This window comes from Oncorhynchus masou, chromosome 25 (assembly GCF_036934945.1).
Source record: "Oncorhynchus masou masou isolate Uvic2021 chromosome 25, UVic_Omas_1.1, whole genome shotgun sequence".
Taxonomy (NCBI): domain Eukaryota; kingdom Metazoa; phylum Chordata; class Actinopteri; order Salmoniformes; family Salmonidae; genus Oncorhynchus; species Oncorhynchus masou.
The window spans coordinates 24,276,274-24,420,452 of record NC_088236.1 but is presented as its reverse complement, the minus strand read 5'-3'; the positions used below and the strand labels follow the sequence as shown (position 1 = coordinate 24,420,452).

The 144,179-nt window shown below is 42.8% G+C and overlaps 1 protein-coding gene across 1 annotated transcript; it reads left to right on the top strand.

Moving 5' to 3' along the window:
• The first annotated feature begins 34,809 nt into the window (after nt 1–34,809).
• Nucleotides 34,810–124,309, top strand: htr7c (5-hydroxytryptamine (serotonin) receptor 7c). Its single transcript, XM_064936973.1, has 2 exons — nt 34,810–35,639; nt 122,828–124,309. The coding sequence occupies exons 1-2, from the start codon at nt 35,179–35,181 to the stop codon at nt 123,564–123,566; spliced, it is 1,200 nt and encodes a 399-aa protein (XP_064793045.1). The 5' UTR covers nt 34,810–35,178; the 3' UTR covers nt 123,567–124,309.
• The last annotated feature ends 19,870 nt before the right edge of the window (nt 124,310–144,179 follow it).

Below are 144,179 nucleotides of genomic sequence, written 5' to 3'. Positions count from 1 at the left end.
CTGCCCTTTCAGCATACAGTGCATTCAGAAAGGATTCAGACCTGCTGACTTTTTCCATATTTTGTAACGTTACAGCCTTATATAGCTGAAAATAGCTGTGCAGCAACGCTCCCCATCCAACCTGACCGAGCATGAGAGGATCTGCAGAGATGAATGGGTGAAACTCGCCAAATACCAGTTTCTAATAATTGTTTACAGATTATTTCACTTACAATTCACTGTATCACAATTCCCGTGGGTCAGAAGTATACATACACTAAGTTGACTGTACCTTTAAACAGCTTGGAAAATTCCAGAAAATTATGTCATGACTTTGGAAGCTTCTGATAGGCTAATTGACATCATTTGAGTCAATTTACATTTACATTTACATTTAAGTCATTTAGCAGACGCTCTTATCCAGAGCGACTTACAAATTGGTGAATTCACCTTCTGACATCCAGTGGAACAGCCACTTTACAATAGTGCATCTAAATCATTAAGGGGGGGGGGGTGAGAAGGATTACTTATCTTATCCTAGGTATTCCTTGAAGAGGTGGGGTTTCAGGTGTCTCCGGAAGGTGGTGATTGACTCCGCTGTCCTGGCGTCGTGAGGGAGTTTGTTCCACCATTGGGGGGCCAGAGCAGCGAACAGTTTTGACTGGGCTGAGCGGGAACTGTACTTCCTCAATGGTAGGGAGGCGAGCAGGCCAGAGGTGGATGAACGCAGTGCCCTTGCTTGGGTGTAGGGCCTGATCAGAGCCTGGAGGTACTGCGGTGCCGTTCCCCTCACAGCTCCGTAGGCAAGCACCATGGTCTTGTAGCGGATGCGAGCTTCAACTGGAAGCCAGTGGAGAGAGCGGAGGAGCGGGGTGACGTGAGAGAACTTGGGAAGGTTGAACACCAGACGGGCTGCGGCGTTCTGGATGAGTTGTAGGGGTTTAATGGCACAGGCAGGGAGCCCAGCCAACAGCGAGTTGCAGTAATCCAGACGGGAAATGACAAGTGCCTGGATTAGGACCTGCGCCGCTTCCTGTGTGAGGCAGGGTCGTACTCTGCGGATGTTGTAGAGCATGAACCTACAGGAACGGGCCACCGCCATGATGTTGGTTGAGAACGACAGGGTGTTGTCCAGGATCACGCCAAGGTTCTTAGCGCTCTGGGAGGACGACACAACGGAGTTGTCAACCGTGATGGCGAGGTCATGGAACGGGCAGTCCTTCCCCGGGAGGAAGAGCAGCTCCGTCTTGCCGAGGTTCAGCTTGAGGTGGTGATCCGTCATCCACACTGATATGTCTGCCAGACATGCAGAGATGCGATTCGCCACCTGGTCATCAGAAGGGGGAAAGGAGAAGATTAATTGTGTGTCGTCTGCATAGCAATGATAGGAGAGACCATGTGAGGTTATGACAGAGCCAAGTGACTTGGTGTATAGCGAGAATAGGAGAGGGCCTAGAACAGAGCCCTGGGGGACACCAGTGGTGAGAGCGCGTGGCGAGGAGACAGATTCTCGCCACGCCACCTGGTAGGAGCGACCTGTCAGGTAGGACGCAATCCAAGCGTGGGCCGCGCCGGAGATGCCCAACTCGGAGAGGGTGGAGAGGAGGATCTGATGGTTCACAGTATCGAAGGCAGCCGATAGGTCTAGAAGGATGAGAGCAGAGGAGAGAGAGTTAGCTTTAGCAGTGCGGAGCGCCTCCGTGATACAGAGAAGAGCAGTCTCAGTTGAATGACTAGTCTTGAAACCTGACTGATTTGGATCAAGAAGGTCATTCTGAGAGAGATAGTGGGAGAGCTGGCCAAGGACGGCACGTTCAAGAGTTTTGGAGAGAAAAGAAAGAAGGGATACTGGTCTGTAGTTGTTGACATCGGAGGGATCGAGTGTAGGTTTTTTCAGAAGGGGTGCAACTCTCGCTCTCTTGAAGACGGAAGGGACGTAGCCAGCGGTCAGGGATGAGTTGATGAGCGAGGTGAGGTAAGGGAGAAGGTCCCCGGAGATGGTCTGGAGAAGAGAGGAGGGGATAGGGTCAAGCGGGCAGGTTGTTGGGCGGCCGGCCGTCACAAGAAGCGAGATTTCATCTGGAGAGAGAGGGGAGAAAGAGGTCAGAGCACAGGGTAGGGCAGTGTGAGCAGAACCAGCGGTGTCGTTTGACTTAGCAAACGAGGATCGGATGTCGTCGACCTTCTTTTCAAAATGGTTGACGAAGTCATCTGCAGAGAGGGAGGAAGGGGGAAGGGGGAGGAGGATTCAGGAGGGAGGAGAAGGTGGCAAAGAGCTTCCTAGGGTTAGAGGCAGATGCTTGGAATTTAGAGTGGTAGAAAGTGGCTTTAGCAGCAGAGACAGAGGAGGAAAATGTAGAGAGGAGGGAGTGAAAGGATGCCAGGTCCGCAGGGAGGCGAGTTTTCCTCCATTTCCGCTCGGCTGCCCGGAGCTCTGATCTGTGAGCTCGCAATGAGTCATCGAGCCACGGAGCGGGGAGGGGAGGACCGAGCCGGCCTGGTGGATAGGGGACATAGAGAGTCAAAGGATGCAGAAAGGGAAGAGAGGAGGGTTGAGGAGGCAGACTCAGGAGAAAGGTTGGAGAAGGTATGAGCAGAGGGAAGAGATGATAGGATGGAAGAGGAGAGAGTAGCGGGGGAGAGAGAGCGAAGGTTGGGACGGCGCGATACCATCCGAGTAGGGGCAGTGTGGGAAGTGTTGGATGAGAGCGAGAGGGAAAAGGATACAAGGTAGTGGTCGGAGACTTGGAGGGAGTTGCAATGAGGTTAGTGGAAGAACAGCATCTAGTAAAGATGAGGTCGAGCGTATTGCCTGCCTTGTGAGTAGGGGGAAGGTGAGAGGGTGAGGTCAAAGAGGAGAGGAGTGGAAAGAAGGAGGCAGAGAGGAATGAGTCAAAGGTAGACGTGGGGAGGTTAAAGTCGCCCAGGACTGTGAGAGGTGAGCCGTCCTCAGGAAAGGAGCTTATCAAGGCATCAAGCTCATTGATGAACTCTCCGAGGGAACCTGGAGGGCGATAAATGATAAGGATGTTAAGCTTGAAAGGGCTGGTAACTGTGACAGCATGGAATTCAAAGGAGGCGATAGATAGATGGGTAAGGGGAGAGAGAGAGAATGACCACTTGGGAGAGATGAGGATCCCGGTGCCACCACCCCGCTGACCAGAAGCTCTCGGGGTGTGCGAGAACACGTGGGCGGACGAAGAGAGAGCAGTAGGAGTAGCAGTGTTATCTGTGGTGATCCATGTTTCCGTCAGTGCCAGGAAGTCGAGGGACTGGAGGGAGGCATAGGCTGAGATGAACTCTGCCTTGTTGGCCGCAGATCGGCAGTTCCAGAGGCTACCGGAGACCAGGAACTCCACGTGGGTCGTGCGCGCTGGGACCACCAGATTAGGGTGGCCGCGGCCACGCGGTGTGGAGCGTTTGTATGGTCTGTGCAGAGAGGAGAGAACAGGGATAGATAGACACATAGTTGACAGGGTACAGAAGAGGCTACGCTAATGCAAAGGAGATTGGAATGACAAGTGGACTACACGTCTCGAATGTTCAGAAAGTTAAGCTTACGTAGCAAGAATCTTATAGACTAAAATGATTGAAATGGTACAGTACTGCTGGAGTAGGCTAGCTGGTAGTGGCTGCGATGTAGCTAACCTAGAAAATCGCTCTAGGCTAAACAATTGACTTAGATACAAAGACGGCTATGTAGCTAGCTAGCTACGATCAAACAAAACAAACCGTTGTACTGTAATAGTTACTACAGTGCTGCTATTCGGGGCTAGCTGGCCAGCTACGTTAAGAGAACGACAATAGCTGGCCAGCTAACCTAGAAAATCGCTCTAGGCTACACAATTGTCTTAGATACAAAGACGGCTATGTAGCTAGCTAGCTACGATCAAACAAAACAAACCGTTGTACTGTAATAGTTACTACAGTGCTGCTATTCGGGGCTAGCTGGCTAGCTACGTTGAAAGACCGACAATAGCTGGCCAGCTAACCTAGAGAATCGCTCTAGACTACACAATTGTCAATTGGAGGTGTACCTGTGGAAGTATTATTCACCTCAAATCTGAAAACCACGATAGAAGCTAGCCAGTTTACTGGCTAACGTTAGTATTCAGCTAACCACGGTTGGTGGTCATTAGGCATCCTTTGGCCCGAAAAGCTATCGGCAGTTTTGTACAACGCAAATCAGACCAGAGCATACCGGACCTATTTTCTCTCTATATCTGTTATGTACTTGAGTGAAGACCCAAAAAGCGGTTTAACAGAAACAGAGTTCTTTTAATGAAAAAACAGGAATGGCATAGATCCTCTTCCGACGTTGTCAATGGCACAATAGAATACCCGCAGAGAGGGTGACAAATGAAACATAAAGTCCCTCTGATGAATAGCTGGGTAGCGGCGACAGGATGCAGGTCGCTCTGGGTCGGTGCGGGTCACAGAGGAACGGTGGTAGCTGATCACACGTAGCATATGATGAACAGGACACGGTGCAAACAAAAGATAGTTAGTAGTGTACAGGATGCACCTGCCAGGCAGACTCCGACAGGATAGGACTAGGAGGAAGCAAACGAGACGATAGCTTGCTTCTGGCATGAGAAACACAAACGAGAATCTGACACCGAAAGTAGCAGGAACAGAGAGAGAAATAGAGACCTAATCAGAGGGAAAAAAGGGAACAGGTGGGGAAAGGGTGAACGAGCTAGTTAGGGGAGATGAGGAACAGCTGGAGAAGGAGAGAAAGAGAAGGTAACCTAATAAGACCAGCAGAGAGAGACAGAGTGAAGAGAAAGGACAGGAACAGACATAATAAGACATGACAGTACCCCCCACTCACCGAGCGCCTCCTGGCGCACTCGAGGAGGAAACCTGGCGGCAACGGAGGAAATCATCGATCAGCGAACAGTCCAGCACGTCCCGAGAGGGAACCCAACTCCTCTCCTCAGGACCGTACCCCTCCCAATCCACTAGGTACTGATGACCACGGCCCCGAGGACGCATGTCCAAAATCTTACGAACCCTGTAGATAGGTGCGCCCTCGACAAGGATGGGGGGGGAGGACGACGGGGGCGCGAAGAACGGGCTTAACACAGGAGACATGGAAGACCGGGTGAACGCGACGAAGATATCGCGGGAGAAGAAGTCGCACTGCGACAGGATTAATGACTTGAGAAATACGGAACGGACCAATGAACCGCGGGGTCAACTTGCGAGAAGCTGTCTTAAGGGGAAGGTTCTGAGTGGAGAGCCATACTCTCTGACCGCAACAATATCTAGGACTCTTGGTTCTACGCTTATTAGCGGCCCTCACAGTCTGCGCCCTATAACGGCAAAGTGCCGACCTGACCCCCTTCCAGGTGCGCTCGCAACGCTGGACAAAAGCCTGAGCGGAGGGGACGCAGGACTCGGCGAGCTGAGATGAGAACAGCGGAGGTTGGTACCCGAGGCTACTCTGAAAAGGAGATAGACCGGTAGCAGACGAAGGAAGCGAGTTGTGGGCGTACTCTGCCCAGGGGAGCTGTTCTGACCAAGACGCAGGGTTACGAAAAGAAAGACTGCGTAAGATGCGACCAACAGTCTGATTGGCCCGTTCGGCTTGACCGTTAGACTGGGGATGGAAGCCGGACGAGAGACTGACGGAAGCCCCAATCAAACGGCAAAACTCCCTCCAAAATTGAGACGTGAACTGCTGGCCTCTGTCCGAAACGACGTCTGACGGAAGGCCATGAATTCGGAAAACATTCTCGATAATGATCTGAGCCGTCTCCTTAGCAGAAGGGAGCTTAGCGAGAGGAATGAAATGAGCCGCCTTAGAGAATCTATCGACAACCGTAAGAATAACTGTCTTCCCCGCTGATGAAGGCAGTCCGGTGATAAAATCTAAAGCGATGTGAGACCACGGTCGAGAGGGAATGGGAAGCGGTCTGAGACGGCCGGCAGGAGGAGAGTTCCCAGATTTAGTCTGCGCGCAGACCGAACAAGCAGCGACAAATCGACGCGCGTCACGTTCCCGAGTGGGCCACCAGAAACGCTGGCGAATGGAAGCGAGCGTACCCCGAACGCCGGGGTGGCCGGCTAACTTGGCAGAGTGGGCCCACTGAAGAACGGCCTGACGAGTAGGAACGGGAACGAACAGAAGGTTCCTAGGACAAGCTCGCGGCGACGGAGTGTGAGTGAGTGCTTGCTTTACCTGCCTCTCAATTCCCCAGACAGTCAACCCGACAACACGCCCCTCAGGGAGAATCCCTCGGGGTCGGTGGAGACCTCAGAAGAACTGAAGAGACGAGATAAAGCATCAGGCTTAGTGTTTTTGAGCCCGGACGATAAGAAATAACGAACTCGAAACGAGCGAAAAACAGAGCCCAACGAGCCTGACGCGCATTAAGTCGTTTGGCTGAACGGATGTACTCAAGGTTCCTATGGTCAGTCCAAACGACAAAAGGAACGGTCGCCCCCTCCAACCACTGTCGCCATTCGCCTAGGGCTAAGCGGATGGCGAGCAGTTCGCGATTACCAACATCATAATTACGTTCTGACGGCGATAAGCGATGAGAAAAAAACGCGCAAGGATGGACCTTGCCGTCAGAGAGGGAGCGCTGAGAAAGAATGGCTCCCACGCCCACCTCTGACGCGTCAACCTCAACAACAAACTGTCTAGAGATGTCAGGTGTAACAAGAATAGGTGCGGATGTAAAACGATTCTTGAGAAGATCAAAAGCTCCCTGGGCGGAAACGGACCACTTAAAGCACGTCTTAACAGAAGTAAGGGCTGTGAGGGGAGCTGCCACCTGACCGAAATTACGGATGAAACGACGATAGAAATTCGCGAAGCCAAGAAAGCGCTGCAGCTCGACGCGTGACTTAGGAACGGGCCAATCAATGACAGCCTGGACCTTAGCGGGATCCATCTTAATGCCCTCAGCGGAAATAACGGAACCGAGAAAAGGGACAGAGGAGGCATGAAAAGTGCACTTCTCAGCCTTCACATAAAGACAGTTCTCTAAAAGGCGCTGGAGGACGCGTCGCACGTGCTGAACATGAATCGGGAGAGACGGTGAAAAAATCAGGATATCGTCCATGTAAACGAAAACAAAAATGTTCAGCATGTCTCTCAGGACGTCGTTAACTAGTGCCTGAAAGACAGCTGGAGCGTTAACGAGGCCGAAAGGAAGAACCCGGTATTCAAAGTGCCCTAACGGAGTGTTAAACGCCGTCTTCCACTCGTCCCCCTCCCTGATGCGCACGAGATGGTAGGCGTTACGAAGGTCCAATTTGGTGAAAAACCTGGCTCCCTGCAGGATCTCGAAGGCTGAAGACATAAGAGGAAGCGGATAACGATTCTTAACTGTTATGTCATTCAGCCCTCGATAATCCACGCATGGGCGCAGGGACCCGTCCTTCTTCTGAACAAAAAAAAACCCCGCTCCGGCGGGAGAGGAGGAGGAGACTATGGTACCGGCGTCGAGCGATACAGACAAATAATCCTCGAGAGCCTTACGTTCGGGAGCCGACAGAGAGTATAATCTACCCCGGGGGAGTAGTTCCCGGAAGGAGATCAATACTACAGTCATACGACCGGTGTGGAGGGAGAGAAGTGGCCTTGGAACGACTGAACACCGTGCGCAGATCGTGATACTCCTCCGGCACCCCTGTCAAATCACCAGGCTCCTCCTGTGAAGAAGAGACAGAGGAAACAGGAGGGATAGCAGACATTAAACAGGTCACATGACAAGAAACATTCCAGGATAGGATAGTATTACTAGACCAATTAATAGAAGGGTTATGGCGAACTAGCCAGGGATGACCCAAAACAACAGGTGTAAAAGGTGAACGAAAAATTAAAAAAGAAATGGTTTCGCTATGATTACCAGAGACAGTGAGGGTTAAAGGCAGCGTCTCACGCTGAATCTTGGGGAGAGAACTACCATCTAAAGCGAACAAGGCCGTGGGATCCCTTAACTGTCTGAGAGGAATGTCATGTTCCCGAGCCCAGGTCTCGTCCATAAAACAGCCCTCCGCCCCAGAGTCTATCAAGGCACTGCAGGAAGCAGATGAACCGGTCCAGCGGAGATGGACCGGAAAGGTAGTGCAGGATCTTGAAGGAGAGACCTGAGTAGTTGCGCTCACCAGTAGCCCTCCTCTTACTGATGAGCTCTGGCTTTTACTGGGCATGAGGTGACAAAATGACCAGCGGAGCCGCAGTAGAGACAGAGGCGGTTGGTGATTCTCCGTTCCTTCTCTTTGGCCGAGATGCGGATACCCCCAGCTGCATAGGCTCAGCATCCGAGCCGGCGGAGGAGGGTGGCAGTGATGCGGCAGGTGGCAGTGATGCGGAGAGGGGGCAACGGAGAACGCGAGCTCCTTTCCACGAGCTCGGCGACGAAGATCAAACCGTCGCTCTATGCGAATAGCGAGAGCTATTAAGGAGTCCAGGCTGGAAGGAACCTCCCGGGAGAGAATCTCATCCTTAACCTCGGCGAGGAGACCCTCCAGAAAACGAGCGAACAAAGCCGGCTCGTTCCAGTCACTAGAGGCAGCGAGAGTGCGAAACTCAATAGAATAATCCGTTATGGATCGATTCCCCTGACATAGGGAAGACAGGGCCCTGGAAGCCTCTTCCCCAAAAACAGAACGGTCAAAAACCCGTATCATCTCCTCCTTAAAGTCCTGATACTGGTTAATACACTCAGCCCTCGCCTCCCAGATTGCCGTGCCCCACTCACGCGCCCGTCCGGTAAGGAGAGAAATGACGAGGCGATGCGGGCTGTGCTCCTGGAGTAAGTGTTGGGCTGGAGAGAGAACACCACATCACACTGAGTGAGGAATGAGCGGCACTCAGTGGGCTCCCCAGAGTAACACGGCGGGTTATTGATCCTGGGCTCCGGAGACTCGGAAACCCTGGAAGTGGGCGGTGGATCGAGGTGGAGTTGGTGAACCTGTCTTGTGAGGTCGGAGACTTGGGCGGCCAGGGTCTCAACGGCATGTCGAGCAGCAGACAATTCCTCCTCGTGTCTGCCTAGCATCGCTCCCTGGATCTCGACGGCGGAGTGAAAAGGGTCCGGAGCCGCTGGGTCCATTCTTGGTCAGATTCTTCTGTTATGTACTTGAGTGAAGACCCAAAAGCGGTTTAACAGAAACAGAGTTCTTTTAATGAAAAAACAGGAATGGCATAGATCCTCTTCCGACGTTGTCAATGGCACAATAGAATACCCGCAGAGAGGGTGACAAATGAAACATAAAGTCTCTCTGATGAATAGCTGGGTAGCGGCGACAGGCTGCAGGTCGCTCTGGGTCGGTGCGGGTCACAGAGGAACGGTGGTAGCTGATCACACGTAGCATATGATGAACAGGACACGGTGCAAACAAAAGATAGTTAGTAGTGTACAGGATGCACCTGCCAGGCAGACTCCGACAGGATAGGACTAGGAGGAAGCAAACGAGACGATAGCTTGCTTCTGGCATGAGAAACACAAACGAGAATCTGACACCGAAAGTAGCAGGAACAGAGAGAGAAATAGAGACCTAATCAGAGGGAAAAAAGGGAACAGGTGGGGAAAGGGTGAACGAGCTAGTTAGGGGAGATGAGGAACAGCTGGAGAAGGAGAGAAAGAGAAGGTAACCTAATAAGACCAGCAGAGAGAGACAGAGTGAAGAGAAAGGACAGGAACAGACATAATAAGACATGACAATATCCCCGGACTTCTACCGCAAGCTCTGGATATTTACACCTGGATCTTGCAGCTAGCTAGCTGCTATGCGAGTGACTATTGCGTACGTCGGTCCAGGAGCAAACATCAATTACTCCGGAGCTAGCCAGCTGAAGAGTTCCATCAGCCACTCCTGGGCTACAATCACCTATCCGGACCTGTTTTACTACCGACGCGGAGCCCCACAGGGCCTTCACGACTGGACTACCAACGTTATCTGCCTGAGGGAGTTATCCAACTGATCCCTCCGTCGCGACCTGAACGCCCATCTGCGGCCCGCTAATCGTTAGCTGTCTTATCGGTTGTTATCTGAATAGGTCTATGCGACAATTTTCTTGGGTCACTATAACTATATCAATTTTGCCAATTGGATTGGTCCGCTCTACCACACGGAACCCCACTAATCTACTGACGGAAACGCACGAGGTGGCTAAAAACAGACCTCCATCCTCTGCTAGCTTGCTACCCATGGCCCGGCTAGCTGTCTGAATCGCCGTGACCCCAACCAACCTCACTACTAACTGGACCCTTATGATCACTCGACTAAGCATGCCTTTCCTTAATGTCAATACGCCTTGTCTAGTGCTGTTCTGGTTAGTGTTTATTGGCTTATTTCACTGTAGAGCCTCTAACCCTGCTCATTATACTTTATCCAACCTTTCAGTTCCACCACCCACACATGTGATGACATCACCTGGTTTCAATCATGTTTCTAGAGACAATATCTCTCTCATCAACACTCAATGCCTAGGTTTACCTCCACTCTATTCACATCCTACCTGTTACTGTAATTTAATTATTCCAATATGTTTTCATTAATTGAATTTCCTTAATCTATTTTATGAGAATTTGTAAGATTCTTGTTTGCATAAAAAGACGGAGACCAGTCTTTTCAATAATAGGTAACAGAATTTATTCTCAGAGCGCACTGCCACGTTACCACGAGTGTCACGTTCTGACCTTTATTTTGTCATTATTTAGTATGGTCAGGGCGTGAGTTGGGGTGGGCAGTCTATGTTTGTTTTTCTATGATTTGGGTATTTCTATGTTTCGGCCTAGTATGGTTCTCAATCAGAGGCAGGTGTCATTAGTTGTCTCTGATTGAGAATCATACTTAGGTAGCCTGGGTTTCACTGTGTGTTTGTGGGTGATTGAGCAACAGTTTATAACGAGCAACAGTTTATATACAATAACATGTCATTTCATTGCTTCTAAAAATGAATCTCCTCCTCTCGACCGGGACAAAGGGAACTTTAAAAGTTCATTCAAAGTTCATTCAACTCACTAACACATACACAAGACACACAACACAACTGAATTAACTTTTGACTCCTCACCATTATCGATCACCACTTAGCTGACAGTTCTAATTAACAGAACCTAGGAATGCACTCACTGCCTTATCTAAAACACCCCAGAGCTCAGTTTTGTCGGTTCAACCATATGTTAACTACCTCGTCTGTTTATTTAATCTGCAAACCATTCCTTTCTTCCTAGTTGGAATGGTGTTCATTAACTTTAATTACTCCTTGTCCGTGTCACACAATCCCTTCTTATGAACTCATATTGTTAATCAGATATGCATGCTCATCAACCGATCACTGCCGGCACCTGCCCGCTCGTCCAGCATCACGACTCTGGATGGTTCTGACTTAGAATATGTGGACAACTACAAATACCTAGGTGTCTGGTTAGACTGTAAACTCTCCTTCCAGACTCACATCAAACATCTCCAATCCAAAGTTAAATCTAGAATTGGCTTCCTATTTCGCAACAAAGCATCCTTCACTCATGCTGCAAAACATACCCTCGTAAAACTGACCATCCTACCGATCCTCGACTTCGTCGATGTCATTTACAAAATAGCCTCCAATACCCTACTCAATAAATTACATGCAGTCTATCACAGTGCCATCCGTTTTGTCACCAAAGCCACATATACTACCCACCACTGCGACCTGTACGCTCTCGTCGGCTGGCCTTCGCTTCATACTCGTCACCAAACCCACTGTCTCCAGGTCATCTACAAGATCCTGCTAGGTAAAGACCCCCTTATCTCAGCTCGCTGGTCACCATAGCAGCACCCACCTGTAGCACACGCTCCAGCAGGTATATCTCTCTGGTCACCCCCAAAACCAATTCTTTCTTTGGCTGCCTCTCCTTCCAGTTCTATGCTGCCAGCTGTCAGAGCTATCAAACACATCTCCCTCACTAGCTTTAAGCACCAGCTGTCAGAACAGCTCACAGATTACTGCACCTATACGTAGCCCATCTATAATTTAGCCCAAACAACTACCTCTTCCCCTACTGGATTTAGTTATTTTGCTCCTTTGCACCGCATTACTTTGATTTCTCCTCTGCACATTCTTCTACTGCAAACCTACCAGTCCAGTGTTTTACTTGCTATATTGTATTTACTTCGCCACCATGGCCTTTTTTTGCCTTTACCTCCCTTATCTCACCTCATTTGTTCACATCGTATATATACTTATTTTTCAACTGTATTATTGACTGTATGTTTGTTTTACTCCATGTGTAACTCTGTGTTGTTGTATGTGTCAAACAGCTTTGCTTTATCTTGGCCAGGTCGCAATTTTAAATGAGAACTTGTTCTCAACTTGCCTACCTGGTTAAATAAAGGTTAAATAAAAATAAATAAAACATCTATTTCATGGCCTACCTTCAAACTCAGTGCTGCTTTGATTGACATCATGGGGAAATCAAAATAAATTAGCCAAGAGCTCAGAAAAAAATAGTACGCAAGTATAAACACCTTGGGATCACGCAGCCGTCATACCGCTCAGGAAGGAGACGTGTTCTGTTTCCTAGAGATGAACGTACGTTGGTGCGGAAAGTGCAAATCAATCGCAGAACAACAGCAAAGGACCTTGTGAAGATGCTGGAGGAAACAGGTACAAAAGTATCTATATCCACAGTAAAACAAGTCCTATATCGACATAACCTGAAAAGCCACTCAGCAAGGAGGAAGCCACTGCTCCAAAACTGCCATAAAAAAGCCAGACTATGGTTTGCAACTGCACATGGGGACAAAGATCATACTTTTTGGAGAAATGTCCTCTGGTCTGATGAAACAAAAATAGAATTGTTTGGCCTTAATGACCATCGTTATGTTTGGAGGAAAAAGGGGGAGGCTTGCAAGCCATCCCAACCGTGAAACATAGGGGTGGCAGCATCATGTTGTGGGGGTGCTTTGCTGCAGGAGGGACTGGTGCACTTCACAAAATAGATGGCATCATGAGGCCGGAAAGTTTTGTGGATATATTGAAGCAACTTCTCACGACATCAGTCAGGAAGTTAAAGCTTGGTCGCAAATGGGTCTTCCAAATGGACAATTACTCCAAGCATACTTCCAAAGTTGTGGCAAAATGGCTTAAGGACAACAGAGTCAAGTTATTGGAATGGCCATCACAAAGCCCTGACCTCAATCCTATAGAACATTTGTGGGCAGAACTGGAAAAGCGTGTGCGAGCAAGGAGGCCTACAAACCTGACTCAGTTACACCAGCTCTCAGGAGGAATGGGACAAAATTCACCCAACTTATTGTGGGAAGCTTGTGGAAGGCTACCTGAGACATTTGACCTAAGTTAAACAATTTAAAGGCAATGCTACCAAATACTAATTGAGTGTATGTAAACTTCTGACCCACTGGGAATGTGAAATAAAAATGAAAGCAAATAAAAGCTGAAAAAAATAATTCTCTTTACTAGTATTCTGACATTTCACATTCTTAAAATAAAGTGGTGATCCTAAATGACCTAAAACAGGGAATTTTTACTAGGATTAATTGTTAGGAATTGTGAAACTGAGTTTAAATGTATTTGGCTAAGGTGTATGTAAACTTTCGACTTCAACTGTATGTCAATGTAATTTTTTTCTATTAAATACATTAACAAACATTTCAAAAAAACAGTTTTTGCTTCGTCGTTATGGGGTATTGTGTGTAGATAGATGGGGGGGAACTATTCAATCAGTTTTAGAATAATGTTGTAACAAAATGTGGCAAAAGTCAAGGGGTCTGAATACTTTCTGAATGCACCCGCTAGAGGACATTGCCAGGCATCCTCTTTAGCATATGCATCAGCTGCATATCAACCTGCAAGGTGCACAAACATTTAGCATTTAAGTCATTTAGCAGACGCTCTTATCCAGAGCGACTTACAAATTGGTGAATTCACCTTCTGACATCCAGTGGAACAGCCACTTTACAATAGTGCATCTAAATCATTAAGGGGGGGTGGTGAGAAGGATTACTTATCTTATCCTAGGTATTCCTTGAAGAGGTGGGGTTTCAGGTGTCTCCGGAAGGTGGTGATTGACTCCGCTGTCCTGGCGTCGTGAGGGAGTTTGTTCCACCATTGGGGGCCAGAGCAGCGAACAGTTTTGACTGGGCTGAGCGGGAACTGTACTTCCTCAATGGTAGGGAGGCGAGCAGGCCAGAGGTGGATGAACGCAGTGCCCTTGTTTGGGTGTAGGGCCTGATCAGAGCCTGGAGGTACTGCGGTGCCGTTCCCCTTACAGCTCCGTAGGCAAGCACCATGGTCTTGTAGCGGATGCGAGCTTCAACTGGAAGCCAGTGGAGAGAGCGGAGGAGCGGGGTGGCGTGAGAGAACTTGGGAAGGTTGAACACCAGACGGGCTGCGGCGTTCTGGATGAGTTGTAGGGGTTTAATGGCACAGGCAGTGAGCCCAGCCAACAGCGAGTTGCAGTAATCCAGACGGGAGATGACAAGTGCCTGGATTAGGACCTGCGCCGCTTCCTGTGTGAGGCAGGGTCGTACTCTGCGGATGTTGTAGAGCATGAACCTACAGGAACGGGCCACCGCCATGATGTTGGTTGAGAACGACAGGGTGTTGTCCAGGATCACGCCAAGGTTCTTAGCGCTCTGGGAGGAGGACACAATGGAGTTGTCAACGTGATGGCGAGATCATGGAACGGGCAGTCCTTCCCCGGGAGGAAGAGCAGCTCCGTCTTGCCGAGGTTCAGCTTGAGGTGGTGATCCGTCATCCACACTGATATGTCTGCCAGACATGCAGAGATGCACGGTCGCCACCTGGTCATCAGAAGGGGAAAGGAGAAGATTAATTGTGTGTCGTCTGCATAGCAATGATGGGAGAGACCATGTGAGGTTATGACAGAGCCAAGTGACTTGGTGTATAGCGAGAATAGGAGAGGGCCTAGAACAGAGCCCTGGGGACACCAGTGGTGAGAGCGCGTGGCGAGGAGACAGATTCTCGCCACGCCACCTGGTAGGAGCGACCTGTCAGGTAGGACGCAATCCAAGCGTGGGCCGCGCCGGAGATGCCCAACTCGGAGAGGGTGGAGAGGAGGATCTGATGGTTCACAGTATCGAAGGCAGCCGATAGGTCTAGAAGGATGAGAGCAGAGGAGAGAGAGTTAGCTTTAGCAGTGCGGAGCGCCTCCGTGATACAGAGAAGAGCAGTCTCAGTTGAATGACTAGTCTTGAAACCTGACTGATTTGGATCAAGAAGGTCATTCTGAGAGAGATAGTGGGAGAGCTGGCCAAGGACGGCACGTTCAAGAGTTTTGGAGAGAAAAGAAAGAAGGGATACTGGTCTGTAGTTGTTGACATCGGAGGGATCGAGTGTAGGTTTTTTCAGAAGGGGTGCAACTCTCGCTCTCTTGAAGACGGAAGGGACGTAGCCAGCGGTCAGGGATGAGTTGATGAGCGAGGTGAGGTAAGGGAGAAGGTCCCCGGAAATGGTCTGGAGAAGAGAGGAGGATAGGGTCAAGCGGGCAGGTTGTTGGGCGGCCGGCCGTCACAAGAAGCGAGATTTCATCTGGAGAGAGAGGGGAGAAAGAGGTCAGAGCACAGGGTAGGGCAGTGTGAGCAGAACCAGCGGTGTCGTTTGACTTAGCAAACGAGGATCGGATGTCGTCGACCTTCTTTTCAAAATGGTTGACGAAGTCATCTGCAGAGAGGGAGGAGGGGGGAGGGGGAGGAGGATTCAGGAGGGAGGAGAAGGTGGCAAAGAGCTTCCTAGGGTTAGAGGCAGATGCTTGGAATTTAGAGTGGTAGAAAGTGGCTTTAGCAGCAGAGACAGAGGAGGAAAATGTAGAGAGGAGGGAGTGAAAGGATGCCAGGTCCGCAGGGAGGCGAGTTTTCCTCCATTTCCGCTCGGCTGCCCGGAGCTCTGTTCTGTGAGCTCGCAATGAGTCATCGAGCCACGGAGCGGGAGGGAGGACCGAGCCGGCCTGGAGGATAGGGGACATAGAGAGTCAAAGGATGCAGAAAGGGAAGAGAGGAGGGTTGAGGAGGCAGACTCAGGAGAAAGGTTGGAGAAGGTATGAGCAGAGGGAAGAGATGATAGGATGGAAGAGGAGAGAGTAGCGGGGAGAGAGAGCGAAGGTTGGGACGGCGCGATACCATCCGAGTAGGGGCAGTGTGGGAAGTGTTGGATGAGAGCGAGAGGGAAAAGGATACAAGGTAGTGGTCGGAGACTTGGAGGGGAGTTGCAATGAGGTTAGTGGAAGAACAGCATCTAGTAAAGATGAGGTCGAGCGTATTGCCTGCCTTGTGAGTAGGGGGAAGGTGAGAGGGTGAGGTCAAAAGAGGAGAGGAGTGGAAAGAAGGAGGCAGAGAGGAATGAGTCAAAGGTAGACGTGGGGAGGTTAAAGTCGCCCAGGACTGTGAGAGGTGAGCCGTCCTCAGGAAAGGAGCTTATCAAGGCATCAAGCTCATTGATGAACTCTCCGAGGGAACCTGGAGGCGATAAATGATGAGGATGTTAAGCTTGAAAGGGCTGGTAACTGTGACAGCATGGAATTCAAAGGAGGCGATAGATAGATGGGTAAGGGGGAGAGAGAGAATGACCACTGGGGAGAGATGAGGATCCCGGTGCCACCACCCCGCTGACCAGAAGCTCTCGGGGTGTGTGAGAACACGTGGGCGGACGAAGAGAGAGCAGTAGGAGTAGCAGTGTTATCTGTGGTGATCCATGTTTCCGTCAGTGCCAGGAAGTCGAGGGACTGGAGGGAGGCATAGGCTGAGATGAACTCTGCCTTGTTGGCCGCAGATCGGCAGTTCCAGAGGCTACCGGAGACCAGGAACTCCACGTGGGTCGTGCGCGCTGGGACCACCAGATTAGGTGGCCGCGGCCACGCGGTGTGGAGCGTTTGTATGGTCTGTGCAGAGAGGAGAGAACAGGGATAGATAGACACATAGTTGACAGGGTACAGAAGAGGCTACGCTAATGCAAAGGAGATTGGAATGACAAGTGGACTACACGTCTCGAATGTTCAGAAAGTTAAGCTTAAGTAGCAAGAATCTTATAGACTAAAATGATTGAAATGATACAGTACTGCTGGAGTAGGCTAGCTGGTAGTGGCTGCGATGTAGCTAACCTAGAAAATCGCTCTAGGCTAAACAATTGACTTAGATACAAAGACGGCTATGTAGCTAGCTAGCTACGATCAAACAAAACAAACCGTTGTACTGTAATAGTTACTACAGTGCTGCTATTCGGGGCTAGCTGGCTAGCTACGTTAAGAGAACGACAATAGCTGGCCAGCTAACCTAGAAAATCGCTCTAGGCTACACAATTGTCTTAGATACAAAGACGGCTATGTAGCTAGCTAGCTACGATCAAACAAAACAAACCGTTGTACTGTAATAGTTACTACAGTGCTGCTATTCGGGGCTAGCTGGCTAGCTACGTTGAAAGACCGACAATAGCTGGCCAGCTAACCTAGAAAATCGCTCTAGACTACACAATTGTCTTAGATACAAAGACGGCTATGTAGCTGGCTAGCTACGATCAAACAAATCAAACCGTTGTACTGTAATGAAGTGAAATGAAAAATGTGATACTACCTGTGGAGCGACGCGGAATGTTAACCGGGTAGTTGGAGTTCAATTCGGTAGAGGTTGGCTAGCTGTTGGCTAGCTAGCTAGCAGCATTTCCTACGTTAAGGACGACAAATAGCTGGCTAGCTAACCTCGGTAAATTAAGATAATCACTCTAAGTCTACACACTCTAAACTGCACAATTATCCTGGATACGAAGACAGCGAAGACAACTATGTAGCTAGCTGACACTACGCTAATCGAGTCGTTCAGTTGAGTGTAATAGTTTCTACAGTGCTAGTGGACAGTGGATGTTAGCTAGCTGCTTAGCTAGCTGCTGCTTAGCTAGCTGCTGGGCAGATACGTCAATAAAAAAATTGCCTCTGTCCATGCTTGATAAATAAATGCTTGATAAATAGTGCATAAACTATTGTAAAGGATAAATTGCTTGAAGAAATATTCATGGAGATATATCAATAAAAAAATTACAACAATAGTTTTGTTTCGATAGAGTCAAGAATATGTTTTGTATAATTCTACAAAGTCCTACAAAAATGTAGGCCTATAGACAAAAATATGAGTGTCGTCCGTTTGATCAACTTTATTTGTAGATTTGATTAGTAATAGAATTATAATAATTCTAAAAAGTCCAGTTACAGCTTCTTTTGACAAAGTAGAAACTGAAACGATGACGATGATAACCATAATAATAATATAACCAGCCAGATGCGCAGGTGAAATTATTTGCAGTATTCCTGAACAAAAGCCCCAGTGCATTACCAATTGTAAAGGATGAATTGCATAAATAAATATTAATGGGAATATATTAAATGGCAAGATATTAAAACAGTCATTTGTTGATTGTGTCAGACACTGTATTGTGCCCATATACCCATGCCTTTACACATTAATCAATTGCGTCTTCTCTTTATGCTTCGGGTCCACAGTCAGCACACAGCTGACTATGGAGCCCCACAAACAAAATGACTTGCACTGCACACTTTTCATGGGCCTTGTTTTGTGTGCACTTGCCGACTTAACATTGTGTCTTATTTGTCCCAAGTGTGAGCTGTGGTGGTTGGGGAAGGAGGTGGGCAGGACCTGCTGCCTTGGCGGCCTGCTTGGCGGCTGTAGCTTCTTTCTTGGCGTTCATGTGGTTCTCACAAAGCTCACATGCCAGATCCAGTATCGGGATGCATGGTGCTGAGGATGCAAACACTCTTATTTAACATCTGTACACAATGTTGCTTTAACACTCTCCATCAATGATGTGGAGTACAGCATCGCTGGTATGTTGTTTTGCGCAGAGAGGGGCATCTCCTGCCTCTGTCCATTGTTCTGAGCAGGCTAGTCTTCTTTGCAATCAACTTGTCTACCAGGGGAATTGATGTGAAGAAGTTGTCCATGGTCACATTTCTGCCTTTGCCCATGTAAGGCTACACGAGTCTCAAAACCAGTCTCAGAAAGGTGCTCACCCGCTGGCCTGGTTTCATCTTTCCCCTGATACAGAAAAACATTGAGCAAGTACTTGGTTTTGACATCGGCGGCTAACCAAAACGTAACTGAAGTCATTTATCAGTTTCTATCTGGCGACAGAATAACATATTGTCATTTTACATTTATTATGTTTTGCCTTTATTTATTATGTTTCTATGTTTTTTCTTAGTAGCCAGAGCAATGCTGCCGCATGAGTGGTCATGGGAATAAGCTCAGGTTTTCTAGGTCCGTATCTTATAATTGGTTCAGCCTACGACTCCCATCTCCCCAAGGTGCCAGAATTAGTGATAACAGGTGTAGGAACTGTGCCTAACTTATTTCTGGTGCCGGCTCCTGTTTCACTAGTTCCGACTGCAAATTGTGGTGAACCCTGCTCGCAGCGCTAACTGTTAGGTTCTAATTATCAGAGTACAAACTCAACGGACACTATGAAAGCTCAAACCAAGTTTATTCCAAAGGATCGAACAGCTGAACAGACAACACATTCTTCACACAAGCACTCACATTTAACCCTTTCTCCTATGCTGAGTCTCCTCCTACACTGTGTCTCCTCCTACATATCTGAACAGCCAATGCATCTCTGTTGCTAGACAGAACCTTAGTGATATGTTCTTCCTCACTTCATCTGACCTGTCCTCTGCCCCAAAGTGCTCACTACTCCCCAACTCACGGCTGTCATGGTGACTGGTACCAGACTGTCTCTTCTCCCAGAGGATCCCTGATGGCTAACAACAACAACATATCCTGACAATGTAAACGTTATACATTAACCTCTCTCCCTCAGTGACATGAATAAGTATATTTAATATTCTCAGAACCCAACAGTATCAACCCGTAAGGCATACGGTCAAATGATTTGCTGCTGGTAAATGGGCATAACACACTCATCATTACACTATTGTCTTTATAAATTAAAATCAACATTTTCACCCTCCTTATCATTGTTAGGCCTAAATTAAATTCAACTGTGAAGTAAAGTGCACAATTATCATACATTTGTCATTAATTCAGTGAGGAGAGAGAGAGACGCATTAGCACCTGGCTGGGTACCAATGTCCTACAGCACATTGTCTTGGCAGATTAAGTTAGCAATAAGTGTGGGGGTGGAGAAAAAAGACTAAATTCTTTTCTGTTTGTGATTTAAAAATGAGCAGACATTTAGGAAATGTCAGGGATGGAGCAGGATTAATTTTTTTGGGCTGCTTTTTAATTTATTTACAAAATCAAATGGCTGGCAGTTGGCCTATGGCGGTTCTAGTGTTAAAGGGATACTTTGGGATTTTGGCAATGGTAAACATTTTATGTCTCTGCATCCAGTATGAAGGAAGTTTAGAGGTCATTTCACAAGCCAATGCTAACTAGAGTTGGCGCAATGACTGGGAGACATAAAAATGGTATCCACGAGTTCATCTGACTCTGGGGAGGTAGATGAAGGGCTTCATTGGTAAAATGCTGTAGTATCCCTTTAAGCTCTGAATATCAGCTATCCAACTTTATAAGGAGTTATGAGCCTATTTGTTCAATGAGAATCAATGTGTTTACACAGCGGGAAATGCAGAAGTATTCTTCTTTCACTATGATCAGCTCATTTGTACGGATACAAACTTGAAACCACTGATCATGACAATTTAGCCCATGGGGTGAAACTCTAGTACTGCACTTGTGAGTAGCCTGACTGTCCATTCCATATTGCCTATTCTACTTTGACCTGTCCTGTTTTTAGGATATGGTGTTCGTAGGGCTGTCCGACAAAAAAGGTTGTCTGTTCATTCAATATATTGACACATCCTATGTGTTTTAAACAACTCAATTATATTCACTGAGCTTATCTGATGCTTTAAAGCACACAGTTTGATTAAATAATTAAGACACACAAATGACTAGAAGGAGTCTGACCAGCAATTGATTTGATTGTGCCAGGCTGGGCTCAGACTTGCTGCGCTGTGTTAAAAAAAGAGGACTGAGTGACTGTGACTAGCACCCGTTGTCTCTCTCTCCTCCCTGCTGCAGTGACCACCACAGAACAGTATTTATTGCGCTGTCCATGTTGCTGATGCTGCAATGTAATTACAGCCATTTCTGACTGAAAAGTTCTGTTACCGAAATCCCTCATTTGTTTAGGAAAAACATTCCCTATTCCCTCAACCCTTGCTCTCTTTACGTGACATGTATGCATCGCATGCCAAAGACCAAAGACCTATTCGCACGGGACTAGTATTACTAGAGAACGTTGGTTATGTAATTATTATGATGATTCGGAAGGAATTACTTTTTCCAAACCCACGTAATTTTTTCCAATAAATTGACAGTTATGAAGGTTTTAGTTTTTGGCGCGAAGATACAGTATTGCAACATGTCCAGGTGATGGGGCCACACTGATAACTCAAGTTTCTAAACCATACCATCTTTCCTATAGAGTCCTCATTATATTTGATTGAGGAAGTGTCATTAGGATATATTTTAGTGAATGCCCCCCAGCATTAAGTTGTGATCTAAACAGTGCAATTGTACTGGAAATGCATTTGAAGGCTATGGATGAGAAAGTTCACATATAATTTCCAAACATTTAGGTCAGATGTATGCTACTGCTTTGTGATCTATTAACAGCAAACGTTGCATTAAATAGGCCCCCCAAAAATGACTGGTACATTTGGCAATATTCAATTCATACTTACAAAAAATATAAACAAAAGCATTCACTGCGAAAGTTGATAGGCAACATGTAGGCCATTAATTTATAACTTATGCGCAGCACTTAGTTCAATTTATCGAATCAGTTATTGTTTTTTTGCGCAAAAAGCGAGCAACACCTGTCAAAACTCAGACATTTCTCTCAAAACACAGGGATGTTGATTCACACGGGACTAGTGTTATCAGAGGACCTTGAAGTTGGCCAAAAAAACAGTAGGTTATTTTGTCTAGAATTGTTACTCTCCTGCCATTTAAAAACTTCTGACATGGCAGATTCGGACGGGGCTAAAATTACAGATGTGGTGTTTTGTGGTCGTGCACATAATTACATTACCTGACTCTCCCAGTAAAGCTAATCCTGTCCGAATAGGACCTATGTCAGATCTTAATTTTAATCAATAAATTGGTTATAAACAAACCCTGAACACGTAACGCATGACAGCGAAAGATGACAGATGACATGTCAAACAAAAATTGAAATGGGGGAATATTTAAAGGTTGCTCAGGAGGCAAAGGGAAAGTCAGATGTGTGGAATAAATGTGACTTGTTGTGGAAAATCCTGGAGATCAAGAAAAGGTAAGGAGCAAGTGCTGCATGTATATTATGAGTGCCAAACAGGTGCTGTATAGATTACAATATAATTTTTATGAAAGTTTGGAACAATGTAAACAACACTAAATAAAGTATAAGCGTACGAGAGTCTAACTTTTTTTTGTTAAGGCCTTTATTACAACAGTCACATTCCATTGTGAAAGCAAATTCTGAAATTGAATGGTTTATTTGTTTAAGCTAATTATAATTTCAGACAATTTGGAGCAGTATAAACACTAAATAAAATATATCTAATAACAGAGAGGCTGTTAACAAAAAACATGTAAAGCCTTTATTACAGAAAAGCAAAGGTTAAGAAGAGCCAAATTTGTGAAATTGTTTACTTGATATGTCGTTGTGTGAGGCTTGGTGCTCACGGAATCAGTAGGCTAACAAACACTCAGACAGGCAACTGATGCAGGATCTGTCTTATGTCTGTAGATGTATTGATGATGTATAAAGCCAGGCACATTTAACAGTTAGGCTATTGATTATAGACCTAATTAATTTTTTCTTAGACAATAAGGCAAGAGCTGTCTTCTCATCTCCTCATTCTGCTGCTGCCTCCGTCATTATGCACATTGCAACATTGTCTAGGAAAAGGCGCTAATTCAACAGCACACTGATGTGTTTCAGAGCCGGGGACAGCGACCACTATCCAACGAGGGAGAAAGCGCATCTGTTATAAAATATAATAGTGTTGCAGCATTGTTCTAATGTAATATAACCATTTACAATTTCAGTAGCACATATCTTAGAATGATGGACAGTGTCATCCCCACGGCCCCCACAATGGAACAGTCCACTCAGACAGGCGTGAATCAGGCAGGTGTCTTTAAATGTTTTGCTACTGCCCGACGTAACTTCTTATGGCTGCAGGAGCAGTATTGAGTAGCTTGGATGAAAGGTGCCCAGAGGTGCCCAGAGTAAACAGTCTGCTCCTCAGTCCCATTTGCAAATATATGCATATTATTAATCGTATCGGATAGAAAACACTCTGAAGTTTCTAAAACTGTTTGAATGATGTATGTGAGTATAACAGAACTCATATGGCAGGCAAAAACCTGAGAAGAAATCCAAACAGGAAGTGGGAAATCTGAGGTTGGTCGATTTTCAACCCAGACCCTATTGAATACACAGTGGGATATTGCTTATGTTGCTTCTACTGTATTGTGGGGCCGGATGAGAGCTATTTGAGTCAGTGGTCTGGCAGAGAGCCAGGTCCTGGTCTTTGCATTTCACATGATAGCGACCTGCGTTCCATGGCTTTTCTACAGACAATGGAACCCCCTGGTTGGAACGTTATGGAAGATTTATGATAAAAACATCTTCAAGATTGATTCTATACTTAGTTTGAAATGTTTCTACGACCTGTAATATAACTTTTTAAAGTTTTCGTCCAACATTCGGCTGGACCTGCACGAGCGTTTGGATTTGTGTACTAAATGCCCTAAATAAAGTAGCTACTTGAACATAAATAATGGACATTATCGAACAAATCAAACATTTATTGTGGAACTAGGATTCCTGGGAGTGCATTCTGATGAAGATCAACAAAGGTAAGTGAATATTTATAATGTTATTTCTGATTTCTATTGACTCCAACATGGCGGATAATAAAAAATAAAAAATCTGAGCGCCGTTCTCAGATTATTGCATGGTTGACTTTTTTCATAGTTTTTAAAAAATCTGACCCAGCGGTTGCATTAAGGAGAGGTATATCTATATTTCCATGTCTAACAATTGTATTTTCATCGATATTTATAATGAGTATTTCTGTAAAATGTTGTGGCTCTCTGCAATATCACCGAATGTTTTTGGAACTAGTGAACGTAACGCGCCAATGTATACTGAGATTTTTTTTATATAAATATAAACTTTATCAAACAAAACATACATGTATTGTGTAACATGTCCTATGAGTCCTATGAGTGTCATCTGATGAAGATCATCAAAGGTTAGTGATTAATTTTATCTCTATTTGTGCTTTATGTGACTCCTCTCTTTGGCTGGAAAAATGGCTGTGTTTTTCTGTGAGTTGGTGGTGACCTAACATAATCGGTTGTGATGCCTTTGCTGTGAAGCCTATTTGAAATTTGACACTGTGGTGGGATTAACAACAAGATTACATTTAAAACGGTATAAGATACATGTATGTTTGAGGAATTGTAATTATGAAATGGGGGGTCGAAATCTAAAGTAACAGTCAGTATCTGGTGTGGCCACCAGCTGCATTAAGTACTGCAGTGCATCTCTTCTTCATGGACTGCACCATCATTTGCCACTTCTTGCTGTGCGATGTCACCCCACTCTTCCACCAAGGCACCTGCAAGTTCCCAGACATTTCTGGTGGGAATGGCCCTAGCCCTCACCTTTGGATCCAACAGGTTCCAGACGTGCTCAATGGGATTGAGATCCGGGCTCTTCGCTAGCCATGGCAGAACACTGACATTCCTGTCTTGCAGGAAATCACGAACAGAACAAGCAGTATGGCTGGTGGCATTGTCATGCTGGAGGGTCATGTCAGGATGAGCCTGCAGGAAGGGTACCACATGAGGGAGGAGAATGTCTTCCCTATAACACACAGTGTTGAGATTGCCTGCAATGACAACAAGCTCAGTCTGATGATGCTGTGACACACCGCCCCAGACCATGATGGACCCTCCACCTCCAAATCGATCCCTCTCCAGACTACAGGCCTCGGTGTAACGCTCATTCCTTCGACGATAAACGCAAATCCGACCATCACCCTTGGTGAGACTGTTAGGTTCTTATTTCTCAAAGTAAATAACCCAAGGACACTAGAGAACCTTTAACCTCTTGAGTGTAGGGGGCAGTATTTTGATGTTTGGATGAAAAATGTACCCAAATGAAACTGCCTATTTCTCAGGTCCAGAATCTAGAATATGCATATAATTGTCAGATTAGGATAGAGAACACTGAAGTTTCCAAAACTGTCAAAATATTGTCTGTGAGTATAACAGAACTGATATTGCAGGCAAAAACCTGAGGAAAATCCAACCAGGAAGTGCTGTTTTTCCTGAAACCCTCTCTCTTCATTGCATGCCTTCCCTCCATTTAAAGGGATATCAACCAGATTTCTTTTCCTATGGCTTCCACGTGGTGTGAACAGTCTTTATACATAGTTTCAGGCTTTTATTCTGAAAAATGAGCGAGAAAGATCACATTGCGTCCTTGGATGGCTGGGTGCCAGCAGAGTTTTGCATGTGCAACAGCTTGGAGCAGACATTTTCTCTTTCACTCCTATTGAAAAAGCTACAGTCCGGTTGAAATATTATTGATTATTTATTGTAAAAACAACCTGAGGATTGATTATAAAAAAGGTTTGACATGTTTCTACGAACTTTACGGACACTAGTTGGAATTTTCGTCTGCCCCGCAGAAGATCATCAAAGGTAAGCGATTCATTTTATTGCTTTTCTGACTTTCTTCACCAATCTACTTTGCTGCTAGCTGTTTGTAATGTTTTGTCTGCTGAGAGAGATGTCCTAACATAAACGCTTCGATAGCTTTCGCCGAAAAGCTTTTTTGAAATCTGACACACCAGGTGGATTAACAACAAGCTAAGCTGTGTTTTGCTATATTGCCCTTGTGATTTCATGAAAATTTAATATTTTGAGTAATTTAATATGGCACTCTGAAATTCAGCGGATGTTGACGAAAATGATCCCACTAACGGGATGGGTGCGCCAAGTTTAATTCTTCCCAAAGGTTCTGTACAGCTGTATTCAGACACCAAAACATTTCTCTCCATCACAGTTATATACATCCTACTTAAGACACACCTTCTCTCCAATCCTTACATCTTATGGTTCAACAGAAAGGAGGGTAACAGGATACCACTCCCTTAAGGGAATCTGTGCTCCCCTCCTGACCTCAACCACTCCTGTCCATCTGTCTCAACACGTTGCTCAGCTCCCGTCCCCCAACACATTCCAACAGAATCTGTCTTTCTACAGAGACCCAGTCTCTTACTCTCCTTAATATTCTATGCTTCTTCTCTATCATTTATTTAATATCTCAATGTTCAAAATGTCGAATCCAACAAGACAAAACCACGACTTGTCAGTGAAGACATTTCTATCTCGGAGCTCTACGGACAATTCCTTCGACCTGACGGCTTGGTTTTTGCTATGACATGCACTGTCAACTGTGGTACCTTTTATATAGACAGACAGGTGTGTGCCTTTCCAAATCATGCCCAATCAATTGAATTGACCATAGGTGGACTCCAATCAAGTTGTAGAGAAACATCTCAAGGATGATCAATGGAAACAGGATGCACCTGAGATACATTTCAAGTCCCATAGCATAGGGTCTGAATACCTACGTAAATATGTCATTTTTTAGTTGTGGTATAAATCTGCAAAAATGTATGTAGATTGATGAGGATTTTATTTAATCAATTTTAGAATATGGCTTTGATGTATCAAAACGTAACAGACCTGACAGTGCATGAGGGGATCTGCAGAGAATAGGAGAAACTCCCAAATACAGGTGTGCCAAGCTTGTACTGTCATACCCAAGAAGACTTGAGACTGTAATCGCTGCCAAAGCCACTTCACGTGGCGTTCAGTGGTGTGGGGGCTGTGCTTTGGCAAAGTGGGTGGGGTTATATCCTTCCTGTTTGGCCATGTCCGGGGGTGTCATCGGATGGGGCCACAGTGTCTCCTGACCCCTTCTGTCTCAGCCTCCAGTATTTATGCTGCAGTAGTTTATGTGTCGGGGGGCTAGGGTCAGTTTGTTATATCTGGAGTACTTCTCCTGTCCTATCCAGTGTCCTGTGTGAATTTAAGTATAATTTCTCTACTTCTTCTCTCTCTCTCTCTCTCTCTCTCTCTCTCTCTCTCTCTCTCTCTCTCTCTCTCTCTCTCTCTCTCTCTCGGAGGACCTGAGCCCTAAGAACATGCCTCAGGACTACCTGACATGATGACTCCTTGCTGTCCCCAGTCCACCTCCAGTTTCAACTGTTCTGCCTGTGATTATTATTATTTGACCATGCTGGTCATTTATGAACATTTGAACATTTTGGCCATGTTCTGTTATAATCTCCACCTGGCACAGCCAGAAGATGACTGGCCACCCCACATAGCCTGGAATTTACAAACATACTCAAAGTCCTCTCTAGGTTTCTTCCTAGGTTTTGGCCTTTCTAGGGAGTTTTTCCTAGCCACCGTGCTTCTACACCTGCGTTGCTTGCTGTTTGGGGTTTTAGGCTGGGTTTCTGTACAGCACTTTGAGATATCAGCTGATGTACAAAGGGCTATATAAATAAATTTGATTTGATTCAACAAAGTACTGAGTAAAGGGTCTGAATACTTATGTATATGTGATTTCACTTTTTTTGCAAAAAACATATAAAAACAGTTTTTGCTTTGACATTATGGGGTATTTTCTGTAGATTGATGAAGGGGAAACAATGATTTAATTAATTTTAGAATAAGGTTGTAACGTAACAAAATGTGGAAAAAGTCAAGGGGTCTAAATACTTTCCTAAGGGACTGTATCTTGCAGCCCTAAGTCACATACACAGAGAATAGTGGGAAGTCTGATTTAACTTCACATAGACAATGGATAATGAATTAATAAGGAGATGGGCATGTTATGATAAGGATATGTGAGTGGGATTCCTGTATATGCACAGCATGAATTATGAATTCTAGAAGCATTACTGCCAGGCCCCAAAATACCCTTTTCCCCAGGCTAAATAGAAGGGTTTGAGTTTACCATGTCATTCTCCTTCCTGCCTGCTGCCTCAGCCGATCATGTCCTCAGGGAACCCGTCTCTCCCCAGGCCAGCAACTGCCGCTGCATCAGTAGGGGTTGTCTGTGGTTTGAGCTCTGCTCCAAAATCTCCGACAGCACCCCTTTCTGTGCCAAAAAGAACACCAGAGAAATACACCAGGGGATTCAGTGGATTCATACCTCTTCTAATTCCTGGGGCCTCATTTGGTGCATAAGGAAATCAACCAAACATACCAGTTTCCTAAATCTTTTAAAGCTCTAATTACGATTTGACTATGTTCCATTTTTACAGGAGTCTTCAGTACTTCTACTTATTGCGTACAAAAGATGGCTTAACTTTAGTGCATCAATATTTGACAGATTTCTAATATTAATGGATTTTGGAGGTTGGTTCGGTTTTGATTATTAAAAAATAAAAGTTTTCAATTTTGGTTTTGATTATTTGTGTTGATGCTCTAACACAGAATAAAACCATTAATAAAATCCCCATGATGGAAATGACTGCCCATTACTGCTTATCACTTACTAACCATAATTTATTCACAAAAACTTTACAAAAATATTTCAGTTGTGTATATTACATTGGTTTTATTTGATGACTATTATTTAATTCCAAGTCATATCAATAGAGCTGCTGCCTATGCTGTAACTATTTTGTAGTTCTTCAAAGTAAATAAGGCATACTTCTTTGACTGCTGAATATCAATTACCAATCCTTTTGATAGTGTATTTTCAGGTAGAGAAGCAACATCTGCTCTATTCCCCCTCACAATCATGCATTCTTGTCTCTTCTGTAGCAGGTGTTAAAGAAACACAGACCGGACAAGTAAATGTGCAAATGTAAGTATGTAAGTATGTAATCTGTCCTTCATTGAGCTTGCAATGAGTGAAATGGAACTAACTGAATAGTCCCATAAGCGCAAACCAACTTGAACCCTAGTCTGAGTTGGAGTTAGGAGAAAGACTTTACAAACCCTAAGTAACACAACACAAACCTGCCTGATTACTACTTCTCCTTCAGGCCAGACTTGTGTGATATGCTGACCTGGAGGACCTTGACCAGTGAGGCTCCAAACCCCTCTTGCCACCTCTACCACCGACTCAGCTGACGAAAGAAGCAGTCCTCTTGTGCGGCCAAGCCCACCATCTTCTGATGTGGGCATGAGTATCCCCTTGGCAAAGCCAATGGAGGGCTCGCTCACTGTGAAGGGCACTCCTCTCCCATACTGCATTAGCAGTGTATCACCAGGGTTGATGAAACTCCTGGCTCTTCCTGTTGCTGGCTTATCTGACAGAAGTCCTCCCTCCTGCTGCTGCAGGCAAGCCATGAGGTAGGCTTGGGAACGAGGCGTGTTTGGATCAATTCAAACTAGCTTCTCTCCCATTCAATGCTTGTGAGATGGAAAAGGACATATGGAAACTCGCTAAACCATGAGAATGCTCCAGATGGCAATATGCACATGTATTTTCTCACAATGAAAATACCTACTTTGCTTGTATCAAAACACATATGGAAAATGTATTATGACGGGGAAAAAGACAGGAGGCGACTTCCTCTGTTTGCTCAACGCCGAGTTCACTCAGCAAGGCTCAGCCGCCAAGCCAATTCATGTCAGGGTAAAATTTGCAATATCTATGCCCGAAAAAGCAACCGGTTGCCGCCAGTCGGGGATAGTTAGCCGGCTAACTAGTTGCATGTGTTTTTCCACCCGAACATTCATTAGACTAGTAACGTAAACTACTCTGACATGTTATACCAACATCAAAGGTTAACTCAATATTGCAATAGCAATTCCTAGTGTTTTAACAACAGCTAATGAATGCTAGCAGCAAGCGCGACTGCTTTTTCTTGCAAAAACACGCACCGGTGGGAACGCGAGAGATAATCATCAAATGCGTCGCTATTTCGTTGCGTGATACGTTCTTTGCAATTCAAACAGAACTATTTATTTTCATCAACTTTTGCTGTATTTACAGGACTCACATTTCGAAATGTGTACTGAAATGTGTACTGGCCACTTGACAACTGTAGCAAACATTACGGAATGTCTGGAAACACCCTGGTAAATCGAACAAATTTGTCTAAAGCGCATTGGTTCACGATAGCTGTCAATCTGGGGGAAATAATATTCAATCAAATATTTCAAATTGTAATATTTTACGACAGCATACATTTTCACAAATTACGCTTTAAAAATGTTAGCAATCTATTGTAATGAAAAGGGGGCGGCAGGGTAGCCTAGTGGTTAGAGCGTTGGACTAGTAACCAAAAGGTTGAAAGTTCAAATCCCAGCTTGTCACTACTCTCATATTCTTAGCAATATATGTTAATGTCATTATTTGGCAACAGTTGCGAGGGTAGGCAACAACATCTCCACCCCGCTGATCCTCAACACTGGGGCCCCACAAGGTTGCGTTCTGAGCCCTCTCCTGTACTCCCTGTTCACTTACGACTGCGTGGCCACACACGCCTCCAACTCAATCATCAAGTTTGCGGACGACACAACAGTGGTAGGCTTGATTACCAACAACGACGAGACGGCCTACAGGGAGGAGGTGAGGGCCCTCGGAGTGTGGTGTCAGGAAAATAACCTCACACTCAACGTCAACAAAACTAAGGAGATGATTGTGAACTTCAGGAAACAGCAGAGGGAACACCCCCCTATCCACATCGATGGAACAGTAGTGGAGAGGGTCGTGAGTTTTAAGTTCCTCGGCATACACATCACAGACAAACTGAATTGGTCCACTCACACAGACAGCATCGTGAAGAAGGCGCAGCAGCGCCTCTTCAACCTTAGGAGGCTGAAGAAATTAGGCTTGTCACCAAAAGCACTCACAAACTTCTACAGATGCACAATCGAGAGCATCATGTCGGGCTGTATCACCGCCTGGTACGGCAACTGCTCCGCCCACAACCGTAAGGCACTCCAGAGGGTAGTGAGGTCTGCACAATGCATCACCGGGGGCAAACTACCTGCCCTCCAGGACACCTACACCACCCAATGTTACAGAAAGGCCATAAAGATCATCAAGGACAACAACCACCCGAGCCACTGCCTGTTCACCCCGCTATCATCCAGAAGGCGAGGTTAGTAAACGTGCATCAAAGCTGGGACAGAGAGACTGAAAAACAGCTTCTATCTCAAGGCCATCAGACTGTTAAACAGCCACCACTAACATTGAGTGGCTACTGCCAACACACTGACTCAACTCCAGCCACTTTAATAATGGGAATTGATGGGAAATTATGTAAAATCTATCACTAGCCACTTTAAACTATGCTACCTAATATAATGTTTACATACCCTACATTATTCATCTCATATGCATACGTATATACTGTACTCTATATCATCTACCGCATCTTTATGCAATACATGTATCACTAGCCACTTTAACTATGCCACTTTGTTTACATACTCATCTCATATGTATATACTGTACTCGAGACCATCTACTGTATCTTGCCTATGCTGCTCTGTACCATCACTCATTCATATATCTTTATGTACATATTCTTTATCCCCTTACACTTGTGTGTATAAGACAGTAGTTTTGGAATTGTTAGTTAGAGTACTTGTTGGTTATTACTGCATTGTCGGAACTAGAAGCACAAGCATTTCGCTACACTCGCATTAACATCTGCTAACCATGTGTATGTGACAAATAAACATTTGATTTGATGTATGTGTGTATCAATAAGCTGAGGTTACCTTATAAGACAACCTAGTACAGTAGCTTCTCTGAATGTATTAGCACGGTCTACTGTCACACAAGATTAAAATGCCAAAACCAGACAGTGGTTACTTCTCTATCTATTTTCGGTCTGACTCAGACCTAGCCTGCAAGCACACTTTCGCAACAGCCAGGGATTAACCACAAAGACTAATATTGATAGCTTATGCAATGTATAGTGGCATAGTTTTTAGAAGCATAGCAACAGTATCTTATTGTAAAGCCTGCAGCAAAACATATGAATCTTAAGGTCCCCTTAATCAATAAGGATGAGGGTCTTTGGGACTCACCCCCTACACCACAAAGTTGGAAGCACAGAATCATCTAGAATGTCATTATATGCTGTAGCATTAAGATTTCCCTTCTCTGGAACTAAGGGGCCTAACCCGAACAATTAAAAACAGCCCTAGACCATTATACCTCCTCCACCAAACTTTACAGTTGGCACTATGCATTGGGGCATGTAGCATTCTCCTGGCATCTGCCTAACCCAGATCCGTCCATCGGACTGCCAGAGAATGAAGCGTGATTCATCACTCCAGGGAACTCTTTTTCACTGCTCCAGAGTCCAATAGTCCAATGGCGGCTAGCTTTACACCACTCCAGCAGACACTTAGCATTGTGCATGGTGATATTCGGCTTGTGTGTGGCTGCTTGGCCATGGAAACTCATTTCATAAAGCTCCCGACGAACAGTTCTTATGCTGACATTGCTTCCAGAGGCAGTTTGGAACTCAGTAGTGAGTGTTGCAACCGAAGACAGATTATTTTTACACGCTAGGTGCTTCAGTACTCGGTTATCCCGTTCTGTGAGCTTGTGTGGCCTATCACTTCGTGACTGAGCCGTTGTTGCTCCTAGACATTTCCAAGTCAAAATAAGAACACTTAACATTTAACCGGGGCAGCTCTAGCATGGCAGAAATTTGACAAACTGACTTGTTGGAAAAGTGACATCTTATGACTAGGCCACATTGAAAGTCACTGAGCGCTTCAGTAAGGCCATTCTACTGCCAATGTTTGACTGTGCAGATTGCATGGCTTTGTGCTTGATTTTATACACCTGTCAGCAATGTGTGTGGCTTAAATAGCTGAATCCACTAATTTGAAAAGGTGTCCACATTTTTTGCATTTGTAGTATATCTGCTGTTAAAAGAGAAGACAGCAGAGAATGGAGCTCTGTGTTTGATTGACCAGGACAATTATACCTATTTATACACTGTCAGTCGCAGCAGTTTGGACTTGGGCAGATTGACTCCTATACCCATTTTTCCCAATTTAGTCACATCAGATGACAAAATAATTCACTCTACTCTACTATCACAGGCAGAGTTTTAGGGAATTGATTCCTTCCCTGGAGCCACAGAGAGCACAGAGATTGCTGGGCTGGGTTGCCCACAAAGAGGGGAGAGGATGTGCTACACTTGTAAATCTCATACAGGGTTAGTTATCAAGATTTTCTTGAACTCGTTTTGCAGTCTGACTATCTCACAAAGCCGAAGTGACTGGAAGTGACCCCAATCAGCAGCTACTATCTACAGTTAGTTTCAGTTGTCACTCACTGCATAAACTTTTGCTCTTGCACAGCAGAAGTGTTCCTCCAGTCTGCCAGAGCAGCTGTTATCCCAATTAATCACCTCTGCTTCTACCCTCTTCTCCATTACATGAGGCTGATTGAGGTGCGGACTGGATGCTGACAGGTTGTTTTGCATAAGCTCTCTGCACTCTGGTCCTCCGGGTTTTCCTGTGTAACAATGTGTACCACTGTCTCCTTGGCGTCCATTCCAGTGATAATGTGCCTCGTTGTAAGTGGAGCAATTTCAATGACAGTAGGGCTGTCGTCACCGGACACTGGCGGTAATCTAATGCGACAATCATTATTACCGGCGTGCCCATCAGGCCCAGCAGTGGGTAATGACAAGCGAAGCCCTAGGCTGCGCTGGTGATCACATCCGGGGGAGAAACAGACAGCCCAGGCAGTGGTGCTATGTGGGAAGGAGCTGGCCTTCCCAAGGCCCAGAGTGGTTAACATACCACAGCTGTTCCCTGGATGATGTTGTGAGCAGCCTAGGAAGCTCTCTATCCCTTATGTCCTATCCATGCTGTCTGTCTCCCCCAGCATTTTTCCAGTGTTGAAAATAACGTGTTTTCAACTCCAGTGGTTTTGACCGAATGTTCCTCCTCCGTTTATTTATAGACAGTTGCCCTCTGCCAGGCCCAGAGGTGGCATGGAAGACACCAGAAGGACTGTTTCCTATCTGATCTGCAAGGTCACAGTCCACAGAGCATATGCATGGGAAAATCAGGTACTTTCCCATGTATTGAATAGGAAGCAAGATGTCAAATATTTGTTGTGTTTATCATTAAGTACAGGTAACCCTGTACTTGACACTTCAAAACCAACACAACAAAAAAGTATTATACATATTTGTTTTTGTAGTGTCCATGTAATCAATCATACTATGACCAGACTCTGCCAAGAGGTCTGGGGTTTTACGGCACATGCAGTAATGCACTTGCTTCATTTCTCCATGGACCACTGGTTCAGGCCCCACCAATGATTACCCTTTATTTACTATACCAAGTAAAACAGTATGTCCAAAACATCTCAAAGAAAATGTGATTACAAATAACAGAAAGCAGTCATTTTACCTGGTTTATGTTTAATAATGTGAAATTAAGAATTTTTGGCATTTATAGCCCATTAATCTAAATTGAGGATAGTATTAGGCTAATACAGCAATGTCCTCAATTTGAACCAGTATACTATACTGTCTGTCCTCAATTTAGGTTTCCGATTATGTAAATATGTGATGAATGATCCGTGTCCTTCATTGTTTAAATCCTGTTGTCCCTCCTGACCCCCCCCCCCCCATAATCGCCGTATAGCTTTTAGTACATGAGAAATCACCTTTTTTATACTATTCAATTAACTTGCGTCGTAGCCTCATTTTTTGGTGTGAGCGTTCGCAGACGGAGCTAAACCACTCGTGAGGAAATTCACATCTGTCAGCGAAACGAAACAAACCACACAGGGAAACAAGCGCGTCGTGCAAACAACTTTTTAAGAATTGCTTAACATTTCAAGTGATTTTTGACGTTTTAGGGATTTTTCTCTGAAGAAAACGCGGTGCTGTCCATAGAATGCATTATTGTTTTTTGCCTCTTATTTTTGGAGAGGTGCGAATCACTATTTTGGGCAGGCGAAAGCTCTGACTGTGCATGGCTTTGATGAGCGGGCTTATGTTTCTCAGAACTGGCTGTCTTTTTATATAAGAAAATAACTACTGGATCCAAGACCAGAGATACACTAATCAAGTATGCGCTTAACTGGAGTAGCCTACACTGGCGAGGTGTCCCTTGGATCACCGCCGGGATTACGTTGTCGTAATGTTCAATACTTCGGACGTCGATCACACTTTCAATAAGAGAGAGGATGTTTCCGAAGTTATCAATGGCACTCTGGAGCTTGTCTACAACGTCACCGCTGATCCTACAGTCATGTGGAACGATACGTGCGGGGAGACACTACTTGATTTCGGCAGTGGAGAGAAGATAATTATCGGAGTGATGTTGGCTATCATCACAGCGGTCACTGTGATGGGAAACACATTGGTTGTCATAGCGGTTTGCGTGGTGAAAAAACTAAGACAACCATCAAACTATCTTCTTGTGTCTCTGGCCGTGGCAGATCTCTCCGTGGCAATAGTTGTAATGCCGTTTGTTATAGTGACCGACCTAACTGGAGGCAAGTGGCTTTTTGGGGAGGTGTTTTGCAACATCTTCATTGGTATGGATGTAATGTGCTGCACAGCCTCCATCATGACCCTGTGCGTGATCAGCGTTGACAGGTGAGTTAGTTCAACTCTAACAGTGGAATAAAATGTAGGGTGAATAATGCTAAAGTGAAACACTCAAGCTTTGTAATGGATATCTTTAAATGTGTACAATAACATAACCAACAATCAATGCCTGTGTGTTAGTGAGGAAGTATGTCAGGATAACTAATGGGTTCAATGGGAGTGGCGTCATCGTTGTGGGCGTGGCATCCCATGGAATGACACGTGTCTCTTGACTAGAGACATAATGGTAAGTAAAATTACATAGGGTTCTGAGGTAAAATGTTATGGTTATCTAGACCGAGGAAATGATATTCAGTGTCCCAGTAAAACATATTTTGTAATGGGATGTGCTTTTTACTCACAAGCATTTCGCTACACTAGCAATAACATCTGCTAACCATGTGTATGTGACCAATACTATTTAATTTGATTTACTTCTCTCATCTTTTTAGAATATAGACATTTTGGCAGTGTCCCAGTATGCCAATTTAACTACTGTCAAACTGGGACACTCCTCTAGGCCATTTTAATGCAATAAAATATTTTTGGGGATTATGAAATACATGTTTTCTTAACAGAAATCCTCTAAATTTTCTAAATCAGATGAAATGTTGGATTTAATTTTCCTCAAATCTGTTATCAGCTAGCATAGCTGCATTTTACTTAGAAAGATATTACCTCAACAACATTAAAATCCTAGCTAGCCATATTCATAACCATATGATGACAAAAAAACATTTATTTTGCTGTATTTGACTCTGGTGACAATAAAACGAATTGAAATTGTTGAGGGGTGAGGTCTTTCTGGTTTCATTCTAAAAAATTCCACTAGAGTATACTGTTGAGAATGTTGAGCTGATAGGCCTCGATGAAGTTTCTGTTATTTATAGGATTTACAATTACATATAGGCTACTTCATATAATTATAATCAAGTATGATGATGATGATACTAATATGAATAATAGTGTAATAATAATAACAATAAATTATAATTCTTAATGTTCCACAAAAATATCTAAAGAATGCGTATGAATAATTTATCATTCAAATATTGAAATCTCTAACTCATCCTTCTTTACAATAAAGAATGAAGTGTTCCACTTTGCCAATCAAGGTGTCCTAATTTGCCAGTATCGACAATAAATGTGGTCTCAGGACAATATGTTTGAAGAAGAGTCATCCATCCATCCATTTTTTAATATTTTTAAAAAAATTTGTATAGTCTAGTAGAGTTTTTAAGCTATTTGAAATGGTATCATGTTGAGGGTTGAGACAATGGGATGATTCTGTAAGGTGTTCCAGAAAGCACATTTTCATAAAGTGTCCCACTATCAATACTCACCCTAAAACAAGGAAGGAAGTATCTAATGTATAGGCTATTAGGTGACATTAGTCTGGGGTTGGGCTGATTTTTATGATTAAATCGGATATCGCGATATTTGACATTGAAGATGTATCATGAAGTGTAAGACGATATACCGATAAGACTGTGCAAGACTCTATTTGAACTTTACAAATAAACTGTACAGTTTTTTTTCAGTTAGACTGTATCAACATGCTAAACATTAAGTATACATTTATAAACAAAGCCAAAATAAACATGATTATTTAATGAGAATAGCTAGGTTATCCATCCAGTTGCCAACAGATTTTCATGCCAATATTCTAAAATCTGCTAAAAACAATATGTGCATTTTCCCACCAGAGGTGTTTCCATCAAATTGGCTTATGGATAAACTGCTGTGTGTGATGACATAGTGCACATAAACTTTTGCGGTTAAATTCCCATGTACTGAAAAAACAACAACTAGTTAAATGGGTTTCCATAGCATGTTCAACTCTACTGAAGGTTTAGAATTTTGCGCTATTTAGCAAATGTGCCTACTCTGGTCTTGGCACGTGCTCTCTAACCAACAGCTTGCAGATACAGTGCGGCTAGGCTACAGTACATACATAATGAGATTATTATGGGCAAAATAGCAAGATTATTTTTATTTGTCAATTGGCAGCCAAGTATCGATCATCATGTCACCAGAATAAGACCCCATTTTTATGGGAAAGGCGCAGTCAAGATCATCACTATGGACTTTCACCACCCTGTGAAGTTCATCATAATTTATTTGATCTGTGGCTTAATAAACTGTAGCCTATGCTTACCAGAGTCCTAGTGGGAGGACCACGAAATATAGTTGCGTGACTTTAAGTTTACTTTGGTTATTAATCAAATCAAATTTACAGTGCCTTGCGAAAGTATTCAGCCCCCTTGGACTTTGCGACCTTTTGCAACATTTCAGGCTTCAAACATAAAGATATAAAAGTTTTTTTTTTGTGAAGAATCAACAACAAGTGGGACACAATCATGAAGTGGAACGACATTTATTGGATATTTCAAACTTTTTTAACAAATCAAAAACAAAAAAATTGGGTGTGCAAAATTATTCAGCCCCCTTAAGTTAATACATTGTAGCGCCACCTTTTGCTGCGATTACAGCTGTAAGTCACTTGGGGTATGTCTCTATCAGTTTTGCACATCGAGAGACTGAACTTTTTTCCCATTCCTCCTTGCAAAACAGCTCAAGGTCAGTGAGGTTGGATGGAGAGCATTTGTGAACAGCAGTTTTCAGTTCTTTCCACAGATTCTCGATTGGATTCAGGTCTGGACTTTGACTTGGCCATTCTAACACCTGGATATGTTTATTTTTGAACCATTCCATTGTAGATTTTGCTTTATGTTTTGGATCATTGTCTTGTTGGAAGACAAATCTCCGTCCCAGTCTCAGGTCTTTTGCAGACTCCATCAGGTTTTCTTCCAGAATGGTCCTGTATTTGGCTCCATCCATCTTCCCATCAATTTTAACCATCTTCCCTGTCCCTGCTGAAGAAAAGCAGGCCCAAACCATGATGCTGCCACCACCATGTTTGACAGTGGGGTTGGTGTGTTCAGGGTGATGAGCTGTGTTGCTTTTACGCCAAACATAACGTTTTGCATTGTTGCCAAAAAGTTCAATTTTGGTTTCATCTGACCAGAGCACCTTCTTCCACATGTTTGGTGTGTCTCCCAGGTGGCTTGTGGCAAACTTTAAACAGCACTTTTTATGGATATCTTTAAGAAATGGCTTTCTTCTTGCCACTCTTCCATAAAGGCCAGATTTGTGCAATATACGACTGATTGTTGTCCTATGGACAGAGTCTCCCACCTCAGCTGTAGATCTCTGCAGTTCATCCAGAGTGATCATGAGCCTCTTGGCTGCATCGCAAAGTTCAAGGGCGGCCGAATACTTTCACAAGGCACTGTATTTATATAGTCCTTTGTACATCAGCTGATATCTCAAAGTTCTGTACAGAAACCCAACCTAAAACCCCAAACAGCAAGCAATGCAGGTGTAGAAGCATGGTCGCTAGGAAAAACTCCCTAGAAAGGCCAAAACCTAGGAAGAAACCTAGAGTGGAACCAGGCTATGAGGGGTGGCCAGTCCTCTTCTGGCTGAGCCGGGTGGAGATTATAACAGAACATGGCCAAGATGTTCAAATGTTCATAAATGACCAGCATGGTCAAATAATAATAATCACAGTAGTTGTCGAGGGTGCAGCAAGTCCGCATCTCAGGAGTAAATGTCAGTTGGCTTTTCATAGCCGATCTTTAAGAGTATCTCTACCACTAGAGAGTTGAAAACAGCAGGTCTGGGACAGGTAGCACGTCCGGTAAACAGGTCAGGATTCCATAGCCGCAGGCAGAACAGTTGAAACTGGAGTAGCAGCACGGCCAGGTGGACTGGGGACAGCAAGGAGTCATCATGCCAGGTAGTCCTGAGGCATGGTCCTAGTGCTCAGGTCCTCCGAGAGAGAGAGAAAAAGAAAGAGAGAATTAGAGAGAGCATACATAAATTCACACAGGACACCAGATTAGACAGGAGAAGTACTCCAGATATAATAACCTGACCCTGCAGCATAAATACTGGAGGCTGAGACAGGAGGGGTCAGGAGACACTGTGGCCCCATCCGATGACACCCCCGGACAGGGCCAAACAGGAAGGATGTAACCCCACCCACTTTGCCAAAGCACAGCCCCCACACCACTATAGGGATATCTTCAACCACCAACTTACCATCCTGAGACAAGGCCGAGTAAAGCCCACAAAGTTCTCCGCCACAGCACAACCCAAGGGGTTTGCACATAAAGGCGTTTCCACTGCCATTTTACTGACACAAAAAGTGCCCATCTTGTCTAGCGTATTTTGTTTTGTCGACATTTGGAACGTTTATGACAAATATGCTTTTTTTTCCCGACATGTACTTTACTCTAATGAAAAGTTTGGATGGAAGCCTGGTTAGTGTGACTATGATATTGTAAATAAGCACAAAAATTGCACAGTCTGGAATGATTTAGTCATTAACAGAGCAAAACGATTATATCGGATATCGAGATATTTAGAGTAGCATATCATAGAAGAGGTCTCGCCAAATATCACATAACCATACATTAGTCAAAACATTTATAGCACCAAATGACACACAGTAAGCCGGATGTGAATTGGTTCGCTTGAGGTTGTCCAGCAGAAAAAACATGAGCTTGCCAACATGAGCCAACAATAACACTTCCCACGGTGCAAAAACTGGTTGAATCAACATTGTTTCCACATAATTTTAACAACAAAAAATCTATGTAATGTTATCTAGTCATCAAAGTATGGGAATTTTGTATTTTTTTGCACCCAACTTTTAAGCAAAATCCAATGACGGGGTGACATTTTTTGTTGAATTCACGTTAGTTGACAACCCAAACAAATGTAAATTAAATCTAGACATTGAACTGACATCTGTGCCGGGTGTTTTTTGTTGTTTAGTTTTTCCAGTTAGCAATAATCTAATTATTGATTCACAGCCCTTTGTGAGTGGATCAAGCAATTTACAAGGGTTGGTCGCTAGATTTGTTTCTTACATGCCAATGTTAAAGTTATGTTTAGTCACTGCAAAGAGCGTTTGACTGTGAATAACCAGTTAACAATTCTAGATAGACCGTTTTTATGTTACCAGTAATGTTCCCCTGATGTTTGAGTGTCCAGTTTTCCTAAGTTATGCGAACATTCTACGTATGTCAGTAAAAACATCATAAGAACCAATTTAGCATGTTTTGGCGTTAGTGTTAGAACACTCCCTTGATGTCAAACAGAACATACCCAGAACATGGTTACCAATGTTGGAAGGTTATTATAGTAAACTAAAACTGAAAATAAACTAAAAACTAATCAGGAAAAAACTATATTAATTTAAGAAACCAATTTGAAAAATGTAAACCTTAGTGAAACTATTATCTTTGACTCCCAAACGAACTAAGAAAAACATAATAAATTCTGTTCAGTTTTTAGGTAGTTAAAAAAAAAAAAACTTTGGGCAAAAATCAAATGGGGTTTCCAAGCTGTTCTTTCCAACGGGGTTTTCAGGCATCTGAATCTGGCAGGTAAATGCTGCCAGGAGATGGCAATGTTTTAAATAGGCCTCGTTTGTGCGTCACTAATCTCTGTCGACAGACTAATTGCCTCATACAATGTACCAATGTTCCTGCATACATGTCTGTAGAAGTTCCTGCATCAGTTGGGACAGAGAGAAGGCGTCACCGATGACGTCACTGCCACATCTTCTTATTTTTCTAGTGGAAACATACCCGCATTACACAAAGTAGTAGCTACTTAGGAAATGGAGGATGCAGAGGTTATTTTTAATGAATGCCTTTCGTAAGTGTTTAGTTTGCATCATCTACCTTTACTAAAACCACTGTTTTGCCTGCAAACTTTGGTTTCAAATTATGATGTCCTGGTAGAGTTCTAAGGTGTTGACACTCTAGACCCAAACTGCTACAGACCTATATATATCCTTCCCTGTCTTTCTAAGGTCTTCGAAAGCCAAGTTGACAAACCAATTACCGACCATTTCGAATCCCACTGTACCTTCTCCACTATGCAATCTGGATTCAGAGCTGGTCATGGGTGCACCTCAGCCACGCTCAAGGTCCTAAACGATATCATAACCGCCATCGATAAGAGACATTACTGTGCAGCCATATTCATCGACCTTGCCAAGGCTTTCGACTGTCAATCACAACATTCTTATTGGCAGACTCGACAGCCTTGGTTTCTCAAATGATTGCCTTGCCTGGTTCACCAACTACTTCTCTGACAGAGTTCAGTGTGTCAAATTGGAGGGCCTGTTGTCCGGACCTCTGGCAGTCTCTATGGGGGTGCCACAGGGTTTAATTCTCGGGCCGACTCTCTTCTCTGTATACATCAATGATGTCGCTCTTGCTGCTGGTGAGTCTCTGATCCACCTCTACGCAGACGACACCATTCTGTATACTTCTGGCCCCTCTTTGGACACTGTGTTAATTAACCTCCAGACGAGCTTCAATGCCATACAACTCTCCTTCCGTGGCCTCCAATTGCTCTTAAATGAAAGTAAAACTAAATACATGCGATCGATCATTGCCCGCACTGGCCCGCCCGTCCAGCATCACTACTCTGGACGGCTCTGAATATGTGGACAACTACAAATACCTAGGTGTCTGGTTAGACTGTAAACTCTCCTTCCAGACTCACATGAAGCATCTCCAATCCAAAATTAAATCTAGAATTGGCTTCCTATTTTGCAACAAAGCATCCTTCACTCATGCTGCCAAACATACCCTCGTAAAACTGACCAACCTACCAATCCTCGACTTCGGCGATGTCATCTATAAAATAGCATCCAACAGTCTACTCAAAAAATTGGATGCAGTCTATCACAGTGCCATCCGTTTTGTCACCAAAGCCCCATATACTACCCACCACTGCGACCTGTACGCTCTCATTGGTTAGCCCTCGGTTCATACTTGTCGCCAAACCCACTGGCTTCAGGTTATCTTCAAGTCTCTGCTAGGTAAAGCCCCACCTTATCTCAGCTCACTGATCACCATAGCAGCACCCACTTGTAGCACGCGCTCCAACAGGTATATCTCACTGATCACCCCCAAAGCCAATTCCTCCTTTGGCCGCCTCTCCTTCCAGTTCTCTGCTGCCAATGACTGGAACGAACTGCAAAAATCATTGAAGCTGGAGACTCATATCTCCCTCACTAGCTTTATGCAGTTCGTTCCAGTCATTGGTATGTCTCTATCAGTTTTGCACATCGAGAGACTGGAATTTCTTCCAAGGCACTGTAGATAGATGGGCTGTTTACAAATGGGCTATGTACAGGTGCAGTCATCAGTGAGCTGAGATAAGGTGGGGCTTTACCTAGCAGAGACTTGAAATGAAAATCAATGATGTGAGATTAGCTGGCGTAGCAGGAAGATCGGAATGCCATAAACCAGGTTTAATAATAATTCCTGTATAAATTAACAATGTTACCATGTATATCTGTCACCACTATTTTATGCGAGTAAAGTCGTACCGTATGGAGAAAAAAATCACGACAGCTGTGATGGAAACAGGAAGTATGGGTGTCCCTGATCTTGCCAACAGACACATAATGAATGGATTAGCTATGAATGGATCAGCTGCCATTCTGTATAGAAAGAAACAGCTAGATTGATATTTTCAATGTCTTTGTTCAGCCACGACTCAGAGAAACATAGAATATTACTGTTCTTCAGATCACATTGATAGGATAGTCTCAGTGAGCTTGTTCAGTTTATTCTCCAGTGAATGGACGTTCGCCAATAGAACAGGGGTTCAAGGTGGTTCATCCACTCACCGAGGTTGTCTTGTCAGATATCCTGCATGCTGGCCTCTAATACCCCCTCTTCCTTCTTAGAGTGTTGGATGAGTAGTATGTCATTCATCTCCGACTCATTGATCTAGAAATGCTCATCCAAATCGAGGTTAGTGGTCACTGTTCTGATGTTCATATGCTCTTTTCGGTCATAGGAAATGATGGCATAAACATGTAAACATTATTATTATTTTATCTGTGCCAGAACAACACACAAAATTGCAGAATTGGTCATGAGCCCGTAAAACGGCTGATATTCCATTCAGGCCATTTCATATATTTTTTGGGGACCATCAGGCAACGTCCTAAATATGCATGACCCCAGATCAAGCTGAGAACTAGACCAAAACCTCCAGGAGACCATGATAGAACAACTTGTCTAGAACATTAACATCTTATATTCTGAGTACATGGCAACCATGTTCTGTGTATGTTTGGCATGACGTTGATGGAATATTCATCTAACTCTCAGAAAACATTCCCATGAAATGTGTCTATAACATTAATATTGAATAGTCTGAGAACAGGGTAACCACATTCTGGTTAAGTCTTTTTGACATTAAGGGAATGATATCTTGGAAACAGTCATTGCACATCACTGGAACATTCATATGAAAACGTTAGGTGACCTAATGAGACTCTTAAACGCTTAAAGGAATGTTTGTTGTTAGCTGGGTATGAATGCATAAATTATTATGATTCTGCAAGTCGCGCAAATGACACGATTACATGCCAGTGGTTTTAGGAAAAACAAGCAAAAACAGGGAGTCATGCCGAGACCAAGGTCTCTTTTACAGATCCGCCATTTTCACACATCAATATACACTATAAACATCAATATACTCATCAAGGTTCATATCAATACACAAAAAGCCCAAAATACTCATAGAAAACGAACACATTCTTCAGTAAAAAAATGCGTTTTGAATTGCCCTAGAGGCACCAATTCATCCAATTTTAGAGAGCCTGGAGATTATTCCACAAGTAAGGTGCTGAGGTATGAACTGTTCTATCATATGTTAAGAATGAAGTAAGGTATGACAGAAGTTTATGCAGGCGGACTTTCTTAACAAAAAGAGTGCAATCCATCGATCTACAATACTTCAGAGGGCCAGCCTACTTTCTGATACAAAACGCAGTGATGTGTATGGAACCACCTAGCGTAATGTGCTGTAATAAACTGTGTCCAGTGGCTTCAATACAGTGGCAGCTGCTTTCATACAGACAATATCACCAGTGTCTATCATCATTTATGTGATTTGGAGAATATTATATACAGTACTTAGGGTTGCAAAATTCCAGGAATGTTCAATAAATTCCTGTTTTTCTTCCAGAAATCCTGGTTGAACGATTTCCTGCGTATTCTCTCCTAATTCCGAGAATCCTTCAACTGGGAATTTGGGAAAACCATGGAATATATTAAAAGTTCCTGGTCCATACCAAATGCAGACAATATTCTTTACCAATAAACAGTATCGAAAGCCTTTGATAAGTCAATAAAGAGGGTCGCAGTGTTTCCTCCTATCCATACAGATTACATCATTTAACACCAAGGTTGCAGCAGAAATGGTGCTATGGCCAGGCTTGAAACCAGATTGGTGAACGCTTAGAATACATCTCATATACAAGAAGGATCTAAGCTGACAGTTGATTAATGACTCTAAAAATGTTGCTAGGCAAGACAATTTTGACAAGGCACATTTTTTGGGGGGGGTTGGAGTGGTCACCACCTTTGTGGAGACGGTGTACATGGGCCGCATACCAATCCCTGGGGATAGTACCTGAGATAATCATAAGATTAAAAACATTTGTCAATGTCTCCGGAATCAGGGGAGCAGAAAGCTGCAGCAAGAAAAGGATGTACTTCCGTCCTGTCAAGTGATCTTCCCATTAGAAAATAAATGAGCAGACAAAACATTTAACTTTTTAAAATTAATGTATAGTCATTTTATTTGGTTATCCCTTCATACCAGAACATGGATACAAGCATGCATAATTATACATGTTGGTTAATGCATTGTGTATTCTATGGATTATGTACAGTGTGTGTATGAATTGTCCACATAAGCTACAATGCCTTCAGAAAGTATTCACACCCCTGGACTTTTTCCACATTTTGTTACATCTTGAATTGAAAATTGATTAGAGTTTTTTTTGTCGCTGGCCTACACAATATACCCCATATTGTCAAAGTGGAATGATGTTTTTAGACATTTTGTACAAATACATAAACAAGTATTGGATTCCCAATCATGGCCAGTTGTGATACAGCCTGGAATCAAACCAGGGTCTGTAGTGACGCGCCTCTAGCACTGAGATGCAGTGCCTTAGACTGCTGTGCCACTCAGGAGCCCTATATTGCATGGACTCTGTGTGCAAAAATGGTGTTTAACATTATTTTGGAATGACTACGCCATTCAAATACAATTCTGTAAGGTCCCTCAAGTCGAGCAGTGAGATTCAACCACAAAGACCAGGGAGGTTTTCCATTGCCTCATAAAGAAGTGAACCTATTGGTAGTTAGATAAAAATGAAGCAGACATTGAATATCTTTTTGAGCCTGGTGAAGTTACAAAATTACACTTTGGATGGTGTATCAATACACCCAGTCACTACATAGATACCGTCCTTCCTAGCTCAGTTGCTAGAGAGGAAGGAAACTGCGCAGGTATTTCACCATGAGGCCAATGGTGACTTTAAAACAGAGTTTAATGGCTGTGATAAGAAGAAAACTGAGGATGGATCAACAACATTGTAGTTACTGAACAATATTACATCTAATTGACAGAGTGAAAAGGAGGAAGCCTGTACAGAAGATTCCAAAACATCATAATTATTTACCTTTATTTCATTATGCAACGAGGCACTAAAGTAATACTGCAAAAAAATGTGGCAAACCAATTTACTTTTTGTAATGAATTTTATGTTATGTTGGGGGCAAATCCAAAAGACAGAGTCCCACTCTCCATATTGTCAAGCATAGTGGTGGCTGCATCATGTTATGGGTATGCTTGTAATTGTTAAAGACTGGGACTTTTTTCAGGATAAAAAAAATTAACGGAATGGAGCTAAGCACAGGCAAAATCCTTGAGGAAAACCTGGATCAGTCTGCTTTCTAAACAGACACTGGGAGATGGTGTTGTTTACCAAGAAGACTGTAAATGCTCCCGAGTGGCCAAGTTACAGTTTTGACTTAAATCAGCTTGAAAATCTATGGCAAGGCTTGAAAATGGTTGTCGAGCAATGATCAACAACCAATTCGGACACACCTACTCATTCAGGGGTGTTTTTTATTTTATTTTTTACAATTTTCTACATTGTAGAATAATAGTTAACACATCTGTTACGAATCCCTTTTGGCCCGACAGTCTAGGGGGGGGGGGGGGGGGATGGTAATGAGACCCGTAACATAACTCAGGCAAATTATAATAGTGACAAAGTAAAAGTGTGAACAAAATAATCAGGACAACTGAAATCTACCATCAAATTCAAGGTTTATTTGAAAACACACGGTAATGGAGGGGAAGCAGGAAAAGGGGCTGAGCTGAACCCAAGGAAAGAAACAATAAGTATTCAAAAACACCCCTAAGCTAGTCTAGCCTACTTTAACAACTACTAACTAACCAAAAATACAGTGGGTGGTCCACCCAGTTCTAACTAGTGTATTTAACAAAGTCTACCTACGGGTAGTGTATGCCCATGGGCGACTTGTCTTGGTTTCCCCTTTTCCCACCAGCAAACAAACACCATAACCAAAAACAATACTCACAGGTGAGGACAAAGTGCTATGGAGGTGCTCAAACAGAGAGGTTAATACACAACGCAAGAATGCAACACAGAGACCTACAGCCATGGCATTTACAGAGAGATTGCGCTGTAGAGCAAACAACTGACAGGGTTTTTAAACCCAGGGAAAGGAACTGTGATAGGGTAGGAAACAGGAGGAGGTGTGTCTTCTGATTGATGATTGGATTGGTGACTGATTGGGGAGTGATGATTTTCCTATCCATTCATAGCTAATCCATTCATTATGAGAAGGAGAGAAAATAACACAGGATACACACACACACACAGGATACACACACAGGATACTGGTATCCGTAACAACATCAAAACTATAAAATAACACATATAGAATCATGTAGTTACCAAAAAGTGTTAAACAAATATTTGAGATTCTTCAAAGTAGCCACCCTTTGCCTTGATGGCATCTTTGCACATTCTTAACAATATCTCAACCAGCTTCACCTGGAATACTTTTCCAACAGTCTTGAAGGAGTTCCCACATATGCTGAGCACTTGTTGGCTGCTTTTCCTTCACGCTGCGGTCCAACTCATCTCAAACCATCTCAATTGGGTTGAGGTCGGGTGACTGTGGAGGCCAGGCCATCTGATGCAGCACTCCATAACTCTCCTTCTTGGTCAGATATCCCTTACACAGTCTGGAGGTGTGTTGGGTCATTGTCCTGTTGAAAAACAAATGATAGTCCCACTAAGCGCAAACCAGATGGGATGGCGTATCGCTGCAGAATTCTGTGGTAGCCATGCTGGTTAAGTGAGTCTTGAATTCTAAATAAATCACTGACAGTGTCACCAGAAAAGCATCCCTACACCATCACACCTCCTCCTCCTCCATGCTTCACAGTGGGAACCACACATGTGGAGATCATCCGTTCACCTAATCGGTGTCTCACAATGACACGGTGGTTGGAACCATAAAATTTGGACTCATCAGACCAAAGGAGAGATTTCCACCGGTCTAATGTCCATTGCTCGTGTTTCTTGGCCCAAGTAAGTCTCTTCGTCTTATTGGTGTCCTTTTTAGGAGTGGTTTCTTTGCAGCAATTCGACCATGAAGGTCTGATTCATACAGTCTCCTATGAACAGTTGATGTTGATGTTTCTGTTACTTGAACTCTGAAGCATTTATTTGGGCTGCAATTTCTGAGGCTGGTAACTCTAATGAACTTATCCCCTACAGCAGAGGTAACTCTGGGTCTTCCATTTCTGTGGTGATCCTCATGAGAGCCAGTTTCATCATAACGCTTAATGTTTTTTTGCGACTGCACTTGAAGACAATTGGTATTTTACCAAATAGGGATATCTTCTGTATACCCCCCCCCCCACCTTGACACAACACAGCTGATTGGCTCAAATGCATTAAGAAGGAAAGAAAGTCCACAAATTAACTTTTTAAGAAGACACACCTGTTAATTGAAATGCATTCCAGGTGACTACCTCGTGAAGCTGGTTGAGAGAATGCCAATGTTTTGCAAAGCTGTCATCAAGGTAAAGGGTGGCTATTTGAATCTCAAATATGAGAAAAAAGAAGAAATCTGCACACTGCTCTTGATAGTAACACTGCTCTTTAATAAGCTTTACGTATCGGCCTCACAGCCTTCGTCAAAGCTTTTGTGAGTTTAAATCTTATGTAGACATAGCCTCTCTTACATTAGTTCCACGCATCAAATGGGATTGGAGTTGAGGGAAAACAAATAAGTGCAACCAAATATAACTGCGCATTTCATAAATATTAGAATAAAGTGTACATTAAACGTATTAAACACGTCTGTAAAACCACAATGAGGACATCGACCTACCAAGCAAGTTTTCATATATCATTGGATACAGGGCAAGAAAAATGTCAGAGTAATCTGAAATGGGGGCATAATTCATATTCACATTTACAAAATATTTTTTATTTACTTATTTTAACCTTTATTTAACCAGGTAGGCCAGTTGAGAACGAGTTCTCATTTACAACTGCGACCTGGCCAAGATAAACAAAGCAGTGCAACACAAACAACAGAGTTACACAAGGAATAAACAAATGTACAGTCAATAACACAATAGAAAAAGTCTATATACAGTGTGTGCAAATGGCGTGAGGAGATAAGGCAATAATTAGGCCATAGTAGCGAAGTAATTACAGTTTAGCAAATTAACACTAGAGTGATAGATGTGCAGATGATGATGTGCAAGTAGAAATACTGGTGTGCCAAAATGTAAATAAAAACAAATGGGGATGAGGTAGGTAGAATGGATGGGCTATTTACAGATGGGCCGTGTACAGCTGCAGCGATCAGTAAGCTGCTCAGATAGCTGATGCTTAAAGTTAGTGAGGGAGATATTAGTCTCCAACTTCAGTGATTTTTGCAATTCGTTCCAGTTATTGGCAGCAGAGAACTGGATGGCTAGGTGGACAAAGGAGGTATTTGCTTTGGGGATGACCAGTGAGATATACCTGCTGGAGCGCGTGCTACGGGTGGGTGTTATGGTGACCAGTGAGCTGAGATAAGGCGGAGCTTTACCTAGCAAAGACTTGTAGATGACCTGGAGCCAGTGGGTCTGGCGACGAATATGTAGAGAGGGCCAGCCAACGAGAGCATACAGGTCACAGTGGTGGGTGGTATATGGGGCTTTGGTGACAAAACGGATGGTACTGTGATAGACTGCATCCAGTTTGCTAGGTAGAGTGTAGGAGGCTATTTTGTAAATGAGATCGCCGAAGTCGAGGATCGGTAGGATAGTCAGTTTTACGAGGATATGTTTGTCAGTGTGAGTGAAGGAGGCTTTGTTGCGAAATAGGAAGCCGATTTTAGATTTAATTTTGGATTGGAGATGTTTAATTAATATGAGTCTAGAAGGAGAGTTTACAGTCTAGCCAGAAACCTAGGTATTTGTAGTTGTCCACATATTCTAAGTCAGGACCGTCCAGAGTAGTGATGGTGGGCGGGTGCGGACAGCGTTCGGTTGAAAAGCATGCATTTAGTTTTACTGGTGTTTAAGAACAGTTGGTGGCCACAGAAGGACTGTTGTATGGCATTGAAGATCATTTGGAGGTTTGTTAACACAGTGTCCAAAGAAGGGCCAGATGTATACAGAATGGTGTCGTCTGCGTGGAGGTGGATCAAGGAATCACCCGCAGCAAAAGCAACATCATTGATATATACAGAGAAAAGAATCGGCTTGAGAGTCGGTCGATGAAGACGGCTGCACAGTACTGTCTTTTATTGATGGTGGTTATGATATCGTTTAGTACCTTGAGCGTGGCTGAGGTGCACCCGTGACCGGCTCGGAAACCGGATTGCACAGCGGAGAAGGTACGGTGGGATTCGAAATGGTCAGTGATCTGTTTGTTAACTTGACTTTTGAAGACTTTAGAGAGGCAGGGCAGGATGGATATAGATCTATAATAGTCTAGGGTGTCATCCCCTTTTGAAGAGGGGGATAACCACGGCAGCTTTCCAATCTTTAGGGATCGCGGATAATATGAAAGAGAGGTTGAACAGACTGGTAATAGGGGTTGCAACAATAGCTGCGGATCATTTTAGAAAGAGAGAGTTCAGATTGTCTAGCCCAGCTGATTAGAACGGGTCCAGGTTTTGCAGCGTTTTCAGAACATCCGCTATCTGGGTTTTGGGTGAAAGAGAAACTGGGGAGGCTTTGGCATGTAGCTGCGGGGGGTGCAGAGCTGTTGGCCGGGGTAGGAGTAGCCAGGAGGAAAGCATGGCCAGCCGTAGAGAAATGCTTGTTGAAATTCTCGATTGTCGTGGATTTATCGGTGTTGAAAGTGTTTCCTAGCCTCAGTGCAGTGGGCAGCTGGGAGGAGGTGCTCTCATTCTCAATTGACTTTAGTGCCCCAAAACTTTTTAGAGTTAGAACTAAAGGATGCAAATTTCTGTTTGAAAAGCTAGCATTTGCTTTCCTAACTGACTGCATGTGTTGGTTCCTGACTTCACTGAATAGTTTGGAGTGAACCAAGGGCTATATGTGTTCTTAGTTTTACATTTTTTGAAAGAGGCATGCTTATTTAAGATCAAATCAAATTGTATTTGTCACATACACATGGTTAGCAGATGTTAATGCAAGTATAGAGAAATGCTTGTGCTTCTAGTTCCGACAATACAGTAATAACCAGAGAGTAATCTAACCTAACAATTCCACAACTACTACCTTATACACACAAGTGTAAAGGGATAAAGTATATGTACATAAAGATATATGAATAGGTGATGGTATAGAACGGCATAGGCAAGATGCAGTAGATGGTATCGAGTACAGTATATACAGTGGGGAGAACAAGTATTTGATAACCTGCAAAATCGGCAGTGTTTCATACTTACAAAGCAATGTAGAGGTCTGTAATTTGTAGAGTTTTTTATTATTTTTATCATAGGTACACATCAACTGTGAGCGACGGAATCTAAAACAAAAATCCAGAAAATCACATTGTATGATTTTTAAGTAATTAATTTGCATTTTATTGCAATTCTATAAGAAAGTCAAACAAGACATACAGTTGAAGTCAGAAGTTTACATACACCTTAGCCAAATACATTTAAACACAGGTTTTCACAATTCCTGACATTTAATCCTAGTAAAAATTCCGTCTTAGGTCAGTAAGGATCACCACTTTATTTTAAGAATGTGAAATGTCAGAATAATAGTAGAGAGAGAGTGATTTATTTCAGCTTTTATTTCTTTCATCACATTCCCAGTGGGTCAGAAGTTTACATACAAATTGAGTGTATTTGGTAGCATTGCCTTTAAATTGTTTAACTTGGGTCAAACGTCTCAGGTAGCCTTACACAAGCTTCCCACAATAAGCTGTGTGAATTTTGGTCCATTCCTCCTGACAGAGCTGGTGTAACTGAGTCAGGTTGGTAGGCCTCCTTGCTCACACATGCTTTTTCAGTTCTGCCGACAAATTTTCGACAGGATTGAGGTCAGGGCTTTGTGATGGCCGCTCCAATACCTTGACTTTGTTGTCCTTAAGCCATTTTGCCACAACTTTGGAAGTATGCTTGGGGTAATTGTCCATTTGGAAGACCTATTTGCGACCAAGCTTTAACTTCCTGACTGATGTCTTAAGATGTTGCTTCAATATATCCATATAATGTTTCTGCCTCATCATGCCATATATGTTATGAAGTGCACCAGTCCCTCCTGCAGCAAAACACCCCCACAACATGATGCTGCCACCCCCATGCTTCACGGTTGGGATGGTGTTCTTTAGCTTGCAAGCCTCCCCCTTTTTCCTCCAAACATAACAATGGTCATTATTTATGGCCAAACAGTTCTATTTTTGTTTTATCAGACCGGATGACATTTCTCCAAAAAGTACAATCTTTGTCCCCATTTGCAGTTGTAAACCATAGTCTTTCTTTTTTATGGTAGTTTTGGAGCAGTGGCTTCTTCCTTGCTGAGCAGCCTTTCAAGTTATGTTGATATAGGACTCGTTTTACTGTGGACATAGTTACTTTTGTACCTGTTTTGTCCAGCATCTTCACAAGGTCCTTTGCTGCTGTTCTGGGATTGATTTGCACTTTTCGCACCAAAGTACGTTCATTTCCAGGAGACAGAACGCTTCTCCTTCCTGAGCGGCATGATGGCGGCGTGGTCCCATGGTGTTTATACTTGCGTACTATTGTTTGTACAGATGAACGTGGTACCTTCAGGCATTTGGAAATTGCTCCGAAGGATGAACCAGACTTGTGGAGGTCTACAAAAAACAATTGAGGTTTTGGCTGATTTCTTTAGATTTTCCATGATGTCAAGCAAAGAGGCACTGAGTTTGAAGGTAGGCCTTGAAATACATCCACAGGTACACCTCCAATTGACTCAAATAGTCAATTAGCCTATCAGAAGCTTCTAACGCCATGACAACTTAAATGGGATCAAAATAAACTGAAATACTTATGTATTACTATCCCCTAAGATCTGAAGAAACTACATCAGTATTACTTTGGAACATTGGAAAACCAGCTTATACTGGACCTACAAAGATGGAATATTTAATTATTAAAACGAATGTCCTCCCAAGATTTGAATTCCTGTCCAAGAATTCCTGTCCAAGAATCGACCAGTAACTATCACTCCAAATATTTTTAAACAGTGGGACAAGCTACTGAGCACATTCATTTGGGGAGGAAGAAATGCCAGTGTCAAACTTAAAACAATCTAACAATGTAAATCTAACAATGTAAACATGCAGGCGGGCTAGCATGACCAAACCTAATTAATTATTACATAGCTGCCATTGTTCACTCTAATTGTTTGGGGCAGTAAACAAATTTTCGGTCTTGTGATTGGAAATTTGAACATTGTGAGAATTTTGTGCAACTTCCGTGTTGACATTGAAAACTGAGGCTGTACCCTTACAGTTTTAGACAGTAGCCAATACAATATTGTGCCTTTGAGAATAATGTAGGCCTACCAACAAAACCAAAGGAGCAAATCCTATATGTGGTTTTCAATGTCGCCCTACATTACATGAGGTTTACATTTAAAAAAAAACATTTTTACATTATGAAGGGATTGACATGAATTAATTCAGTTTTTCTTGGTCTGTAACACCATTGACCAAATAAGTGACTGTAAATTGCATTGTATTGTGTTGTACCAGTTTACAAAATAAAATATTATTATTATCATACAGAGAAGTAGACAATGTAGGCTTCCCCTCTGACTATTGGTTTATTTGCATATTCTCAAAATACAACACTGCCCCTTTAATTACAACGTAAGCTTTTTACCTGACTGGCTTTTCAACTACAGCTTGAAATGTAGCCTACACGCAGTAACTCCCTATTGCTGACCTATACTTATCTAAAACTGGGCTAATAACTCGCTAACTAGCAAAGAATATTAACAAATGTGCACACACGCAGCTCTGCGCTCTGATCTGAAAAACCAATTTACTCGAGAGCGATTGAAAAACCGCTCATGGGTTACATCCGCCAATAGAATTCTACTATGTTGCGCTCTAGCTCTGACTACATAATCACAGACTCAGTCTTGGAAAGTTAGAATTGTTTTGTTGCATTGAAAAGGGTCTGATATAATGTTGATTCGATCACAGAAAAAAACTTGATCTATATAGTGCAAACTAATGGGGCGAACTCAGTGAAGTTCATTCTCTTCTTCTGAGCGGCAGTCCTGGAGGAAGTGCGTGTTCGCAGTTTAGAGGGAATATTGATAGCCGCCCATCTAAAAATGTATTATTTTATGGATGAACCCGGCATCAACAGATAAATGGACAGATGGAAATCCAACTATATTTAAGAAGAAAATCAATACTCTAGGAAGATTATACCTGCATAAATAACACCATAAAGGTCTGGACAAAGATCCCTCAAACAAAATGCATCCAAACAGACCTACTACCTGCGAGAAATTGTAATGGACAGTGACTTTAAGCCAAATATGATCGGTGATACATTTAAATGATTTGGGAAGCCAAGCTGCAAATAAATCTATGCATGATGGCGTACGCGCGCAGCCGGTTTGGGTTCCGTGTTCTACTGACTCTGAAAAACACACAAAAAAAGTGCCCAGGGTCCCTGCCCATCTGCGTGAACGTGCCTTAGGCATGTTACAAGGAGGCATGAGGACTGCAGATGTGGCCAGGGCAATAAATTGCCATGTCTGTACTGTGAGACGCCTAAGACAGCGCTACAGGGAGACAGGACGGACAGCTGATCGTCCTCGCAGTGGCAGACCACGTGTAACAACACCTGCACAGGATTGGTACATCCAAACATCACACCTGCGGGACAGGTACAGGATGGCAACAACAGCTTCCCGAGTTACACCAGGAATGCACAATCCCTCCATCAGTGCTCAGACTGTCCGCAATAGGCTGAGAGAGTCTGGACTGAGGGCTTGTAGACCTGTTGTAAGGCAGGTCCTCACCAAACATCACCGGCAACAAGGTTGTGCCCAAGGTGGGCACAAACCCACCGTCGCTGGAACAGACAGGACTGGCAAAAGGTTATCTTCACTGATGAGTCGCGGTTTTGTCTCACCAGGAGTGATGGTTGGATTCGCGTTTATCGTCGAAGGAATGAGTGTTACAACGAGGTCTGTACTCTGGAGCGGGATCGATTTGGAGGTGGAGGGTCCATCATGGTCTGGGGCGGTGTGTCACAGCATCATCGGACTGAGCTTGTTGTCATTGCAGGCAATCTCAACGCTGTGCGTTACAGGCAAGACATCCTCCTCCCTCATGTGGTACCCTTCCTGCAGGCTCTTCCTGACATGACCCTCCAACATGACAATGTCACCAGCCATACTGCTCGTTCTGTGTGTGATTTCCTGCAAGACAGGAATGTCATTGTTCTGCCATGGCCAGCGAAGAGCCCGGATCCCCCCCCCCCCAGAAATGTCCGGGAACTTGCAGGTGCCTTAGTGGAAGAGTGGGGTAACATCTCACAGCAAGAACTGGTGCAGTCCATGAGGAGGAGGTGCACTGCAGTACTTAATGCAGCTGGTGGCAACACCAGATACGGACTGTTACTTTTGATTTTGACCCCCTCTTTGTTCAGGGACACATTATTCAATTTATGTTAGTCACATGTCTGTGGAACTTGTTCAGTTTATGTCTCAGTTGCTGAATCTTGTGTTCATACAAATATTTACACCTTACGTTTACTGAAAAAAATGCAGTTGACAGTGAGTGAACATTTCTTCTTTTTTTGCTGAGTTTAGTATGGAAACGATAACTCATAGAATAAGAAACAAAATGACTATTTGAGACATAGTATGAAATATTTATAGGCCCTAACAGGAGATGAAATGTACATCTTTTAAACGGACGAGTGTGGGTGGATGTGTGTGTGTGTGTGTGAATGGGTGCATGTATGCAAGTTTAGAAGTGCCAGTTTGTGTATGCATGTATGCAGTGTGTGTATGCATGTATCTGCGTGTTTGTGAGTGCATGTGTTTGTCCTGTATTAAAAAAATACCCCTAAAAGGCTTAGACTTTTAGGGGTTAGTATTGGTGGGGCCCTTCCTTCATGATGCCTATATGGTAGGGAGGATAAGTATGACATATGATGACATGGTACTATTATGAATTAACAAGTGTGACAGAAGCATTCGTTGGGGAAAAGATGGTTTGAGAATGACCGTATTTCAAATATTCAGCCAGGTCAGTCTAATAGACACTGACAGGTGAGGAAAATTGATGGCTCAAAGAGACAGAAACTATGGTATGCAGTATGGCCAGTGGTTGTTCACCCTTCAGTGAATTCAGTATCTGCCTTTCTATAGCATATGTCACTCATGGATCCTCTCTCAACAAATACTTCAGCTGTCCCACATGCAGGTGGTTCTAAAGGCCTACATTTTCATAACAATCAATGACAGGCTGTTGTCAATAAGATTGGAAAATAAAGGTATATTAAAAAATATATATATCCTTAAACCCTGCCTTTCCTGCTTATACAGAATGACTCCAACATTTTCTTTGCGCAAGGAGAGCAAGATCCATTCATCTAACCATTTAAGCCATCGATTTCATCCTTCCTCACAAATATATTCCATCAAGCTAACCTTTAAAAGGAGAAATAAACAAAGCTAATGTGTTAAATATAACCACGCTTTTGAGGACCGCAGCACGGAGAACAAAGTCAACATGACCTCACCCCTTGTTGGGCATTGTTGACCAACAATTGGCCCCAATCTTTAAAAGGAGGTTTTCTCAGTCTCGCCCTAAACAAAAGAAAAGCATCATTGTGACTGCTGTGTATCAGGGACCATCGTGTGAGATAAAATGTCCTAGTAATTAGGGCTCTGAACTGAACAGCTCATCGCTTGTGCTCAGCGGACCCAGGGAGAAAAATACCTTGTATGAGGGAAAGCATGTCTAAAATGATAAGATGGACAATTGGATCCGTCAACTACTTGAGACAAATAAAACACGTGCGTGTACACAAAATAGTCGTCGAGAAAGGGAAGACCATTCCAGAGTTTAGTTTCATGCTGCAACTCACTTCTCTATTGGGAAATTAAGTCTAAACTGATCTAGCACGGTAGCACCCTAGATCAATACTGCCATTTTATAAAGATGTAAATCATCTTGAGATAAATGCTTGAGATTATGAGGAGATAATCAACTGGGATGTCAGTATTATTGTCAGATTGGGTATTTAGAATGATTGACTGTACCTGCACACTAGGCTATATTCAGTCATATCCTGGAAAGCCGAAAAGGTTTTGCTCTTCAGTGTAGCGTACTCATTTAGAAAATGACTGTGCAGTTGTAGAAACATTTTATTGGCCTATACACATCTGTGTAAAAAAATATATCTATAGATGAATTTGTCAGTTGTAAAAAAATAAAAATAAATAAAAACTAAAACTTTGATTGTGGTTCATAGTGTCAGTGTGTTTCAGGGGACCAGTTTAAGTAAGGTGAGGTGCAGAATCTGTAATCTTAATGACATAATGTGGATTTATTTTGGATTCAAGGTGGTGATTTGTAGAACAGTGATTCTTCGCAGCCGAACAGCATGCATCGTAATGTAGTGATTTTGTGAATCTCAAACATGTATACAAGCAGTGGTTTTTCACCATATATTGCTACTGGTCAAAGGAAGTGTACTATAAATGATGCCTGCTAGATTGGCATGATCCTGTCAGCATTTTTGGCAGGGCTAAAGGATTTATTTTTATTTAACGAGACAAGTCAGTTAAGAACAAATTCCTATTCGCAATGACGGCCTACCCCGGCCAAACCCTAACCTGGACAACGCTGGGCCAATTGTGTGCCGCCCTATGGGACTCCCAATCACGGCCTGTTGTGATACAGCCTGGAATCAAACCAGGGTCTGTAATGACGCCTCTAGCACTGAGATGCAGTGCCTTTGACCACTGCGCCACTCAGGAGCCCATCGAAAAACATGGACCACTCTGCTGGAACTAATACCTGTGTTTCTCTGACCTTTCCCTGTCTGTCAGGTCGGTTGGTCCCTAGCTGCCCCGTTTTGGACACACGCAGGCTTGCACACACCCAAGCATGCTTGCTCACACACACACACACACATCTATACAGTGGGGCAAAAAAGTATTTAGTCAGCCACCAATTGTGCAAGTTCTCCCACTTAAAAAGATGAGAGGCCTGTAATTTTCATCGTAGGTACACTTCAACTATGACAGACAAAATGAGAAAATCACATTGTAGAATTTTTAATGAATTTATTTGCAAATTATGGTGGAAAATAAGTATTTGGTCAATAACAAAAGTTTCTCAATACTTTGTTATATACCCTTTGTTGGCAATGACAGAGGTCAAATGTTTTCACAAGTCTTCACAAGGTTTTCACACACTATTGCTGGTATTTTGGCCCATTCCTCCATGCAGATCTCCTCTAGAGCAGTGATGTTTTGGGGCTGTTGCTGGGCAACACGGACTTTCAACTCCCTCCAAAGATTTTCTATGGGGTTGAGATCTGGAGACTGGCTCGGCTACTCCAGGACCTTGAAATGCTTCTTACAAAGCCACTCCTTCGTTGCCCGGGCGGTGTGTTTGGTATCATTGTCATGCTGAAAGACCCAGCCACGTTTCATCTTCAATGCTCTTGCTGATGGTACGCTTTGTTACTTTGGTCCCAGTTCTCTGCAGGTCATTCACTAGGTCCCCCCGTGTGGTGAGATCTTGCGTGGAGCCCCAGATCAAGGGAGATTATCAGTGGTCTTGTATGTCTTCCATTTCCTAATAATTGCTCCCACAGTTGATTTCTTCAAACCAAGCTGCTTACCTATTGCAGATTCAGTCTTCCAGGCCTGCTGCAGGTCTACAATTTTGTTTCTGGTGTCCTTTGACAGCTCTTTGGTCTTGGCCATAGTGGAGTTTGGAGTGTGACTGTTTGAGGTTGTGGACAGGTGTCTTTTATACTGATAACAAGTTCAAACAGGTGCCATTAATACAGGTAACGAGTGGAGGACAGAGGAGCCTCTTAAAGAACAAGTTACAGGTCTGTGAGAGCCAGAAATATTGCTTGTTTGTAGGTGACCAAATACTTATTTTCCACCATAATTTGCAAATAAATTAATTAAAAATCCTACAATGTGATTTTCTGGATTTTTTTTCTCATTTTGTCTGTCATAGTTGAAGTGTACCTATGATGAACATTATAGGCCTCTCTCATATTTTTAAGTGGGAGAACTTGGACAATTGGTGGTAGACTAAATACTTTTCCCCCCACTGTATATACACACAGTTGAAGTCGGAAGTTTACATACACCTGAGCCAAATACACTCAGTTTTTAACAATTCTTGACATTTAATCCTCGCAACAATTCCCTGTCTTATCTCAGTTAGGATCACCACTTTATTTTAAGAATGTGAAATGTCAGAATAATAGTAGAGTGAATGATTTATTACAGCTTTTATTTATTTCATCACATTCCCAGTGGCTCAGAAGTTTACATACACTCAATTAGTATTTGGTAGCATTGCCTTTAAATTGTTTAACTTGGGTCAAACATTTCGGGTAGTCTTCCACAAGCTTCCCACAATAAGTTGGGTGAATTTTGGCCCATTCCTCCTGACAGAGTTGGTGTATGTAACCGAGTCAGGTTTTTTAGGCCTCCTTACTCTCACGCGCTTTTTCAATTCTGCCCACAAATGTTCTATAGGATTGAGGTCAGGGCTTTGTGATGGCCACTCCAATACCTTGACTTTGTTGGCCTTAAGCCATTTTGCCACAACTTTGGAAATAGGCTTGGGGTAATTGTCAACTTGGAAGACCCATTTGCGACCAAGCTTTAACGTCCTGACTGATGTCTTGAGATGTTGCTTCAATATATCCACAAAATATTCCGTCCTCATGATGCCATCTATTTTTTGAAGTGCACCAGTCCCTCCTGCAGCAAAGCACCCCCACAACACGATGCTGCCACCCACGTGCTTCTCGGTTGGGATGGTGTTCTTCGGCTTGCAAGCCTCCCCATTTTCCTCCAAACATAACGATGGTCATTATGGCCAAACAGTTCATCAGACCAGAGGGCATTTCTCCAAAAAGTATGATCTTTGTTCCCATGTGCAGTTACAAACCGTAGTCTGGCTTTTTTATGACGGTTTTGGAGCAGTGGCTTCTTCCTTGCTGAGCAGCCTGTCAAGTTATGTCGATATAGGACTCGTTTTACTGTGGATGTAGATACTTTTGTACCCGTTTCCGACAGCATCTTCACAAGGTCTTTGCAGTTTGTTCTGGGATTGATTAGCACTTTTCGCACCAAAGTACGTTCATCTCAATGAGACAGAACACGTCTCCTTCCAGAGCGGTATGACGGCTGCGAGGTCCCATGGTGTTTATACTTGCGTACTATTGTTTATACAGATGAACGTGGTACCTTCAGGCATTTGGAAATTGCTCCCAAGGATGAACAACAATTTTGTTTCTGAGGTCTTGGCTGATGTTTTGGGATTGTCCCATGATGTCAAGTATAGAGGCACTGAGTTTGAAGGTAGGCCTTGAAATACATCCAGAGATACACCTCCAATTGACTCAAATGATGTCAATTAGCCTATCAGACGCTTCTAACGCCATGACATCATTTTCTGGACTTTTAAACAGCTTAGAAAGGCACAGTCAACTTAGTGTATGCAAACTTCTGACCCACCGGAATTGTGATACAGTGAATTATAAGTGAAATAATCTGTCTAAACAATTGTGTCATGACTTGTGTCATTCACAAATTAGATGTCTTAACCAACTTGACAAAACTATAGTTTCTTAACGACATCACGGTACACATTCCCCAAGGGCACCCCCCCCCCAAGCTCAACTCAAAAGTTGGTGCACAGAACGCAAAAATATTCTTAGAAATATTTAACCTCCACACATTAACAAGTCCAATAGCTCAAATGAAAGATAAACACCTTGTTCATCTACCCAGCGAGTCAGATTTCTAAAATGTTTTACGGCAAAAAAATAGCACATATGTATATCAAACCACCACTAGGACACATACAATATGTAGCCACATTGTCAAGCAAAAATCACAATCACAAACGCAGGATTAAAAGAAAAATAATTCACTAACCTTTTAAAAATCTTCATCAGATGACAGTAATAGGACATGTTACACAGTACATTTATGTTTTTTCAATAATATGCCATTTATATCCATAAATCTCCGTTTACATTGAGCCATGTTCAAAAAATGCTACAGAAATGTACGGAGAAATTATAGAAAGCTCCGCCAGATAATGCCAGATAACAGCAATACACATCATAAACTTTGACTAAATATACATGTTCTACATATAGTTAGAAAGATACACTGCTTCTTAATGCAACCGCTGTGTTACATTTATTTTTAACGTTACAGAATTCACTATGCAATAATCTGAGATACAACAGTATCTCGGACCTGCCTGGTGTGTTCCTTGTTCTTCATGATGCTCTCTGCGCTTTTAACGGACCTCTGAGACTATCACAGTGCAGGTGCATTTATACGGAGACTTGATTACACACAGGTGGATTGTATTTATCATCATTAGTCATTTAGGGCAACATTGGATCATTCAGAGATCCTCACTGAACTTCTGGAGAGAGTTTGCTGCACTGAAAGTAAAGGGGCTGAATAATTTTGCACGGCCAATTTTTCAGTTTTTGATTTGTTAAAAAAGTTTGAAATATCCAATAAATGTCATTCCACTTCATGATTGTGTCCCACTTGTTGTTGATTCCTCACAAAAAATACAGTTTTATATCTTTATGTTTGAAACCTGAAATGTGGCAAAAGTTCGCAAAGTTCAAGGGGGCCGAATACTTTCGCAAGGCACTGTAATTATTATATGCATATATTAGCAATTTTGGACAGATTTTTTTTCTGTTTACTATGGGCACGCAATTCCTCCAAAGGGGGCAGTATTGTGCATAGCCTTAACAGGTTTTAACAAGAAATTTGTGGAGTGGTTGAAAAACGAGTTTTAATGACTCCAACCTAAGTGTATGTAATCTTCCGACTTCAACTGTATATATACACACACACACACACACACACACACACACACACACACACACACACACACACACACACACACACACACACACACACACACACACACACACACTGACTGCATATTGGAGAGTGTGACCCCACTTCACAATGATTGAGGATTATGTTTTTGTTGTCTTGGGATGGATTTTCTCTATGGGTTGTTTCTGCATCATTTGTGGTTATGAAAACCATGCAGGTAAATGAATTCTGGCTCAACTATCATCCCTGGATGAGGATCTTCTCAATTGGGTTCTACTCAGCTGTGCCAAATAATATACCCAAACAGCTCTTACTAAGTACATGATCACTGCATAAATCTTACTCTGGAAAGTGTGAATAGGAAAAGAGTTTTCAGAAATATGACCAGGACTTTTCTCCATCCTTTGTTATTGCATTTCTGTCCCTCCTCACTCTCCAAACAAACAAATTCATCATCATTTGGAAATAGTCTTACCTAGTGTGATAGCACTCGAGCTGCCCTTGTCCACTCCTAAAAAGGTGCTTTCTCTTATGGCCAGTTCTAGTTCTCAACCCTCTGAGAGTAATACAGTATATTGTATATACATCTTTTCAAAAGCCAGATATTAATTATTCATTGGCAACAGAGGGGAGAGAGAGGATATTCACTGTCTAGAGTCACCCAGCTGTTGACAAAATCTAGATGGTACTAAAGGGAATGGAATAGCTAGTTATTGCAAAAACACATATCCTCATTAAAATTGCAAACGAATAAAAACAGTCTTGCACAAAATGCATTTTTGGATGGAGGGAATGATATCGTCTGTCTTAAATGGTGAGGTGTCCCTCTTACAGGGTCAGGCAGGCTGCTAGACTAAAGATGTCCCTTCTCTATGTGTGATGTGATTCCCCTCCATTGTAACAGCCTGCTTTGGCCCTTATAGCACCTGGATAAGCCCAAGCTGACTTGACAATCCTGTAGATTCTAACATACTGTAGTGATCTTTGAAACTTTTTTTATTTTTTATAAATTAGCCGCCTCTACCCCCATTCTATTGGTGAACGTACAATCACTGTGGGACAAACTGGACGAGCTCTGGTCGAGACTATCCTATCAAAGAGACTTGAAAAACTGTATTATCCTATGTTTTTCGGAGTCATGGCTGAACAAGGACATGGATAATATACATTTAGCTGGTTTTTCTATGCATCAGCAGGACAGAACAGCAGCATCAGGTACGCTCCAGGTGGGAGGTGTGTGTATCTTTGTTAACAACAGTGTGTGTGCAATCTCTAATATTAAGGAAGTCTCGGAGGTCTGCTCACCTGAGTTAGAATACATCATGATAAACTGTAGACCATACTATTTTAAGAGTTTTAATCCATATTTTTTGTAGCTGTCAATGTACCACCACAAACTAATGCTGGCAATAAGACTGCATACAACAAGCTTTATTGGGCCAAAAGCAAACAAGAAAATGCTCATCCATAGGCGGCACTCCTAGTGGCCGGTGATTTTAATGCAGGGAAACTGAAATCCATCTTACCTCATTTCTACCACTTTGTCACCTGTGCAACCAGAGGATACAAAACCAGATCACCTTTACTCCACATGCAGAAATGCATACCAAAGCTCTTCATAGCCCTCCATTTGGCAAATCTGACCATAGCTCTATCGTCCTGATTCCTGCTTACAAGCAAAAACTCAAACAGGAAGTACCAGTGAAGTGGTCCGATGAAGGGGATTCTAAGTTACAGGACTGTTATGCTAGCACAGGCTGGAATATGTTCTGGGATTCATCCGATGACATTGAGGAGTTTACCACATCAGTCACCAGCTTCATTAATAAGTGCATCGACAATGTCGTCCCCACAGTGACCGTATGTACATATCCCAAACAGAAGCCATGGATTACAGGCAAAATCCATACAGAGCTAAATGCTAGAGCTACCGCTTTCCAATCCAGACACTTTTCAGAAATCCCGCTATGACCTCCAAAGCATTACTACAGGACATAATTTGAATCCTACTACACTGGCTCTGACGCTCGTTGGATGTGGCAGGGCTTGCAAACTATTACGGATTACAAAGGGAAACCCAGCCGCAAGTTGCCCAGTGATGCGAGCCTACCAGACAAGCTAAATGTCTTCTATGCTCGCTTTGTGACAAGCAACACTGACCCATGCATGAGACCACTAGCTGTTCCGGACGACTGTGTGATCAAGGTCTTTAAGCCGACGTGAGTAAGACCTTTAAACAGGTTAACATTCACAAGGGCCAGATGGATTACCAGGACGCATACTCAAGGCATGCGCTGACCAGCTGGCAATTATCTTCACTGACAATTTCAACCTCTCCCTGACCCAGTCACCAATACCTACATGTTTCAAGCAGACCTCCATAGTCCCTCTACCAAAGAACAGCAAGGTAACCTGTCTAAATTACTATCTCCCTGTAGCACTCACATCTGTAGCCTTTCAAAGCATTATGAAATGCTTTGAAAGGCTGGTCATGGCTCACATCAACACTATCATCCCAGACACCCTGGATCCACTCCAATTAGCATACCACCCCAACAGATCCACAGATGACGCAATCTCTAATCTCTATCTCCACACTACCCTCTTCCTTCCTGGACAAGAGGAACACGTATGTGAGAATGCTGTTTATTGACTACAGCAAAGAGATTTGATTTGATTTATTAGGACACCATAGTGCCCTCCAAGCTCATCACTAAGCTTAGGACCCTGGGACTGAACACCTCCCTTTGCAGCTGGATCCTGTACTTTCTGACGGGCCGTCCCCAGGTGGTGAGGGTGGGCAACAGCACATCCGCCACGCTGACCCTCAACACGGGGGCCATTCAGGGGTGTGTTTTTAGTCCCCTCCTTAACTCCTTGTTCACCCACGACTGCGTGGCCACGCACGACTCCAACACCATCATTAAGTTTGCGGGCGACACAACGGTGGTTTTCCTGATCACCAACGACGTTGAGACAGCCTATAGGGAGGAGGTCAGACCTGGCAGTGTGGTGCCTGACATCCAGGACCTCTATACCAGGCGGTGTCAGAGGAAGACCCTAAAAATGTGAAAGACTCCAGCCACCCAAGTCATAGACTGTTCTCTCTGCTCCGACCGGCAAGCAGTACCGATGCACCAAGTCTGGAACCAACAGGACACTGAACATCTTCTACCCCCAATCCATAAGACTGCTATGTTATTAGTTAAATAGGTACCCAGACAATTGGCCCTTTTTGCACTAACATTTTTGACTCATCACATATGCTGCTGCTACTGTTTACTATCCATCTTGTTGCCTAGTCCCTTTATTCCTAGTTATATATACATATCTGCAATTACCTCATACCCCTGCACATTGACTTGGTACTAGTACCCTGTGTATATAGTCAAGTTATGGTTACTCATTGTGTATTTATTATTACTTTTATTATTACGTTATTACTTTTCTGTTATTTCTCTATTTTCTTTCTCTCTGCATTGTTGGGAAGGGCCCATAAGTAAGTATTTCACTGTTACCTGTTGTTTATGAAGCATGTGACAAATAATATTTAATTTGATGAGCTACGTTACAATTCCCACCAAATGGGATATCCCTATTGGCGTGAAGCAGAGGGTGTTTGCCTTTCACACCTGTGACCCGGGTTCACTTCCCTGCCGAGCCGTTCGCTACAATACTTTATATAGTTCCTTTTTACTACCTTTTGATAATTGCATGTCAGCCAGTGCCAATTCTGTAAGAGCCATTGAAAAATACAGTGCAGTACAGTGTCTTCAGAAAGTATTCACACCCCTTTTCCACATGTTGTTGTGTTACAAAGTGGGATTAAAATGGATTTAATTGTCATTTGTTTGGCAATGATCTACAGAAAATACTGGAAAGTGGAGGAAAAAAAATCTAAGATTTCAAAAATTTATGGAAAATGGAACACCAATATATTTTGATTAGATAAGTTTTCAACCCCCTTAGTCAATACATGTTAGAATCACCTTTTGCAGTGATTACAGCTGTTAATCTTTCTGGGTAAATCTCTAAGAGCTTTGCACACCTGGGTTGTACAATATTTGCCAATTAGTCTTTTTAAAATTCTTCAAGCTCTGTCAAGGTGGTTGATCATTGCTAGTCAGCCCATGTCTTGCCATATACACTGCTCAAAAAATAAAGGGAACACTTTAACAACACAATGTAACTCCAAGTCAATCACATTTCTGTGAAATCAAACTGTTCACTTAGGAAGCAACACTGATTGACAATCCATTTCACATGCTGTTGTGCAAATGGAATAGACAACAGGTGGAAATTATAGGCAATTAGCAAGACACCCCCAATAAAGGAGTGGTTCTGCAGGTGGTGACCACAGACCACTTCTCAGTTCCTATGCTTCCTGGCTGATGTTTTGGTCACTTTTTGAATGCTGGCAGTGCTTTCAATCTAGTGGTAGCATGAGACGGAGTCTACAACCCACATAAGTGGCTCAGGTAGTGCAGCTCATCCAGGATGGAACATCAATGCGAGCTGTGGGAAGAAGGTTTGCTGTGTCTGTCAGCATAGTGTCCAGAGCATGGAGGCGCTACCAGGAGACAGGCCAGTACATCAGGAGATGAGGAGGAGGCTGTAGGAGGGCAACAACCCAGCAGCAGGACCGCTACCGCCGCCTTTGTGCAAGGAGGAGCAGGAGGAGCACTGCCAGAGCCCTGCAAAATGACCTCCAGCAGGCCACAAATGTGCATGTGTCTGCTCATAATGTCAGAAACAGACTCCATGAGGATGGTATGAGGGCCCGACATCTACAGGTGGGGGTTGTGCTTACAGCAGGACGTTTGGCATTTGCCAGAGAACACCAAGATTGGTAAATTTGCCACTGGCGCCCTGTGCTCTTCACAGATGAAAGCAGGTTCACACTGAGCACATGTGACAGAGTCTGGATTTGCCATGGAGAACGTTCTGCTGCCTGCAACATCCTCCAGCATGACCGGTTTGGCGGTGGGTCAGTCATGGTGTGGGGTGGCATTTCTTTGGGGGGCCGCACAGCCCTCCTCGTGCTCGCCAGAGGTAGCCTGACTGCCATTAGGTACCGAGATGAGATCCTCAGACCCCTTGTGAGACCATATGCTGGTGCGGTTGGCCCTGGGTTCCTCCTAATGCAAGACAATGCTAGACCTCATGTGGCTGGAGTGTGTCAGCAGTTCCTGCAAGAGAAAGGCATTGATGCTATGGATTGGCCCGCCCGTTCCCCAGACCTGAATCCAATTGGGCACATCTGGGACATCATGTCTCGCTCCATCCACCAACGCCACGTTGCACCACAGACTGTCCAGGAGTTGGCGGATGCTTTAGTCCAGGTCTGGGAGGAGATCCCTCAGGAGACCATCCGCCACCTCATCAGGAGCATGCCCAGGCATTGTAGGGAGGTCATACAGGCACGTGGAGGCCACACACACTACTGAGCCTCATTTTGACTCGTTTTAAGGATATTACATCAAAGTTGGATCAGCCTATAGTGCGGTTTTCCACTTTAATTTGAGTGTGACTCCAAATCCAGACCTCCATGGGTTGATACATTTGATTTCCATTGATAATTTTTGTGTGATTTTGTCAGCACATTCAACTATGTAAAGAAAAAAGTATTTCATAAGAATATTTCAATGTGTTATTTTAGTGTTCCCTTTATTTTTTTGAGCAGTGTATTTTCTAGCCCTATTTAAGGCAAAACTGTAACTAGGCCACTCAGGAATCTTAAGCAACTCCAGTGTATATTTCGCCTTGTGTTTTATGTTATTGCCCTGCTGAAAGGTGAATTTGTCTCCCTGGGTCTGTTGGAAAGCAGACTGAACCATTTTTTCCTTTAGGATTAGGCTTGTGCTTACCTCTAGTTCTTGCCTGCTTGAAAATTTGAAAAATGCTACTTGGTCACATCACTGGGGTGAATTTGCCCCAAACATAAGCTTTGTATTGATACACCATCTAAAGTGTCATTAATAACTGCATCATGCTCAAAGGGATTTTCAATTTTTTACCCATCTACCAATAGGTGCCCTTCTTTGCAAACCATTGGAAAACCCTCCCTGGTCTTTGTGATTGAATCTGTGCTTAAAATTCACTGCCCGACTGAGGGACCTTACAGTTACAGTATATAGTCTTCCTCTACCATTTATTGTTGTTTGTGAGCCAGTGAATAAGTTCAAACAAGGGTAGGCCTGTGTGTGTAGTTGTTTGGTGCAGAATGAACATCCACCCACCAGAGCACAGCATAACAGCACACGACCTGGATGACGGTTGCACAGGTAATGCAGAGTGACACAGAGGATGATACACACTCAATGGCATTTTCCCTCCCTCCTCCACATCTCCAAAGATGCAGTCCCCTGCCTAATCTCAAATATGTAGGAGAGGAGGAATGTGGATGAGGAGAGAGGACAGAGGAGGTCTCCTGTAAGCAATAGCAGTGCAGTCATATCAAAGTGAATGCGTGCTTGGAGAGGCATGCTTCTTCTCATGTAATCCTTTAATATACACCCCCCAAAATGTATAGATTTTCTGCAGAAGTCCATCAGTATATTATCCACTGATATATAGTGCCTTTGGAAAGTATTCAGACCCCTTGACTTTGTCCACTTTTTCTTACGTTACAACCTTATTCTAAAAAGGATCAAATAAAAAAATATTTCATCAATCTACACACAATACCCCATAATGACGAAGTGAAAACCGTTTTTTAGTAATTGTAGCGAATGTATTAAAAATAAAATAAATAAATACCTTATTTACATAAGTATTCAGACCCTTTGCTATGAGACTAGAAATTGAGCTCAGGTGCATCCTGTTTCCATTGATCATCATTGAGATGTTTCTCCAACTTGATTGGAGTCCACCTGTGGTAAATTTAATTGATTGGACATGATTTGGAAAGGCACACACTTGTCTATATAAGGTCCCACAGTTGACAGTGCATGTCAGAGCAAAAACCAAACCATGAGGTCAAAGGAATTGTCCGTAGAGCTCAGAGACAGGATTGTGTCGAGGCACAGATCTGGGCAAGGGTATCAAAACATTTCTGGTCCCCAAGAACATAGTGGCTTCCATCATTCTTAAATGGAAGGAATTTGGAACCAGCAAGACTCTTCCTAGCAATCGAGAGAGAAGGGCCTTGGTCAGGGAAATGACCAAGGACCCGATGGCCACTCTAATAGAGCTCCTGAGTTCTTCTGTGGAGATCATTCCGAAGGACAACAGTCTCTGCAGTACTCCACCAATCAGGTCTTTATGGTAGAGTGGCAAGACGGAAGCCACTCCTCAGGAAAAAGGCACATGACAGCCCGCTTAAAAAAAAGGCACAGACCAGAAACAAGATTCTCTGGTCTGATGAAACCAAAACTGAAGTCTTTGGAATGAATGCCAAGCTCCCACAGCATGATGCTGCCACCACCATGCTTCACCGTAGGGATGGTGCCAGGTTTCCTCCTCTGGCACCATCCTGGCACCATCCTAGAGCTTGAGAAGATCTGCAGAGAAGAATGGGAGAAACTCCCCAAATACAGGTGCTTCAACAAAGTGCTGAGTAAAGGGTCTGAATACTTATGTAAATGTGATATTAATGTGATAATTTTCTTTGATGATGGTGTATTGTGTATAGATTGATTGTTGAAAAAAACGATTGAATCAATTTTAGAATAAGGCTGTAACGTAACAAAATGTGGAAAATGTCAAGGGGTCTGAATATTTTTCCAATGCACTGTCCATATAATAGCAGTGATGTATTCAGTCGTCTCTATACCCGTTTCCCAGTTGGAAGTTATGCAATGCAAGCTGCAAACAGTGTTTTCTTAAACAATGCGAAGTTGGAGTTCATCCGACATACTGGAATTTGTGAAAACATAAATTAAAAATTAATGTTTGCTTTGGAACTTTATTTGTGAAAAGCATGCATTCACAATAATAGTTTTGAATCAGAACTGCCCTCCCTCTTGTTTGGCATTTGACTAAAATAAAAAAAACTAAAGACAAAAAAAATGTCTGATCAATGTGATAGGCCTATAATGTCACCATTGAGGGTAAAGTACTGGCTCTTTGAATTCCATAAGCATTAATTACCAAAGCACATTGTTATAGAGCTACAGTACCAATCTATCATAATGATCTGTGAGAGAAGAGGTCCCTGGTACTGGGAGGAGAGGATGGCAGGAAGGATAATAACACCGCCTTGGTGGCTAGGCTACATTGTTTGTGGTCTTACTTTATAAATGTACTTTCCCTCCACAATATTGACTCTGTGAGGTTAGAAAAGGTCTTTGCCGTTCACTTGGTTCTCAGCTGTCACAGAACTCTGATAAGCTGTCTGGCCAGCTCTCATTGTGCAGCATGTAGCCAAGCAGTTAGAGAGGTGAGCAACCAACATGAGAGTTGCCAGTTCGAATCCCTGTTCCGATGGGAACATTTGGTGGGAAGTGAGCTGGCAACCGGAGGGCTGTAGGTATCAAATCCTAAATCCTATCCTTGAGCAAGGCACTTTACTACCCCACCTCCCACCTATCAAGTGATGGACTTTAAACAAATACTGTACATGCCCGTCATTGAACAAACCCATGCCATGAATAGAAAGTGAACGAACACACCAATCGCCTTCATAATTTCTTTAAACAATGAAAGCTCATTTACCAACAATTCTGAAAATCGATATAAATCATTTTGGAATAAGATTCGTATGCATCATACTTAGAGAGAGTAGTGATGGAACAGGGACCTTGAAAACTTCCCAGAATAAACTTCCTCAGGCAAGGTGTTAATGTAAGGATCAGGGATAATTGGGTTGTGAACCATTTGCACATTTTGCACTGTGGGTTCAATACAGAGCAACACAAGTAAAAAAAAAGAGGTTAAAGTATGATGGATTAGCTATAAACCTCCAGGAGTTTGAGACCTGCTTCTTTTAATATGCATATAATGTGGCAGTGACTTGCATGTATAATCTCAGAGCAAGGGAGAGAGCATGCTGGGGGGGAAAGGCCAACTGTTTGCAAAGGTTTTAAATGGCGCAGGGAGTTTGGCAGGGAGTTTGGCATAAATCACATTGCATAAATAATGTTGCAGGTTGCATTATTCATCTGGGATAGACAAAAGCTAAACGTTTTACACAGAGCAGGATAATGGGAATCCCATTGATGGAACAGATTATATACTGTAGATTGTGTGCTGTGTGCTGTGTGTGTGCACGCACGTTGTTATAATGCTCTCCAACCAAGGGTACTAATGAGACACAGATATACTGTACATCCCTGTCGATATGAAGATATATCATGTTGGTAAAGTCTTCCACTCAAATGATGATTGGTAGTGAGTTTTGTGTGTGTGTGTGCTGGTGTGTGCATGTGTGTAGACATGCATCTACATATCCGGGAAGAGTTTTCACTCTCAATTCCAAAATTCATAATTTAGAACTATGATGCTGTGGCAATATGGCCGGCATTTTCCTGCTTCCTATAACACCACAACTGACACAGGGAGAGAACACGAAGTAAGATTATCTGTGAATCATTTATTTTGGCCTTTACTCACATTAGAAAGCTAAGTCAGCAATCTTTCAAAGGTAATCTTCTCTCAGGGAACAAATATCCTACTTATTTCATGCTGGAATTAACTGTCATGACTTTGACACCCACTTAGTAATTTACAATAGGCTATAGCAGAGTGGAGACTTCTATCATTTTTAAACCCTTTCACTTAAAGTAGAATAACCTAGCTATGTTTATTTTTTAGGAATCCTTAAGTCCATCAATGCTACTTTAGATTCTCCTATAACACTTCTGTCATTTGTTGTTTATACTGTAGATGCCTGGTACAATCCATGTTTACTGTGTGAGTGTACACTTTGTTTGCTCACCTGTAAAGGTAAACTTCAGGTATCTAAGAGGAGATATAATATATATATATATATATATATATATATATATATATATATATATAGGGTAGAGATAACACGTCCTAGCAATATTCAAACTTGTAAGTGAAGATGATGAAATAGATAGAGGGTATGAACATAAGCTATTCCATGCTTACTTTTTTGCTCATAGCACTGAATGTGTTTAAAGAGATAAACAATATTGTGCTTCTCTGTAAGGTTTCCCTGGTAATGGGCTATATTGAGATAAAGTGGAGAGTTATGCTATAGTTTCCTACTATATTATTCTGTATGTGCATTGAACAAACAAACAGAAACAGACTCTCCCCAAAATCTGTCATTTCTGATGCATGTCAGTAGCTAGGTTTCCATCCAATTGGAGACAGATTTTCATGTGAATATTCGAAAAGAAAATATGTACATTTTCCCACCAGCGGTGTGTTTCCACCTAAAGGACTTACAGCAGATAAAAATCAGAGCGTGATGATGTAGTGCACACAAAATGTAATCTGAAATTCAATGTGTTACCATCTCATTTTCAATTCTACCAATAGTTTTGAAACCAAACCTTCCGTTAAATGATCTTGGCACGTGTGCTCTAGCCAACAGCTTGTAGATACAGTGCGGGCAGGCTGTGCAGTTCATCATAACTTATTTAATCTGTAGCCTAATAAACTGCATGCTTTCCTGAGTCGTAGAGGGAGGACGACACACCATGTCATCGCGTGACTCTAAGTTTACTTAGATATGGTTGTTACGTCAATATTTGTGCATAAAGGCGTTTCCACTGTAATTTCTCGCATAATTCATTTTACAGACACAAAAAGAACCCACCATGTCGAACGAGCAACTGATCTGGCGGCTTTCATAAAATTGTACCGAAACATACTGTTTTCATCACAGCTGTTATGATTTTTTTATATATGGTATGACTTTACTCGCATAAAAACTAGATGGAAACGTGGTTAGCGCCTGCATTCAAATTAGATTACATTACATGTTGCTTCCTTGCTCTCTCTTTTGGATGTGTATTCATTGCTGATGTAAGCAATAGGGTAAGACCGTTGCCTTTCCTTCTTGATAAAATGAATTAGTCATGAATTTCCATGTTAAGATATTACCATCTTTTATCTGTTCTTTTTTGCCCTAGTCTCTCAGTAATGTTTGGTGTTTGCAGCAACAAAGGTCAAACTACACACACTGTACAAGCCAGTAAGGGTTTATTTACTTGTAGGCAGTGGCGTGTCCACCCCCCACCATGAAATCTGATTGGCCACATCAGTGGCCCCCCAAGAAACTCTGAGATCTGAAAGGTTGTCTCTGAATATATTGATAATTTTGACCAAGACGCAATCTCACTGAAGAAAGCATCCGAGCTAGGCAAACAACACCCTCGGTCTTAGTATGTGTAAATCAAATCAAAGTTTATTTGTCACGTGCACCGAATTTAACGGGTGTAGACCTTACAGTGAAATGCTAACTTACAGGCTCTAACCAATAGTGCGGAGGAAAAAAAGTGTGTGTGTGTAGGTAAGTAAAGAAATAAAACAACAGTAAAAAGACATTTGAAAATAACAGTAGCAAGGCTATATACAGACACCAGTTAGTCAGGCTTATTGAGGTAGTATGTACATGTGGGTATGGTTAAAGTGACTATGCATATATGATGAACAGAGAGTAGGAATAGTGTAAAAAGAGGGGTTGGCGGGTGGTGGGACACAATGCAGATAGCACGGTTAGCCAATGTGCGGGAGCACTGGTTGGTCGGGCCAATTGAGGTAGTATGTACATGAATGTATAGCTAAAGTGACTATGCATATAAGATAAACAGAGAGTAGCAGCAGCGTAAAAGAGGGGTTGGGGGGGGGAACGATGCAAATAGTCCGGGTAACCGTTCAGGAGTCTTATGGCTTGGGGGTAAAAACTGTTGAGAAGCCTTTTTGTCCTAGACTTGGCACTCCAGTACCGCTTGCCATGTGGTAGTAGAGAGAACAGTCTATGACTGGGGTGGCTGGGGTCTTTGACAATTTTCAGGGCCTTCCTCTGACACCGCCTGGCGTAGAAGTCCTGGATGGCAGGCAGCTTTGCCCCAGTGATGTACTGGACCGTACGCACTACCCTCTGAAGTGCCTTGCGGTCGGAGTCCGAGCAATTGCCGTACCAGGCAGTGATGCAACCGGTCAGGATAGTCTCGATGTTGTAGCTGTCGAAACATTTGAGGATCTCAGGACCCCTGCCAAATCTTTTTGTTTCCTGAGGGGGAATAGGCTTTGTCGTGCCCTCTTCACGACTGTCTTGGTGTGTTTGGACCATTCTAGTTTGTTGTTGATGTGGACACCAAAGAATTTGAAGCGTTCAACCTGCTCCACTACAGCCCCGTCGATGAGAATGGGGACGTGTTCGGTGCTCCTTTTCCTGTAGTCCACAATCATCGCCTTAGTCTTGGTTACGTTGAAGGATAGGTTGTTATTCTGGCACCACTCGGCCAGGTCTCTGACCTCCTCCCTATAGGCTGTCTCGTCGTTGTCAGTGATCAGGCCTACCACTGTTGTGTCGTCAGCAAACTTAATGATGGTGTTGGAGTCATGCCTGGCCATGCAGTCGTGGGTGAACAGGGAGTACAGGAGGGGACTGAGCACGCACCCCTGGGGAGCTCCAGTGTTGAGGATCAGCATGGCAGATGTGTTGCTACCTACCCTCACCACCTGGGGGCGGACCGTCAGGAAGTCCAGGATCCAGTTGCAGAGGGAGGTGTTTAGTCCCAGGTTCCTTAGCTTAGTGATGAGATTTGAGGGTACTATGGTGTTGAACGCTGAGCTGTAGTCAATGAATAGCATTCTCACATAGGTGTTCCTTTTGTCCAGGTGGGAAAGGGCAGTGTGGAGTGCAATAGAGATTGCATCATCTGTGGATCTGTTTGGGTGGTATGCAATTTGGAGTGTGTCTCGGGTTTCTGGGATAATGGTGTTGATGTGAGCCATTACCAGCCTTTCGAAGCACTTCATGTCTACGGACACGAGTGCCACGGGTCTGTAGTCATTTAAGCTGGTTGCCTTTGTGTTCTTGGGCACAGGGACTATGGTGGTCTGCTTGAAGCATGTTGGTATTACAGACTCAATCAGGGACATGTTGAAAATGTCAGTGAAGACACCTGCCAGTTGGTCAGCACATGCCCGGAGCACACGTCCTGGTAATCCATCTGGCCCCGCAGCCTTGTGTATGTTGACCTGTTTAAATGTCTTACTCACGTCGGCTACGGTGAGCATGATCATACAGTCGTCCGGAACAGCTGATGCTCTCATGCATGCCTCAGTGTTGCTTGCCTTGAAGCGAGCATATAAGTGATTTGGCTCGTCTGGTAAGCTCGTGTCACTGGGCAGCTCGCGGCTGTGCTTCCCTTTGTAGTCTGTAATAGTTTGCAAGCCCTGCCACATCCGACGAGCGTCGGAGCCGGTGTCGTATGATTCAATCTTAGCCCTGTATTGACGCTTTGCCTGTTTGATGGTTTGGATTTCTTGTAAGCTTCCGGGTTAGAGTCCTGTACCTTGAAAGCGGCAGCTCTACCCTTTAGCTCAGTGCGAATGTTGCCTGTAATCCATGGCTTCTGGTTGGGGTATGTACGTACAGTCACTGTGGGGACGACGTCCTCAATGCACTTATTGATAAAGCCAGTGACTGATGTGGTGTATTCCTCAATGTCATCGAAGGAATCCCGGAACATGTTCCAGTCTGTGATAGCAAAACTGTCGTTTAGCATCTGCCTCATCTGACCATTTTCTTTATAGACCGAGTCACTGGTTCTTCCTGCTTTAATTTTTGCTTGTAAGCAGGAATCCTGAGGATAGAGTTGTGGTCGGATTTACAAAATGGAGGGCAAGGGAGAACTCTGTACGCATCTCTGCGTGTGGAGTATAGGTGATCTATAATATTTTTCCCTCTGGTTGCATTTAACATGTTGATAGAGATTTGGTAGAACTGATTTTAGTTTCCCTGCATTAAAGTATCCGACCACTAGGAGTGCCGCCTCTGGGTGAGTGGTTTCCAGTTTGCTTATTACCTTTTACAGCTGGCTGAGGCGAGCAAAAAAAAAATTCAGGCAAGCAAAATCTAGAGACTTCCTTAGATTTCGTGCACCAGCTGTTGTTTACAAATATGCACAGACCACACCCACTCGTCTTACCGGAGTGTGTTGTTCTATCCTGTCGGTGCAGCGTGTATCCCGCTAGCTGAATATCCATGTCGTCATTCAGCCACAATTCCGAGAAACATAGGATATTACAGTTTTTGATGTCCCGTTGGTAGGATATTCATGATCGTACCTCGTCTAGTTTAGTGTCCAATGATTGCACGTTGGCGAGTAATATTGACGGTAACAGCAGCTTTCCTAGTTGCCTTATGAGGGTCCGGACGAGGCATACGGCTCTTCTTCCTCTGCGTCGCTTCCTTTTGCGAATAATTGGGATCTCTTGGAGAATATCGCGTGAGTCCTGCTTGTTGCTGTTGTTGAAAAAATCTTAGTCTAATCCGAGGTGAGTGATCGCTGTTCTGATATCTAGAAGCTCTTTTCTGACGTAAGATACGGTTGCAGAAACATTATGTACAAAATAATTGACAAATATCGCGAAAACCCCCCCACATAATAGCGCAACTTGTTAGGAGACCGTAAAACGGCAGCCATCTCCTCTGGCACCATTTTTTGTAGCCCATGTATCTGATGCTGTCTGGCCAAAAAGAGCATCACATGTCATATTACTTTTGGCCAGACAGCATCAGATACATGGGCTACACATGGGATACACCTTCTCCAGTGAGAGATTCAGTCTCTTGCGAATTGAAGAAGAAGTATGAAACATATATGGACACAAATAAGAAATAATTGGATATGTGTTATTTCTGTTTTTATTAATATTTTGGTGCCACTACACCCCACTTTGTAGGCAGAATGTCATTATGTCAACACTTAGGGTGTTTGTTATAGATGTCCCTATCCGTGTTGCCCAGCAACAGCCCCAAACATCACTGCTCTAAAGGAGATCTGCATGGAGGAATGGGCCAAAATACCAGTAACAGTGTGTGAAAACCTTGTGAAGACTTACAGAAAACGTTTGACCTCTGTCATGTGTAACTATGATGAAAATTACAGGCCTCTCTCATCTTTTTAAGTGAGAGAACTTGCACAATTGGTGGCTGACTAAATACTTTTTTGCCCCACTGTATAAAGGTAATACATTTGTGATTTTTTTTAATCAAAATGCGTTTATTTGGGCAGAAATGCCTTCTGGAACATGTGAAATTTCATGTGCCTTAATAACAAACTTGTATGCCATCTGTAAATATGTAAATAAGACTCTTTCTAGAGCTGGCCGCCCAGCCAAACTGAGCAGTCGGTCGGAGAAGGGCCTTATTCAGGGAGGTGACCAAGAATCCGAAAGTCACTCTGATAGAGCTCTAGAGTTCCTCTGTGGAGATAGGAGAACCTTCCAGAAGGACAACCATCTTTGCAGCATTCCACCAATCAGGCTTTTACGGTAGAGTGGCCAGACGGAAGCCACTCCTCAGTAAAAGGCACATGACAGCCCTCTTGGATTTTCTCAAAAGGCACCTAAAGACTCAGACCATGAGAAACAAGATTCTCTGGTCTGATCAAACCAAGTTTGAACTCTTTGGCATGAATGCCAATAGCCTCGTTTGGAGGAAATCTGGCACCATCCCTACAGTGAAGCATGGTGGTGGCAGAATCATGCTGTGGGGATATTTTTCAGAGGCAGGGACTGAGAGACTAATAAATGGAAAGATGAACAGAGCAAAGTAGAGAGAGATCCTTGATGAAAACCTGCTCCAGAGTGCTCCGGATCTTAGACTTGGGCGAAGGTTCACCTTCCAACAGGACATTGACCCTAAGCACACACCGAAAACAACGCAGGAGTGGCTTTGGGACAAGTCTCTGAATGTTCATGAGTGGCCCAGCCAGAGCCCAGACTTGAAACCGATCGAACATCTCTAGAGAGACCTGAAAATAGCTGTGCAGCGACACTCAAGTAACAGACACATCTCAACATCAACTGTTCCGAGGAGACTACAATATTACAGGCCGAAATGCTGCAACGAAACCACTACTAAAGGACTCCAATAATAATAAGAGAGTTGCTTGGGCCAGGAAACATGAGTAATGGACATTAGACTGGTGGAAATCTGTCCTTTGGTCTGATGAGTCCAAATTTGATTTTTTTTCAACCGCCATGTCTTTGTGAGACGCAGATGAGGTGAACCGATGATCTCTGCATGTGTGGTTCCCACCGTGAAGCATGGAGGAGGTGGTGTGATTGTGTGGGGGTGATTTACTGGTGACACTGTCAGTGATTTATTTAGAATTCAAGGAACACTTAACCAGCATGGCTACCAAAGCATTTTGCAGCGATACACCATCCCATCTGGTTTGAGGTACCATTTGTTTTTCAACAGGACATTGATCCAACACACCTCCAGGCTGTGTAAGGGCTATTTGATCAAGAAGGAGAGTGATGGAGTGCTGCATCAAATGACCTGGCCTCCACAACCAACCGACCTCAACCCAATTGAGTTGGTTTTGGATGAGTTTGACCGCAGAGTGAAGGAAAAGCAGCCAACAAGTGCTCATCATATGTGGGAACTCCTTCAAGACTGTTGGAAAAGCATTCCAGGTGAAGCTAGTTAAGAGAATGCCAAGAGTGTGCAACGCTGTCATCAAGGCAGAGGTTGGCTACTTAGAAGAATCTTAAATATAAAACATATTTTGAATTGTTTAACACTTTTTTGGTTACTACGTAATTCCATATGTGTTATTTCATAGTTTTGATGTCTTCACTATTATTCTTCAATGTAGAAAATATTAAAATAAATACACTTCTGAATGAGTTGGTGTCCAATTTCTGACTGGTACTGTACATTTGCAAAAATGTATAAAACCTGTTTTTGCTTTGTCATTATGGGGTATTGTGTGTAGATTGATGAGGGAAAAAACTATGTAATCCATTTTAAAAGAAGGCTCTAACGTAGCAAAATGTGGAAAAAGTGAAGTGGTCTGAAACTTTCCGAATGGGCTGTAAATGGTCAACGGTCTGGGCTAGTTTCTCTTACCGGATATTATTCATCAAGGTCAGACAGGATTTCCAAAATGAATATATATTGGCGACAACATTACACAATGATTTGAAATAATTATAAACTATGAGAATGCATTGAAACCAGGCACAATCTTTAAAGAAGATTTTGAGAAAGGTTAGAATTTATTTATAAGTGCATGGATTATTTCAATTTTGGAGAATCTCATAAAATGGATAAAAGTAATGTATAACACTCATTTATGTAAAATTATAAATAATGGTTATTACTCTGAATTGCCAAGAGGTTTAAAACAAGGTGGCCCTCTATCACCATACTTGTTTGTTATTGCCATTGAATTGTTATCTATAATAATCAGATCCCATGATAAAATGAAGGTGTTTGAAAATAATGCATTAGAAACAAAGGTATCAATGTATGCTGATGATTCAAGTTTTCAAGTGATTCAAGGGTCTGATTGAGGACCTGGAGAGTTTCTCCAGTTTATCTGGACTAAAACCCAACTATGATAAGTGTATTATATTATGGATTTGGTCTCTAAAAGACACAAACTTTTAATTGTTATATGGTCTTCCGATTAAATGGGCGCATGGTGCAATTATGTACTTGGTGTTCACATCCCGGAAACGTTGAATGATCTTGCAACTATCAATTTTGATCAGAAAACTAAGCAAAATAGGTAGGATCTTGAAACCATGGAAATGGAAACACTTGTCCATCTATGGGATAATATCCCTAATTAATTCTCTAGTGATATCACAGTTTACATATCTATTCATGGCTCTACCGACTCCAGGATAATCCTTTTGTGAGCAAAAACATGTGAGCCAACAAAAATATTTAATTTTATTTGGAATGGAAAACCAGATAAAGTTAAACAGACATATTTATATAATGAATAGGACTTTGGAGGGCTAAAACTATTAAATATCAAGGCATTTACCTCTCTCTTAAAGCTTCTATTATACTGAAACTGTATCTAAATCCAAACTGGTTTTCCAGTAGGCACAAAAGGGGGCTCTTTGCTCATATACGGATTAAAACCATCAATTTATGGTGGATTAACAATGGAACCCGGTTTAAAGTATCCATCCAGAGTTGGCTACAATTCCAATTTTATCCTCCAGTACAGGCAGAACATATATTACAGCAAATAATATGGCTAAACTCCTATGTACTGACAGCAGATAAATCAATTTTCTTGAAGAGAATGTATAAGGATGGCATCATGTTTATGAATGACATAGTAAGCAATGACACTAAAATTGTTACACAAGCAATTAATCAAGATTTATGGAGAATTATAACTCATCGCAGCTCTGCCATAAAAATGGAAGTGGCAATTACTTAAAAGAGGAAGAAATGAATTGGTTTGTCTGCCACCAATTAAAAATCATAAATGGCTTAAAATGACCAGTATAAATCTTAAAATGTATGAGTTTCACAGACGGTGAAGACGGTTGACAACTATGCTGCATAAAATGTAAGATAATTGGGAACAGATTTTTAATGTCTCAATACCATGGAAATGGGTTATGAACTGATTGACCCATCAATCTGTTATTTTCGATTTGAATCTATTATATATATAAAAAGCCTAGTGTATGGGACATTGAACACGCGGAAACAGACTCAATAGAGCTCCTCTTTTGGTACTGTTCATCAGTGGCTTGTTTTTGGAGTCAGACCTGCAAACTGTATATTTGGGGGATTTGAAGGATCACAGTCTGTAAATAGGAAATATAATTTTGTTCTTGGGTAAAATGTTTATTTTTGGAGCAATTTTGTCAGAAATGTTGCAGATTGGGAGGTTCAAGTCCCTAGAGAGACACCATAGTATAATGGATGGATGTATTGCAAGAGAAAAGCATGATGATTAACTGGGAAACATGGGTTGATCAACTGGGAAACATAGGTTGATCTGTAGCTGTCTGAACTTTGGAATTAATGAGTAGGAATAAATACATACACACATGCACAGTATTAATGTTTGAGGTCCTCCAATCAGGGGTGAGTGTGGGGATGTGATTATTTTATGTTTTGTGTTTATTCCTGTTTTGGTTTCACACTGTGAGCGGTGTGTGTGCTGGTCCTGGTAGTTTGGGTGCGCTCACTTCCATGCCTGCATGGGCGTCCTCCCCGCCCTTGGAAAATCCCTTTGGAGTGGGGGCTAAGCCCTGCCGGGTTCACAGGCGGGTGGGGGCGAGCACACCCACTGACCAGAGATCCCACTGATGGGAGTGGCCATTTGTATTGTTTTATATTGTATTGTTTTTATTTTTTTAAATGATTTTTTTTAGAACAGGGAAATGTACCAAACCTAAGCTGAATCATTAATGCGTTTAACAATCATTATTTTATTTTAAAAATACACCTTGCATCTATTAAGGTTCAACATTTTATTTCCCCCTAAACTGGGTTTGTGCTCACTTTTGCCACCCCATAAAAAAAAACAATCTGGACCCGCCACTGCTTGTTGGAACATGGATGTCACCACGAAACACTGAATGAATATTGAGATGAAGATTACCGTTGGTCTACATTGATAAAACCGCATGTCTTAGTTATGTTTTACTCTCTGTTTGCAGAGCTCAGGGCAGTAGACACATTGATATACCCCAGGGAAGGCTTAACATTTACTATAATTAAAGTCTCTTCTCTTTCCAGCTATACACTGAGTATACAGAACATTAAGAACACCTGCTCTTTCCATGACACAGACTGACCAGGTGAATCCAGGTGAAAGCTATGACCCCATACTGATGTCACCTGTTAACTCCACTTCAATCAGTGTAGATGAAGGGGAGGAGACAGGTTCATGAAGGATGTTTAAGCCTTGATACAATTGAGACGTGGATTGTATATATATGCCATTCAGAGAGTGAATGGGCAAGACAAAATATTTAAGTGCCTTTGAACATGTATGGTAGTAGGTGCCAGGCGCACCAGTTTGTGTCAAGAACTGAAACGTTTCCTGTGTTTAACAAGAATAGTCCACCTAATTTTGACACAACTGTGGGAAGCATTGAAGTCAACATTGGCCAGCATCCCGGTGGAACACTTTCGACACCTTGTAGGAAATGTTCCTTCAAAAAAAAGGTCTGCAAATTTCAGGTCTGCTCAAACAATTCTGTGCAACTTCCAGCGTACGTTTACTGTGAACATTGAGGCTGTGCCCACTTTAAGTTAGTTTTAACAGTTGCTAAGTAGGCTACTGTGTCTATTTGATCATAATATAGGCCTACCAGAGTGGCCTACCATCAGTAACAATGGAGATAATGCATCCTATAACATTTTAACATGGGAATAGCTGTTATATCATTCAGCCTACGCCAATATGTGGTGTTCAATGTAGGCCTACATTCCATGACACTTTTGAAAATACAGGGTTTGACATTAACCTGTTAATCCACTTGTCCTTCAGACAAGGAAGTGACTGAAAATGTTGTGTTTGATGCAAGACACCACTTTACAAAATAAAACAAATTTTTATTCCCTACCATTATGACAGAGAATTTGAAAAATTGTATATTGGCTACATAGCTTATTCAACACTCTCTAACACTGCCCCTTCAAGACAAAAAAAAACTCTTTAGCTGACTCGCTTTTCAAAGATGTCTATGAATGTACATGTTTTGTGCTCATGTAAGAAGCACTCACTCCACTATTGTTGATGACACATTATCTATAACTGTGCTAATAACTTACTAACTAGCAAAGGATATTAACAAAATGTGCACGTGGCAACATGCAGCTCCTGCTTTGATCTTATAACAAGCGCATCTACTCACAGTCCAGTTCAAAGTAAATGGCACAGATCCACATATGGCAAAAGTTTATTTGCATATAAAGTGCATTCAGAAAGTTTTCAAACTCCTTGACTTTTTCCATATTTTTCCTCATTATAAAATTAATGAAATTGTTTTTTTCCCCTCAGCTTGGCACACATGTATTTGGGGAGTTTCTCTCTGCAGATCCTCTCAAGCTCTATGAGGTTGGATGGGGAGCGTTGCTACACAGATATTTTCAGGTCTCTCCAGAGATGTTCGATCGGGTTCAAGTCTGGGCTCAGGCTGGGCCACTAAAGGACATTCAGAGACTTCTCCCGAATACACTCCTGCGTTGTCTTGGCTGTGAGCTTAGGATCGTTGTCCTGTTGGAAGGTGAACCTCAGAGCTCATGAGCGCTCTGGAGCAGGTTTTCATCAAGAATCTCTCTGTACTTTGCTCTGTTAATCTTTCCCTCGATCCTGACTAGTCTCCCAGTCCTTGCCACTGAAAAACATCCCCACAGCATGATTCTGCCACCACTGTGCTTCATCGTAGGGATGGTGCCAGGTTTCCTACAGTTTTGATGCTTGGCATTCAAGCGAAAGAGATTAATCTTGGTTTCACCAGAGAATATTGTTTCTCATGGTCTGAGAATACTTTAGGTGCCTTTTGGCAAACTCCATGTGTGCCTTCATGTGCCTTTTACTGAGGAGTGGCTTCCATCTGGCCACACTACTATAAAGGCCTGATTTTGGTAAATTGCTGCAGAGATGGTTGACCTCCACAGAGTGGACTGTGCATCTCTGTCAGAGTGACCATTGGGTTCTTGGTCACCTCCCTGACCAAAGCCCTTCTCCCCCGATTGCTCGATTTGGCCGGGCGACCAGCTCCAGGATGAGTCTTACTGGTTCCAAACGTCTTCCATTTAGGAATGATAGAAGCCACTATGTTCTTGGGAACCTTCAATACTGCAGACATTTTTTGGTTATCTTTCCCCAGATCTGTGCCTTGACACATCTGTCTCGGAGCTCTACGGACAATTCCTTCGACCTCATGGCTTGGTTTTTGCTCTGACATCACTGTCAACTGTGGGACCTTATATACTGTAGACAGGTGTGTGCCTTTCCAAATCATGTCCAATCAATAGAATTTACCACAGGTTGACTCCAATGAAGTTGGAGAAACATCTCAAGGATGATCAATGGAAACCGCATGCACCTAAGATCAATTTCGAATCTCATAACAAAGGGTCTGAATACTTATGCAAATAAGGTATTTCTAGTATTGTGTGTAGATTGGTGAGGAAAAAATATAATTTTATCAATTTTAGAATAAACCTATAATGTTACAAAACTTGCAAAAGCGGAAGGGGCTGAATACTTTGCAAATGCACTGCAGGCCACAGGAGGTTGGTGGCACCTTAATTGGGGAGGACTGGCTCGTGATCATGGCTGGAGCAGAAGAGGTGGAATGGTATCAAATACATCAAACACATGGTTCCATGTGTTTGATGCCATTCCATTTGCTCTGTTCCAGCCATTATTATGAGCCATTCTCCACTCAGCAGCCTCCACAGATATAGGCCTATTGCAGCTCTGATTGCTTATTCTGCACTGGTCTGCCTAGAGTACGGGCTGAGTCGTGCTTAATAATGCAATAGAGTCCTACTCCAATGAGTTCTGCCTACAACAAAATCTATTGTAGTTAATTTTGCATACTAAGTCTTGCATAGTTCCTTTGTTTGGTTATGTTGCGTTGAGAGTGGCTGATATTGCATTGATTTGATCACAATTGTCACAGTAAAGGGAAACGTTGATAGTGTTAATAACTAACAGAGAAAACTCTAGAAAGTTGAGTGAAGTTCAATCTTGTGCTTCTCTATGTGGGCTGATACTGTATTTCTGCTGCTGCAGTCTCGGGGCTACTGCGGGCCCGCGCAGGTGTGCAGCTTAGAGGGAACATTGCTTTTAGGTGTTCCTAATGTTTGTTCTACTCTGTAGCGTTAGCTCATTTTCCATAAATGTTGAATTACAGAGGTCGAGACAACGTAAAGATTCTGAACAGATATTTACAATGCTGTGTGAAGGACACATGGAGGAGAAAAGCATGACTTTTCACTGTAACATGAGATATACGTTGTTATATAAATCATATTATCCCGTGTGCTCTTTTGAAAATCTGATGGAGCTCCCCCATCTTGAAGATCTTCGAAGGAAGATGGTCTCTCTTTCTCTCTCGCTCACACTCTCTCTGTCTCAGGGTGTTTTATTTACAATGTTGACCTGCAAAGTGCTATTAGGGTTGCCTCATTTAAAAGGTATTAGGGACAATGAAATATTGACCTTTAACCAACACCCTTTGGTTTTTAAATGCACTCAAATGGACACAGTAAAGAGTTAGAAATAATTTCCCCCACATTCCTGTTCTATTCAGTTGTCTACATCTAGAGATGTTTAGGTTACAAGCGGAGGCTTCAACTAGGGAACTTAGATTGTGAAATGTAGGTGAGACAGATAAAATAAAACCTGCTCATTATGGTGTTGGTTACCTTGGTCCCAGAGGTCAAGAGCAAAAAAACATTTAAACAATCAAAATTATTTAAACCTGTACCATATCAGATATAGAGTTTAAATTGATTCAATTTTGAGTTTGCGTCCCAATATTATACTTTATGTAAATCACAGAAGACTGAAATATAACAAAACCGGATTTTCGGAATTTAAAAAAAGTTAATAAACATAATTATGAAATTATGAAAAATATGAATAACATTCCACTAAGTCATTTGACTGCAGGAAAGGGCTACCAGTATGATATAGATTACACAGAATGATGGGTAAGTAAACATGGATCACCATGAATTGGGTAGAAACAATGGACTAGGTAAAGCATAAATATTCAGCTTCTACCAATATATTTGCCGTTGCATGCATAATAATGAGAAAATAGTTGTCAAATTCATAAATATTTTAGGACCCTTAGTAAATTAGTTTGGATCTGGGACTGGCTGGCTCATAAATATACTCTACATGGTAATATTACATGTTGTATAGCACAACTGTGTGTGTATGCTGGTTCATCACAATCTTATCTCAATTTATATCCTCTCTTCACTCTTAAACCTTAAACATATTTATCTATAATTGGTTTTTAGGTATAATTACCCACAATATCCAGAGGAAACAATAGAGCTTATTATCTAATCACAGACTCATACACACTCAAATTAAACTTGACATACACACCTACTCTTATATATAAAGTGACAGACCAGCTGTGCACTATATTAGTGTTCCCATTAACCGTTTATTGTTTTGACTCTAATAGCCGGCTATTATCTTTATCTGTGGGAAACTCTATAAACTCGTGGTGCAGGTGGTTTCTGAGGCCTGCAATGATCCACTGTAAATAAGGCTATAAAACATGAATGTTTTATTGACTAACACACAGTACCAGCAGCTGAACAGGTTGGTTGGAGAGAGCAATGAAGAGACATAACAGAAGAGAGAGAATCTAACTTTGGGATATTATGTGCTCACGAACTTGCAAACTTTATCACAGGGTTACTGCTCAAACATCCTCCTCTTCTAAAGTGGAGAGAGTTATGGTTTCCAGTCGATGAGGCACAGGCCAGACAAATAGGTCTACAGATGATATGCTTTCGGTGGGATTCTCACGTTTCAGTGTAACAGTGTAACAGATATGGTTATGTTTCCACTGTTTCCACTGACACTGCAGAAATATGTATTTGATTTTTATGTATTCTAATTGTTTGGCTCAAGTCAGATGTCAATCATGTGTTATGCCGTTGGTCATGCTTGCAGATAGGGGGAGATCGCAAATGCAAATTCTTCCCAGTCTGATATAGACATGCAAGCGGTAGATCACGTTTTGAAACATTGTATTCTATTTTACAATGTATACGAGTTCACTATGTACATGTCCTGATGTGTGTGTTTGTGTGTGTGTGTGTGTATATACGTACATATACATACATACGTGTGTGTGTATATATTTTAGAGGTCAACCGATTATGATTTTTGAACGCCGATACGGATTATTGGAGGACCAAAAAAGCTGATACCGATTAATCGGCCAATTTTTTAAATGTTATTATTTGTAATAATGACAATTACAACAATACTGAATGAACACTTAATTTAACTTAACTGACTTGCCTAGTTTAATAAAGATTAAAGGTGTAAAAAAAAAAAACTGCAAAATCGGTGTCCAAAAATACCGATTTCCGATTGTTATGAAAACTTGAAAACGGCCCAAATTGATTATCCATTCCGATTAATCGGTCGACCTCTAGTATATAGATAGATACACTTGTGTATGTATGTATCTATGTATGTATGTATGTATGTGTATGTATATATATTTATATGTGTATGTATATATATTTATATGTGTGTGTATATATATATATGTGTGTGTATATATATATATATATATATGTGTGTGTGTGTGTGTGTGTGTGTGTGTGTGTGTGTGTGTGTGTGTGTGTGTGTGTGTGTGTGTGTGTGTACACATATATATATTGTGGCGTACAGCAGGTCAGCCACCAGGGGGAGACTTGTCAAGGCCTGGTGGCACATGGGTCTACATCACGAGGCGCTCCCTCTGCTGGACGTGCCAGGTCTTGATGGGCTCTCCGGCCAGGACAAATTGGGGCTGATTGTGGTTGGTGGGTAATCAAGCTCACCAGCTGTACGAATCCCATAAAGCTGCCAGAAGGGCAGCACACAAGGGGAGGGACTGGGGGAAGAAAGGTGACTTCCGTATAGTTGAAGACGGTGCCCAAGCTAAAAGGAGGGAATTCAGTTTTTGTGCCCGACAAGATACAGCAAGACCCGGAGCCCAGAAGACAGTTTCCCGGAGAGTATCCTTTTCTTTTGATTTATTATTTAAATAAACACCCTTGAAACTGAGCTAATCCTACTCTGTCCGTGTCTGACCTGTGTAAACGTCTTGACTAAACCACCTGGTCTGCCACAATATATACAGTGGGGCAAAAAAGTATTTAGTCAGCCACCAATTGTGCAAGTTCTCCCACTTAAAAAGATGAGAGGTCTGTAATTTTCATCATAGGTACACTTCAATTAAGACAGACAAAATGAGAGGAAAAAATCCAGAAAATCACATTGTAGGATTTTTTATGAATTTATTTGCAAATTATGGTGGAAAATAAATATTTGGTCACCTACAAACAAGCAAGATTTTTGGCTCTCACAGACCTGTAACTTCTTCTTTAAGAGGCTCCTCTGTCCTCCACTCGTTACCTGTATTAATGGCACCTGTTTGAACTTGTTATCAGTTTAAAAGACACCTGTCCACAACCTCAAACAGTCACACTCCAAACTCCACTATGGCCAAGCCCAACAAGCTGTCAAATGACACCAGAAACAAAATTGTAGACCTGCAGCAGGCTGGGAAGACTGAATCTGCAATAGGTAAGCAGCTTGGTTTGAAGAAATCAACTGTGGGAGCAATTATTAGGAAATGGAAGTCATACAAGACCACTGATAATCTCCCTCGATCTGGGGCTCCATGCAAGATCTCACACCGTGGGGTCAAAATGATCACAAGAACGGTGAGCAAATATCCCAGAACCACACGGGGGGACCTAGTGAATGTCCTGCAGAGAACTGGCACCAAAGTAACAAAGCCTACCATCAGTAACACACTACGCCGCCAGGGACTCAAATCCTGCAGTGCCAGACGTGTCCCCCTGCTTATGCCAGTACATGTCCAGGCCCGTCTGAAGTTTGCTAGAGAGCATTTGGATGATCCAGAAGAAGATTGAGAGAATGTCATATGGTCAGATGAAACCAAAATAGAACTTTTTGGTAAAAACTCAACTCGTCGTGTTTGGAGGACGAAGAATGCTGAGTTGCATCCAAAGAACACCATACCTACTGTGAAGCATGGGGGTGGAAACATCATGCTTTGGGGTTGTTTTTCTGCAAAGGGACCAGGACGACTGATCCGTGTAAAGGAAAGAATGAATGGGGCCAGGTATCGTGAGATTTTGTGTGAAAATCTCCTTCCATCAGCAAGGGCAATGACAGAGGTCAAACGTTTTCTGTAAGTCTTCACAAGGTTTTCACACACTGTTGCTGGTATTTTGGCCCATTCCTCCATGCAGATCTCCTCTAGAGCAGTGATGTTTTGGGGCTGTTGCTGGGCAACACGGACTTTCAACTCGCTCCAAAGATTTTCTATGGGGTTGAGATCTGGAGACTGGCTCGGCCACTCCAGGACCTTGAAATGCTTCTTGCGAAGCCACTCCTTTGTTGCCCGGGCGGTGTGTTTGGGATCATTGTCATGCTGAAAAACTCAGCCACATTTCATCTTCAATGCCCTTGCTGATGGACAGAGGTTTTCACTCAAAATCTCACGATACATGGCTGTATATATACAGTTGAAGTCAGTTGAAGTCGGAAATTTACAAACACCTTAGCCAAATACATTTAAACTCAGTTTCACAATTCCTGAAATTTAATCCTAGTAAAAATTCCCTTTCTTGGTAAGTCAGGATCACCACTTTATTTTAAGAATGTGAAATATCAGAATAATAGTAGAGAGAATGATTTATTTCAGCTTTTATTTCTTTCATCACATTCCAAGTGGGTCAGAAGTTTACATCCACTCAATTGGTATTTGGTAGCATTGCCTTTAACTTGTTTAACTTGGCTCAAACATTTTGGGTAGCCTTCCACAAGCTTCCCACAATAAGTTGGGTGAATTTAGGCCTTCTTGCTCATACATGCTTTTTCAGTTCTGCCCACAAATGTTCTATAAGATTGAGGTCAGGGCTTTGTGATGGCCACTCCAATACCTTGAATTTGTTGTCCTTAAGCCATTTTGCCACAACTTTGGAAGTATGCTTGGGGTAATTGTCCATTTGGAAGACCCATTTGCAACCAAGCTTTAACTTCCTGACTGATGTCTTGAGATGTTTTTTCAATTGTCCTTCCTCATGACGCCATCTATTTTGTTAAGTGCACCAGCCCCTCCTGCAGCAAAGCACCCCCACAACATAATGCTGCCACCACCATGCTTCATGGTTGGGATGGTGTTTTTTGGCTTGCAAGCCTCCCCCTTTTCCTACAAACATAATGATGGTCATTATGGCCAAACAGTTCTATTTTTTTTTTCATCAGACCAGAGGATATTTCTCCAAAAAGAACATTCTTTGTCCCCATGTGCAGTTACAAACCGTAGTCTGGCTTTTTTATGGCGGTTTTGGAGCAGTGCCTTCTTCCTGGCTGAGCAGCCTTTCAGGTTATGTTGATATAAGACTCGTTTCACTGTGGATATAGATATTTTTGTAGCTGTTTCCTCCAGCATCTTCACAAGGTCCTTTGCTGTTGTTCTGGGATTGATTTGAACTTTTCGCACCAAAGTACTTTCATCTTTAAGAGACAGAACGAATGCATCTTCTTCCTGAGCGGTATGACGGCTGCGTGGTCCTATGGTGTTTATACTTGCGTACTATTGTTTGTACAGATGAACGTGGTACCTTCAGGCGTTTGGAAATTGCTTCCAAGGATTAACCAGACTTGTGGAGGTCTACATTTGTTTTTGAGGTCTTGGCTGATTTCTTTTGATTTTCATATGATGTCAAGCAAAGAGGTACTAAATTTGAAGGTAGGCCTTAAAATACATCCACAGGTACACCTCCAATTTACTGAAATTATGTCAATTAGCCTATCAGAAGCTTCTAAAGCCATGACATTTTCTGGAATTTTCCAAGCTGTTTAAAGGCACAGTCAACTTAGTGTATGTAAACTTCTGACCCTCTGGAATTGTGATACAGTGACTTAAATGGGGCAGCAGGTAGCCTAGTGGTTGGAGTGTTGGACTAGTAACCGGAAGGTTGCAAGTTCGAATCCCCGAGCTGACTAGGTAAAAATCTGTCGTTCTGCCCCTGAACAAGGCAGTTATACCACTGTTTCTAGGCCGTCATTGAAAATAAGAATTTGTTCTTAACTGACTTGTCTCGTCAATAAAGGTTAAATAAAATAAAAAAGAAGCAAAATAACAGGTCTGTAAAAAATACTTGTGTCAAAGTAGATGTCCTCATGTGCCACAACTATAGTTTGTTAACAAGACATTTGTAATTGATGTTCTTTGCAGAGGAGGCCTTAAGTTTCGTAATTTGACATCTAAGATGTTTGGTAAAGTAATTAGCATGAAAACTAGTCGTCTGTTGTTGAATGACAACAAACACTAGAGGTGAAAAATCCCTACTGTTGGGCAATCACAGACGAAAGGGCGTAGACTTCGGTTACCTAATTAAAACAAGCGTCAAGAAAAAAATGTCTGCGCTCAAAAAATGTCACAATATATGTGCGAACTGTTTCAACTGGGAAGCATACAGTAAGCTTTATGAGCTTCAATGGTAAATAGGCTGTCATCAATGCAGTGCTATCCAAATCAAATCAAGTCAAATCCAATTTATTTGTCACATAAACATGGTTAGCAGATGTTAATGCGAGTGTAGCGAAATGCTTGTGCTTCTACATTTACGTTACATTTACGTCATTTAGCAGACGCTCTTATCCAGAGCGACTTACAAATTGGTGAATTCACCTTCTGACATCAGTGGAACAGCCACTTTACAATAGTGCATCTAAATCATTTAAGGGGGGTGAGAAGGATTGCTTTATCCTATCCTAGGTATTCCTTGAAGAGGTGGGGTTTCAGGTGTCTCCGGAAGGTGGTGATTGACTCCGCTGTCCTGGCGTCGTGAGGGAGTTTGTTCCACCATTGGGGGGCCAGAGCAGCGAACAGTTTTGACTGGGCTGAGCGGCAACTGTACTTCCTCAGTGGTAGGGAGGCGAGCGGGCCAGAGGTGGATGAACGCATTGCCCTTGTTTGGGTGTAGGGCCTGATCAGAGCCTGGAGGTACTGCGGTGCCGTTCCCCTCACAGCTCCGTAGGCAAGCACCATGGTCTTGTAGCGGATGCGAGCTTCAACTGGAAGCCAGTGGAGAGAGCGGAGGAGCGGGGTGACGTGAGAGAACTTGGGAAGGTTGAACACCAGACGGGCTGCGGCGTTCTGGATGAGTTGTAGGGGTTTAATGGCACAGGCAGGGAGCCCAGCCAACAGCGAGTTGCAGTAATCCAGACGGGAGATGACAAGTGCCTGGATTAGGACCTGCGCCGCTTCCTGTGTGAGGCAGGGGCGTACTCTGCGGATGTTGTAGAGCATGAACCTACAGGAACGGGCCACCGCCTTGATGTTAGTTGAGAACGACAGGGTGTTGTCCAGGATCACGCCAAGGTTCTTAGCGCTCTGGGAGGAGGAAACAATGGAGTTGTCAACCGTGATGGCGAGATCATGGAATGGGCAGTCCTTCCCCGGGAGGAAGAGCAGCTCCGTCTTGCCGAGGTTCAGCTTGAGGTGGTGATCCGTCATCCACACTGCTATGTCTGCCAGACATGCAGAGATGCAATTCGCCACCTGGTCATCAGAAGGGGGAAAGGAGAAGATTAATTGTGTGTCGTCTGCATAGCAATGATAGGAGAGACCATGTGAGGTTATGACAGAGCCAAGTGACTTGGTGTATAGTGAGAATAGGAGAGGGCCAAGAACAGAGCCCTGGGGGACACCAGTGGTGAGAGCGCGTGGCGAGGAGACAGATTCTCGCCACGCCACCTGGTAGGAGCGACCTGTCAGGTAGGACGCAATCCATGCGTGGGCCGCACCGGAGATGCCCAACTCGGAGAGGGTGGAGAGGAGGATCTGATGGTTCACAGTGTCGAAGGCAGCCGATAGGTCTAGAAGGATGAGAGCAGAGGAGAGAGAGTTAGCTTTAGCAGTGCGGAGCGCCTCCGTGATACAGAGAAGAGCAGTCTCAGTTGAATGACTAGTCTTGAAACCTGACTGATTTGGATCAAGAAGGTCATTCTGAGAGAGATAGCGGGAGAGCTGGCCAAGGACGGCACGTTCAAGAGTTTTGGAGAGAAAAGAAAGAAGGGATACTGGTCTGTAGTTGTTGACATCGGAGGGATCGAGTGTAGGTTTTTTCAGAAGGGGTGCAATCGCTCTCTTGAAGACGGAAGGGACGTAGCCAGCGGTCAGGGATGAGTTGATGAGCGAGGTGAGGTAAGGGAGAAGGTCTCCGGAAATGGTCTGGAGAAGAGAGGAGGGGATAGGGTCAAGCGGGCAGGTTGTTGGGCGGCCGGCCGTCACAAGAAGCGAGATTTCATCTGGAGAGAGAGGGGAGAAAGAGGTCAGAGCACAGGGTAGGGCAGTGTGAGCAGAACCAGCGGTGTCGTTTGACTTAGCAAACGAGGATCGGATGTCGTCGACCTTCTTTTCAAAATGGTTGACGAAGTCATCTGCAGAGAGGGAGGAGGGGGGAGGGGGAGGAGGATTCAGGAGGGAGGAGAAGGTGGCAAAGAGCTTCCTAGGGTTAGAGGCAGATGCTTGGAATTTAGAGTGGAAGAAAGTGGCTTTAGCAGCAGAGACAGAGGAGGAAAATGTAGAGAGGAGGGAGTGAAAGGATGCCAGGTCCGCAGGGAGGCGAGTTTTCCTCCATTTCCGCTCGGCTGCCCGGAGCACTGTTCTGTGAGCTCGCAGTGAGTCGTCGAGCCACGGAGCGGGAGGGGAGGACCGAGCCGGCCTGGAGGATAGGGGACATAGAGAGTCAAAGGATGCAGAAAGGAAGAGAGGAGGGTTGAGGAGGCAGAATCAGGAGATAGGTTGGAGAAGGTATGAGCAGAGGGAAGAGATGATAGGATGGAAGAGGAGAGAGTAGCGGGGAGAGAGAGCGAAGGTTGGGACGGCGCGATACCATCCGAGTAGGGGCAGTGTGGGAAGTGTTGGATGAGAGCGAGAGGGAAAAGGATACAAGGTAGTGGTCGGAGACTTGGAGGGGAGTTGCAATGAGGTTAGTGGAAGAACAGCATCTAGTAAAGATGAGGTCGAGCGTATTGCCTGCCTTGTGAGTAGGGGGGGAAGGTGAGAGGGTGAGGTCAAAGGAGGAGAGGAGTGGAAAGAAGGAGGCAGAGAGGAATGAGTCAAAGGTAGACGTGGGGAGGTTAAAGTCGCCCAGGACTGTGAGAGGTGAGCCGTCCTCAGGAAAGGAGCTTATCAAGGCATCAAGCTCATTGATGAACTCTCTGAGGGAACCTGGAGGGCGATAAATGATAAGGATGTTAAGCTTGAAAGGGCTGGTAACTGTGACAGCATGGAATTCAAAGGAGGCGATAGACAGATGGGTAAGGGGAGAAAGAGAGAATGACCACTTGGGAGAGATGAGGATCCCGGTGCCACCACCCCGCTGACCAGAAGCTCTCGGGGTGTGCGAGAACACGTGGGCGGACGAAGAGAGAGCAGTAGGAGTAGCAGTGTTGTCTGTGGTGATCCAGGTTTCCGTCAGTGCCAAGAAGTCGAGGGACTGGAGGGAGGCATAGGCTGAGATGAACTCTGCCTTGTTGACCGCAGATCGGCAGTTCCAGAGGCTACCGGAGACCTGGAACTCCACGTGGGTCGTGCGCGCTGGGACCACCAGATTAGCGGCCACGCGGTGTGGAGCGTTTGTATGGTCTGTGCAGAGAGGAGAGAACAGGGATAGATAGACACATAGTTGACAGGCTACAGAAGAGGCTACGCTAATGCAAAGGAGATTGGAATGACAAGTGGACTACACTTATCGAATGTTCAGAACGTTAAGCTTACGTAGCAAGAATCTTATTGACTAAAATGATTGAAATTCTAGTTCCGACAATGCAGTAATAACCAACGAGTAATCTAACCTAACAATTCCAAAACTACTACCTTATACACACAAGTGTAAAGTGATAAAGAATATGTACATAAAGATATATGAATGAGTGATGGTACAGAACAGCATAGGCAAGATGCAGTAGATGGTATCAAGTACAGTATATACATATGAGATGAGTATGTAAACTAAGTGGCATAGTTAAAGTGGCTAGTGATACATGTATTACATAAAGATGCAGTAGATGGTATCGAGTACAGTATATACATATGAGATGAGTAATGTAGGGTATGTAAACAAAGTGGCATAGTTTAAAGTAGCTAGTGATACATGTATTACATAAAGATGCAGTAGATGATATAGAGTACAGTATATACATATGAGATGAGTAATGTAGGGTATGTAAACATTATATTAAGTAGCATTGTTTAAAGTGGCTAGTGAGATATTTTACATCAATTTCCATCAATTCCCATTATTAAAGTGGCTGGAGTTGAGTCAGTGTGTTGGCAGCAGCCACTCAATATTAGTGGTGGCTGTTTAACAGTCTGATGGGCCTTGAGATAGAAGCTGTTTTTCAGTCTCTCGGTCCCTGCTTTGATGCACCTGTACTGACCTCGCCTTCTGGATGATAGCGGGATGAACAGGCAGTGGTTCGGGTGGTTGTTGTCCTTGATGATCTTTATGGCTTTCCTGTGACATCGGGTGGTGTAGGTGTCCTGGAGGGCAGGTAGTTTGCCCCCTGGTGATGTGTTGTGCAGACCTCACTACCCTCTGGAGAGCCTTACGGTTGTGGGCAGAGCAGTTGCCGTATCAGGCGGTGATACAGCCCGCCAGGATGCTCTCGGTTGTGCATCTGTAGAAGTTTGTGAGTGCTTTTGGTGACAAGCCTAATTTCTTCAGCCTCCTGAGGCTAATACTACTTCTTCACGATGCTGTCTGTGTGGGTGGACCAATTCAGTTTGTCTGTGATGTGTATGCCGAGGAACTTAAAACTTACTACCCTCTCCACTACTGTCCCATCGATGTGGATAGGGGGGTGCTCCCTCTGCTGTTTTCTGAAGTCCACAATAATCTCCTTTGTTTTGTTGACGTTGTGTGTGAGGTTATTTTCCTGACACCACACTCCGAGGGCCCTCACCTCCTCCCTGTAGGCCGTCTCGTCGTTGTTGGTAATCAAGCCGACCACTGTAGTGTCGTCCGCAAACGTAATGATTGAGTTGGAGGCGTGCATGGCCACGCAGTCGTGGGTGAACAGGGAGTACAGGAGAGGTTCTCAGAACGTACCCTTGTGGGGCCCCAGTGTTGAGGATCAGCGGGGTGGAGATGTTGTTCCCTACCCTCACCACCTGGGGGCGGCCCGTCAGGAATACCCAGTTGCACAGGGCGGGGTCGAGATCCAGGGTCTCGAGCTTGATGACGTGTTTGGAGGGTACTATGGTGTTAAATGCTGAGCTGTAGTCGATGAACAGCATTCTCACATACAGTGGGGAAAACAAGTATTTGATACACTGCCGATTTTGCAAATTAATTACTTAAAAATCATACGATGTGATTTTCTGGATTTTTGTTTTAGATTCCGTCTCTCACAGTTGAAGTGTACCTATGATAAAAAAAACTGCAAAATTGGCAGTGTATCAAATTCTTGTTCTCCCCACTGTAGGTATTCCTCTTGTCCAGATAGGTTAGGGCAGTGTGGTTGAGATTGCGTCGTCTGTGGACCTATTTGGGCGGTAAGCAAATTAGAGTGGGTCTAGGGTGTCAGGTAGGGTGGAGGTGATATGGTCCTTGACTAGTCTCTCAAAGCACTTCATGATGACGGAAGTGAGTGCTACGGGGCGGTAGTCGTTTAGCTCAGTTACCTTAGCTTTCTTGGGAATACGGACAATGGTGGCCCTCTTGAAGCATGTGGGAACAGCAGACTGGGATAAGGATTGATTGAATATATCCGTAAACAAACCAGCCAGCTGGTCTGCGCATGCTCTGAGGACGCGGCTGGGGATGCCGCCTGGGCCTGCAGCCTTGCGAGGGTTAACATATTTAAATGTTTTACTCACGTCGGCAACCAAAAAAAGATGTGGGCCTGGTCACCGTTTACAAATCATGGTTGTCAAGGGTGGGGCCAGACAGAGCACATTACAGACATCCATATTAATGTTCCATTAGGGAGTTTTTCAAAGATTTAAATAGTGTCACAGGCTAGGCAGCAATTTTATGCAAGCACATTGTATTGTTTTTTTCCCAAATACTTCAGCTGTGCTTGATTTGAGCATTTCCAAATGGAACTAATGGAATCGACCGAGAAGGGCCCCAAACCCACCCATCTGGCACTCAATCAGGCTTTCGATCTGGACTGGCACGCTTAATCAAACTCTCAAATGTAATACTATTTAAACCCAGGTATTTTGAGCTGCAGATAAAGGGGAGCGGGCAGCACAGAGGGATGGCATGTGGGGAAGGGCTGGTGGGCTGCTGGGAAGACAAACCCCAGCGCACAGATTAAACCGTCCAGGGATGACTCAGCCAGGGTTTATGTAAGAGACAATGCCATTTTATATTGGCACTTCCAGCTCCTAACTGACCTCTACGCTCATTCGTTTTAACCTAGACCTGGCCACAGATGGGCTAGACATCATTGTATAATGACATCATTATACAGACACATTTGTGTTAGTCCATTATCAGCAGGAGGACTGGTAAGGCAACTGCAGCATACTTCAGTAATACAGAGCTATTCAGTTTGAAGATGTGCTGAAGTTGCTGTCTTTCTGTGCATTCAAGTTTCTCCATGGCACTAACATTTTCTTTATATTAAGGAAATGAATCATGAAGCAAGCAGCAAATGTACTGAACGTTTAAGGAAAAACAGCAACTTGACAGTTCTCACGTTCTGAAAAAAGTCAACTTCATTTCAGATTAGCATCAGCCCTGTGCATCTCAATCAAATCCACTGTTCTCTCATCTGTGCAAATACATTGTACAGCATTATTGCAAATGCACATGACATGCACAGAACCTCTGATATTTTTACTAAAGCAGAGAGCGATCTACATTTGTAAAACTCAATCCGATTGTTTTGTTGATATTGAAAATCTCCCTTTAAGATAATAAACCCAATTTGTTTAGGTCTCTAAAATTACAATTCTGTAATTTTCAAACAAATTGGGTTTATTATCTTAAAGGGAGATTTCCAAAGATGAAGTTGACTTTTTTCAGAACGTGAGAACTGTCAAGTTGCTTGGCCTAAAACCTACCCAGCAGACTGTTTTCCTTTTTTAGTGTGTTGCTTTTTATGTTGTTGCTGGAAGCCATTCCAAATTAGCAGCTCCAGCCCAGTTAAATATTTCACCATGTTTCCCATCTCAGACATAGAACGCTTGAGTGGTGCTCCTGCTCCTGAAGGTGAATAACAGCCACTGCAACCATGATGCGGATCCAGGTCCTTCCATTATGCATGTGTGCAGAAAATAGTTCCACTTTACTGTGCTTCGCCAGCCTAGTGGAAGTAACAGTCTCCATTAACTCAGCCACACTGTTTGACTAGGGCAGGGGTTTCCAACCTTTTCTAGCAGGAAAGCTACTTTTTAAAAATGAATGTCTGGAGCTATTCATTTATTTTATAGCTTTCAAATAGGCACATTCTTCTCTTCTCCTCTTCTCTATCCTGCAGCTATTCCCCAGGTCCTTAGTGTACAAAGTATGTGTTTTCTGTTAATTAATACCGTAATACCTTGAAAATATGTCATAAAACAACTCTAGGGGGTCCCAATATATTCACATTTACATAAGTATTCAGATCCTATACTCAATACTTTGTTGAAGCACCTTTGGCAGCGATTACAGCCTTGAGTCTTCTATGACACTATAAGCTTGGCACACTTGTATTTGGGGAGTTTCTCCCATTCTTCTCTGCAAATCCTCTCAAGCTCTGTCAGGTTGGATGGGATGTGACGCTGCACAGCTATTTTCAGGTCTCTGCAGAGATGTTTGATCAGGTTCAAGTCCGGGCTCTGGCTGGGCCACTCAAGGACATTCAGGGACTTGTCCCGAAGCCACTCCTGCATTGTATTGGCTGTGTGCTTATGGTTGTTGTCCTGTTAGAATGTGAACCTTCACCTCAGTCTGAGGTCTTGAGTGGTCTGGAGCAGGTTTTCATCAAGGATCTCTCTGTACTTTGCTCCGTTCATATTTCTCTCGATCCTGACTAGTCTTCCAATCATTGCCGCTGAAAAACATCCCCACAGCACGATTCTGCCACCACCAGATTTCCCCATAGGGATGGTATTGGCCAGGTAATGAGTGCTGCCTGGTTTCCTCCAGACGTGACGTTTGGCAATCAGGCCAAGGAGTTCAATCTTGGTTTCATCAGACCAGAGAATCTTGTTTCTCATGGTCTGAGAGTACTTTAAGTGCCTTTTGGCAAACTCCAAGCGGGCTGTCACGTGCCTTTTTACTGAGGAGTGGATTTTGTCTGGCCATTCTACCATAAATGCCTGATTGGTAGATTGCTGCAGATATTGTTGTCCGTCTGGAAGGTTCTCCCATATCCACAGAGGAACTCTAGAGCTCAGTCAGAGTGACCATCGGGTCTTGGTCACCTCTCTGACAAAGGCCCTTCTCCGGTGATTGCCCAGTTTGGCTGGGCGGCCCGCTCTAGGTAGTGTCTTGGTGGTTTCAAACTAATTCCATTTAAGAATGATGGAGGCCAATGTGTTCTTTTTTAAATTTGTATTTATTTAACCTTTATTTAACTAGGCAAGTCAGTTAAGAACAAATTATATTTACAATGACAGCCTACCCTGTGGGGACGGTGGCCTGCGATTAGAAATAAAAAGTAAATACAATATAAATATAGGACAAAACACACATCACAACAAGAGAGACAACACTACATAAAGAGAGACCTAATGACAACAACATAGCAAAGCTACCATGACAACACAACATAGTAGTAACACAACATAACAACATGGAAGTAACACAACATGGTAGCAGCACAAAACATGGTACAAACATTATTGGGCACGGAAAACAGCACAAACGGCAAGAAGGTAGAGACAACAATACATCACATAAAGCAGCCACAATTGTCAGTAAGAGTGTCCATGATTGAGTCTTTGAATTAAGATTGAGATTAAACTGTCCAGTTTGAGTGTTTGTTGCAGCTCATTCCAGTCGCTAGCTGCAGCGAACTGAAAAGACGAGCGACCCAGGGATGTGTGTGCCTTGGGGACCTTTAACCAAATGTGACTGGCAGAACGGGTGTTGTATGTGGAGGATGAGGGCTGCAGTAGATATCTCAGATAGGGGGGAGTGAGGTCTAAGATAGTTCTATAAATAAGCATCAACCAGTGGGTCTTGCGACGGGTATTCAGAGATGACCAGTTTACAGAAGAATATAGAGTGCAGTGATGTGACCTATTAGGAGCATTGGGGGCAAATCTGATGGCCAAATGGTAAAGAACATCTAGCCGCTCGAGAGCATCCTTACCTGCCAATCTATAAATGATGTCTCCGTAATCTAGCATGGGTAGGATGGTCATCCGAATCAGGGATAGTTTGGCAGCTGGGGTGAAAGAGGAGCAATTACAATAGAGGAAACCATGTCTAGATTTAACTTTAGCCTAAAGCTTTGATATATGCTGAGAGAAGGACAGTGCACCGTCTAGCCATAATCCCAAGTACTTGTATGAGGTGACTATCTCAAGTTCTAAACCCTCAGAGGTAATAACACCGGTGGGAGGAGGGTCATTATTCTTACCAAACCACATGACCTTTGTTTTGGAGGTGTTCAGATCAAGGTTACGGGTAAAGAAAGCTTGTCGGACACTAAGAAAGGTTTGTTGTAGAGAATTTAACACCAGATCCGGGGAGGGGCTTGCTGAGTATAAGACTATCAACTGCATATAAATGGATGAGAGAGCTTCCTACTGCCTGAGCTATGTTGTTGATGTAAATTGGAAAGAGCGTGGGGCCTAGGATCGAGCCTTGGTGACAGGCACTTCTAAAGCCATGACGTCATTTTCTGGAATTTTCCAAGCTGTTTAAAGTTAATTCACTTAGTGTATGTAAACTTCTGACCCACTGGAATTGTGATACAGTGAATTGTAAGTGAAATAATCTGTCTGTAAACAATTGTTGGAAAAAATACTTGTGTGATGCACAAAGTAGATGTCCTAAACGTCTTGCCAAAACTATAGTTTGTTAACAAGAAATTTGTGGAGTGGTTAAAAAAACAAGTTTTAATGATTCCAACCTAAGTGTATGTAAACTTCCGACTTCAACTGTATATACATTGGGGAGAACAAGTATTTGATAACCTGCAAAATCGGCTGTGTTTCGTACTCACAATATCGTAGGTACACTTCAACTGTGAGAGACGGAATCTAAAACAAAAATCCAGAAAATCACATTGTATGATTTTTAAGTAATTAATTTGCATTTTATTGTATGACATAAGTATTTGATACATCAGAAAAGAATAACTTAATATTTGGTACAGAAACCTTTGTTTGCAATTACAGAGATCATACGTTTCCTGTAGTTCTTGACCAGGTTTGCACACACTGCAGCAGGGATTTTGGCCCACTCCTCCATACAGACCTTCTCCAGTTCCTTCATGTTTCGGGGCTGTCGCTGGACAATACGGACTTTCAGCTCCCTCCAAAGATTTTCTATTGGGTTCAGGTCTGGAGACTGGCTAGGCCACTCCAGGACCTTGAGATGCTTCTTACGGAGCCACTCCTTAGTTGCCCTGGCTGTGTGTTTCGGGTCGTTGTCATGCTGGAAGACCCAGCCACGACCCATCTTCAATGCTCTTACTGAGGGAAGGAGGTTGTTGGCCAAGGTCTCGCGACACATGGCCCCATCCATCCTCCCCTCAATACATTGCAGTAGTCCTGTCCACTTTGCAGAAAAGCATCCCCAAAGAATTGATGTTTCCACCTCCATGCTTCATGGTTGGGATGGTGTTCTTGGGGTTGTACTCATCCTTCTTCTTCCTCCAAACACGGCGAGTGGAGTTTAGACCAAAAAGCTATATTTTTGTCTCATCAGGCCACATGACCTTCTCCCATTCCTCCTCTGGATCATCCAGATGGTCATTGGCAAACTTCAGACGGATCTGGACATGCCCTGGCTTGAGCAGGGGGACCTTGCGAGCGCTGCAGGATTTTAATCCATGACGGCGTAGTGTGTTACTAATGGTTTTCTTTGAGACTGTGGTCCCAGCTCTCTTCAGGTCATTGACCAGGTCCTGCAGTGTAGTTCTGGGCTGATCCCTCACCTTCCTCATGATCATTGATGCCCCACGAGGTGAGATCTTGCATGGAGCCCCAGACCGAGGGTGATTGACCGTCATCTTGAACTTCTTCCTTTTTCTAATAATCGCGCCAACAGTTGTTGCCTTCTCACCAAGCTGCTTGCCTATTGTCCTGTAGCCCATCCCAGCCTTGTGCAGGTCTACAATTTTATCGCTGATGTCCTTACACAGCTCTCTGGTCTTGGCCATTGTGGAGAGGTTGGAGTCTGTTTGATTGAGTGTGTGGACATGTGTCTTTTATACAGGTAACGAGTTTAAACAGGTGCAGTTAATGCAGGTAATGAGTGGAGGACAGGAGGGCTTCTTAAAGAGAAACTAACAGGTCTGTGAGAGCCGGAATTCTTACTGGTTGGTAGGTGGTCAAATACTTATGTCATGCAATAAAATGCAAATTAATTACTCAAACATCATACAATGTGATTTATGACAGCTTTGCACACTCTTGGCATTCTCTCAAAGAGCTTCATGAGATAGTCACCTGGAATGCGTTTCAATTAACAGATGTGCCTTGTAAAAAGTGATTTTGTGGAATTTCTTTCCTTCTTAATGCATTTGAGCCAAACAGTTGTGTTGTGACAAGGTCAGAGTGAAAATCAACTTGGGCTTTAACCAAATAGGGCTATATCATGGAAAAAACAGCTCAAACAAGCAAAGAGAAATGACAGTATATAATTTCTTTAAGACATGAAGTTTAGTCAACCCTGAACATTTCAAGAACTTTGAAAGTATCTTTAAATGCAGTAGCAAAAATCATCAAGCGCTATGATGAAACTGGCGCTCATAAGGACCGCCAGAGAAAAGGAAGACCCAGAGTTACCTCTGCTGCAGAGGATAAGTTCATTAGAGTTAACTGCACCTCAGACTGCAGCCCAAATAAATGCTTCACAGAGTTCAAGTAACAGACATCTCAACATCAACTGTTCAGAGGAGACTGTGTGAATCAGGCCTTCATGGTCAAATTGCTGCAAAGAATCCACTACTAAAGGACACCAATAAGCACCAAGAAACACAAGCAATGGACATTAGGCTGGTGGAAATCTCTCCTTTGGTTTGATGAGTCCAAATTTGAGATTTTTGGTTCCAACTGCTGTGTCTTTGTAAGACGTGGAGTAGATGAACGGATGATCTCTGCATGTGTGGTTGCCACCGTGAAGCATGGAGGAGGTGTGATGGTGTGGGCGTGCTTTGCTGGCAACACTGTCAGTGATTTATTTAGAATTCAGTGCACAGTTAACCAGCATGGTTACCAAATCATTCTGCAGCAATACACCATCCCATCTGGTTTGCACTTAGTGGGACTATAATTCATTTTTCAACAGTACAATGACCCAACACACTTCCAGGCTGTGTAAGGGCTTTTTAACCAAAGGGCTTTTTAACAAAGAAGGAGTGTGATGGAGTGCTGCATCAGATGACCTGGCCTCCACAATCACCCTATCTCAAGCCAATCGAGATGGTTTGGGATGAGTTGGACCGCAGAGTGAAGGAAAAGCAGCCAACAAGTGCTCAGAATATGTGGGAACTTCTTCAAGACTGTTGGAAAAGCATTCACTATTTAGACTTTGGGACCACATATGTATGCATTCACCTGTTGTCTTTTCTTTGTGGATTTTGTCATACACAGTCAAGTGCATTTTTTTTGGTTGAAGAACGGTAGTCGCTCTGGATAAGAGCGTCTGCTAAATGACTTAAATGTAAATGTAAATGTACTTGTTTGAGCAACTCAAATCTAAATTCAATGTAGAATCAGTTTAACAGGTGACAAACAGATTATTTTACTAACATTCAGTGGGGAGATTTCTACCGCTTCAGGAGCCCAGGCTTTTGCCATAGATGGTACATTTCTCATCTCTGGACCACACCAGTTTTAGATTTAATTTTGCTAAGGCACTTCTCTCTCTACATCGGTCAGCTACTTTGGTGACCATGGTGGGATCTTTTTGATATGCCTATGGGGCCTGGGCACACAAATGCTCCGAGAGAGAAAGGGGGAATACTGACAGTTTTACAGTGTCCATCAGAGGCTCAGGCTTTGGCATATATGGTAAAGCTCTCATTTCTGGACTGCAACAGTGTAAGATTGTGCCCTCCACAGCACTTGATATACATTGATTAGTAGGTTACACTATATTTAGATACTTCAAATACTGCCTGAGACACCTTTGCTAATTGTCTCCATACTCAATAATTGTGAAACACTATTTGGGATGGTGTTCTTTGTTCAAATGTATATGCATGAAATGTACATTATGGGTAACATGTCTCACACTCTGTCATAGTTAGTAGATTAATGAATGGATTGGCAAGATTTTGGTACCGTCAACTTTTAGAAGGTCAGTAGGAAAGCCAATCATTTAAACCACCGTAATATACTCACATTCACTGAACATTTAGCATTTTAAACTCATACATTCACTTCCCAAATTTTTCTATAATCCTACAGCCTCTCTATCATTCTCCATACCTTATATTCCAATGCATCCAACATTATGCACGCCTATCATGATATTGGGAAGCTGCTATTTGATAACTCATCTGGTTTTGAAATCGAACTTTGTTTATCTTATTGCAGAGCACATTATACAACAGTTTTTTTTAGAGAAGATTTTATTGCAACGTAGGCTATATGTGTAGGCTATGCCATATGTATTGGCTAATATGTCTATGCAGCTGTCGTTTTTAAACCTCCATTCTAGCATATATGACACACTCAAACACACACACCTTCGATCAACATGCTTTTGTTACTTGAAATGAGGCATATAATCATGAATAAGCATGTTTACAAAATGTAATTCACTGACAGAGACAGCTAATGAAACACAAACTGACATTTACAGTAGCTGGCTAGGCTACTCAAACTGTAGCATTGGCTAGCTTTCAATAAATTGGCTAAATGGTCAACAGTGTTCCCTCTTCATACGATCAAAACAATTCATATTGCATGCTGCATATTTAAAGTGCACTTGAAAACAGATATTTATCTTATTTCAGTCTTTGGGAGCTAGCTACAGTGTCTTCAGAAAGTATTCACAACCCTTGACCTTTTTAACATTTTGTTGTGTTACAGCCTGAATTTAAAATTGATTAAATTGAGATTGGGTGTAATTGGTCTACACACAATACTCTGTAATGTCAATTGGAATTCTGTTTTGAGACATTTTTACAAATTAATAAAACATTTAAAGCTGAAATATCTTGAGTCAATAAATATTCAACCCCTTTTTTATGGTAAGCCTAAATAAGTTCAGGAGGAAACATTTTCTTAAGTCACAATACGTTGCATTGACTCACTCTGTGTGCAATAGTAGTGGTTACAATGGTTGTTGATGCCTCATCTCTGTACCCCACACATACAATTATCTGTAAGGTCCCTCAGTTGAGCACTGAATTTCAAACACAGATTCAAAGAAGGGCCCCTATTGGTAGATGGGTAAAAACAAAAGCAGACATTAAATATCCCATTGAGCATGGTGAAGTTATTAATTACACTTTGGATGATTTATCAATGCACCCAGTCACTACCAAGATACAGGCATCCTTCCTAACTCAGTTGCTGGAGAAGAAGGAAACCACTCAGGGATTTCACCATGAGGCCAATGGTGACTTTCAAACAGTTACAGAGTTTAATGGCTGTGATTGGAGAAAACTGAAGATGGATCAACAACATTGTAGTTACTTTACAAAACTAACCTAAATTACAGAGTGAAAAGCAGGAAGCCCGTACGGAATAAATAAGGCACTAAAATGTGGCAAAGAAATTAACTTTATGCCCTGATTACAAAGTGTTATGATTGGGGCAAATCCAACACATCACTGAGTACCACTCTTTATATTTTCAAGCATGGCGGTGACTGCATCATGCTATGGGTATGCGTGTCATCGGCAAGGACTAGGGAGTGTTTTGGGGGGGATAAAAAATAAATGGTGTAGAGCTAAGCACAGGCGAAATTCTAGAGGAAACATGGTTCAGTCAGCTTTCCAACAGACACTGGGAGACAAAGCCACCTATCAGCAGGACAATAAACTAAAACACAAGGCTAGATATACACTGGAGTCGCTTGAACATCTATGGCCAGACTTGAAAATGGCTGTCTAGCAATTATCAACAACCAACTTGACAGAGTTTGAAGAATAAGAATAAAAATGCAAATATTGTACAATCCAGGTGTCTCCAAGCTTTTAGAGACTTACTTCAAAAAGACTCATGGCTGTAATTGCTGCCAAAGATGATTCTAACATGTATTGACAAAAAAAAAAGTTTTTTTAAGTTGTCCTTTTGGGGTATTGTGTGTAGATGGGTGAGACATTTTGTTTTAAAATCAATTGTGTAACTGTAATACAACAAAATGTAAAATAAGTCAAGCAGTGGAGGCTCCTCAGATGAGGAAGGGGAGGACCATCTTCAGTGAATTGCATAAAAAAAGTTCAACATAAAAAAGTAAAACTTTTTAGATAAAACTATATTAAATATATTAATGTCACCAAATAATTGATTAAAACACACTGTTTTGCAATGAAGGTCTACAGTAGCCTCAACAGCACTATCTGAAGTAGCCCCATGGTGTAGCCGGAGGACAGCTAGTTTCCGTCCTCCTCTGGGTACATTGATTTCAATACAAAACCCAGTAGGCTCATGATTATGCCCTTCCATAGACTTACACAGTAATTATGCCGTTCTCCAACGTATCAGAGCTCTTGCAGCATGAACTGACATGTTGTCCACCCAATCAAAGGATCAGAGAATGAATCTACTACTGAAAGCAAAAGCTTCAGCTGGTTAGCGCTGCAGTGCATGACATGTCATGAGTAGTTGACTCAAAGAGAAAGATAATAGTGTAACAGTTTTGAACAAATACATTTCTTCAAAAATGAAGGATAGGTAAGAGAGAGAGAGTGAGAGAGCTAGCTAACGTTATATTCCGTAGGATTTCTTTTTACTTTCGCTTAATTAGCTAGCGAATGCAGGTAGCTAGTTTAGCCTATTCAAACACCCTGCTCAAACTGAGAGGAATGCTATGTTAGCTAGCTGTCCATGACTATCCAACACTGGAACTTTTCCAAGTCAAGGTAAGCTTTTGGTTTTATACATGTATTGTCACCAGGGCCCACCAGTGTAACTACTAAACTGCTTGCTGTACTCTGTACTGCATGATTAACGAGCTAGTTCTAGTAGCTACGTTGACTATGACGTTAGCTAATATGGTGACAATGATGTAGGCTGTGTGTAACCATTAGCGGTTATGGTATGAAGGTCTGGCTTGGAATTTTCTTTTCACCTGTTCACAGACAGCTTTTATGTTGTGTTCACAAGTGAAGTGAAAGGTGAGAGAAGGAGAGTGCGTAGATGCGAGAAGGTGATATTATAAAACGAGCAGAGTGATCATGCTGTTTGTATGTGGCTGCTATGAAAGTGAACTGTGCGTGTGATCAGGGGTGTATTCATTTAGTAAATTCTGTTGGCAAAGTTTCTTAAAAGGAACAAAACAAAGATAAACATACATGCATTTGTCCAAAAGAAACTCTCATTTGCAACTGTTGGACTAATGATTACACCCTAGATCAGTTAGATGCAGCCAAGAGTGTGCTAGGTGGTATTGAATGTGTCACTGTCTGTCACCTTGATTACAATATTTTTTTTCTCTCAACCTATGTTTTAAACTTTAATTCATAGATCTAGGTTGTAGCAACCTCATGGTGGGTATAGGAAACATTTTTAGTATCATGTAGTAGCCTAAGCCTATCAATGTTACATTGAGCTGGGTGAATGGAATATGAATGACAGTCATCCAATATCCTATAATAGAAATAAGGCCCTGCTCATTAAAATAAAAAATCGTCCTCCCTCATCTTAAAAGGCACCGACCACCACTGAAGTCAAGGGGTATGAATACTTTCTGAAGGCAATTTGCAAACGGAGTATGAATATGCAAATTAGATCAGGTTGTTGGTTACTGTGTGTTTATCTACATAAACCAAATCACATATAACTTTAAATGAACTTGCTTCTCACAGAGAAAACAAACTAAACATAATAAATGTACTAAATATACTAAACTACATGTATTCAATGTCTCAACAAATGCAGGTAAATCCAATACAAGTTGAAATCATCAGCATGGAAATGAAACAAAGAGCAAAGACAGGATATTTCCCAAATAAATTGTTTATTTAATATTTTATACAAATACAACATTTACTTGAGAGAAATGTGAACACTAGGGATGTTGACCATAGGATGTTTAAAGGGGCCATACGAGTCTAAGCCAGGGGGCGGGAAGGTTCTACTAAGCTAAGTGGAATTGTTTTAAGAGGGTCTTACCAAGGATCGTTTTGCTATTTGATTTAGAATTTTAAGACCCATTGAAGTATTCCCCAAATTATTTTCAAATTATTTGCTAAAAAATTGTATTTGGTCTCACTGCTATTTGCCCATACAAACACACTGAATAACATATTCACTACATGGAACAACAGATATCCCCCCCCCCAACAACAAAAAAATATGTAAAGGAAGTTTGTTCTGAAGTGTCTGTCCTATATCTGAGAGACATAAGAAAGATCAGGAAACATTATAATTTTTTACATGTATATAACCCCTTATTTTTGGCACTAAACAGTCTCCATATATACACTACAGGTCAAAAGTTTTAGAACAGCTTCTCATTCAAGGATTTTTCTTTATTTTTACTATTTTCTACATTGTAGAATAATAGTGAAGACATCATGTAGTAACCAAAAAAGTGTTAAACAAATGAAAATATATTTGATATTCTTCAAATAGCCACCCTTTGCCTTGATGACAGCTTTGCACACTCATGGCATTCCAACAGCCTGGAGGTGTTTTGGGTCATTGTCCTGTTGAAAAACAAATGATAGTCCCACTATGCCCACACCAGATAGGATGGCGTACCGCTGCAGAAAGCTGTGGTAGCCATGCTGGTTAAGTGTGCCTTTAATTCTAAATAAATCACATACAATGTCACCAGCAAAGCACCCCCACACCATAACACCACCTCCTCCATGCTTTACGGTGGGAAATGCACATGCGGAGATCATCCGTTCACCCACACCGTGTCTCTCAAAGACACAGCGGTTTGAACCAAAAATCTCAAATTTGGACTCCAGACCAAAGGACAAATTTCCACCGGTCTAATGTCCATTGCTTGTGTTTCTTGGCCCAATCAAGTCTCTTCTTATTATTGGTGTGCTTTAGTAGTGGTTTCTTTGCAGCAATTCGACCATGAAGGTCTGATTCACACAGTCTCCTCCGAACAGTTGATGTTGAGATGTGTCTGTTACTTGAACCCTTTGAAGCATTTATTTGGGCTGCAATTTCTGAGGCTGGTAACGCTAATGAACATATCCTCTGCAGCAGAGGTAACTCTGGGTCTTCCATTCCTGTAGCGGCCCTCGTGAGAGCCAGTTTCATCATAGTGCTTGATGGTTTTTGCAACTGCACTTGAAGAGACTTTCAAAGTTCTTAAAATGTTCAATATTGACTGACATTCATGTCTTAAAATGTCTACAGGATCGGTGTCACCCCCGCTGGACTGTTGAGCTAACGTAGGCTAATGTGATTAGTATGAGGTTGTAAATAACATGAAAAATTCCCAGGATATAGACATAAACCCAGCAAAAAAAGATACATCCCTTTTTCAAGACCCTGTCTTTCAAAGATAATTAGAAAAAATCCAAATAACTTCACTGATCTTCATTGTTTAGTTTATATCTCAGTTGTTGCATCTTGTTATGTTCATACAAAAATTTACACATGTTAAGTTTGCTGAAAATAAATGCACTTGAGAGTGAGAGGACGTATCTTTTTTTGTTGAGTTTATCTGATATGAACAGAAAGCTTAATTTCTTGTAAATCTAACTGCACTGTCCAATTTAAACTAGCTACTACAGTGAAATACCATGCTATTGTTTGAGGAGATTGAATTGTGCCTGGGCTGGAATAATACATGATGGCCTTTCACTTGCATTTCAAAGATGATGGTACACAAAAAATGTATTATCTTTTAGGTGACTACCTCACGAAGCTGGTTGAGAGAATGCCAAGAGTGTGCAAAGCTGTCATCAAGGCAAAGGGAGGCTATTTGAAGAATCTCAAATATAAAATATATTTTCATTTGTTTCACACTTTTTTGGTTACTTACTACATGAGTTATTTCATAGTTTTGATGTCATCACTATTTTCTACAATGTAGAAAATAGTGAAAATAAAGAAAACCCCTTGAATGAGTAGGTGTTCTAAAACTTTTGACATGTAGTGTACCGTCGTGGCCAAAAGTTTTGGGAATGACACAAATATTAATTTTCAAAGTTTGCTGCTTCAGTGTCTTTAGGTATTTTTTGTCAGATGTTACTATGGAATACTGAAGTATAATTACAATAATTTGTAGCCCATGGCAGCCCATTCTTGCATAGTCAATGCTTGGAGTTTGTCAGAATTTGTGGGTTTTTGTTTGTCCACCCGCCTCTTGAGGGTTGACCCCAAGTTCTCAATGGAATTAAGGTCTGGGGAGTTTCCTGGCCATGGACCCAAAATATCAATGTTTTGTTCCCTGAGCCACTTAGTTATCACTTTTGCCTTATGGCAAGGTGCTCCATCATGCTGGAAAAGGCATTGTTCATCACCAAACTGTTCCTGGATGGTTGGGAGAAGTTGCTCTCCGAGGATGTGTTGGTACCATTCTTTATTCATGGCTGTGTTCTTAGGCAAAATTGTGAGTGAGCCCACTCCCTTGGCTGAGAAGCAACCCCACACATGAATGGTCTCGGGATGCTTTACTGTTGGCATGACACAGGACTGATGGTAGCGCTTACTTTGTCTTCTCTGGACAAACTTTTTTTCCGGATGCCCCAAACATTCGGAAAGGGGATTCATCAGAGAAAATTATTTTACCACTGTCCTCAGCAGTCCAATTCCTGTACCTTTTGCAGAATATCAGTCTGTCCCTGATGTTTTTCCTGGAGAGAAGTGGCTTCTTTTCTGCGCTTCTTGACACCAGGCCAACCTCCAAGAGTATTCGCCTCACTGTACATACAGATGCACTCACACCTGCCTGCTGCCATTCCTGAGCAAGCTCTGTACTTGTGGTGCCCTGACGTTCGGAGATGGTCCTGGAGCTTGCTGGACTTTCTTGTGCGCCCTGAAGCCTTCTTCACAACAATTGAACCACTCTCCTGGAAGTATTTGATGATCTGATAAATGGTTGATTTAGGTGCAATCTTACTGGCAGCAATATCCTTGCTTGTGAAGCCCCATTTTTTTCAACTGGTACCAGGGACCACCAGACATGTCTTTTGAAGCCTGTGGGCATCCTAGAGCAAAACAACATGTTCGTGACAGTCTCACCCTTTCACAGTGGGGTGGCCCAAACTGGTCGAACACGAAAGACAGAAGTTGGCAGATTGGCTGTACCGAGTCCCAAGACGTTTGCCAGGTTCGTAGAGAAAAACAACATGTACAGTGCATTCGGAAAGTATTCAGACCCCTTGACTTTTTCCACATTTTGTTAATTTACAGTCTTATTCTAAAATGAATTAAATAAAATAAAAATCCTCATCATTCTACAGAAAATACCCCATAATGACAAAGTGAAAACAGGTTTTTAGAAATGTTTGCAAATGTGTTAAATATTAAAAAAACAGATACCTTATATATATATAAGAATTCAGACCGTGTGCCATAAGACTCGAAGTTAAGCTCAGGTGCGTCCTGTTTGTATTGGTCATCATTGAGATGTTTCTACAACTTGATTGGAATCGACCTGTGGTAAAATCAATTGATTGGACATGATTTGGAAAGCCACATGCCTCTCTATATAAAGTCCCACAATAGATAGTGCATGTCAGAGCAAAAACCAAGCCGCGAGGTTGAAGGAATTGTCCCCAAGAGACTCAGTGGCCTCCATGGAGAACCTTCCAGAAAGACAACCATCTCTGCAGCACTCCACCAATCAAGCCTTTATGGTAGAGTTGCCAGACGGAAGCCACTCCTCAGTAAAAGGCACATGACAGTTTTCTTGGAGTTTCCCAAAAGACACCTAAAGACTCTCCGACCATGAGAAACAAGATTATCTGGTGTGATGAAACCAAGATAACTTTTTGGCCTGAATGCCAAGCATCATGTCTGGAGCAAACCTTGCACCTTCCCAATGGTGAAGCATGGTAGAGGCAGCATCATGCTTTGAGGATATTTTTCAATAGCAGGGACTGGGAGACAAGTCAGGATTGAAGGATAGATTAACGGAGCAAAGGTCAGAGAGATTCTTGATGAAAACCTGCTCCAGAGGGCTCAGGACCTCAGACTGGGGCGAAGGTTCACCTTCCAACAGGACAATGACCCTATGCGCAAAACCAAGACAACGCAGGAGTGGCTTCAGGACAAGTCTCAATGTCCTTGAGTGTCCAAGTCAGAGCCTGGACTTGAACCTGATCTAACATCTTTGAAGAGACCTGAAAATAAGTTCTGCAGCGACACTCCCATCCAAGCTGACAGAGCTTGAGAGGATCTGCAGAGAAGAATGGGAGAAACTCCTCAAATACAGGTGTTCCAAGCTTGTAGCGTCATACCCAAGAAGACTCGAGGCTGTAATTGCTCCCAAAGTTGCTTCAACAAAGTACTGAATTATAGGTTGGTAAATGTGATTTTTCCATTTGTGACTTTGAATACATTTTCAAAAATGTGTAAAAACTTGTTTTTGCTCTGTCATCATGAGGTATTGTGTGTAGACTGATGAGGGGAAAAACATTTAATCCACTTTAGAATAAGGCTGTCCTGTAATAAAATGTTGAAGAAGTCAAGGGGTCTGAATACTTTTTGAATGCACTGTACATATGTGGGAAGGCCATGTCAAATGGATTTCATGTTGAAGGCCAGAGTATTACTGGATAGATATACTATCCAGCTAGCACAGATGTTTCAGAGCAGATGCCTTTTGGCAAACACCAAGCTGGCGGGCTGTTGCGCCTTTTACTGAGGAGTGGCTTCCGTGGAGTGATTGGTGGAGTGCTGCAGAGATGGTTGTCCTTCTGGAAGGTTCTTGGTCACCTCCTTGACCAAGGCTCTTATCCCCCGATTCTTCAGTTTGACTGGGCAGCAAGCTCTAGGAAGAGTATTGGTGGTTCCTACTACTTCCATTTAAGAATCAAATCAAATCAAATGTATTTATATAGCCCTTCGTACATCAGCTGATATCTCAAAATGCTGTACAGAAACCCAGCCTAAAACCCCAAACAGCAAGCAATGCAGGTGTAGAAGCATGGTGGCTAGGGAAAACTCCCTAGAAAGGCCAAAACCTAGGAAGAAACCTAGAGAGGAACCAGGCTATGTGGGGTTGCCAGTCCTCTTCTGGCTGTGCCGGGTGGAGATTATAACAGAACATGGCCAAGATGTTCAAATGTTCATAAATGACCAGCATGGTCAAATAATAATCACAGGCAGAACAGTTGAAACTGGAGCAGCAGCACGGCCAGGTGGACTGGCGACAGCAAGGAGTCATCATGTCAGGTAGTCCTGAGGCATTGTCCTAGGGTTCAGGTCCTCCGAGAGAGAGAAAGAAAGAGAGAATTAGAGAGAGCATACTTAAATTCACACAGGACACCGGATAAGACAGGAGAAGTACTCCAGATATAACAAACTGACCCTAGCCCCCCGACACATAAACTACTGCAGCATAAATACAGGAGGCTGAGACAGGAGGGGTCAGGAGACACTGTAGCCCCATCCGATGATACCTCCGGACAGGGCCAAACAGGAAGGATATAACCCCACCCATGTTGCCAAAGCACAGCCCCCACACCACTAGAGGGATATCTTCAACTACCATCCTGAGACAAGGCCGAGTATAGCCCACAAAGATCTCCGCCACGGCACAACGCAAGGGGCGGGGGGGGGGCATGAAAGAGCACCAGTAAGTAGGAATGATGGAGGCCACTGTGTTCTTGGGGACCTTCAATGCTGCAGACATTTTTTGGTACCCTTGCCCAGATCTGTGCCTCGACACAATCCTGTCTCAGAGCTCTACGGACAATTCTTTCGACTTCATGGCTTAGTTTTTGCTCTGACATGCACTATCAACTGTTGGACCTCATTTTTTTTTTTTTAATTTTTAATACATTTTCATCAAAAAAATAAACAACCTTTTTCGCTTTGTCATTATGGGGTATTGTGTGTAGATTGATGAGAGAGAGAAAAATTCAATGAATTTTAGAATAAAATGTGGAGAAAGTCAAGGACTCTGAATACTTTCCGAATGCACTGTATTTAATTACCCATTCACAGTCTTACCACAGTGGTGTAAGTGCACTGAGACTGACAGAGAAAGAGAGTTTGAGACTGAGATGGTTATTAATGCATTAGTAAGAGTTGGGATGGGGGAGTGAGTGGAGTGGAATGGTGGCATGTTGTTGTGTAACCAAGGCAAGACACATACACCAACCTACCAGTCTGATCCTGGAAAAACTCTCAGATTGCTATCACCCAGTTGATAAGAGAACGGAATGTATATGTTTTTTTTAAACATTCTTAGAACATTCTGTGAAAGTTACTTACATTTTCTTCTATTTTTGTATGTAAAGTTTTCTTCATGTTCTGAGAATGGAATTTAGAGCTAATTGATGTTAATGCGTAGATTATTTTTTACATTCCCGGAATATTGCCAAGGACTGACATAAGAGATACATACATTCTTTGAATGTTCTGAGAACATCTCTTAAGTCATACCATTTTTTTATGCTCCCAGAATGTTATAAAACTATGACATTAAATATTATCACATGGGAACGCATGTGGAATATTCTGTAGAAGAATGTTATTTCTTAACGTTCTCTGAACTATTTGAGAACATTACTTTCAATAGAACCATGAGGAAACCTGTAGGAAATGTTATGCTGAAGTACTGAAATTTCCACAGAAGAACGTTTTTCCCAATGTTGTTCCCAATGTCAAACCAGTTGAAATGTCTATTGCCCAAAAAATATTAAATGTAACCATGTTAGAACTTTTTAGAAAACATTCAGTTAAAGTAATAAAAATAAAGAAAATACAAATGCTTTGTCAAGTTTCTTTAATACCTATCTTGCACCATTCCCAGAAAGTTGTGGGAACGTTGTATGCAAAATAACCATAGGACATCTACTGAACGCTCTCAAGCTCTATACAACATATGGTTCTCAGAACGTTATGTTCTAGCTCAGAGTGCTGTCGTATTTTCCTGATCCTGCTGCCCCAGTGTCTCTATGTTTTGTATTGTCAAATCAAATCAAATGTTATTCGTCACATGCGCCGAATACAACAGGTGAACATTACAGTGAAATGCTTACACATTTGATTAGATGCAAGATAGTGGCTGGCGAAAGGATTCACCCCCTTTGCATTTGTCCTATTTTGTTTCCTTACAACCTGGAATTAAAATCGATTTGGGGGGGATTTGTATCATTTTATTTACACAACATGCTTACCACTTTGAAGATGCAAAATATTTTTTATTGTGAAACAAACAAGAAATAAGACAAAAAAACAGAAGACTTGAACGTTCATAACTATTTAAGCCCCCCCCTAAGGTCAATACTCTGTAGAGCGACCAGCACTTACAGCTGCAAGTCTGTTGGGGTACATCTAGCCACTGGGATTTTTGCCCATTATTCAAGGCAAAACTGCTCCAGCTCCTTCAAGTTGGATCGGTTCCGCTGGTGTACAGCAATCTTTAAGTCATACCACATATTCTCAATTGGATTGAGGTCTGGGCTTTGACTAGGCCATTACAATACATTTAAATGTTTCCCCTTAAACCACTTGAGTGTTGCTTTAGCAGTATGCTTAGGGCCATTGTCATGTTGGAAGGCGGACCTCCGTCCCAGTCTCAAATCTCTGGAGGACTGATACAGGTTTCCCTCAAGAATTTCCCTATATTTAGCACCATGTTTCAATTCTGACCAGTTTCCCAGTCCCTGCCGATGAAAAACATCACCATGCTTCACTGTGGGGATTGTGTTCTCGGGGTAATGAGAGGTGTTGGGTTTGTGCCCGACATAACGTTTTCCTTGATGGCCAAAAAGCTACATTTTAGTCTCATCTGACCAGAGTACCTTCTTTCATACGTTTGGGGAATCTCTCACACGCCTTTTGGCGAACATCAAACGTGTTTGCTTATTTTTTTCTTTAAGCAATGGCTTTTTACTGGCCACTCTTCCGTAAAGCCCAGCTCTGTGGAGTGTACGGCTTAAAGTGGTCCTAAGAAATAAAAGTAACATGTCATTTAAAGAGCAGCAGTAAAATAACAATAGCGAAACAATATACGGGGGGTACCGTTACAGCGTCAATGTGCGGTGGCACCGGTTAGTTGAGGTAATATGTACATGTAGGTAGAGTTATTAAAGTGACTACACATAGATGACAACAACAGAGGGTAACAGTGATGTAAAATAGGGGGGAGTGGCAATGCAAATAGTCTGGGTGGCCATTTAATTAGATGTTCAGGATTCTTATGGCTTGGGGGTAGAAGCGGTTTAGAAGCCTCTTGGACCTAGACTTGGCTCTCAAGTACTGCTTGCTGTGCGGAAGCAGAGAGGACAGTCTATGACTAGGGTGGCTAGAGTCTTTGACAATTTTTAGGGCCTTCCTCTGAAACCGCCTGGTATAGTGGTCCTGGATGGCAGGAAGTTTGGCCCCAGTGATGGACTGGGCCGTTCGCACTAGCCTCTGTAGTGCCTTGCGGTCGGAGGTCGAGCAGTTGCCATACCAGGCAGTGATGCAACCAGTCAGGATGCTCTCGATGGTGCAGCTGTAGAACCTTTTGAGGATCTGAGGACCCATGCCAAATCTTTTCTGTCTCCTGAGGGGGAATAGGTTTTTCTCGTGCCCTCGTCACAACTCTCTTGGTGTGCTTGGACCATGATAGTTTGTTGGTGATGTGGACACCAAGGAACTTGAAGCTCTCAACCTGCTCCGCTACAGCCATGTCAATGAGAATGGGGGCGTGCTCAGTCCTCTTTTTCCTGTAGTCCACAATCATCTCCATTGTCTTGATCACGTTGAGGGAGAGGTTTTTGTCCTGGAACCACACGGACAGGTCTCTGACCTCCTCCCAATAGGCTGTCTCGTCGTTGTCGGTGATCAGGCCTACCACTGTTGTGTCATTGGCAAACTTAAATGGTGTTGGAGTCGTGCCTGGCCGTGCAGTCATGCGTGAACAGGAAGTACAGGAGGGGACTGAGCACGCACGCCTGAGGGGCCCCTGTGTTGAGAATTAACTTGGCGGTTGTGTTGTTACCTACCCTTACCACCTGGGGGCAGCCCATCAGGAAGTCCAGGATCCAGTTGCAGAGGGATGTGTTTAGTCCCAGGGTCCTTAGCTTATTGATGAGCTTCGAGGGCACTGTGGTGTTGAACGCTGAGCTGTAGTCAATGAATAGCATTCTCACATAGGTGTTCCTTTTGTCCAGGTGGGAAAGGGCAGTGTAGAGTACAATAGAGATGGCATCATCTGTGGATCTGTTTGGGCGGTATGCAAATTGGAGTGGGTCTAGGGTTTCTGGGATAATGATGTTGATGTGAGCCATGACCAGCCGTTCAAAGGCTACATATGTGAGTGCTATGAGTCGGTAGTCTTTTAGGCAGGTTACCTTAGTGTTATTGGGCACAGGGACTATGGTGGTCTGCTTAAAACATATTGGTATGGCAGACGCGGACAGGGAGAGGTTGAAAATGTAAGTGAAGACACTTTCCAGTTTGTCAATGCATGCTCGGAGTACACATCCTGGTAATCCGTCTGGTGCTGCGGCCTTGTGAATGTTGACCTGTTTAAAGGCCTACATGCATGTTTCAGTGTCATTTGCATCGAAGCGAGCATAGAAGTAGTTTAGCTCGTCTGGTAGGCTCGTGTCACTAGGCAGATCTCGGCTGTGCTTCCCTTTGTAGTCTGTAGTGGTTTGTAAGCCCTGCCACATCAGACGAGTGTCAGAACCGGTGAAGTACGATTCGATCTTAGTCGTGTATTGATGCTTTGCCTGTTTGATGGTTTGTCGGAGGGCATAGCGGGATTTCTTTCTAAGCGTCCAGGTTAGAGTCCCGGCAGCTCTAGCCTTTTGCTCAGTGCGGATGTTGCCTGTAATCCATGGCTTCTGGTTGGGGTATGTATGTACAGTCACTGTGGGGACGACATCATCGACGCACTTATTGATGAAGCCAATGACTGATGTGGTGTACTCCTCAATTCCATCAGAGGAATCCTGGAACATTCCGGTCTATGCTAGCAAAACAGTCCTGTAGCTTAGCATCTGCTTCATCTGATCACTTTTTTAATTGATCGAGTCACTGGTGCTTCCTACTTTAATTTTTGCTTGTAAGCAGGAATCAGGAGGATAGCATTATGGTCAGATTTGCTAAATGGAAGGCGAGGGTGAGCTTTGTATACGTCTCTGTGTGGAGTTTTACTTTTTTGAAATTTCACCTTTATTTAACCAGGTAGGCTATCTCATGATGTTGCCCTCTTTGGGTACATCGAGCACCATCCCCCGCTCTCTGCTCCTACAACCAGACTGCTGTGGTCAGAGAGAGGTCGTAAATTCCTGAGGAGAGGATCTCCTCATGGCCACACAGTATAATGACAGAGTGAATTTTCACAGAGAACAAAGGAATTTCTTCCACCTCACAGAACTTGAGGTCCGAACAACATTTATGTTCCGGAGAAGGTATAAAAGATCAGTGAAGAATCCAGCTACGAACTGGTCCGTTTGTTACATTGTGGTGAGGCTCATGGGAGACTGTGCGACAGAATAAGAACAAGTCTTTGATATTAATTACTAGTCTGCAGCTAGGAATCATTGAACGCGAAGAACGACAACCGCCGAAACATCCATTCTACAACAACATGAATGAATGTCGCTCTGAACTATCCCCTCTAACCACGACAGAGAGAGAGAGTGAGAGAGAGAGAGAGAGAGAGAGAGAGAGACGGACAATTCTACAAAAGGAACAAACTTTTCAACAGTGATCAAGACGACACACTGAGCGTGAATATATTGATTGATTGCAATTGTTCCCGAATGAGTGAGCGTTCATGTGCAAAGGATTAGTATTTCAATTGCTACAATTATCAAATCTGTAGTGACTTCTCAAGTGAACCCTACCCCCCCTTTTGTCTAACAAGCCACCATGCCAGTTTACATTCTCCTATCATCTCTTGTAACCATATTTACTTTGTTTGTTTGTGTGTGCACTTCTGTGATTGTTAGTTAATAAATAAATAATTTAAGACAATTGATGTATGAATGACTCATAGTGAAGACTGGGTTAGTACAGATGACCAACAATTCACGTTTGGAATGAGACTAAGTAAATCATTAATTAATCAGAAGACTATTGATCAGATATGAAAATATCTGAAAGGTTATATTAGGAAATTATAACTTTGTAATCTAAATATTTTCCTTGGTGCCCCGACTTCCTAGTTAATTACAGTTACATGATTAATCAGTTTGATCAGTTGGCGTAATACTAATTACAGAGAATCTTTGATAAAAAAAGTCTTCAGTTTAATGATAGTAAAGACACGACAGCTAGTTGAGAACAAGTTCTCATTTGCAACTGCGACCTGGCCAAGATAAAGCAAAGCAGTGTGACACAGACAACAACACAGAGTTACACATGGAGTAAACAATAAACAAGCCAATAACACAAACAAGTCAATGACACAGTAGAGAAAAGAAGTAAAGGTGGTCCAGAGTTTTTTCCCTCTGGTTGCACATTTAAAATGCTGCTAGAAATTTGGTAAGACAGATTTAAGTTTCCCTGCATTAAAGTCCCCGGCTACTAGGAGCGCCGTCTCTGGGTGAGCGTTTCCCTGTTTGCTTATGGCAGAATACAGCTCATTCAGTGCTTTCTTAGTGCCAGCATCAGTCTGTGGTGGTAAATAGACATCTACGAAAAATGCAGATGAAAACTCTCTAGGTAGTTAGTGTGGTCTACAGCTTATCATGAGATACTCTACCTCAGGCGAGCAAAACCTTGAGACTTCCTTAGATATCGTGCACCAGCTATTATTTACAAAAATACATAGTCCGCCACCACTTGCCTTACCAGATGCCCCTGTTCTATCCTGCTGTTACAGCGTTTAACCAGCCAGCTGAATGTTGATAATGTTGTCGTTCAACCATGACCCCATGAAGCATAAGATATTACAGTTTTGAATGTCCCGTTGGTAATTTAATCTTCCGCGTAGGTCATCAAATTTATTTTCCAAAGATTGCTGTGTGCTAGCAGAATGGAAGGAAGTGGGGGTTTATTCGATTGACTACAAATTCTCAGAAGGCAGCCCACCCTATGGCCCCTTTTTCTCTACCTTCTCTTCACGCAAATGACGGGGATCTGGGCCTGTTTCCGGGAAAGCGATATATCATTCATGTCGAACTTGTTAAATTAAAAAAGGATTCTGCCAGTCCGTGGTGAGTAATCGAAGTTCTGATGTCAAGAAGTTATTTTCGGTCAAAAGAGACAGTAGCAGCAACATGATGTACAAAAAAAGTTAATAAGTTACATTTACATTTACATTTAAGTCATTTGGCAGACGCTCTTATCCAGAGCGACTTACAAATTGGTGAATTCACCTTATGACATCCAGTGGAACAGCCACTTTACAATAGTGCATCTAAATCATTTAAGGGGGGTGAGAAGGATTACTTTATCCTATCCTAGGTATTCCTTAAAGAGGTGGGGTTTCAGGTGTCTCCGGAAGGTGGTGATTGACTCCGCTGTCCTGGCGTCGTGAGGGAGTTTGTTCCACCATTGGGGGGCCAGAGCAGCGAACAGTTTTGACTGGGCTGAGCGGGAACTGTACTTCCTCAGTGGTAGGGAGGCGAGCAGGCCAGAGGTGGATGAACGCAGTGCCCTTGTTTGGGTGTAGGGCCTGATCAGAGCCTGGAGGTACTGCGGTGCCGTTCCCCTCACAGCTCCGTAGGCAAGCACCATGGTCTTGTAGCGGATGCGAGCTTCAACTGGAAGCCAGTGGAGAGAGCGGAGGAGCGGGGTGACGTGAGAGAACTTGGGAAGGTTGAACACCAGACGGGCTGCGGCGTTCTGGATGAGTTGTAGGGGTTTAATGGCACAGGCAGGGAGCCCAGCCAACAGCGAGTTGCAGTAATCCAGACGGGAGATGACAAGTGCCTGGATTAGGACCTGCGCCGCTTCCTGTGTGAGGCAGGGTCGTACTCTGCGGATGTTGTAGAGCATGAACCTACAGGAACGGGCCACCGCCTTGATGTTAGTTGAGAACGACAGGGTGTTGTCCAGGATCACGCCAAGGTTCTTAGCGCTCTGGGAGGAGGACACAATGGAGTTGTCAACCGTGATGGCGAGATCATGGAACGGGCAGTCCTTCCCCGGGAGGAAGAGCAGTTCCGTCTTGCCGAGGTTCAGCTTGAGGTGGTGATCCGTCATCCACACTGATATGTCTGCCAGACATGCAGAGATGCGATTCGCCACCTGGTCATCAGAAGGGGAAAGGAGAAGATTAATTGTGTGTCGTCTGCATAGCAATGATAGGAGAGACCATGTGAGGTTATGACAGAGCCAAGTGACTTGGTGTATAGCGAGAATAGGAGAGGGCCTAGAACAGAGCCCTGGGGGACACCAGTGGTGAGAGCGCGTGGCGAGGAGACAGATTCTCGCCACGCCACCTGGTAGGAGCGACCTGTCAGGTAGGACGCAATCCAAGCGTGGGCCGCGCCGGAGATGCCCAACTCGGAGAGGGTGGAGAGGAGGATCTGATGGTTCACAGTATCGAAGGCAGCCGATAGGTCTAGAAGGATGAGAGCAGAGGAGAGAGAGTTAGCTTTAGCAGTGCGGAGCGCCTCCGTGATACAGAGAAGAGCAGTCTCAGTTGAATGACTAGTCTTGAAACCTGACTGATTTGGATCAAGAAGGTCATTCTGAGAGAGATAGCGGGAGAGCTGGCCAAGGACGGCACGTTCAAGAGTTTTGGAGAGAAAAGAAAGAAGGGATACTGGTCTGTAGTTGTTGACATCGGAGGGATCGAGTGTAGGTTTTTTCAGGAGGGGTGCAACTCTCGCTCTCTTGAAGACGGAAGGGACGTAGCCAGCGGTCAGGGATGAGTTGATGAGCGAGGTGAGGTAAGGGAGAAGGTCTCCGGAAATGGTCTGGAGAAGAGAGGAGGGGATAGGGTCAAGCGGGCAGGTTGTTGGGCGGCCGGCCGTCACAAGAAGCGAGATTTCATCTGGAGAGAGAGGGGAGAAAGAGGTCAGAGCACAGGGTAGGGCAGTGTGAGCAGAACCAGCGGTGTCGTTTGACTTAGCAAACGAGGATCGGATGTCGTCGACCTTCTTTTCAAAATGGTTGACGGAGTCATCTGCAGAGAGGGAGGAGGGGGGGGGGAGGGGGAGGAGGATTCAGGAGGGAGGAGAAGGTGGCAAAGAGCTTCCTAGGGTTAGAGGCAGATGCTTGGAATTTAGAGTGGTAGAAAGTGGCTTTAGCAGCAGAGACAGAGGAGGAAAATGTAGAGAGGAGGGAGTGAAAGGATGCCAGGTCCGCAGGGAGGCGAGTTTTCCTCCATTTCCGCAAACAACGCAAAGAAACAAACAAAAAAAACAAAATTTGTTAGGAATACGTAAAACATCAGCCTTGTTCTCCGGCGCCATCTTTACATTGGAGTAGATGGTGTAGCCAAAGTCCTGGCTGATGAGGCACACACCGCCCGTTTGGACATTCTTGACCCAGCCGCAGAAGGGGGGCATGTAGCCTTGTATGTTTATCCTGCTTGCATTTCCATATGGGATAATAAAGTTTTCCTTGCTAAATTATTTTTGTTTCTTCTCTCTCAGGTATCTGGGAATCACCCGGCCCCTCACATACCCAGCCAGGCAGAACGGTCAGCTGATGGCCAAGATGATCCTGGGGGTGTGGTTGGTGTCCGCCTCCATCACCCTGCCCCCCTTCTGTGGCTGGGCCAAGAATGTCCACACGGGCGGCGTGTGCCTCATCAGCCAGGACTTTGGCTACACCATCTACTCCACGGCAGTGGCCTTCTACATCCCCATGCTCGTCATGCTCTTTATGTACTACAAGATCTTCAGGGCCGCCCGCAAGAGTGGTCTGAAGCACCGCTTCACCGACTTTGCCCGGCGGGAGCGGCTGGAGACAGTGGCCAGTGAGGCGCTGAGGATGCAGGGCCTGAAGCAGCAAGGTGTGGCCGAGGAGTGTGCAGCGCTATCCCGTCTGCTGTCCCGTGAGCGCCGCAACATCTCCATCTTCAAAAGGGAGCAGAAGGCAGCCACCACGCTGGGGGTGATCGTCGGTGTGTTCTCTGTCTGCTGGCTGCCCTTCTTCATCCTGTCCACAGCTAGGCCCTTCATCTGCGGGGTGGAGTGCAGCTGCGTGCCCATCTGGCTGGAAAGGTTCCTCCTCTGGCTGGGTTATGCCAACTCCCTCATGAACCCCTTCATCTATGCCTTCTTCAACCGGGATCTGCGCTCCACATACAAGGACCTGCTACGATGCCGCTACCGCAACATCAACCGACGCCTGTCTGCCGTGGGCGTGCATGAGGCCCTCAAGGTGTAGGAGGAAGAGGACAAGGATGAGAAGGAGAGTTTGGGGCCCCAGAAGCGTCCAAGGAATTTTAAATGCCGTCCTTATTGCAAAAACTACTGGAAAGTGCAGTTTCTGTGGTTGTATAATAGAAGCTTAGAGGGATGACCTGTGACCTGGCAGTAGTATTGTAGATAAAGACAGATAAAGACAGAGGCTGACTTACTTCCTCTCTAACCCACTGCAGAGGCACAGAGATAAGGCCATTCCTTAGGTCTGTGTCTGTGTGACTCGCTCAGTCATTCTATTTTGGGACCCAAAACCATGGACCGTATTTGACGGGCTATTCAAGTTGACACTGGTTTTGTGCATATGCTACACAGTCCTGACTTCATATTCATGTCTGGTGGATGGTGCATTGACTGGGGAAATGACATGCGGACCCAGGCGATAATTCTGGGTCATTCAAAGCATGGGCTGCGAATAGATTTCTGCATGATGATATTTGCCAAATTGATGCTTGAGCAAGTGGGTGCCAGTGGCTATTGATTTAAACCAATGAAGGTCACGGAATCGGTATCTACATAACTGTTTCCAGTTCATCTTGTCTGTGGTACAGTAGGTGATGATGGTGAACAATTGAAAGTGGTCTGTATAGGTATATGTGAATCTATTACTTTGTGGAGGCAGTTAAGTGTTTTCTGTTTACCAACAAAAACACTGTAGAACAGAGGGGTATACTACAAAGCAGGATCAAGGAGCCTGAATATTCTGAAAATCTTTCAGAAAGATTATCTTGAAATTGCCATTGTCTCATTGACTCAACAACCAAAAACACATACATGTATCTATGTTTAGCTTTTTTAATGAACCAGAAAATCATCTGTTATTTGTAGTTGTTTATGAAAGTTAGCTGGCTAACTCACTGAATCTGCTTTGTAGTATACACCTCAGAAGGAACCTTTGCGTTGTCATTTTATTTCCAGACATGCCTTTGACTGTCAGTTTCTCTATTCAATCATTGAATAGAATACATTGATCTCTGCTGGCCAACATCACTTAGCTATTAAAGAGTTAACTACAAAGTCAACCCAAGGGGGACACACAGACCCAAGGGGGATACACACACAGACCCAAGGGACACACACACAGAGACCCAAGGGACACACACACAGAGACCCAAGGGACACACACACAGAGACCCAAGGGACACACACACACAGACCCAAGGGACACACACACAGACCCAAGGGACACACACAGAGACCCAAGGGACACACACACAGTACATGGCCAAGATAGTATATTACTTTTGAATATAAATCGTAATGCAAATGAAAGCCAACAAACAAAAGTTAATCTTTCAATGTTACCACAAAGCACCTGAGGGTAGCAAATATGACAAGCCTGTGATTTGAAGTGATTTAATGGGTAAGAGAAAAAAGAGATGGTACAACAAGTAGGCCTAATGGTTAGCGTCTGAGAATGTACTGTAACTAGAAACATATCATCTCTGAGAATGTACTGTAACTAGAAACATATTATCTCTGAGAAATGCCCATTTACAAAATCCACAGGAACCCTCACTATTTCAGAAAACAAAACACTTAATTTGGCATTCATTGTTCAGTGGAGTCTGCATTGAAACTTGCATCTGTCTAACATGCTATGCATTATCCATGGAGGAGCAGAATGTTGTGCATAGTAAATCTGACATACAGTACATATGTAGGATCTTAACACCTTTTACTGCAGTGGACTAAAACAGGGTCACACAGAGTGTTTCTTGGTAGTCTTAAAGAAATCTACTTTGAAACAAAAGTATACACCTCACACACATGGTTATGGGCTTAAAAAAGAAGACACCTGTACCATGTCAGATATAGATCATGTTTTAAATGTACACTTCATATACATCACAGAAGACTGAAATATAACAAAAGCTTTGACATAGAAACACACGTCATTTAAAAAAAAATGATGTTTCTTAATTATGAAATTATGAAAACTATTAATAACATTCCACCCATGAGGCAACTAGGTCATTTGACTGCAGGAAATGGCTACTTTGATCACCCTGTTGCATGAGAGCTTTCCTGCAATGCAGGACATTTAAAACTTGTAGTGTATTTGAGGTTTAAATAGGCTTCTGTAGTTTGTAATTTACAAACTTGGTTTCCCCTTACGAAAAGTATATCAACCCCTAAAAAATGTAATTCATTATAATCCACATAATAATTCACATTTCCTGTTGCTGGATTATTTTCTTGCTGTAGCAAACTGGCTGAAATTAAGATCGTACATCTGTAGTTCAGCAGCACAGTGGTTTAAACTACGTCACCCAAGCATACTTAAGCACATAAGGGTAAAACATGTAGAAGTGATCTTAAACTATGGAGCTCTATGGGGATGTTTTTGCTGAGTTGAGTTTTTACCACATACACAAACAGTTAGAGTTGGCTGCTCGAAACAGACTGATTTTCCCTACCTTTTGTTTGTTTTGTAACAAAAGCTGATCACATTATTCAACATGACCATTATGCAAAAGGCACTAATTATGCTGATGAGGTTCACCCAACAAGGAATAAGTCCACCCTTCAATGTCTTCATCTCTAACACCTGAAGCATCAGGTATTGCTACTTCTGCTGTCTCTACTTCATAGCAGGATGTGGTCAAAACTTCTAGGAACTCTGCCTCAACTTCAGTTGATCACAACAACTGCTCTGTTCTGTTGACATTCTCTGCATTGATCTGTGTAAAACGTAATCATTGAAGCAGCGTGTGCTTTCTCTACCTCGATTTTTGTAAAGTACTTGTTCATTATTATTGCAAACAGATATCTATTCCTGGCTTGCACTATTTTTTTGCCATATTATTCCATGTTATTTAAAGTGTCTAGTGTCAACAAAATTCATTCACATACCGTCTACAACTGCTTTGCCAACATTATTCTCTCAAATTTACCTGGAGAAATTAAAGCATATTTATTTCATCACTTTGTAAATAAAGCAGCACTTGGTTTAAAATCTCACAGTGGTTTATTCCAGTATGCACATATATTCCCCAGTCACTCAGACATTCATATGGTCATGAACTATTTAATACCCACAGATGTTATATCTCTGCCAGCTGTTTCACACTTAAACATGCCCTGTCATATTGCTCTTTGAAACAAGAAACCGTCAAGAGGCCTTTAAAATGCTCCTTCATTGTTACATAAAAGATCTCCTCACCAAAGAGCAAAACCTAAATAATGCAAAATATATCAACATAGCTGGCTAGATTTATAGACCTTTCATAGAGGGAATCAGGATAGACCTTAAGGCATTGTATACTGTAGGTCTAGTCCTGAAACATTCATACATTTTCAGATGAACTCAAAACAATCCAAAAAGATTTGCTTCTGAAAGGTGTCTGGAGGAGTGAATGAGGACAGTGACCCAAAAACTCCTCATTATTATCAACCTGCTCCCAGCTAAATGTTTTATTCAGCATTAGTTTGGCAGCTGTCTGCTTCATATCCCGAGAGTCATATGTAAGCGATAATCAACAAGGGGCAATGTGTTCTATGGAAAATCATGAACGACTTGGGAAGGGGTATACCTTGTCAGTTGTACAACTGAATGCATTCCACTGAAATGTGTCTACTGCATTTAATCCAACGCGCTAGTGGAGTCTATTCTAGAGAGAGAGAATGGTTTTGTAATGTTACTCGTAATGTTCCCCTAAAGTTTGAGTGTCCAGTTTTCCATTAGTTAGGGGAATATTATATCTATGTTAGCAAAAAACCTACTGAGAACCTTTTTAGCATGTTTTGGTGTTAAAGTTAAGAGAACATTCCCTTTAATGTCAATCAGAACTTACAGTGCCTTCAGAAAGTATTCACAGCCCATGACTTTTTCCACATTATGTTCAAATCAAATGGTATTGTTCATATACACATGTTTAGCAGATGTTATTGTGGGTGTAGATAAATGCTTGTATTTCAAGCTCCAACAGTGCAGTAATATATTAACAATTCACAACAATACACACAAAACCTAAAAGTAATAGAATGGAATTAAGGAATATATAAATATTAGTATAAACAATGTCGGAGTGGCATATACTAAAATATAGTAGGATAGAATACAGTATATACATATGAGATGAGTAAAGCAAAAATATGTAAACATTATTAAAGTGACTAGTGTTCCATTATTAAAGAGGCCAGTGATTTCAAGTCTATGTATATAGGGCAGCAGCCTCTGTGCAGGGTTACATAACCGGGTGGAAGCTGCCTAGTGATGGCTATTTAACAGTCTGATAGCCTTAAGATAGAAGCTGTTTTTCAGTCTCTCGGTCCCAGCTTTGATGCACCTGTACTGACCTTGCCTTCTGGATGATAGCGGGATGAACAGGCAGTGGCTCGGGTGGTTGTTGTCCTTGACATTGGGTGTAGTAGGTATCCTGGAGGGCAGGTAGATTGCCCCCAGTGATGCGTTGGGCAGACTGTACCCTCACCTCCTCCCTGTAGGCTGTCTCGTCGTTGTTGGTAATCAGGCCTACTACTGTTGGCGTCTGAAAACTTGATGATTGAGTTGGCGGCGTGCGTGACCACGCAGTCGTGGGTGAACAGGGAGTACAGGAGGGGGCTGAGCACACACCCTTGCGGGGCTCCTGTGTTGAGGATCAGCGAAGTGAAGGTGTTGTTTCCTACTTTCACCACCTGGTAGCGGCACGTCAGGAAGTCCAGGACCCAGTTGCACAGGGCGGGGTTCAGACCCAGGGCCCTGAACTTAATAATGAGCTTGGAGGGTACTATGGTGTTGAATGTTGACCTATGGTCAATGAACAGCGTTCTTACATAGGTATTCCTCTTGTCCACATGGGATAGGGCAGTGTGCAGTGCGATGGCGATTGCGTCGTCTGTTGGTCTATTGGGGCAGTAAGCAAATTGAAGTGGGTCTAGGGTGATCCTTAACTAGCCTCTCAAAGCACTTCATGATGACAGAAGTGAGTGCTACGGGGAAATAGTTATTTAGTTCAGTTTCCCTTGCTTTCTTTGGTACACGAACAATGGTGGATATATTTAGGCAGCAGACTGGGATTGGAAGAGATTGAATATGCCTGTAAACACTCCAGCCACCTGGTCTGGACATGCTCTGAGGACGTGTCTAGGGATGCCGTCTGGGCCGGCTGCCTTGCAGGGGTTAACACGCTTAAATGTCTTACTGACGTCGGTCACATAGAAAGCGAGCCCACAATCCTTGGTAGAGAGCAGAGTCAGTGGCACTGTGTTATCCTCAAAGCGGGTGAAGAAGGTTTTTAGGTTGTCCAGAAGGAAGACATCGGTGTCTGTGTCGTGTCTGTAACACTTTGTTGTGTTACAAAGTGGGATTCAAATGTATCTCACTGTCATTTTTTGTTAACGATCTACGCAAAATACTCGAAAGTTTTGAATATTTTAAAAAATATATATAAAAAATAAAACACTAATATATCTTGTTTAGGTAAGTATTTCACCCCCTGAGTCAATGCATGTTAGAATCACAGCTTTGAGTCTTTCTGGGTAAGTCTCTAAGAGCTTGTTTTTTATTCTTCAAGCTTTGTCAAGTTGGTTGTTGATCATTAATAGACAGCCATTTTCAAGTCTGGCCATAGATTTTCAAGACGATTTAGTGACAAAACTTTAACTAGGCCACTCAGGAACATTTAATGTAATTTTGGTAAGCAGCTTCAGTGTATTTATGGCCTTGTCCTGCTGAAAGGTGAATTTGTCTCCCAGAGTCTGTTGGAAAGCAGACTGAACCAGGTTTTGCTCTAGGATTTTGCCTGTGCTTAGCTCTATTCCGTTTCTTTTAATCCTAAAAAACAAAAAACTCCCTAGTCCTTGCCGATGACAAGCATACCCATAACATGATGCAACCATCACCATGCTTGAAAATATGAAGAGTGGTACTCAGTGATGTGTTGAGATGGATTTGCCTCAAACATAACACTTTTATTCAGGACATAAAGTACATTTCTTTGTCAAATGTTTTGCAGTTTTACTTGAGTGCCTTATTGCAAACAGGATGCATGTTTTGGAATATTTATATTCTGCAAAAGTATCCTTCTTTTCACTCCGTCAATTAGGTTATTTGCATCATGGTGAAATCCCTAAGCGGTTTCCTTCCTCTCCGGCCAATGAGATTGGAAGGACGCCTGTGTCTTTGTAATGAATCAGTGTATTGTTACACCATCCAAAGTGTAATTAATAACTTCAATGTCTGCATGTTTTATTTTTAACCATCTACTAGTACAGTGCCTTGCGAAAGTATTCGGCCCCCTTGAACTTTGCGACCTTTTGCCACATTTCAGGCTTCAAATATAAAGATATAAACTGTATTTTTTTGTGAAGAATCAACAACAAGTGGGACACAATCATGAAGTGGAACGACATTTATTGGATATTTCAAACTTTTTTAACAAATCAAAAACTTAAAAATTGGGCGTGCAAAATTATTCAGCCCCCTTAAGATAATACTTTGTAGCGCCACCTTTTGCTGCGATTACAGCTGTAAGTCGCTTGGGGTATGTCTCTATCAGTTTTGCACATCGAGAGACTGAAATTCTTTCCCATTCCTCCTTGCAAAACAGCTTGAGCTCAGTGAGGTTGGATGGAGAGCATTTGTGAACAGCAGTTTTCAGTTCTTTCCACAGATTCTCGATTGGATTCAGGTCTGGACTTTGACTTGGCCATTCTAACACCTGGATATGTTTATTTTTGAACCATTCCATTGTAGATTTTGCTTTATGTTTTGGATCATTGTCTTGTTGGAAGACAAATCTCCGTCCCAGTCTCAGGTCTTTTGCAGACTCCATCAGGTTTTCTTCCAGAATGGTCCTGTATTTGGCTCCATCCATCTTCCCATCAATTTTAACCATCTTCCCTGTCCCTGCTGAAGAAAAGCAGGCCCAAACCATGATGCTGCCACCACCATGTTTGACAGTGGGGTTGGTGTGTTCAGGGTGATGAGCTGTGTTGCTTTTACGCCAAACATAATGTTTTGCATTGTTGCAAAAATGTTCAATTTTGGTTTCATCTGACCAGAGCACCTTCTTCCACATGTTTGGTGTGTCTCCCAGGTGGCTTGTGGCAAACTTTAAACGGCACTTTTTATGGATATCTTTAAGAAATGGCTTTCTTCTTGCCACTCTTCCATAAAGGCCAGATTTGTGCAATATACGACTGATTGTTGTCCTATGGACAGAGTCTCCCACCTCAGCTGTAGATCTCTGCAGTTTATCCAGAGTGATCATGGGCCTCTTGGCTGCATCTCTGATCAGTCTTCTCCTTGCATGAGCTGAAAGTTTAGAGGGACGGCCAGGTCTTGGTAGATTTGCAGTGGTCTGATACTCCTTCCATTTCAATATTATCGCTTGCACAGTGCTCCTTGGGATGTTTAAAGCTTGGGAAATCTTTTTGTATCCAAATCCGGCTTTAAACTTCTTCACAACAGTATCTCAGACCTGCCTGGTGTGTTCCTTGTTCTTCATGATGCTATCTGAGCTTTTAACGGACCTCTGAGACTATCACAGTGCAGGTGCATTTATACGGAGACTTGATTACACACAGGTGGATTGTATTTATCATCATTAGTCATTTAGGTCAACATTGGATCATTCAGAGATCCTCACTAAACTTCTGGAGAGAGTTTGCTGCACTGAAAGTAAAGGGGCTGAATAATTTTGCACGCCCAATTTTTCAGTTTTTGATTTGTTAAAAAAGTTTGAAATATCCAATAAATGTCGTTCCACTTCATGATTGTGTCCCAGTTGTTGTTGATTCTTCACAAAAAAATTACAGTTTTATAACTTTATGTTTGAAGCCTGAAATGTGGCAAAAGGTTGCAAAGTTCAAGGGGGGCGAATACTTTCGCAAGGCACTACATGTGCCCTTCTTTGCAATGCATTGGAAAATGTCCCTGTTATTTGTGCTTGCTCAACTGAGGAACCTTACAGATAATTGTGTGTGTGAGGTACAGAGATGAGGTAGTAATTCAAAAATCATGTTAGACACTATTATTGCACACAGCGTGTGTCCATGCAACTTATTTGACTTGTTAAACATATTTTTTCCTGCTGAACTTATTTTGGCTTGCTATAACAAAGGGGTTGAATACTTATTGACTCAAGACATTTCAGATTTGTATTTTATTTATTAATTTGTAAACATTTCGTAAAACATAATTTCACTTTGACATTATGGACTATTGTGTATAGGTCAGAGACAAAAAAATCTAAATTCAGGCTCTAACACAACAAAATGTGGAAAAAGTCAACGTTTTGAATACTTTCTGAAGGCAATCTATCTAGAATGTAGTTACAATGCTCTCAGAATACACAACATTAATGTTCTAGATGCGTTTTTTGGACATTGCAAGAACATTCATGTGTCCATTTTTCGGAGGGTTAGTAGAATATTCCATCAACGTTCCACCAAACATCAAATCAAACTTTATTTGTCACATGCGCCGAATACAACAAGTGTAGACCTCATCGTGAAATGCTTACTTAGAAGCCGTTAACCAACAGTGCAGTTCAAGAAGACTTAAGAACATATTTAGCAAATAAACAAAAGTAAAAAAGAATAACAAGTAACACAATAAAATAACAGTAACAAGGCTATATACAGGGGGTCCTAGACCTGGTGCTCCTGTACCGCTTGCTGTGCGGTAGCAGAGCAAACAGTCTATTCGGAAAGTATTCAGACCACTTGACTTTTTACGCATTATGTTACCTTACAGCCTAATTCTAAAATCAAAAGTGTTTGCAAATTTACAAAAACTAAAAACAGAAATAGCTTTACATAAGTATTCAGACCATTTGCTATGAGACTGTCACGCTCTGATCTTAAAGATCCTTTTTATGTCTCTATTTGGTTTGGTCAGGGTGTGATTTGGGGTGGGTATTCTATGTTCTATTATTTGTATTTCTATGTTTTGGCCGGGTAGGGTTCTCAATCAGGGACAGCTGTCTATCGTTGTCTCTGATTGGGAATCATACTTAGGGAGCCCTTTTCCCTCCTTTCAGTGTGGGAAGTTGACTTGTGTTTGTGGTACTTAGCCCTCGTAAGCTTCACGGTCATTTTATATTGTTTCTTGTTTTGTTGGCATCATTCCAAAATAAGGGATCATGTACGCTCACCACGCTGCACTTTGGTCTTCCTTCAACGCCGGCCGTGACAGAGACTCGAAATCGAGCTTGGATGCATCCTGTTTCCATTGATCATCCTTGAAATGTTTCTACAACTTGTTTGGAGTCCACCTGTGGTAAATTCAATTGATTGGACATGACTTGGAAAGGCACACACTTGTCTATATAAGGTCCCACAGTTGACAGTGCTTGTCAGAGCAAAAACTAAGCCATGAAGTTGAAGGAATTATCCGTAGAGCTCCGAGACAGGATTGTGTTGAGGCACAGATCTGGGGAAGGGTACCAAAACGTTTCTGCAGCATTGAAGTTCCCAAAGAACACAGTGGCCTCCATCATTCTTAAATGGAAGATGTTAGGAACCACCAATACTCTTTCTAGAGCTGGCCGACCGGCTAAACTGAGCAATCGGGGGAGAAGGGCCTTGGTCAGGGTGGTGACCAAGAACCCAATGTTCACTCTGACAGAACTCCAGAGTTCCTCTGTGGAGATGGGAGAACCTTCCAGAAGGACAACCATCTCTGCAGCACTCCACCAATAAGGCCTTTATGGTAGAGTGGCCAGACGGAAGCCACTCAGTAAAAGGCACATGACAGCCCAATTGGAGTTTGCCAAAAGGCACCTAAAGAACTCTCATACCATGAGGAACAAGATTCTCTGGTCTGATGCAACCAAGATTAAACTTGGTATCTGGAGGAAACCAGATACCATCCCCACGGCGAAGCATGGTGGTGGCGGCATCATGCTGTGGAGATGTTTTTCAGCAGCAGGGACTTGGAGACTAGTCAGGATCGAGTGAAAGATGAACGGCGCAAAGTACAAAAAGATCCTTGATGAAACCTGCTACAGAGCGCTCAGGACCTTTGACTGGGGCGAAGGTTCACCTTACAACAGGACAATGACCCTAAGCACACAGACAAGACAATGCAGGAGTGGCTTTGAAACAAGTCTCTGAATATCCTTGAGTGTCCCAGCCAGAGCCCGGACTTGAACCCAATCAAACATCTATGGAGAGACCTGAAAATAGCTGTGCAGCGATGCTCCACAATCCAACCTGACAGAGCTTGATAGGATCTGCAGAGAAGAATGGGAGAAACTCCCCAAATATAGGTGTGCCAAGCTTGGAGCGTCAAGAAGTCTCGAGGCTGTAATCATTGCCAAAGATGTTTCAATTGTCACAGACATCGTCAGGGAAATGACCGGACCAAGGTGCAGCGTTGTGAGCGTACATTTCTTTTTATTATGAACGTCACCAACAAAAACAAGAAAAAACAAAAACCGACGAAAAGCTTATTAGGGCTATACCAGCCACTAACAAAGTCAACTACCCACAACTAAGGTGGCAAAACAGGCTGCCTAAGTATGATTCCCAATCAGAGACAACGATAGACAGCTGCCTCTGACTGGGAACCACACTCGGCCACAGAAATACAAAACATGGAATGCCCACCCCACATCACACCCTGACCTAACAAAATGGAGAAATAAAACATCTCTCTAAGGTCAGGGCGGGACATCAAGCAAGTACTGAGTAAAGGGTCTGAATACTTATGTAAATGTGATATTTCATTTTTGGATTTTAATACATTTGCAAACATTTTTAAAAACCTGTTTTTGATTTGTCATTATGGGGTATTGTGTGTAGATTGATGAGGGAAAAAACAATTTAATTCATTTTAGAATGATGCTGTAACGTAACAAAATGTTGAAAAAGTCAAGGGGTCTGAATACTTTCCAAATGCACTGTACACAATACATGGTTGCCATGTTTTCAGAATGTAATATATTAATGTTCTAGACACGTTTCATGGGAATGTTGTAAGAACATTTCTGTGTATCAGTTGTCAGGATGATCGTTCCAAAGAAATATTCTCCCACTCCAAAATGTTTCATTATTATTACTATTACTAGTTTAGAAAGCTGGCTATACTATTTTACCAATCTATAAAATGTTAGCTGCCATGGATGAGTGACTGTCACTGACTAACATAACAAGAGAAAAACTTCCAATCCAGTATTGTACTGTGTGCAAAGCTGTCATCAAGGCAAAGGGTGGCTACTATGAAGAATCTCAAATATAAAATATATTTTGATTTGTTGAACACTTTTTGGTTACTACATGATTCTGTATGTGTTATTTCATAGTTTTGATGTCTTCACTATTATTCCACAATGTAAAAAGAAAGAAGGTGTGTGTCCTAACTTTTGACTGGTACTGGAAGTTTAACTGTTCACAATGTAATCAAATGAAATAAATGAAAGAAACATAATGTTTAGCAGGCACTAGTTTGCATCAAGGGTCGGAACCGCTATTTTAAAAGCATGGGAACCAGTTGAAAAAGTTATTTCACGTTCCGGCCACTTATTTTCAAGTCCCACAAAAATCGCAACAAAGCCCCGATACAAAGCTCTCCCCTCTGCCACTCAGAGACTTATTCCAGCATCTGCCTGCCAGCTGGAAATCTTTGCCAGTGGGTGTGTGTGTGTAGGCTACCTGCCCCCCCCCCCCCCCGAAGCATAGGTTACTATAGCCTACTGATGACGTTACAAGAAAAAATTCAGAAATTAGGGAGAGATGTTTTATTAGAGAAGAATGGATCGACTTTTCCAATGCTACATTTAACAAAAAAATTAATGCAGAATGCAACAATTTCTAAGATTTTACTGAGTAACAGTTCATATAAGGAAATCAGTCAATTGAAATAAATCCATTAGGCCCTAATCTATGTACTTCATATGACTGGGAATACAAAAACAAAGTATGGGCGTGGATCAGAAAACAGTCATTATCTGGTGTGACCATCATTTGCAGAGTGACACATCTCTTTCGCATACCAGGTTGTTGATTCTGGCTGGAGAATGTTGTCCCACTCTTCTTTAATGGCTGTGCGAAGTTGCTGGATATTGATGTGAACTGGAACACGCTGTCATACACATCAATCCAGAGCATCCCAAACATGCTCAATGGGTGACATCTCTGGTGAGTATGCAGGCTATTTTCAGCTTCCAGGAATTGTGTACAGATCCTTGCGACATGGGGCCGTGCGTTATCATGCTGAAACATGAGGTGATGGCGGAGGATGAATGGCACGACAGTGGGCCTCAGGATCTCATCAAAGTATCTCTGTGTATTCAAATTGCCATCAATGCAATTAGGTTTGTTGTCTGTAGCTTATGACTGACCATATCATAAACCCCACCGCCTCCAAGGGGGACTCTGTTTACAATGTTGACATCAGCAAACCGCTCGCCCACACATACAGTACATGCTGTCTACCATCTGCAAGGTACAGTTGAAACCGGGATTCATCTGTGAAGAGCACACTTCTCCAGCGTGCCAGTGGCCATCAAAGATGAGCATTTGCCCACGGAAGTCGGTTGCAATGCTGAACTGCAGTCAGGTCAAGACCCTGTCAAGAACGATGAGCACACAGATGTGCTTCCCTGAGACTGTTTCTGACAGTTTGTGCAGAAATTCTTCAGTTGTGCAAACCCACAGTTTCATCAGCTGTCCAGTTGGCTGTTTCTTAGACGTTCCCTCAGGTGAAGAAGCCAGATGTGGAGATCCTGGGCTGGCGTGGTTACACGTGGTCTGCGGTTGTAATGCCGGTTGGACATACTGCCAAATTCTCTAAAACAATCTTGAAGGCAGCTTATGGTGGATAAATGAACATTAAATGATCTGGCAACAGTTCTACAGTCCTGCAGTCAATATGCCAATGGCACACTCTGTGGCATTGTGTTGTGTGACAAAACTGCACATTTTAGAGTGGCCTTTTATTGTCCCCAACTCAAGGTGCACTTGTGTAATGATCATGCTGTTCGTTTCTTGATAGGCCACAAATGACAGGTGGATTAGTTGCGTTTATATTTTTATTCAGTGTAGTTAAGGACACTATAGTTATCACGTTTCACATTGGATTTACTAACAACAAAAAGGTAAGATGTGTTTTTAATTGTAGTGCTGCTCGGCACACACAGGCTTGTTAGCTAGCTAGCTACTTAGCTAATGTTTGTGCTGGTCCAACGTTAAACCAACTCAGAAGTTCAAAGCCATTAAAAGTTTCTCAAAACAAAATGCCCAGCGCTTCTAGGCAAGCTTCAAGTTATTTTGTAGAACTTCTTTCCTTCTTAATGCGTTTGAGCTAATCAGTTGTGTTGTGACAAGGTAGGGGTTGCATACAGAAGATAGCCCTATTTGGTAAAAGACCAAATCTATATCATGATTTCTTTGCAGCAATTCGACCATGAATGCCTGACTCACGCAGTCTTCTCTGAACAGTTGATGTTGAGATGTGTCTGTTACTTGAACTCTTTGAAGCATTTATTTGGGCTGCAATCTGAGGTGCAGTTAACTCTAATGAATTTATCCTCTGCCGCAGAGGTAACTCTGGGTCTTCCTTTCCTGTGGTGGTCGTCATGAGAGCCAGTTTCATCATAACGCTTGATGGTTTTTGCAACTGCATTTTTCCAGATTGACTGACCTTCATGTCTTAAGAAAGGTGGAGATGTGGCTATATACACTATGTAACAACTAAATTCCCTGTAAGTGTTGCAAAGTCTGAAACTATTTGTAAACAGTTGGAATTTCTTGCTTTGAATTTTGAGGTTTCAAAGGGTCTCTTTATAACTGTGATTGGCTGTTATAGACCCCCCCCCCCCCTCTGTTCTCTGTGATGCATGTTCTTCTCTAATGCACCTTATGTCTAAACTTCTTTTCAGTGAAATTATCTTGATTGGTGATCTCAACTGGTGTTGGTTAAAGCCGGTGTCTGATGATTTTAAAATGTATTGTCATTCTATGTACATGTATATTACCCAGTTGATTAACTCACCCACCCTCCCAAATCTCAAATGTCCAGAGAAATCTACCCTGATTGATTTGATATTGACAAATGTTCCAACTCTTTTAAATAATTATAGGCCAATTTCAAAGCTGTCACCCCTGGTGAAAATACTTGAAACCCTTGTTAGTGAACAGCTAAAATAGTTTTTACATATTAACTATATTTAATCAATATACCAATCGGGCTTCAGGAAGAAGCATAGCACAAGTACAGCAGCCATGAAGGTTTTAAATTATATCACTGAAGCCCTTGACTAAAAACAGCACTGTGTCTCACTTTTTATTGATCTCTTTAAGGCTTTTAATACAGTTGATCATGCTATATTGAGGCAGAGATTGTCGAGTGTAGGTCTTTCAAAGCATGCATTTGCATGGTTTGCTAACTATCTGTCTGATAGAACTCAGTTAACTCAATTTGATGGACTCATGTCTGTTAAATTGTCTGTCTGTCATGGTGTGCTCCAGGGCTTTGTACGTGGTCCCCTCTTATTCACTATTTATGTAAAATTAGACAAAATGTGCAAAATGCGCAACTTCACTTTCATGCTGATAACAAAAGCTTTCCAGAACTTGCAAACTGCTTTTAATACTGTTCAACATACCTTGTGTCAATTGAAGCTTATCCTCAATACTGACAAAACTAAACAAATGGTGTTTTCTAAAGCAAGAAATAGACACATTTCAGCTGAAGTTGGGACTTTATTTTAGGAAGAAGGCCTGTTTTTCTTTTGAAGCCAGAAGGAGGCTAGTATCAGCTACATTTATACCTTTATTAGACTAAGGGGATATTTTATATATGAATGCTTCCGCTCAGTGTTTAAGATCAATTGATACCCTTTACCATGGAGCATTGAGATGTATTTTAAACTGCAAAACCCTTACGCACCACAGCACTTTATATACCAGGGATGTCTGGCCTTCTCTAGTCAATCGTAGGCTCAGTCACTGGTATACTTTTATTTACAAAGCCATTTTGAGATTACTACCATTTCATTTGGACATTTTTATTGTTCAGAAATGTGGTGGTTACTCTCTTCATTCGCAGGACTTTATCGAGCTAACTGTTTCAAATGTCCGAACTGAATTTGGATAAAGGGCACCCTTGGCTTGGAACGCCTTACAAAATACTTTTAAACTAGAAGAACTTGTCCCGATTGGTGTTTTTAAATAATTGATGAAGGATTTTGAGGCTGATTCCCTGACCTGTCAATGTTTTTAATTTGCTGTTTTATGATCTTGTTATACTCTTGTGAATTCTATGTTTTTTTACTGGATTACCTGTAGTTTTTCATGTTGTCTCTCACTCTAATTGTTTAATGACTTGGTGCTGTCTATCTTGGCCAAGACACTCTTGAAAAAGAGCTTTCAAATCTCAATGAGCCCTTCCTGGTTAAATAAAGGTTAAATAATAATATATGTTTTGTAAACCTAACCCAGAAAAATGTAACCATTAACTGCTGTCTAATCTTCTTCTGAGGCTTAACCCAACAATGGTCCCAAATGTTTCTCAAAAGCTGTCTGGGTTTAAAGGATCCGACCCTTTTTTAAATTTTCACCAAAAATGACACCCACATCTAACTGCCTGTAGTTCAGGACCTGAAGCAAGGATATGCATATTCTTGATACCATTTGAAAGGAAACACTTTGAAGTTTGTGGAAATTGAAATAAATGTAGGAGAATATAACACATTAGATCTGGTAAAAGATAATACAAAGAAGAAAAAAGAAATTGTGTATTTTTTTTGTACCATCATCTTTGAAATGCAAGAGAATGGCCATAATTTATTATTCCAGCCCAGGCGCAATTTAAAATTTGGCCACGAGATGGCAGCAATGTATGGGCAAAGTTTTAGACTGATCCAATGAACCATTGCATTTCTGTTCAAAATGTTGTATCAAGTTTGCCCAAATGTGCTTAATTGGTTTATTAAAAACATTTCAAGTTCATAACTGTGCACTCTCCTTAAACAATAGCATGGTATTATTTCACTGTTATAGCTACTGTAAATTGGACAGTGCAGTTAGATTAACAATAATTTAAGCTTTCTGCCAATATCAGATATGTCAATGTCCTGGGAATTGTTATTGTTACTTACAACCTCATGCTAATCGCATTAGCGCACATTAGCTCAACCATCCAACGGCTCCAAGAGATTCTTAAGAGGTTTTAAACATCTAATGTACATCTAATGTGCAAAAAGTGAATAACTTAATCAATGGATAGTGACAGAATTGGACTGCCTCCCAAACAAATTCAGCCTCTGAATGTCAAATAAACAAAACAATGATATGCCCATTATGCATCAGAGTCTTTCCCGGGTATTGTACAGACTCCATCTAGCATAAAGCGTTGCGGACCAAAGCGCTCTTATAGATTACTTTATATAATCAGATCCATTTAATTTTCTTTAAAAACTTAAGCTAAATAGCCTGTACTTTTTGCTATTTCCTTTAATACAATGTAGACCTATGGCATACCCCCTTATACCCCCTCAATTCATGTCTTGGTTTGAACTCGGCCTGTTTGTCACACCCTGACCTTAGATATCCTTTTTATTTTCTGTTTTGGTTAGGTCAGGGTGTGACTGGGGTGGGCAGTCTAGTTTTCTCAATGAGTGGGCTGAACATGCCGAGAGATTTGTTTCAGATTGTTCTGTGGTGTAGCATCTTGTGTCTATGAAATGAGCTGCTCGTTATGCGTAGATAATCCTTTCTACTGCAGTTTTTTCTAAAGATATAACGTTAGCTGTGGAGAACTGCAAATGTGTTTTTACTGCTCTCAATAACATTGCTGCTCTGAATTTATCAGGCGCTATCGACAAAGGTCTGTAGGAAAAGTTGGGATGGACTACTTTAAGGAGGACGATCGTGGCATGTTGACTCTCTGACTTTGAAAATGAATCAGACGATGAGGAAATCTCTGATTTAGGTAAAAACAATTTCATTGAAGAAGACATTGTAGAGTCTTCTGATGACGGTGATGGCGAACATACAGCGATCAACAGTGTTGTTGTCACAGAAGAAGTTCGGTGGCTCGCTTGCTAGCTAACGTTAACATTGAACCTAACTTATTTGGTTAACTTTAGCTATATGACAATCAGTTTGTATTGCTTGTAACGTTACTCTATGGATTGGGATTATAGTTCATTTTTTAGCTAGCTAACGTTAACGTGACATGTCTAAACAAAATACCCCAAGTTAAAGCTTGCTGTTAGCTAACTAATGTTAGCTGAGGTTAGATGGCTGGGAATAAAGTTGCATGGAGTTTCTATGGGAAGGTGGGGGTAGAATCAGCGTATTACTTACATCTAAATACTCAAGCAATGGACCAAAAACTAAAAACTGTCTGGGGTACTGACGAACCACCAAGTGTTATAAAAGGCCTAGAAGTGTTTTTGGGTGAACTTCCCTTTTGATATAAATTGCCAGGCCATCAGCACCAATGACAAACATCCTAACCACTCTCCCGAAAAGGGATATCTACGTATAGGGCATGTGTTTATAGGCCAGTATTAGGCCCTGTCCAGAAAAAAACCCTAAACCTGTCACACCTTGATCTGTTTCACCTGTCTTTGTGCTTTGTCTCCACCCCCCTCCAGGTGTTGCCCATCTTCCCATTATCCCCTGTGTATTTATACCTGTGTTCTCTGTATTTTGCCAGTTCGTCTTGTCATGTCTTACCAGCATGCTTTCCCGTCTTACTTTTTCTCAAGTTTGTTTTCCTAGTTTTCCCGGTTCTGACTATTCTGGCTGCCCTGACCCTGAGCCTGCCTGCTGTCCTGTACCTGCCTGACTCTGACCTGATCACGAACCCAGGCCTGTCCTCAACCTGCCGTTTGCCTGCCCTGTGTTTTCAATAAATCATCTGAGAACTGTACTATCCGCCTCCTATGTCTGCATCTGGGTAATATCCTGAGTCGTGATAAAACCAGCATTTGCAAACTAGGGGTCACAACCCCATGTTGGAGCGCCTGATTTGAAAATGGGGTCACGAGGGAAACACAAATAAAATAAAATAAAATTGAGCTTGGTTCATAGAACTGGGTTACGTCTGTAACCTCCAGTAGCCAATAGATGTGGTTGTAATAAACAGAGCGGTATCTGTTTTCTTCTAACAAATGTGGCTCTATCTTTTGAACTGTTTAAGCTACAAAATATTATGACCCCATCACTGAAAGATAAGACTCTCTGTTTCCCGCTACAATGACCACAAGCCTCATTAGAACAGAGTGGATAAGATCAGGCGCTAAATCAGACTTTGGGGAAAAGAACAATCAATTATGATGTTCTTTTCCACAAAGAAGATCATGCAAAATTATTGCCTAATGATCTTCTGAATTTCCCAATATGTTCAGTCACTTCAAACCATATTTACTTCAGCCTGAAATACTGTCAAAACTACTTTCAGACTGATTTGTAATAGATTGTTATAGCCCCAATGAAAACGTTTTTTTTTACTCTGTTTATTAAGTTTTACACACACACACACACACACACAAGTTAAACACACCAGGCAGAAGGCTACAGAGGTTAAAGGGCAATCTATAGTACAGGGACAGAGCAAACACCTCACCATTGTTCCTGTAAACAGTCAAGGGATAAGGTTGGAGAAGTGCAACCACTCACAGACAATCATGGCCACAGACCGACCATCCACTGGACCAAAAATAAAGTTTACAATGCTTTAAAATAAAATAAAAAATAGAATGATTATTCATGTAGGCGTGAACAAAATGTAAAAATAACTGAGAAAAAAAGAAACTCACACTTCAGTCTCTGCCTGGGCAAGATGAACAAGTCATCCGCGGATCACAATCAATAAGCACATGGACCTTAATGCCCCCCCAGCAAAAACACAGAGAAAAGCTCCTCCAACCTTTAAGTCACAGGGGGGTCAAATGCAGACTTATTTTAGTTTTAATTGGAATGCCATCAGAGGATGGACTGTAAGACCGGAATGAAGCCCAAGTCTCATTAAACAGTTTGGGGTTCCCACGTGAATTGAATTGAATTTTTTCTAGTTTCAGAGAGCACGACACATCTCTCACCCAATATTTATAAGATGGGGGAGCTGCCATCTTCCAGTTCTGTAGTATTAGCCGTCGAGCTAAAAGAGTTGTATAAGCAACAGTGTCCGACTGGATTCTTGATAGGGGGGTAACCATGAGCAGTATTCCAAAAAGGGCTGTAAGGGGAGACGGATCTATAACAGTGTCATATATATCAGAGAAATATTTAAATATTAATTCCCAGAAACCTGACAGTTTATGACAGCCCCAAAACATATGCAACAGTGTGGCTGGTTCCACTTTACATCTGACACAGGTAGGATCAAAATCAGAGAATATTCTTCCAAGTTTGGCCCCCGACCAGTGGATACGGTGAACCACCTTGAATTGAATGAGGCTGTGTCTAGTGCTAAAAGAGGACGAGTGCACCCTGTGCAGCACAGATTCCCAGGCGTCTTCCCCAAGTTCCTCCCCCAAATCCTTTTCCCATCGAGTCTTTAAAGGCACCAAAGAAGGGTTCTATAAGTCATGAATTATTGCATATACATCTGAAATTGCTCCCCTAAGAAGCTTGTTCAACTCCAAGATGCTCTCTATAGCTGTATTCGCAGGCCTATTGGGAAATCCAGGTGTATTAGCTCTGACAAAGTTTCTAGTCTGGAGATAGCGGAAAAAGTGGGATTGTCGGGAGATTGAACTTTTCCTGCAGCTGAGAAAAAGAGGCAAATGTATCATCAAAGAATAATTGGGCTAGCGAGGAGAGGCCTGGTGAGTGCCAAATGCCAAAAGCCCCATCATTCATAGATGGAGGAAATAAAATGTTCCGATTGATTGGGCCTGATAGAGAAAAGCCTCGGAGGCTAAAGGCTAAACAGAACTGATTCCAAATTTTAAGAGACTGCTTTACAATTGGGTTGACACACCTTTTGCCTAGGGACACTGGGAGAGACGAGCACAACACAGAGGAAAGTGCTGCAGGTTTACACGATCGATTCAGACTCCATCTGGACCCAGAGTGGTCTAGGGCCAGTAGGATCAGTCTGCAGCCAGTACAGAACGGCTCTGAAATTTGCAGCCCAGTAGTATGTCTGAAAATATGGTAGAGCTAAACCCCCCAATAACCCAGGCTTCTGTAAATGTTTTCTACCAATCCGTGGTACCTTGCCATCCCAAATAAAATGCATGAATGTTTGATCCAGTGAAATAAAAAATAATTTTGGAACAAAAATGGGTAAACATTGAAATAACTATAAAAATGTGGGCAACACATTCATTTTAATGACATTAATCCTTCCGATAAGAGAAAGGGGTAGCAAATTCCAAAAAGTAAGATTTCAAGCTGTCTGTTTCAAGCTGTCTGCTAGAGCAACAATGTTTTCCTGAAACAAATTTGAATATTTCCTTGTCACTTTTACTCCCAAGTAGGTGAATTGATCCCGGACAATCCTAAACTGAGAACTTGTAAAAGAGCACTTTAAAGCAGCCTTGTTTACCGGAAAAAGCTCACTCTTGCCTAGATTCAGCTTGTACCCTGAGATTAATCCAAACTTTTTAAGAACAGATAGGGCACGTGGCAATGAGGTATCGGGGTTGGAGATAAACAAAAGGAGGTC

Coding starts and splice junctions, on each gene's coding strand:
- htr7c (XM_064936973.1), top strand. CDS start 35,179: ATGTTCAATACTTCGGACGTCGATCACACTTTCAATAAGAGAGAGGAT. Junction 35,640..122,827: donor TGCGTGATCAGCGTTGACAG/GTGAGTTAGTTC, acceptor CTTCTCTCTCAG/GTATCTGGGAATCACCCGGC.